Source organism: Protopterus annectens, chromosome 1.part2 (genome assembly GCF_019279795.1).
Source record: "Protopterus annectens isolate FY-2018-M chromosome 1.part2, PAN1.0, whole genome shotgun sequence".
NCBI lineage: Eukaryota > Metazoa > Chordata > Ceratodontiformes > Protopteridae > Protopterus > Protopterus annectens.
The window spans coordinates 22,214,154-22,358,332 of NC_056727.1; positions in this window are offsets into that span (position 1 = coordinate 22,214,154).

The window sequence follows — 144,179 nt, forward strand, 5'->3', positions numbered from 1 at the left end:
TTTCCATAATGTGGAAAATTGCGATTCATAGATGTTAGCCACAATCATTAGCTAATGTGCATGTCTACAAATTCCCTTTAATTACTGTGAGTGCAACTCAGTGCTTTCCTGTGGTAGTCATCACAGTAGCACAGGCAACTGCTTCATTCACTCTCCCAAAAACACACAGACATTCCAATACCCACACCTGCATGCACCTTACCTGTCCCTGAGTTGAAAGAACATCTGTGATGTGTCTTATTCTTTTGTCCCTGCCATCATAAATTATGGATCTTTATACTCAAGCAATAATCCTAAACATTAGAGTTTCTTTGTATTCATCGTAAAGTGCATTGTGATGCTAGACCTGTTACTCTATCAAATTCTTTTTTTAAGTGAGTCCAAGTAATAGTTTCAAAATTCTCCTGTAATTATCACAAAGACTCCCCAACAGACACACCTAAATTGTTCTCAAGTGTCTCTGATTTCAAAGACCCTATGCACAGTTGTCGCTTATACATGCCTTGTCCCTCAAAACTGATGGACCCATGCAATTAATGAATAAGACATTAGAGTTTCATAATTCCAATTATGTAAAAAATATCATCGTCCACTAACTTGTCAGTTAAGCTAGATGGTAAAATGCTCCTATTTTGTAAGCTGCGTTCTGCTTAAAGGGTGCAGCATTTGATTCTTGTACCCCCCTTTTACTTTAACTTTTTTTGTTGTTATTTTGAAAGATATACGGTAATCTGTTTCACATAGCCCTGCAGAGGACTGGCATGTAGCAGTGTGAGAGCACAAAACAGAGACTGAAACTTTTTAAGTGCTTTTATAGCACATCTTATAGATTATTCCTGGTGTCTAGTGTCACCCCCCCCCCCGACCACCATCTTTCATACTGCAAGCCTTGTTCTGTGTTGTTTTTAAGTCCCTTTAGAATATAACATGAAGAGTATCTGGAGTGTTTTGTTTCAGCCTACCAGCATCTTTCGGGTCTATATTATAATATTAAAGTCTTAAAACTTCGAATGCTATAATCGCGAACCCATTCGATCAAAAGACCAGAAAATTGAACACTCAGAATAGTGAATTTTTTCCCAGGGAAAAAATTTGCTGTTCCGACAAACATACACACAACACAAGCACACCAAAATAAATAATCCACACACCATACACTTCAAAAAACCCTACACTAAACCATACATACTAGCTATACACTTACCTTAACCCAACCCTAACCCTAAGGTCCATAATTACCACACACTCACCTTACCCACTACCTAACCCTAAGGTCCCTAACTATCGCACACTCACCTTACCCACTCCCTTACCCTAAAGTCCCTATCACACACTCAACTACCCGCTCCCTAACCCCAAGGTCCCTATCGCACACTCACCTTCGTTCGCACACTTACCTTAACCCGGTCCGTAACCTTCGCACCACAGTCAAGGAAATAGTAAAGCTGCAGAAATGGACCACTGAATACTTTCCCTAGGAAAGCATTTGATATTCTGCAACTTCGCTATTTTCAGCATTCGCTGCATAGGGTTTGATATTATCACATTTGAAGTTTTAAGACTTCAATGTTATAATATAGACCCCATCTTTCATGCCATAAGCATTGTTCAATAGTCTTTTTAAGTGCCTAATGTGCTCTCAATATTGTAGCAGCTGCTCAATGGTCTAGGGAAGCATAGTAGTATGGCATCCCCCCATGCACACACATACATTCACCCATTCATGATTATAGTACAACACACACACACATATACAGCTCCTCTGTTGCCTGATGGTAGTCAGACACATTCACCCATTCACCTATACTAACAGTCACCTACCCTATCTATCTCCTACATGCACTCTCAGTTGCAACCACACACATACACACACACACACACACACACACACACACACACACACACACACACACACACACACACACACACACACACACACACACAAACACCCCACAACACTACCTTTCTGCTAAACTCCCTGGTATTTATGTCAAATATGACAGGGTTAACATGAGATCTTGGCTTTGTTCATTGACACAGCTGACCCTTGCAACTTATGGTGCTCAAAGTACAAGGAGTTTGGTAGGCATGTATTGTTGGAGGAGGGGCATTTCCAGGGGAAGAGTGCATGGCTAATTACCGTATGCTGTTTCTTCAGAATGCCTCATTAATATTTGCAGTTGGCTGTGGACACAGGCCACTGCAGTGCTGCATGTCTTTGTGTTGCAACAACATAGTAGGGTTGTTGCAGAATTGGAAATGGTCACTGCAATGTGTACACCAGGTGCATGCATTGGAGTAACCTTTCTGAAACCCTTATACCTTTGTAACTTTTGTGTTGAATCACTTCGATTTTCTGTTATACTTCTTTCCTTCATTGCATTACTGTCATTTTCCAACAATAGGAGTCAGTATAAACAAACATAACAGAGCTGTTGAACCTAGCTACAAAACAATAGCAACTTCATTTAAAGCCCCATCCCTACCCCACCCCCCTGTCCTGCCACTCCATTTTACCACCTCTTGGAAAACAGAAATATACTTCTTGAAATATTTGGGATGCTAAAGTTACTCAAAATAAATTAGTCATTTATATACTAAAAAAATTGAAAAATTCAGTCCTCGAGTTCTTATTTTATGAAAATTAATAATGTTTCAAAATCAAATACTTAAAAGCAATCAGTGAACTTTGTCACAGCAACAACTGAAACTATCTTCCTTAGCTAGTACAAATTCTGAACCATCTACATACTGGGGTACCCAATCCCCAAGTATGAAAATGGAATTCCAACACACGTTTATTCAAATGGCCTCACAGTGCTTTTAAACTACTAAAACAAAACAGTTGGTTTGTTTTTAAAACATTGCTTACCCACTTGGCCGGTCACCTGTCTCCAGCTCAGCCTATTACCTCTTGCACTTTTTCCTTTTTAGACAACTGCCAGGGCTTGAGACTTCAATATTCCACTGAAATCTGTAGTTAAAATGCTCACAGATCATTTTCAATAGGTGACATGGAAATCATCCATGACTTCACATTGCTTTAACAGTTTTAAATTAAATTTACAAGATGTCATCTATATCTCACCACCTCATGATATTGCAAAATACTTTCAATGCAGTTTCACAAACTGAGTGTAAAACTCAATCATGTCTTAACAATATTATCATGCCAAATGTTAAGCATGTCATGGGGTCCCTACATATGAGATATACAACTGTAATTGTACAGATGCAGCTCTATTGAATTATGTCATTTCAATTACTCTTATTACCATGTGTTGTGGCCAAGGGAACTACAATCAGTTAACATATGTAGCTTACTGCACAGGACCCACCATGGCATCTCGGTAGCCATGCTTTTGGACACAGCCACAAAAGACAACTCTTTTGACCTTCTTCTATTAGCAAACTATAGCCTGGTAAACCTATCCAGATAAACCTGTTACCTTCAGAAACAGATACCATCATTGCAAGCAAATTCACTTCATAAATTATTCCAATTACTAATTAAATCCAATAGGCACTGTCAAGCAATAACTCTGCCTCTGTCTCTCCACTCCATTTCCACTTTCTCCCTTAAGCCAGTCCTAACATGCATAATCAAAAAGTATCTCCATGAACTAAAGGCTACCACTGTCAATGTAGACCTCCACCCTGCTGAACAGTTTTGTATGGTGTCTGATGCTCTGACATATCTAGTCTCTATTCTCATTTACTGATCTACCACAGAATACCTTGTATCATCCATTTGGAAACAATCTTTTATATAACTTCCACATAAATGCCATAACTCAACTGACTTGTCAAACTTCAGACCCTTGCAAATCAAAAATCCTGGGATATGCATCTACTCCCCAGTACTTCAATACCTCTCTTATAATAACCTCTTATCTCCTACCTAACATGGTTTATTCTTCTAACCATTGAACTAAAACTACTTTTCTTCTACATTGAATCTCTAATGAGTAGAAGTTGGACTCATCTCTTTCCCTTGCTCTATCTAAGGAATTTGACATTATGTCCAACTAAATGTTCTTATGTAAAGTAATGCAATAATCTTATAAAACAACACAACTGCATGGTACAATAATTAATTTGAAAACAAAGCTCAGAGCTTCAGATGGAAATGTCTACTCATCTTCACAAGTGTCCCACAGATCCATTTTAGGTCCCCTATTTAAATATATTTATTAGTTACCTAGCTACTGCTACAAAACACTTTGTCTTAATACATTGCACTGGTGACACCAAGCGTATCTGTTTCATTATCAGCATGCCCAAACTGCAAAGTATCATACAAGAGGCATTCACATCTACTGAGGCTCAGCTCAGACAAGCTCAGCTCCTGAACTGAATTTATCCCTAAATTACACAGACTTGAGAAAATGGACTTTATCATTCCATCTTCTGATAAAAGAGAATTAGTCCCTCACACCAAACTGCAATCAGCCTTTACTGAAGAGAACTTAAAGTTTGGTCACCACATATCCAAAACTGTTAATAAAACTGATAAAAAATGTTGTCTCCTCTATTGAGCTAAACCCTTCCAGACTACAGAAGGTCTCAAGAAATCTGCATCTGCCTATTTAGTGTTGATCCTGTTACATTTTTTTATATGCACCAGTATACAAGCTGTTCAGCTATCCAAGTTGGAACACTATTCAGATAAAAAGGTTTGCAATAGCCATCTCCACAACCTCTCATTACTACCTGATCATCTGCCAATTAAAATGACTATAGCTACCAAACTACCTAAGGCTAAAATGCTTAATATCACTCCATAAAATTACGGTATCAACTCCAAAATGTCCTTCCATTACACCTTTTGTGCGCTCATATTCACCTGGCAGGTATATTTGCTCAAAAGATAAAAACACTGCCTGTATTTATAAATCCAAGAGACATCTGTAGATGCCATTACTTTAAGTACTTTGGAAATTATGTAACAAAATTCCACCAAACATTATTTATTTATTTATTGCCAGTGTTACTGTATTGATCTCAAAGGACCATGAACAGGATCACATAAGAAATGAACAAAACATATTTATAGATAAAAGGTTATACTAATATATATATATATATATATATATATATATATATATATATATATATATATTATATATATATATATATATATATATATATATATATATAGGTCTACTTTAGATAAACAAAACACCACTTACCTGAAACCCATTTCACTGCAATAAGAAGATCGACAGCGCCACAACACCAATGTCCTGGAACACCAACTATTCATTAAAGGTAAGTAATAGCTCAGCCACCCTGTTGAACTTTGCCCCTTACCCCCATCTTGGCGTTGATATATTTAGTTGGGGGGTGGTTTTCTTCTGTTTACGTGTTTATTTCGGATGGTTCAATGGTTACTTACCTGTAATGAATAGTCCGTGTTTATAGATATATATATATATATATATATATATATATATATATATATATATATATATATTATATATAGCTAGATAAACACACACACAGACACACACAAACACACACACACACACACACACACACACACACACACACACACACACACACACACACACACATTTACAGATGCAATAATATGCTACAACATTTAGTTCAAAAAGCAGTTTACAATGTCAAAACATGGATAGATAAATGGATTTATACTTATCAGATCTTAAAGGATAAGATGTAGCCATTATGATTGAGATGACTTATGCTACAGGGATAGCAGCATGTCATTATATAGAGAGGTATGAAGTCATTCGAAGAAGCAAATGACAGTAGTTGCAAGAAAGGAAACCATGGGGAGAAGACAAAGTAAAAGTGAGAGAGGAATGAAGAGGGAAGAGCAGTATAAAGGAGAAGAAGTGTGAGAGAGAGGTGCAAAGAGAAGAGGGAAGTAGGATGTATGAGAAACAGTATGGGGATGACAAGATGAGATATGAAAGGAAAAATGAGGGATAAAGGGGTGTGTGAGACAGCTACAGTGTTCATTTAACATGGTCTGATTGTGTCAGCTGCACTTGGCTTAATTGAGCGTACCTTAATGAACTTGATAACCCCAGAAACCTCAAAGTTTGACTAAAGTCCTTTCTTTAAGGCTTTTGGTATTGCCAGTGACTACCCCTTCAAGGATAACCTGTTATCCCAGCCTAACTCTATACTCTGGCCTGAACCTGTATATATCCAAGTAAACTACTAGATTTATATTTCAACAGATGATATCCTTTTGGCATTTATCTTCTCACTATTTATTTATTTTATTTAGTTATTTTTATTTGACATTTGTTGACCGGGTTAGTTTGACTGGGCAGCAGCCCTTTCTCAGTGGAGGCCCAAGGAGAACAGCTCCAAAAAGTACAAGTAACAAAAGTAATCACATGACAGAGTTATAACTAAAATAAAAAAAATTACAGTAATTACAATATGTATGAGATGTATGTTGAAACAACATGCTAGAAAATGGTCTTTAAATTGAAAACATAATATCCCTAGAATTTAATAAAATACATGTAGACACCATGTAGAGCCTAGACAAAATGGATCCATGTACACAGCCATGGTCCCTCCCATCAGCACACCATGCATATTAATGATGGCATGCTGCCGAGGGAGAGCCAAGGAACACGGATATGGAATCAGTGTAGGTAGAGGTGTAGCAGCTAACCATGGCTGCAGATCAGTTTGAGACTCCTTGCAATGGTCTCTGCCACTGTAGAAATGATGTGCAGTGTGTCAAATGTTGAATGTGCAAATGTTATGATGTTCTATAAGTCCTGTGTTTGTTCTTTTTCTCTTCTTCTTTTTTTTTTTAAATGCATGTTTGCTTGGCACAGAGCACAGCAATGCAAAGCTGTGCTCACATCTAGACAGCTGACACCTGCCAGACATCTAAAAATAGAAACTAGATGTAATTAATAAGTATAATGACACTTTATGTTTCAGAGCAGCTAAGCCGAGTGGAGCTCATACATAGATAGACATCTAAAAATAGAAACAGATGTAATTAATTATTTATTTATTGGTGTGTTTATGTGTGTTTGCATGGGGCGGTGCTCAGCACTGCAAACAGGTAGCTCAGTGGTAGATGTGAAGGTATACCAGATTTCTTAATATCCACATAGCTAGATGGGTAGAGTTATAGATGTATGTGTAGTGGGTCCAGAGTTCGAATACATGGAAGAAAAAAGAAAAACGCAGGTACCTGATGAACAGCTCGTTCTTCACCTCAGAGCCAGAAATATATGAAATAAAGCCGAACTACAATGGTAGAAGGAAAACTCTTTAATGCTGAAACAAAGCGAGTGCTTTTGCGACCATCCAGATTGCTTCATCAGACTTAGTTCAAGTCTGATGAAGTGATCTGGATGGTCACGAAAGCGCTCACTTTGTTTCAGCATTAAAGACTTTTCCTTCTACCATGGTAGTTCGGCTTTTTTTCATATATTTCGAATACATGGAAGTCAGAACTTGTTTGTATTTTTGTTGCACACATTATGGACATGATTTTAACATATGGCTCCACTGTGCTCTGCACAACTGTGCTCAAACCTGATAAGCACTGCATAAACATGGTAATGGCTGCCAATGTTTGCATGGTGCTCAACTTCACTAAAACCATGATTGTGTATGTTTGTGTGCAGCTCAGCTCTGCTTAGCTGGTTTGTGCACTGCTAAGGAATGTAGTACTTTTTTGAATGTTGGTCAATGATGTTTAAGGGTGGGAAAACAGCCTATATTAAGTGCACTAGGCAGGAATTCTGCAGAATCCATTGGAGTTCAATCGTCTGTTAATATGGCTGGTGGTGTTGAAGAAGGTGTGTGCTTTCGGGTGCAGCAGTGGTTCTTTAAGGAATCCAGGGTCATGGTTGGGCTCCTTGTCAAAAAACATGAAGACTGACTGCTCCAGGGTGATTTCCAGAGCTTGGAGTGAAAGGCAGAGGCATGAGACTGCCTGGGCAGAGAACTCACCAGTGTTACTGATATTCCAAGCACATGTGAGCAGTGTTGTCATCACCATGATGACCTGAAAAGGAGAAAAGGGAACCTTGGATACCTGGGTCCAACATGCAAGGGCAGTGAATGCCCCATAAATATGTAGGTAATTTTTCCTCTGTTTTACCAATATGTAATCTGAATGGCTGCAAAATTGATATGCATAATGGTGTGCTTCTCTCCCAACAGTTGCAGCTGAGAGAGCTTGCAATGTCATATCTCATGCCGGGCACCTGGCCAGGGTGCATCATGAGCATGGTAACTATGGATGTATTATACCAACTGTAGTGCAATAAGCAAGAAAGAATAAATCATTAACTGCAATAAAGTATATACATTAAAGTCTGTAGTGCAATAAATATGGAATTAGAGCTGTAGTGCAATAAATGAATAATAGCAACTGTAGTTCAATAAAAACAAAAACAATGCCGATAACAGTAAGAAAAATGGTGTACATCAGAATTGTCTTGTCATATCTATTACAGCAGAGCTGTATGCATTCAGTCTGTAAGGTAAGGTTGCTGCAGTCAAGTATAACACTGTAATAGCTGTAGAATGCAAATCTAATAGCTGCAAACTGTATTGCTTAACTCATAGTACTGTACAAGGCTCTCTCAAGGCCAATACTTGTCACATATTGCTCTGTCTTCCACAGACTTCAGGTAATAAAAGTATTCGGGTGAGGTAGCCCACTCCATAGCCAGATATTGTGTTTGGCCTTCACAGATATTTCAAACCAATAATAATAATATGTGTTCACTAGTATTGTTGAAAGTGAAATAAAGCTGTAGTAATATATGCAGTATAGGTATAGTTGAATACCATGCATGTGTGTTCTATTATCACTGCAGTCTAGTATAACACTGTAATAGTACTAGAATGCTAGAGGAAAGTCCTGTAACTTGTATTGTACAGTTCATAGTATGTTTCCAGTTGCTCTCCAGACAGCTCTCCATCACACTGTAGTGAGCAGTGACTCAGTGCCTCAGTCTGTTAACTTCTTTGTACACAGTACATTTTGCCACACACAGTCCTGAGTTCGAATCCAGTGCTATGTAGCACTACATTTTCAGTATCAGTCATGTAATGCTCACAATTTCTCTCTCCCAAGAACACAAAAATGTTATGGGTGAGTTATATTATGTGCAGATATTGTGTTTAGATCTCACAGAATGTTACACTCAATAGTGAGAATGAGTTCATCAGTACTGTAGATACAGAAATAAAACTGTATAATACCCTATGGCTATATCTCTTGCATGTAGGTACTGTGCTGCTGCAGTCAATTATTAAATGATTTACAAATGTTCCCTGCAGTCATAGTTAGTAGGTTCTACTCCCAGCATGCCAACTTAGTTATGCTGGCTGTCCAGTTTAATTACTTTACACAAATATGTCTCTCAAGTGTCATGATTTCTCGTAATGTATTTAAAACTTACTGATCCATCTGTCACATGTTTACCAGATAAATTATTACCTGGAATGCAATGTATTACCAAATACATTTACAGAACATCCTGGTAGTTATATAACTCCGCATTATATGAAACCATTCTGAGTAGTTCTGTACCTCCATTTGTTAGTGCTTGGCCCTTATTGCCCCATGCTACCAGTCTGAGACATATGTATATGCTACAACAGCTATAGGAGAATTGTAGTCTCTGTAATGACAACTATCAGTACACACCTGTAGAAGTATGTATGACCAGTGTTGTCAGGGATATCATCTGCAATGTCACTAATGAAATGTTTTTCTCTCTGTCTCCCCCCACCCTTATCTGAATTTATTCTTTATTGTAATGTATTATTATGATTTCATATTAACATAATTTGTTTAACTATAGTTTGGAAAATGTAATTGATTATTTTTATGTTTTATTACGCTGCAATATTATCACATTTTGTTAAACTATTTTGTTGGCCTTATGATTTACTTCACACTGACATGCTGTTACCATACTGACTGTTATGTTACATAATGTTACATAATGTTGTGTTGCACATAATATACATTAGTCTGGGACCCAGAGTGGTGGTGCTCTCTCTGCTGCCTTGCACTGTCAGGTAGTTCCACCCCAGAGTGAGGGCCCAGTTCCCCTCTGGGAGCATTGGCAGAGGGAGAGTAGACACCCAGGATGAGCTACTGGTCCTGGTGTGCAGAACAGTGCACCATGGCTATGACCAACACCTGCGCCAGATTGAGTGCATGCTGGCTTACCTGGTGGGGCAGCATCGCCCTGGTGCCCAGCCTCCAGCACGCCACCCTTGGGGCAGAGAAGAAACAGTATTGGCAGTCCGATGGGTGGGGATGTGAGTCATGCTGCTGTCATCTGGAGGCACATGGGACTCAGATTCCATAACACCCTCCCTCTTCAAGGTGTTCATCCCCCTCATGTGTCACACACTGCCCCTGTCTGCTGTCATGTCTGTTTGCAAATTCATCCTCACCTACCCAACTTACCTCTCCACATGACCTATGTCCCTTCCCAATATTCCACTCTCACCTTGAAAAAAAAATGGGCACCTGCCCCCCCAAAAAAATTTCATCCCACACATAGCTGTCCATTTTGCACATGTGTCCACTGGACACATGCAATTTGGTCCAATTGGTTTGACAATGTAGTTATGTTGTCCTCACCCCTCTCTCTTGAGTTTGAGAGTCCAAATTCATCTACAAATTCTGTCATAGTGCAAATCTGCTGCTGTACAAGAAATGGATAGCAATGGTTCTTTCCTACACCCTGCCTGGATATCCCTACCTGCCTTTCACTATGTTTGGCCCCTGCTTGGCCCCATTTCACCACTTTCCTATCATCCCCCCCTTTTTCTTTTCTTTATAATTTTTTAGTGCAGACCTGTGAGGCACAGTGAGTCATGCAGCTTTGCTAAACTCAGCTAAATAGAGCTGTAATGATTAAATGTGTTTATACCATTGTCAGACATATGTACAAAATAAACACCTCTGCCACGTTTAAAACACAAGCCCATCACACCTACAGCACACTGCATTATCCCACCATGCCACACAAATCAAGAATCAAGCAGCTCTTTTCATGAAAACATAGTGATTGCCACTTACAGTCATTAGGCATGTCTCAGCAGAGCTTGGTGCTGTGCTGCACTGCGCAAACTGGAATAAAAACGAATGGGAAAAACGGGAGTGTACCTTGGACTCTGTTGAAATAGTACACCACTAGACAGCCAAAGACATAATAATGGTTGTAAGTGAGGCCTGTGATAGAAGGTAAATGTACCTTTGTATCAGCAACATGTAGAAAGACACATGCTAAGGCACCAATGGCAAAGTACATGTTCAACTGGGACCCTGGTGCAGAAACACAGCCATATAAAGCAGTGCACATACTGATGGATGCAGACACTATGTGTCGCAGCCTGTATGTCTGCACATATACCTTGTAAATACACCTGCTGTTGCAGTGACTCAGTAGCTCAGTCTGTTAAATGCCTTGCATACAGTGCATTTTGCCACACAGAGTCCTGGGATCAAATTCAGTCTTGTGTTGCAGTTCAATTAAATTATTGTGAAGACAGAAATTAATGACTGAGTCATGCAATCTTTATCCACACAAGTTACTGCTAATTAATTAACTGCTATCCAGTTTGCAAGTTAAAGGTCTGCAGGCAGGGACACACTGCACATATCCTTATAGCATAACTGTATGCCCCCTATTACTCTGTTATTGGCACTGTTGCATAACAGACGTACCTTAATCACATGCCTTGATTGGACTGTAAAGAGTACCCTTACCCTGGTTCTGCCGTAACAATGGGGCTGACACAGTTACATGTACAGCTTGTTGTCCTCCAGAGAGTTCACATTCCCCTCATGTGTAATAGCTGCAGCCTGTAGCACACACAGCTGTATGTAAAGGTAGCTGCTACATACCTACCATACCTCCCAACCCTCTAGAACAAGGAATCTGGTCACAGCCATACTTAATGGGGGGACAAAGGCCCAGAGATATGGACATGATTTACAGTTTTCTCTTACAAAGATATTAAGACAATAGAATAACAGCTATTGCATTAGCATGTGTATTCTGATGGGTATGAAGTCTGACACTCAAATGTGTGTCTTTCATTACTGACTTCAACCCACAATGATTTGCCAGTGATTTGCCAGATGACCACAATACCATGGGAGACTGACTACAAATATGAGGCGAAACTATGGACATTCTGCATAAATTTCTACAGTTGACAGTTATGACACCTACCCTCTGCAATGCTGTAGTCTCCACACCTCAGTAACGTCCATCTTAACAGCAAAGAAAGGGAACCAGGTCTACATGAAGGCCTTATATATTGCACTGTGGTGGCATGTCATTAGCTAATGATAGAGCAATTCAGCTGTTTTGGCTGCAATTAGCATATCAGAGCCACAGACTGATGCAGAGGGAATTACCTTCTAATCAGCAGTACCTTAAAAAGGCAAGCAGTTGGTTATGGGGAACAAGTCTGTATGAGACTTTTCATACGGAGTCTTTGCAAAACATTACTGGAAGCAAAGTTCAACAAAGGAGTACTGCACTCCACCAGGTATGTAATTGATTTCTCCACCTAACAGGATGCAGATGGGAGGATGAAGGTATGGGGAATAAGGATTACAGCAGTAAGCCTGTCTAAGATTTATGGTAATGACATGACATTGATACTCTGCTGTCCTACACCTACAGGCATGCCTCTCAACTGTCCCTGATTTTCACTCAAATCTTACCTCTGTCCCTTTTAATCCCTCCTACAACAGATAACTTTTGTAGGAAAACTAGTGAATTACACATAATACATAGTGACAATAAGTGAGGATATACACTGCTATAACATCAAATGATGTACAGTAATTCATCTCCTCTCATTCTGTCATTGTCTAGCATAAATAGTTCTAACATTTTAAAAGTGTCCCTGATGGTCCCTGATGTACTCTGGCTAAGTCCGTGATTCTGTTGACATTTGTTTTGGTCCTGTTTGGTTGTCAGCTATGCTTAACATACCTGCCAACTTCTTACAGCAAGAGTTCTGGACAAAGCCATAATTAATGTTGGGACAAATGCCCAAAATTAAGGACACTTTTTAAATATAGCTATGAAGAACTAAGAAAATTAATAGAATAACAGGTATTACAGTAGCATGACTGTGTTCTGAAGGTATGATGTCTGAAACTCAGATGTGTGTTTTTATTTTCTGACATCAAACCTCAATGATTAGCCAGCAATGTTCCAGAAATCCAAAATTCTGTGTGAAAATGACCAAAAATATTAGGTAAAGATCTTGACAGTCTGTGAATATCTGTATAGTTGAGCGGTATGATGCCTAGGGGTTTATATCATATGTTCGAAGTTTGAAAACTTTGAACGTTAAATAATCAAATTTAAATATTTGAAGTTTCAAACATTGAACATATAATAAAAAAAAAAAACCCAGAACTAACAGCTGTAGGCAAGGGGGCAAGCCCCCCTACACCCCCACACCCTCCAGTCTTTAAATAAACCAACTCTGAGACTGCACTACAGTGCAGTAAGGGAAATCTTCCCTTTACCACACTACAGTGCAGTCTTGGATTTGGTATATTGGTATATTTGGTATATTTGGTATATTTCATGGGGGGTGCAGGGGGGCTTGCCCTGCCTACACTAGTCAGGCAAGTTCAGTTTATTTGTTTGTTTTTTTTATTATATGTTCGATGTTTGAAACTTTGAACATTTAAATTCAATTATTTAATGTTCAAATTTTTCAAATTTCGAACATATAATATAGACCCACCTACAGGGAATGTATACTGCAGCAGGCTTGCATTGTTTTCTGTCATTGTGGCTCACTGCTGCTGCTGGACTGTCCCCATATAGTGGTTATAATAGCACACTGCTATTTGTCTGGCAGTGGCCGTATGACATATTAGTGGGAGATTGTCCATAGGATACAAACCACAGTAGACTGGAGTGCTGGGTGTAAGAACATACAGCAGAATCTGTCATGGCACACAGGGACATACCTCAGTATTGCTACTATCTCAGAGGTATCCACATGTGTAGTATGTGTGGGGAATGACATGTGTGAGGGAGCAGTGGATATTGCAGTCCATTATGGCATGATGTATCTGTACATAGTGGATGTCCATGTATCTGGTCCTGTAATGTGTTGCCCTCTTGTTGTCTTTCAGGAACTATGTACCACCGACGGCTTGCCCCCTTATCAAATGCAGAGAATGAAATAACAGTTGATGGACTAAGGGAGCATCATCACATCCTCTTATCCAGAGGGAGGCATAACCGAGAACAGTGGGCTGCATTGTGGGCAGACCTTATATGGGATGTTAATGACATTGGCCACTAGGACAGGACCTATCAGCAGGTCTAACACCATGAAATTAACATGGTGAATGCTACACAGTGAAGTGCAGCTGATGTCACCAGAGATCATGCTGCCACTAGTGAAGGGCCTGCAGTGGAACAACCACTCTCAGCCACAGAGAAATTCCTGATGAACCTAGTAACACAAGTCAGCTCCCAGGCATCAATTACACCATACATCATGGAGGTGGGTGCCACAGTGTCCACAGCAGTGGAGCATCCATGTAAGCTTACTGTGTTCACCAGTGTAATACTGTATCACATATTGTGGCAGGCTGTACATAACTGTACGTGGGTGCCAGGTCTATGTGCGTTAGAGGGAGTTGGGGTCTAAGCTCAGTTGTACACACATACACAGAATATCAGTAATACAGGCAGTAGCTACTGTACATGTGGATATATGCACATATTACCTTGTAGTGATGCAACATTTGATGGTACTGACAATATCTCTCCCTCACATTTTCATAGGTCTGTCAGGTGTTGCCTAAGCCCATGGTCCTGTACCTGGTAAGCATGATACTTTTGTTTTATGGATTATATATACCCTATAAAAGTTAAGGGCTGCCACGCCATATTGCCGTATGTACAAATGTTGTGTTTAGCCAGAGTAGAATATTTGTATGTTCCATTCTGGAACAGTTAACTACAGTTCATAGACTGGGTAATCGCAGGTGAGTATTTGAACAAACATTAACATGTTTGCATTTGTAGTCATGAGCGACTATGCAGCCTGCTATACATGAGGCAATTACTCCAAGATGCCTGTTCAAACACAATAGGGAAATGGTACATACCTGAGGCAGTGACAGTAGTACTGGCCTATCATTCTCAGGACAGGTATACTGGCTTTTATGTGTAGTTTTATCATGTATAGTGCATACTTCTCAACTGTACAGTTTTTCGCAGAATGTGCAGATTTCTGCTGCATATTTTGGTCCATTTTTCATAAAATTGTGGTTTTCTGGCAACTTAATGGCAACTCATTAAAGACTGAAGTCAGAAAATAAAGACAAACATTTGAGTTTCAGACTTCATACCCTTTGGAAAATTCATGCCAATGTAAAATTTGTTATTTTATTAACTTTCTAAGTTTGTAAGAGCAATATTTAAAAATTGTCCCTATTTTTTGGCCTTTGTCCCACTTTTACTTATGGCTTTGTCCAGATTTCTTGCTCTAAGAGGTTGAGAGGTATGGCTATATAGTGTCATTTTGTACACCTTACAGGTATATTGTACTGGCAGCTTTAACTGGACATCGCTGAAGTGCATGTTATAAAGGCCTTGACTTGTATGTGTATGTTGTTGTGAGGTTGTCTATTGTGCATGGTAGCGGAGATGAGAAAATGTGAGACTGGTAATGCAGTTGTGGATCCTCATCGGTATGAGTCTATGTGGATTACCATACATAATAGTGCAGGTAGTAATGTACTGCTTTTGTCTTGGTTTTCACAGGTTACTGAGGTGGCTGGAGTCTGTCCCCCTCACAACCTTATGTCAGTGTCTCATTGGACTTTGATGATGGTGGCCATAGTTGAGGCACAGATGGGGTTGTCAGGGGCTGAATCTGTCCCAGAGGTTGACATCCATCTTTTGACCCCATTGTCTCCACACACAGTCAGTATGCCCACACATACCCAGTCCCCAAAAGCCACAGATATTGGACAGTCAGAGGGTGGAGACATTGAACAGGGAAGTGTGGCAACAATGGCTCCAGTGAGTGTAGACACTGGCCATTGCCAGAGAGCTAACAAGGTCCCACATAGGCGGATTGACAGGGGTGCTTGTAGGAGGCCTGCTGTCCACCCAGCAACTGTTGCTGGTGCCACATCATGAGTCACTCAATGTACATTTCGGACCATCATGGAGACACAGACATGTTCTGAATGGAACACCAGATGTATGCTTAGGGATACAGATGCAGCACAGTCTGACATCTGTGACTGCCTTCACTGCACTGAAGACACCCTGGATCAGTTCACTGATGCAGTGGACAGACAGTGGGCTGAGACAGTGTTTATCTTGGACCACACATTGTCTGTGCTAGAACATCTGGCTGGTGTTGGCTGTCGGACCCAAGGACGTAGGTCAGCAACACCATCTGCTGAGAGTCCACATGGCAATGCACAGTCATGCTCCTCTAGTGGCAGTACCTCCAGCACTACATAGGGAAGTGTGCTGTCCACATCACAATGTGGCAGGCCATGGGCACTTAGTCCAGGGTGGTCCCATGGGGGACACAGCCCCAGTGGACAGCAGTCACCATTAGGTACTAGCATCACATCTGACTTTGGACATGGTGGTGCAAGTGCTATCCCTGGAAGAGCCATTTCCCATGTTCATGGCCAGAGACAGTCAACTGTCCACTCTATCATGTATGGTCAATAGCTGTCCAACATACACATGTGTAGAGCTAGCACTGGGCTTGACTGTGCACAAGCACACACTCAAACACCACTGTCACATGCAGGTCACCTGCAGACACACAAGACACCTCTCCATGGCCCATCTAACCCACACCCCTTCCCGACTCACACACATGCTGTAAATTGTTTGGCACAGCCTAGGCCTCCAGCACCCCAAAACCACAACCTATGCATGCAATGATACCTGTGCTACATCACTGTCATCCTTTCCATCGATGCAGGGAAATAAAGCTATGTGTCTGATGCACAGGGTGACTAAATTAATTGACATGTACTTGTGTAATGCAGTATTGTTTTACTATGCCACTTGTTGGGGGCACAGCAGATACTGTATGCTGGCATGTGTCATGATTATGTAGCAAACTTTGTATACCTTATGTTGTATGATGTTCTACTGGCAGTAGTGTTACAGAATGACAAGTATGTCATGAACCTATGTATGTTTCTGTTCCAGGAGTCTGAGGGAATAAACTATGGACACATGGTGACAACACAGCAGTAGAGGATGGCATGGCAGCACAGCAAAAATATGATGTTAGCAAGGTATGGCAGTATTCGTGCATGGCTCCCTAGGTGCATATGTGTATAACAGTCTAACAGGGACAATGGGAGCAGTCAGTGTAATCATGCATTAATACTTTGGGATAAGGTCTGCTACCCTTGATACATGTCACCTGGGTTTTATTAACTTACAAATGTACAAGGTGTGGTGATGGAGTTAACACATCCACAAATTTCCTGTGTCTGGTTCAGACAGGTGGCAGACATCAGTTATGACTGTCATGTTGTGCATCCCAATGTGTAACTTGCAAATAATTTGTGTGACAGCAGATGTGTGCTTTACATGCATCGGTGGCCTGTGTCATGCAGGGTGTACTGTCTGTGTCACATAGCAGTCTCCCCAATATGTACTATGTCTACCACTTTGATGTTTTAGGTGTGTAGCACACGTGGGACATATGTTACTCCTGTCATGGCAATGCTGGGGGTACACAGTGGGATCTAAAGCCTTTCTGTATGGGGACATACACATCTCCATCATAGCAGTTAGTGGACAGACTACATTTTTATGGTCATGACACAGACACCATAGGACATGTTATCTACACTACGTATTGCTGTACCATGGCACATGCATGGCTACTACAGTTGTACATTATGCCAGTGTGGTGATACGGCAAGGGGGCCATTGCACACAATGATGTGTGCTGTCTACCACATTCAGTATAGCAGTGACAGTCTGACATTTACATCCAGCCAGTACCTGTTGATATTGGTGGCACAACAGTGAATGCATCCCTACATCTCCATAAACAGTGACTGTAAAAGGGTACAGCACTGGGTGTTCATACCTTCATGAGTCATGGATTTGTGTATGCGGTATGCAGACACTATGTTATTGTGCTGGGGTGGATGATATCCCACAGGATAGTAATGTTCATTGTGGTGCAAACAACAATTGTCTGTGGTTTAGGCCATCCTGGATAACTGTTAGGTCTGTATGGGTGTCAGTGACAGCTAGTAATATGCAACCACCTGCTAGTGTACCAGTCAGAGGTCACTGACACTGGCTGTGACTGCAGAGAGGAAATACCTTGAAGGGGAGCACCATTAATGGCAGATGGCGAACCACATTGGTGAGTGGCATCAGGGCAGTATAGGTCTTCTGATGGTATGTTCCCAGGGTATGACTGTCAGACACTTGCGTATACACCAGCTGACATACCAGTCTGCACATGGTATCATATCTTTCAACCATGCCAAATTCCTTAGCATTTAACGATTTTGAGGTCCAAATAATGGGGTGCCATGAATTTCTGATTGGCACCCTTTATTCCCAATTATTCTTTTTTAATTTTTTTTTTGTCCGCAATTTCCACTGATGTCATCAAGTGCACAATGATATCCGCATCATCTGCTACCTGCTAGCCTGTTGGAATTTGGCTGAGGGCTTGAGGGGTGTGACTGGTAGGCTGACTCATTGTTTTTTGTGTTCTTTATGTTTGGGCAGTGGCAAGCTGGCAACATGCATCTCTGTCTCAAACTTCAGGTGCAGCACTCAGCAAGTATCTATCCTAAAAGGCAAGTGCACAAATTAGAGCAGACAGAGCCTGACAGACTGAGACAGCAGGATGCAGGAGTCAGACTCAGTCAGTTAGTGCTTGTTTAGAGAGGGTCAGGTGATGGGTCGGGACTGGAGTAGGACTACACATAGGCTACAGTGGAGTGGCAGCAACAGACCCAACGGGTGTTTTTTTTTTTTTAATTAGAAATCTGACAGTCTGAAATTTACAGTTGCAACTTACAATCAATGATATTTGGCGGGGCTACCTCATCCTCCCCAAGCAAGCCATAACCGTAACTCATCCTGATCCCATTCATTTCAGACATCAAACTTCAAGTGTAGCAGGGCACCAGGCAGCAGCATCAGTCAGACTTGGGTCAGAGAGCAGTGGTGCGACGAGTCGACGACCAGAGGCATGAAGAAATATTTTACTTCTTTCCCCAGCTCCACCTCAGGTAAAAACATAAGAATTGCATAAATTGACATGCTTTATTAATATGGTTTTCCTTTTGTTGTTGAATGACAATTGTCTTTCCAGTTTTATGAATAACAATATAATGGCATTCATTATCAATATACTATTACCAGGCAATATTTGCTAGGAGTTCTAAAAACATTCAGATGTTTTCTAAATATGATGCTTCTGGCTTCCTGTAATCCTTAGCACAAACATTTTTTGCACAAAGTCACAGTGCTTTTATGAGTCAGCCCCAACATGTGTTAGGGTTAGTGATTAATTTAAATATGGACACACGTTATTATGCTCACCTACTGAACTGTACACCTATAAATGGAAATTATCTCAGATATGTGAATGTTGTGGAAAAGTAAAATTTTATTTCTAAATAATGTCTTATCTATGTTCTGCAATTTCTGCCCCAGTCAGACTTTCCTGGTAAACAAATGTCAAATATATATCTATACCTCTCTCTATATATACAATCTGAGTAGTATGATGCTATGAACTGCTGAACATTGCTGATCCAGTAGGTGCATGTGCAGCATTCAGATTATAGTTAAACGTTTTACTTATGCTGGACTGAATAGAATGCCAACGTGGAGAGGTGCATCATATTTTGAGGTACACAAGTTTGGTTGACTAATCTGAAGGTTTAATAAAGGGCTGTGATGTTATTATGCTTTTTGACATTGGTGTGCTGTGACATTCTGTGTCTTTAAAGGTTTAATTTGGCTCTCCCCATCTAGAGATGCTTCCAGTTGTTGTTACTAGCTGATAGCATGTTCTGTGAAGATCTTCATGATTTATCCTTATATGCTTTTACTGTAGAAATGTTTGGCTTCTTGTGGGTCCTTAGTAGCATAGTCTTCTTGAATAGCACTACAAATCATTATTAGTAGCTTACAGAAATTAAAAATGACTGGACCATCCCTCAGCTCCCTCCCAAAAAAAATGGGATTAATGGAGATGATTGCTGATAAGATGCTTTTTATTTAGCAAGATAATGGAAGTAGATAATATTAACTAAACTATAAAATATTTTTAAAACAGACATGCACATACATACATACATGCATAGACAGTTTGTAGTGTAGTTAGTAATATATGTCAGAGAGTGGTGTAGTAAAAAATTACGTTACGGCTGTAGGTTAGAGAGTCCAGTACAGTAACCTATTAACATTAGTAAGATGTTAATATATGAAGTAAACTATAGTATTATATAAACTTTATTCTGTTATGCTCAATGAGTGTCATCTTGGACTTTTAAGATACAAATGGCTGCAGATGCTCTTTTTATTTTTTTTCTACCCTAGACCCCCAGTACTTATTTCTGAATGAAAATATAGTAATTGTTGTTTCTAAGCTAAATAGACATGATTTTGCCATTTTCATGGAGGTGGGAATATGATTTTCAGTTGTATTTGGCATTACCGTGCTTGCTGTATATAGCATTAAATGATTCTATGTGCTGTTATTGCTTTCCCAGTAGCAGAAGAAAATGAATACTAAGGAAACCTAGAGATATCAGTTTGTCACAAAGCCATGTATTTTCGTCTCCTGTGGTTCTGGTTCTCCAAGTCTTAAGATGCTATGTATGATGAAGATGATCTGCAGGTGCAGTCCAATGACTGCATGCGCTGAGTTATTTACTGTTTACAGGCAGTTTAATATATTATTTTGATAGTTAGGCCAAATGTTTAGTTGATGATTTGTTTACCTTTTTTCTTTTTTGTTTGACACGCTGTATTTAGCTGCGTTTGTTTTATATAAAAATGCATCCAATATCCATAGATGTTGTAGTGTTAGTGTGTGGTCTGGATAGTAGTTTTATTGTGCCTGAGATGATAAATTCAGATTGTAGAATTAATATAGTAAACATCCAAGCATTAAGTTGAACAGACAGTACTACTACTAGATTTACACCAGTCAGTGTAGTACTTGTTAGAATTTGTTTGATTGTTTTATATATGTGTGTAAGTACACTAGTACAACACAGTAAATTTTATTTTATATAAAAGAATTTTATTTTAGTTTTGCACAAGTTCAAAGTTTTGTGTTAATAATATAAATAATCTGTTGTTCTGGTTTATATTTTGTTATTTAATGAAGAAGGCTGAAGCCCAGCCACACCCAGAGTTATTTTTTTAAAAGAATATTGTATTTTAGTTTTGCACAAGTTCAAATATTAATATAAATAAAACATTACTGTTCTTCTTCATATTATTATTATTGTGTGTTTCATGATCATATTTTGGTGGTCTGTTCTTCAATTTGCATTTAAAAGTTGGTATCCCACAATTCCATTGGAGTGGGTGGAGCTACATAATTATGTATGCAAATGTTATGTTAAGTAGCACATAGATTTGTACCTATTTTTCACAGGGCTTTGTCCAGATTTTTGATGTTCCCAGGTTGAGAGGTATGCATGGTGTTCACAGGTGTCAGCATGCCCTGCTGCCCTAATATTCCCATAAACCTTGTTGTGGCAGTAAGCAGGGACATGGGTGGGGGTACATAAGGGCATACAACACCCATACTGAGCTAAGCCATCTCACTATACTGACCATTCAGGTAACATGTACAAACCACCCAATTATGCATCCAAGATACTATCAAAGTACGGGTCACTACGTGGCCCATTGATGGCAGACATACGCAACATAGGGGCATCTGACTACAATAGCTCTTCTGTAAGCAGCAGTGCTCAACAGGGCACAGTCTCAGGTCCTCTACTGGTTGGACTGCATGTCACCACAGTGAATTTGGGTACTGACTGTGGCTAACAATGTTGGCTGCTGCCTGCATATTTTAAAGACACCACACTCTAAATGTTATATATTTGCCCATTTTAGTAAGTAGAATATGATTATGTATTAAAATTGATTTATAGGGACTGGAATCACATAAATAGAAAAAAAATATTTTATTTTGAATTTCTGTATAGATATATATATATATATGTATATATATATATATATATATACATATGTATATTTATGTGTGTGTGTGTGTGTGTGTGTGTGTGTGTGTATGTGTATGGGTTCACTTCTTAATTTTGAAATTACAAAATCCTGAAGTTCAAAATATCAAACTTACAATCCTAAAATCTTGTGATCTCAAAATTAAGAAAAAAAAAAAAAAAGAAAGAAAAACACATTAAAAAACATGTTTTTGCAGGGGGGCATGCCCCCTGCACCCCCACACCCCCTGCGACTTAAATATACGAACTTCGAGATTGCTCTACAGTGCAGAGAATGGTAATGTTCCCGTTCCACACTGTATAGCGATCTGCATTACCATTCTCTGCACTGTAGAGTGATCTCAGAGTTAGTATATTTAAGTTGTAGGGGGTGTGGGGGTGCAGGGGGGCAAAACATGTTTTTAATGTGTTATTCTTCTTTTATTTTTTTCTTAATTTCAAGATTACAAGATCTCAGGATTGTAAATTCAATATTTTGAACTTCGGACTTCGGAATTTTGTAATTTCAAAATTAAGAAGTGAACACATGGATATATAGAGGACACAGGACTCAGCCTGTGGAACACTGCTGCTTACAGATCAGCTATTGGAGGTGGATGTCCCTATGTTGAGTATATGTGCCATCAATGGCCCACTAAGTGACCCCTACAATGATAGTACTGTGGATGTCTGAGTGCTTTGTAAATGATGCCTGAGTGGGGGATATAGTCAGATGGCTTGGCTCACTCTAAGGAGCTGTATGCCCTGATGTCCCCTCACCCAGATCCTTGGTGACTATCTCAGAAATGTCCACCATGTTTAACAGTTATGATCCTCCTGTCACATATCTGAACTGTGTACAGTCAACTGTATGTAGATCACATATTTGTGTGCTGATCAGCTCCATGATGATTGCCCCTATGGCCATACAGATATGGATACTCAGGCAAAGAGATCTATAGTTCTGGTGGTCAGTGCATACACCACCTCTGTGCAAGGGTATGACAGTTGCCATTGTTCAGTCAGCTGGGGTCCAGCCAGTGGTTTCAGTATGATTGCAAGGTGTTCCCAATGGTGTTAGTAATCCATGACACATCCCATGTAGGATGCAGCCTGAGATGTTAGCATGTCCAATAGATGCTGTGTATCCTCCACAGAGAGGCCGTTTATGACCTGCTCTGTAGATTTGGAGTTATGGGACAGGTTGTAGGAATGTCATGTGTCACATGTGGTGAGGACAGAAGAGTGAAGTTGACACAGAACATGTGGGACTACAGGTTAGCTATGGGTACAGACCCAGTCTATGCGGCATCATTAAGTATGAGTTCACCAACAATTTGGGCCTGTGTTTTGGGGTTATACATGTAACTACACTGAGTTGTGGTTCTGTTTTGTGTGGGTGGCTAATTTTGTCAGTTACTGTGTCTACACAACATCACAGCACTATGTGGTTGTTGTAGCTGAGGAGGTTGTGTCACCATTTTATGGGGGGCATCCTCGCCCCAACTGTCACAAAGCAATGTCCACCTCCACCTCCTATTGTACAGCCTGATAATGGCAGTTGTCCACCGGGCAGGTCTGCTGTGCCATAAGGACCTTGTGTTCCTCCTGTCAGGTACAGCCAAGTTCATGCAGTTGTAATACTGCTGCCATAACACAAGTATAGCTCAACATACATTCCATCCAATCAGAGGGGGGAGGTGCAGTCAAGCTAAGTAAACCATTCCACAGGAGGTAATAATGGCTTTGTTGAAATATATGTCTGCATTGTCTGCAAGGGGGGGACGGTAGTGCTGGTAGTTTTAATGACACTGATCTGTGGTTCGATTCCACCAGGGATGACCTCATATTGAAGGGCTGCAGTGGTTACCCATATTGGTAAACACATGTTGCAATACTGAGCAAAAACTACCACACCAAATGCAGCAAACTGGAAGAACAGAACCACCAATGTAGCAACATCTTTTTAATCCACAAAGTCTGAGTGCTTTCAGCCTGTTAGCCTTCATCAGAAGAAGGAAAAAACATTTCCTCTATATTTGAAATGCTGTCAATCAATTTTAAAAACACCAATCACATACTTAAAACAATTACCATGACTAATTATCTAATAAAATATGCAAAAACACTAAAAACAGTACATTTACTTTTTACATTTATCATAAAGTACTTTCTAAATAACACTGCTTTATAGTTTACCTCCCCATTTAACCCAGGAGCATTATATGCATTAAAAAGAATCTGCCATTTAAATTCTTTGTATTCTAATTCCCCTTCTTTGACTCAATTAAAAGCATTGGGCACATTGTCTATTTCACAAAAGAAAAATGTTTTAAAATTGACACACAATAAAGTATGCTTATAAAGTGCATTGTCTAAATTTTTACTTTTTATAGCATATAAGTGCTCATACATACTTCTTCTATTCAGGTTATGAGGGCTGATACAGGAGGTTCTATGGTGATTGTTAGCCAATCTGTTTATGTGAAAGGTATTCAAGAATCGTTGTTAGATGAACAGTTTTAAAAAAAAGTATCAAAGAAAGAAATGTGTAAAGCTTATAAATACAATGATTTATGGTTATATGAAAGTGTATGTGAGGGGTAATTTCTGAATCTATGCATGCTTTTTTTCAAACATTGTTTTATACTACCTAAGAGGCTTTTTGAGCACAGTTTTCTTTGGTGTTTTAACTTGTTGCAATACATTGGTTCACCTTGAGGGGGTGGTGTCACTGCACTGCACCAGGAGATAGTAGTTAAAGACATAGATTAACCTTTGGGCAAGTGAGCTGCAGCACAATTAAGCAACACAGCTGGTGGTTACTTAATGCTACTCCACAACATGATGTAATGATATATCTTGGTCGACACATGCATATACAAATATGCACAATGGGTGTCTGGATACATGGAGCTGCATCTGTAGCCAGCAATTGCTTTATTATGTACCCTTTCAGTAATGAATGGCACCTGCATTGTCCCCGGGATATCACAGTGTTTCACAAAATCTGGATGTGTATCTATCCTTAATGAGTATGCACCTGTATTACCTTGAACACAGTCATTTTATGGTGTGAAGATGTGGACGGACATGTAGTCTGGTATGGCTGTGGTGCTGTCCACAGTCTTGAACCAGATGTCCTTGACTGCACACGTGGTGACAAATTCCATAGAGTGGGGCTCAGTGTTGCCATACCCACCTTGTAGCAGCATAACTGTGATGTTGTATAAAATGGTTTTCTCATTGACAAATTTTCCCTGAACAGTACATCTAAAATGCATTGTAGGGGTGTCAGTAGCCATGGCTGTAACTCCAAATCTCAGGGATGAGAGACAAACACTATCACTGGTGAAGCACTGATGTCTGTTGAGCAAGGCATCCCAGGCAGACATGTTGTACATTCCCTGACAATGACACCACACACTTAGGCAATTATTGACTTACTTCAATTTCCGTGTGTATGGAGCCATCATTCCAGGTGAGTGTCAACTGCAGCCAAAAGGTATGCTTATACTTGTGAGAGACATAGACTGGCTAAGCACAGTTATATGTCTGCATACAAGCCAGTGACGTATGTCCTTAGTTGCATACACTGGCAGGAACTATGATGTCAACATTAAGTTAACTGATATCCCTTGATTTGCAGCATTGTGTGGTAAGGCCTATTGTGTCACCCACAGACAGCTATCTGTGACCTGTCCCATATGTAGCAACTTGTGTCACATAATGTAATCACCTCTGACTAAGAGGTGTGATTATGTGTTGTGCCTCGAGTGTTTGACCAGTGAGAGAGTGGTGCATGCAGTATTATGTGTACTGTGCACTCCAGAGGCAGGATGTTCTAAGGTGTTTGTTTGGCAATGTGTCTGATAAGGAGCTGCACACATGCAGATGTGTGTGATGTGGGTGTAGGTGGTGCAGAAGTTGAACTGTGTATGACAGCATAATGCTCATTGCCATATGTAATGACTGCTGTTGGAGACACCATGGCAACAAGATTTGAAATGCAGTCACATTGTGTTTGTGTGTCATAGGAGTAGAGGGTTGGGGACACTCCCAACACTTCAGCAGCAGGTCCTGCAAAGGTAGGGTCATGCTGCTACACCCTTGGGGTTGACAGTCTGAAATACAAAGTTTGTAGGCAGACCTTACATTGAAGATGTGGATGGCCGTGCATGCATAGTCGACTTGTTCAACTTTGCTGACATTACATTGGCCTCATAAGCATACAATGCCTTTCAAGCAACTAGACAGCATATCAGTTGTTATGTGATATAATTTGGGAACACAGATGTGTATCGGGTACATAACTGTACATTATGACATGCCTAGGAAATGTGACAGGTGGACACAAATTGGCCAAAGTTGGCCAGTCTGCTGCAGTAGCCCTCACAGCCATGTCATGCAGATATGCACCAGTATTGTGTTGAAGGGCAGGATGCATGAAGTGCTGTGAAAGTGTCATCTATGATGGCTCACCGCCAGTATGCTGATTGTTACAGCAAGACTGGATATCTATGTCAATGGACATTGTACATTATATTGTGTCACTTCAGCAGAGCTACTAATCCCCTCTTGTCAGTTCCCTAGTGACATACCACAACCCTGGAACAGATGGCAGAGCACATGCAAAAGCCAACTGATTGCCCCGGTTGCTAATCAAGGCATCTACTTGGAAAAGGGTATGTGAAGCCTATGGAACCTTTCATGATGTAGGACAGCTATATGGATGAACAAACTGGCTGTGTCCTTCTTGTCATCATGAGCTTCGTAGTACTGTTTTGCATGTGATAACAGAAAATGTATCAGAGCATGGCATCCTATGTGAGGGTGTTGTTGGTAAGACTAGCATTAGTAGTTGCCAGGCACTAGCAATTCTGTGAACACCCCTGCTTTCCACAGTCTTCACACTGTAATTGTGTCCTTCCAGTACAAATCACTTGGGTAGCATCCAACTACAGAATACCTGTGTAAAAACCCCACCTTACCTTCAAAGGGTACACATATTACACTTCCCTGATGTGTTTGCCTGCACTCTGTACACACATCTTGGATTACTCTTTTTTTGGGACATGCTGGAAGCAACTGCAACACTTAGTCACACAAAGGACAACTAGCATGTAGTGCCGAGCAGTGTCCCCAGATCACTGAGGCATGTGACATGAAATGCCATGAAAGGAGGTAGCATGGATATCAGCAGCACCACTGGTGTACACCTACTGATACTGGACCACACACTGTTTGTTATGCTCAAGGCCAAATCATGCCAACCGACTCTAACTGGTGGACCCCATTGAGTGTTACACTATGCAATGGATGTCGAGAATATTATTCAAGCTACCTACCATGGCCTGACAAGTTGTTTGACAATATTAGGCCAGCAGACCTTGCTGGAAACTGTGTAGGTTATCTACCAAGTGCTATGTCAGCTGGTGGGTAGGAAAGTGTCTGACAGTCATAATCTGGGAAGATAGCATTGGGAAACATATGCTGCAATGATTCCAGTCACCAGTGGATTTTCCCAGACATCATTGATGGCGTACCCCTTCTAGCCATTCCCTCTCTGCAGTTACAGCCACTGTAAGTGCCCTCTGACTGGCTACATTAGCAAGTGATTGCATACCAGGAGCTGTCACTGAATCCCACACAGAACCATCATTAACCAGGATGGCCTGTTACACACATTCAGTTGGTGTCTGAGCCACTGACAAATACTAAATACCAATGACGGCACAATACTATCCTTTGGAAATTCATCCACCCCTGGGAAATATTGTAATGTCTGCACACCACACAGTTGCGCCATTACTCATGGACATATGGCCACAGGAAGAAATGTAGCCTTTGATTTTCAGTGGTCGGTAAGATGTGGGGATGTATTCAATGTTGTCCAACCTACACAGACAAGTCTGTGATGTAACTACCAGACTGTCATTGCCATACTGAATGTGGCACTCATCACACCTATCACTGTGTACAATGGCATCCTTGCTATGTCACTACACAGGCATATCTTATAACTGTAGAAGCCACACAGGTTCCATGGTACTGCAATACACATTGCAGATATCATGTCCAATGGAGTCCGTGTCAAGACCGTACATGTGTAGTCTGTCTCATAAATGCTTTGTAGGGGATGTTTATTGCTGCCAGACAGGGAGGTGTCAGATCCCACTGTGTACCTCTGCATCCATGACAGGACTAACACACGTCTTACTCGACCTACACACCTACACCATCACTGTGGTATAAATACTACATGTTGGAGCGAAAGGTATGTCACACAGACAGTACACCCTATATGAAAGAGGCCCCCCCCATTCATGTGAAGCTCACATCTGCTGTGACACACATCATGTTCATGTTATACCATAGGATGCAGAACACGACAATCATAGCTGTTGTCAGACAAATGTCTGTACTGGACAAAGGAAATTTGTAGATCGGTCATCCCCAGCACCACAGCTTGTAGATGTGTTAGCTCCCAAAACCCTGGTGACACTTATTAAGGGTATCAGACCTTTTCACATACTAGGGATGCATGAGTGCATTGAATGAGGCCATTGTCCTTGTTAGCTTGTTATACAAATATGGACTTCTGAAGCCATGCAGCTATAGTGCTGTACCTTGCTGAGGAAATATTTCTTCTGTGCTAACATTCTATCCTGTGCTGTGACATCTATGGCTGTCATGCTGCTGTGTTTCCATAGGTGTCCCCAACAGAATCCTGAAACAGAAACAGAAATGGGTCCATGACACACCTTTCATTTTGTAAATATACAGCCATTACAACATCATGCTATATAAGGTACATAAAATTATGTGGCTTACTTATTACAAATGTCAGTATACAGTATCTATCAATAACCACTACAGGTGGCATGGCTAAACAATGCATTACACAAGTACATGTTAATTAATATAGTCACCCTGTGTATCAGACACATAGCTTAATTTCCCTGCATCAATGATGAGGATGACAGGGATGTGGCACAGGTATCATCACTTGCACAGGGTGTTGTGTGGGGGTGCTGGAGGCCTAGGCTGACCGAAAAGGTTGACAGCATGTGTGTGAGTCAAGAAGGGAAGCAGGCAAGATGGACCATGGAATTGTGCCATGTGTGTCTGTAGGTGACCTGCATTTGAAAGTGGTGTGTGAGTGTGTGCATGTACACAGTCAAACTCAGTGCTAGCCCTACATGTGTGTATGTTAGACAGCTTTAAACCATGCATGGTAGAGTTGACAGTTCATTGTCTCTGCACACAAACACAGGAACTAGCTCTGCCAGGAGTTGCACTAGCACCTCCATGCCCAAGGTCAGAAGCAGTGCTAGTACCTGATGGTGACCGCTGTTTGCTGGGACCGTGTCCTCCATGTGAATGCCCAGGACCACGAGCTCATAGCCTGCCACCTGAATGCAGCACCTTAGACTACTTGGCCATCCTGACAACATATTGGTGTGCACAGCACACTCCCATCTGTAGTGCTGGATGTACTGCCATTAAGGCAATGTGATCATGCATGGCCACGTGGACTCTCAGCAGATGGGGTTACTGACCTACATCCATGAGACCAATGCTTAACTCCAACCACACCTTCCAGCACAGACGCTGTGCATTCCAAGACAGACACTGTATTGGCCCACCTTCTATCCACTGCATTAGTGAACCAATACAGGGTATCAGGAATGTGGTGGAGGCAGTCATAGATGTCAGACTGTGCTGTATCCATAAGCCTGAGCATACATATGGAGTTCCTTTCAGAACTTGCCTGTACCTCCATGATGGCCCAAAACATACAATGAGTGAACTGAGATGTGACACCTGCAACAGGTGGTGGACAGACATCAGGCCTCCTATGAGCACCCCTTTGAATATGCATGCATGGAACCTCACTAGATCTCTGGCTATGGGTAGTGTCTACACTCACTGGAGCCATCGTTGCCACTCTTTCCTGTTCAATGTCCCCATCCTCTGTTTAATATCTGTGGCTTCTGGGGACTGGGTATGCGTAGGCATACAGACTGTGTGAGGTGACAATGAGAGCAAAAGAGTGATGTCAACCTCTGGGACATATTCAGACCCTGAAAACCACACCTGTGCCTCACTGTGACCACCATCATCATCACAGTCTGAAGAGACACTGACATCACGTTGTGTAGGATACAGAGACCAACCCACCTCGTCACCCGTGATAAGAGAGGAAAAAGCAGTACATTAATACCTCCAGTATTATGCTCTGCAGTACTATGTTGCAATAAATGTACATCTCTATACACTGTTGGCACTGTTACAGACCTGTTGAAACCCAAACCTCATATAGTAGGACAAGATGACATTACTATTCCCATAGACACCTGTAGTTACTTGTAAATAAAATCTGTTTACACTGCAATCTCATCAGCAAAAATAAGGTACACTGTTGACATTTGGGAAGTCTCTGCACAGTTGACACATATGGCAATCTGCAATGTCCTGACAATACTGTCACATCTATCAATTTGTTGACACCTACAAGGAATACATATGACTGTAACATGTATACAGTCATAAAATATCTGGGCAGTTGACAATCATGCTGGCAATATCTGACAGACCTGTGAAAAGTAGAGGGAGAGGTAATGTCAGTACCACCGCATGCTGCACCACAAGGTAATACATGCATATATCTCACATTTACAGTAGCTACTATGTTAATTATTATATCAGTCAACATCTGAGCAGGAGAGACAAACTGCAGTTAAACCCTTCCCCCCAAAGAATACAGATCTGACACCTACATATGAGTAGGTACACTCTGACACACTGAATGCTACAGTATTGCAATGGTGATCAAACTAAGCTTACCTGCATGCTCCTCTGCTATGGAAACTGTGGCATCCACATCCATAATGTATGGTGTGATGGATGCCTGCGAGCTGTCGTGTGTGCCTAGGTTCACCAGGAATTCCTCAGTGGCTAAGAGTGGTTGTTCTGCTGCAGGCCCACCACCAGTGATGCCATGATCCCTGGCAACATCTGCTGGTCTTCTGCGTACAGCATTGATTATGTCCATTGCATGGTGTCGAACCTGCTCATATGTCTTGCTCTAATGACCTGTAGCATTCACATCACTGACAATGTCAGCCTCCAGTGCTGTCCGCTATTCCCTGTTTTGCCTTCTTCTGGACAGTAGAAGTTCATGGTGTTGCCGGAGGCCTTCAAGTATAATCTCATTCTCCTCATCTCTGAAAGGTGCATGGCATCTTGGATACATGTGTCCTGAAAGACAACTGAATGGGAATACATGTCAGGATCACATACATGGAAGTACGCTATGTAGAGATACAACAAGAACAGAATGGCTGGCAGTATCCACTGCTTTATCCCACATGGCATATTCCACAGTGTGCATACATACTAAGTGTGTGGATACAACTAAGATACTAGTGATAATCAACTATTCCCGTGTGTGCCATGACAGATACTGCTTTATGATCATACAACCAACACTTGAGTCTATTGTAGTGTGTCCCCTAGGGCAACTCCCTGATAATATGTCAAAACAACAGTACCAAACAAATAGCAGTGTGCTATTGCAACCACTATAAAGGGACAGTCCCAAGAGACCAGTGTGCCACATTGACAAAAAGCATTTCACCCTTGACATATTGTACGTCCTCTGTAGGTGTAACAAATCTGGATATTAATGATATGTCATTATCACAGTTCTAAGAAAAGCTTAATGCTGTAACCCCTATCCCCTGTAAGTATATTCACACATCTGAATCCTGTTGTAAACAAAAAGGTTACATACCTGCTGGAGTGCAAAACTCCTCTTTTGATATGTGGTGATATTTAAATTTTTGCAAATGCATGTTCTGTGTGCAGAAAGTCTCATACATAATGGTTCCCCATAGCAAGCATGTTTGCCTTTTCACATGCTTCTCATTAGCAGGTGATTGCCTCTTAACCAATCGGTGGTTCTGAAATGCTAATTCCAGGCAACAAAGCTTATTTGCACTATCATCAGCAAATGGCATGAAACCACTGTACAAGATTTAAGACCTCCATGTAGATTACAAGCCCTTTCTAATATGGTGTGCTTGACATTACTAGGGTGAGGGACTATATCATCACAGAGGGTAGTTATGTAAAAGTACTGTTACATACAGATGTATGTGGTACAGGCTGCAGGTAATAGACCTAGGCAGAGATTGTGAATAGTTTGGAGGACAACAACCTGTAAGAGTAACTGTGGCAGCTGTGGCAGCCTTGTAGTAGAGGGAGAACTAGAGTGAGGGTAGCCATTCCACTTGAACTAAGGTATGTGTTAAAGGTAAGTATGTTAGGCAATGGTATCAATGACAGAGTACTAGGTTACAGGTTTGTTGTGTTGTTGAGCAAAATAGGGGATAAATATAACATGATGTCCACCATTTTGGCAATTCTCAGGCCATGTGTTACAGTCTGTTACTCATTTGGGACGCATATGCTGGCAGTCGTTGTTACAATCAGGAGCTTTGTATGTGTATGTTAGTTGTGCAGCTAATCTGCACTGTGAGTTTGAAAGAATTGTGTACTGCACTCTGATAGTAGTGGGTCTTATTTGTAATACCTGAGTTAAATTCCTCTGTGAATGCATATTAATGCATGATGCGACACTTTATGCAGTTATAGTTTTGCTATAGGGATATGTGTTCCTATCTGCAGGCCTGTGACTTCCATCAGTGACAAGCAGACATTTTATTTGTAATGCATTATGTGGATAAAGAGTGCATGACTAAGAGATTAATTGGCGGCTTCACAATAATGTTATTTAAATGCTACACACCACTGGATTTAAACCCAGGACTGTGTGTGGCAATATGTATTGCTTGCAAGGCATTTAACAGACTGAGTTACTGAGTCGCTGTTGCAGCAGGTGTATTTGCAAGGTATAAGTACTCACATACAGGCTGCGACATACATTTATTTGCAGCCATAATTATGGGCATGGCTTTATATAGATGTATTTCTGCACCAAGGTCCCTGCTGTACATGTATTTTACAGTAATGCCTTAGCAGGTGTACTTGTAAATTTTGCTGATAAAAGGGGACATTTATCTGCTATTACAGACCTCACTTACACCCATTATCTGTTTCGCTTTCTAATGGCGAACTCTTGTACCAGACTCCAAGATGCAGTCTCAATTTTTGCATTATTCTTTAAGCTTGTTTGCATGACGTGGCATGATGCACAGCTCCACTGAAACATGCTTACTGACTGTAACCTGCAATTACTATCTTTTGCTCAAATATATAGGTTAATAGGTTAGTACTAAGCTAACTGCCCTTGTGAGCCATTTTAAGCCTAGCCAATTATCCCTTGTGAGGCTTAAACTCTGCACCTTGTGTTTGGAAGGCAAACACCTTAACCATTATGCTGCCCTCCCAACAAATGTTCATATACAGATTTCACATGGTATGTGCTGCAGTGGGGCTCAAATCAGGAATGCCTGCTCATTAGGCAGATGCTCTACCCACTACACTATTGCTGTGCTGTTTTAATTAACAGCTGTGTGGCATGGTGGATTAATGCAGCACCCTATAGTTGTGATAGTCTTGGGTTTGAAATAAGGGACATGGGTTTATTTTGTACATGTTTATTATTTAAAACACATATACCAATATACATCCATTTAGCTGAGCTTAGCAAGTGTGTTATGCAGTGCATCGTGTGTCATCACACTAAAAATAGATAAAGAAAAGAAAAATGGGGAGATAGGAATGTGTTAAAATGGGATGCAAGCAGGGGGAAAAACACAGTGAAAGGTAGGTAGGTATGTGCAGGAAGGGTGTAGGAAAGAACCATAGCTAACCATTTCTTGTATAGCAACAACTGTGTACTGTGACAGAATTGGTAGATGACTTTGGACTCTAACCCCCAGAGAAAGGAGTGAGGACAACATAATTGCATGTTAAGCCAACTGGACCAAATTATGTGTGTCCAGTGGATATGTGTGCGAAATGGAGAGCTATGAATGAGAAGATATATTTTGTTGGGACAGGTGCCCATTATTTTTTTAAGGTGATAGAGGAATGTTGGGGAAGGGACATAGGTATATATGGGGGAGGTACATTGGGTAGGTGAGGAAGCTTTTGCTGATAGACAAGACAGAAAACACAGCAGTCAGGGGTGGTGTGTGACACGAGAAGGGGTACACACCTTGGATGGGGAGGGTGTTGTGGAATTCCAGATCAATGTGCCTCCACAAGGTAGCAGCATGACTCACATCCCCACCCATGGGACTGCTGACACTGCTCTGTCACTGCCTAATGGTTGCAGTGATGGTGGCTAAGCTCCAGGGTGAGCCTGCACTACCAGGTTGACCAGCATACTCTCCATCTGACACAGATATCATCCAAATCCAATGTAGACAATCCTGAGCACCAAACCCAGCAGTTCATCACAGGTGACAACTCCCCCTCCATCACTGCTCCGAGAAGGGGTCCAGTCCCATCCCATGGGGTGGTACTACCCAACACAGTAGGTAGCACAGGGGCAGCAGAGGGGGCACCACGAGGCTGGGTTCCAGACATGTGGGGACCAATGCCATGGTCGGGGGAGGCAAGGTAGACAGTTTATGAGGAGCTGCCCTACCTTGACACACTGAAGTAAAGTAGTTCACAGGATCATAGGATCATAGGAGGTTGCTAGGCTAATGGCCCTGGGGCCCTTACAAGCCTAGCCAAGAGTTTATCCCCAAAAAGAAACCTCAGTCAGCACCTGTTACCCCTGTCAATGAGGGACACAGGTGGAACCCCTGGGACAAATTTGTGGTTTCCCATCCACTCATCAAGGTTGTGCTTGAAGAGGGTCAGCGTGGTGCTCTTTTTGACATGTATGGTAAGTCTATTCCAGAGATGGGGCAGCCTCTGGGAGACAAACCTGTCTCTCCAGCAGGTTTTGTTGATGTCACATATTAGATTCCGGCCTTTCAAGTGGGTAATGCATGAGGAGTTTGACTTATGGATATGGAGTATCTCTAGGGCTGGGTCTGAGATTGCCTTGTAGGGGAGACACAAATCACCCCTGAGCAATCTATATGATATCGAAAAAGTGATAGGGATTTCAGCCTGTTCACATAGGACAGGTGTTGGAGGCTATGGATTCTCTTTGTGAGGTGCTTCAGTGGCCTTTCCAGTTGGGGCAGATGTTTGGAGAAGTACATACCAAACAGGGCGTTATACTCAATTATTGGCCTAATGAGGGAGGAGTATAGAGAGGTTAACAGCCTCCTTTTTTCTGGATGCAATCCCTTTACTTATGAGATGAACCAAGTAAAAGGCTTTTCTGACCACTGCTGATACATGATGGTGAATGTGAGGTTATCAACCTGAGGGCTCAGTTCTGTCACCATAGGTTGTGTGCTTAGGAGGTTGCCATTGATGTCGTAATTAGTAGGGGGTCGTGCTTTTGCCGAATGGTATGATGATACATTTTTTTGCATTTATCTTGAGGCCATGACTTTGGCACCATTCATTAGTTGCTTTGAAACCCTCTTGCAGTATGTTAACATCATTGGGGGAGTCAATAACAGCACACAACTTACATTCATCTGCAAACTTGGCCAGCCACAGGTCTTTTGTCTTTGCCTGGACCTCTGAGAAGTAGATGCCAAACAGTAGGGGTCCCAGGAAAGATCCTTGGGGAACTCTTACTAGTGACAGGTCTGCTATCGGAGGTGGGGGTGCTTATTTTGACATTGAGGGTCCTGAGCGTGAGCCAGTTGGCCACCCACCTGATGAGATAGGGATCTATGACAAGTTGTATTAGCTTTCTGATGATGCCCGAGTGAGGAGATTGTGTCAAAGGACTTGGCCAGGTCAAAGTAAGCTGTATGTACTGACTTTCCTCATCCAGGGCCTTGGTGATAGTCTCAAAGAAGTTAACCAGGTTCAACAGGCAAAATCTGCCCTTCTCATTATAAGAGATCTGGGAACACAGGTTGACAGCAACCTCTATTTTGACCACCACATTCCCACTGTGGTCAGAAAGTCCTTCTATGTGGCACATCTCATTGCTATGGGTTTTGCATCCAGAAAGAAAGAGATCATTGTCTCCGTCTACTATTCTTTCATTAGGTCAATCATTGAGTACAATGCCGCATTTGGCATGTACCTCACTAAACACCTGCAACAACTGGAGAGGCTACAAAAGTACCTCACAAAGTGGATCCCAGGCCTTAAACATTTGTCCTATATGGACAGACTAAAAAAACTCCAACTATTCTCTGTCTCATATTGCCTACTTAGAGGCAATCTCTGCTTGACTTACAAAGCCATATCTGACCCAGCTCTGTTAGAAATGCTACATCTAAAGAAATCCCAATCCCTCCACACCACATGCTCCAGAGACCTCAACCTCATTACCACAATCAGCAGAACATGCTGGAGGGACAGGTTCATAACCCAGTGACTGCCCATGCTATGGAATAGACTTTCCACACATGTCAAGCAGAGCACCAAACTGGCCCTCTTCAAGAGAAATCTTAATGAGTGAATGGGAAATAGAAAATTCACCCCAGGGATCACTCCAGTGGCTTTACTTGACAGAGGCACTGGGAACTAAGGTTGAGTGGCACGATGCCAGTGTAATTCTATGGGTTAGGCTTGTAAAGGCCCCAGGGCAATTAGCCTAGTACACACCTATGAAGCTATGATGAATCTGAACTGGGTGGGGTCAAGTGCTTAGAGATTGCCTATGTCCTTGTTTATGAGATCCATAATAATACACTCCATGTCTTTACAGATCAGACTTTTCAAGCTAATGGGGTGATAGTTTCCAGGGTCAGTAGTGGCACCACCTTTGTGCAAGGGGATCACAATGGCAGTTCTCCACTCTGCTGGAATGAAGACTGTACTTAGGCTATGGTTGAATAGGGTGCTCAATGGCAAACTAGTTTTTGTTGGAGATGGAGCAGAATACAGCCTGGGATACTATCAGGTCCCTTGGAAGCTATTTTCTTTGCCTTGGATAGGGCCTTTAGCAATTTATCTATGGAGATATGAGGTGTGGGATAAGTACTGGGGATGTTGAAAGGGCCTTTGGGAGGACGGGGGAATGAGGTTTGCTCTGAACCTATCTGCTAGCAGGTTGGCTAAGTCAACAGGATCTGTGTAAGTGATACTGTTAAGTACTAATTTGGAACAAACCTGGGCTTTGCCATGGAGGTTCCTGATGCAACTGAAGAAGGATCTGTAGTTTCCCTTTGTTTCAGAGGATAGTTTTGATTCATAAGTGTTTTGTTATAATGATAAGATAAACTTAGTTTTAGTATTAACAGAATGCAACATAATATTTATTAATCCAAATACATATTAAGGTATATTATGTGTAACACAACATTAAGTAATATAACAGTAAGTATGTTAACAGCAAACCAGTATGAATTAAACCATAAGGCCAGTAAAACAGTTAGTGTAACAAAATATGTTAATATTAAATCATAATAATAAATAACAGTGATAAATTAAAGAAGATATGGGGTGGCAAGAGAGAAAAAAACATGCCATTAGTTATCTCACACGTACTATTTCTACAAAGAGTACAATGACATATTTCTACAGGTGTGCAGTGTCAGTTGTGAGTACAGTGACTACAATTCTTCTATAGCTGATGTAGTACATACATACCTCTCAAGCTGTTAGCATGGGACAGTATGGACCAAGCATTAAAAAATGCAACTACAAAGAACAGTTTCACATAATGTGTACTTACATGACTATCAAAGTGTTATGTAACTGGATTTGAAAATACATAGCATTCCATGTAATAATTTATGTGGTAATCATGGAAAAGACAGATTAGGAAATTGTAATTACATTTTGAAAAATCATGACAGTTGAGAGGCATGTTTGTGTACATTAAGTAAACTAGACAGGTGTCATGCCATAGCTGGCAGGCATGGGAGTCTGCAAATAATGTAACAATTGACTGTAGCAACTTAGAATAGAAATGCAATGACTACAGCCCTACTGCAAATATTAAGACAGGTTTATTTAGGAACCCACAATTATGCTTAACACTTTAGTGGTATTGCTGATAATTCTCTGTGCAATCTACACACACCATCTGCTCATAAAATGAGCTTCCTCAGCCATATACTTTAGCTTTTTTTCCTGGAGTGGAAGAAAATGTGAGCATTATGTGACTGAAACTGGCCTGGAGACACCCTTGAACCATGCTATGAGTTGAGAAAAACATTTTACAGGACATTAGTTTTGCAGTGTACAACTATTGCAGTTTTCCATTTCACTGCAGTGACAGTGGAACACACATGGAATGAATATAGCCATGCTGCAAATATTAAGACAGATTTATTTAGGAAACCACAATGCTGCTTAACATTTTATTGGTATTGCTGATAATTTTCGGTGAAATCTACGCACACTAACTGGTCATAAATTGGGCTAACTCAGCCATATATACCTTTTGTTCCTGGGTGAAAGAAAAATGAGAGCATTATGTGACTGAAATTGGGCTGGAGACAGCCTTGAACCATACTATGAGTTGATCAATACATATTTCATGCCATACGTTTTACATTCTACAGCTATTACAGTTGTAGATTTGACTGCAGCAACCTTACCAAAGACATGCAATGCATGCAGCTCTAGAGCAATTATGTTATGACACCACAATCCTGCTTTACACCTTTCTGCTTACTGTTATTGGTACTGCTTATTATTTATTACAGTACAGTTGTTATTGTACATAGATTCATAGGTGTGTACTAGGCTAATGGCACTGAAGCCTTTACAAACCTAGCCCATAGGATTACCCTAGCATCATGCCACCCGATCTTAGTTCCCAGTGCCTCTGTCGAGTAGAGCCACTGGAGTGATCCCTGGGGTAAATTGTCAATTTTCCATCCACTCATCAAGATTTCTATTGAAGAGGGTCAGTGAGGTGCTCTGTTTGACATGTATGGGAAGCCTATTCCATAGCATGGGCAGTCTCTATGTTATGAACCTGTCCCTCTAGCACATTCTGTTGATTCTGGTAATGAGGTTGAGGTCTCTGGAGCATGTAGTATGGAGGGATTGGGATTTCTTTAGCTGTAGCATTTCTAACAGACTAGGTCAGACATGGCTTCATAAGTCAAGCAGAGATTGCCTCTAAGTAGGCGATATGAGACAGAGAATAGTTGGAGTTTTTTTGAGCCTGTCCATATAGGACAAGTGTTTAAGGTCTAGGATCGTCTTTGTGAGGTACTTTTGTGGCCTCTCCAGTTGATGCAGGTGTCTCATGAGGTACATGTCAAATGGGGCATTGTATTCGATGAGTGGCCCAATGATGGAGAGTAGAGGGAGACTATGACCTCTTTCTTCCTGGAGGCAAAACCCTTAGTAATGAGATGTGCAACATAGAAGGACTTTCTGACCACAGTGGCAATGTGGTGGTTAAAAGAGAGGTTGCTGTCAACCTGTGTTCTCATATCTCTAATAATGCCTTCTTTGTTCAGTGGACTACCATCAATGTGGTAATTTATGGGAATCGGGTTTTTCCCAAAGGGGATGAAGACACATTTTTTGACATTGAGCTTAAGGCCATGGTTCTGGCACCAGTCATTGGTCTTAGTGAGACCTTTCTGTAGGATGTCAACATCACTTGGGGAGTTAATAATAGCTCGCAACTTGCAATCATTTGTGAACTTTGTCAGCCAGAGTCCATTCATGTTGGCCTGAACTTCAGAAAAGTAGATTCCAAACAGGAGAGGACCCAGGACAGAACCTTGTGGGACTCCACTCATGATTGGTCAGCAGTCTGACTTGGAGTCAGCTTTCACACTGTGCATTCTATCTGTGGGCCAGTTTGCAACCCACCTGGTGATATAGAGGTTGATGCCTAGCGTAGTGAGTTTTTCTATGATTCCTGAGTGGAGAATGGTATGAAAGGCCTTGGCCAGATCAAGGTAGGCTGTATGAATCACCTTGCCTTCATCCACAGCTCTGGTGACTGACTCAAAGAAGTCGACCAAGTTAAGCAGACATGATCTACCCTTCACAAAACCAAACTGTGTGAGATCTAAAGTTTGAAGATTCCCTATATCCTTGTTTATTAGGTCCATGATGATGGATTCCATAGCTTTGCATATCAAACTCATCAGGCTAATGGTGCAATAGTTCCCAGGGTCTGTATTCACTCTTCCTTTGTGGAGAGGGATGACTGTAGCAGAAAAGCAGCTATAACAGCTCTAAAAACAATTCAAGTTCAGTGCAAGCTAGCACACTCGACTGAGTAGCAATATTAAAGCAATTACAGTTTAAATACATGCAATTTATTCAAACTGTATTCTAAACTGAATTCAGTTATTGTTTTATTCAACTCTGAACAGTTAAAGTGCCAAAAAATATACTTATCAGCTGAGAAGCACACTCAGTCAGAACACAAGGAGATTCTAGCAAAGTTGTTTTTTTTAGTAAAGTGGAAAGAGGGAAAGGAGAAAGAGAAGATAATTCAAGGTTAAGGACCTAAGTGGGTTAGCCTTCTCAAATGTTCTCCCTGTATTAGGTAGAATGAGCTAATGGCACTAGACTAGGATAGAGCTGGGATCGAGCTGAACAGATGGGGATGGTAGGAGTGTCTGAAATCAAAATATGATCTCAGTGTACTCGGTTGATTGAGCAAATGAGATGGAACCAGCAGGAGTGTTCAGGCACAAATTTACAGGAGGGGTGGACAATTCCAAAGCCATCAAGATTAATACCACAACAAGAACAAGGAGGGAGGGCGGGAAAATAACTGTAGAGAGACAGAGGAACCACAATATGAAACAAATAAATAAACAGAAAAATAAAATGCAGTACTATCTTTAACACTGCAAGGTTGTACTTAACTCAGATTGTAATACAGTTGATTGTAGGCACAGAGCAGCCAGCCAAAAATCTCACATATTGAGCAGAAATAAATTCATAGATATGTGACTAACAGTTATAAGCACAGAGACCCCTCTAGGCTGAGTTAAACACCGAATATCAATGAAGTGAAAACAACAATAACCCCCACAAACTGCAGAGAGACAGTGGGACCACAATATGAAACAAATAAACAGAAAAATAAAATGCAGTATTATCTTTAAAGCTGCAAGTTTGTATTTAACTCAGCTTGTAATACAGTTTATTGTAAGCACACAGCAGCCAGTCAAACAGTTCAAATATTGAGTAGAAGTAAATTCACAGATATGTGTCTAACACTTATAAGCACAGAGAAACCCTCTAGGCTAAGAGTTAAGCACTGAATATCAATGAAGTGAAAACAACAATAACTCCCACTAACTGCAGAGAGACCACAATATCAAACAAATAAATAAACAGAAAAATAAAATGCAGTAATATCTTTAAAACTGCAAGTTTGTACTTAACTCAGCTTATAATACAGTTGATTGCTTATAATACAGTTGATTGTAGGCACACAGCAGCCAGCCAAACAGCTCAGATATTGAGCATAAATAAATTCACAGATATGTGTCTAACACTTATAAGCACAGAGAAACCCTCTAGGCTAAGAGTTAAACACTGAATAACAATGAAGTGAAAACAACAATACCCCCACTAACTGCAGAGAGACAGAGACCACAATATGAAACAAATAAACAGAAAAAAAATGCAGTATTATCTTTAAAACTGCACGTTTGTACTTAACTCAGCTTGTAATACAGTTGATTGTAGGCACACAGCAGCCAGTCAAACAGTTCAAATATTGAGCAGAAATAAATTCACAGATATGTGTCTAACACTTATAAGCACAGAGAAACCCTCTAGGCTAAGAGTTAAACACAGAATATCAATGAAGTGTAAACAACAATAACCCCCATTAACTGCAGAGTGGCAGAGTGAGCACAATATGAAACAAACAGAAAAATATTTAATTTATTGCACTACAGTTCTAATTGTCCATTTATTGCACTACAGTTTGTATAACTAATTCTTTATTGCAGTGGATATTTTTTTTCTTTATTGCTTATTGCACTACAGGTAGCATAATATATCTGGATTTACCACACTCATGGTGCAACTTGGTCAGGAGCCTGCTTGGGACTGAATATCGCATGTCCTCTTAGTTGCAGCTGTTGGGAGACAAGCACACCATTATGCATACCATTTTTGCACACATTCAGCTTGCAATTTAGTAAAATAGTGATAAAAATACTTACATATTTGAGGGGCATGCGCAACCCTAGCCTCTTGGACCCCGGTGTCCAATGTTTCCCTCTTTCTCCATTTCAGGTCATCAAAGTGGTGATGACACTGCTCACCAGTGCAGTGGATACCAGTAGCACTAGTAAGATCCCTGGCCAACTGATTCCAGGCATCAGCTTTACACTCTGAGCTCTGGTAACCACCCTGCAGCAGCCTAGGTTCATAATTGCATATGAGGAGTCCAACAAAAACCCTAGATTCCTACAAACCCCATCTCTGCACCTGAAAGAGTGCACCCTCTCGAACACCACCTGGCATATCAGCAAATAAGCACACTCCAACTAATGGTGCAGCATTTCAGCCTATTGACCTTAACATAGGCTGTTTTCCCACTCTTACACTTCATTTAGCAACATTCAAAAAAGTACTGTGGTGCTTAGCATCATGCAAGCTGGCTAAGAGAAGCTGAGCCGGGTGAAACTTGCAGAACCATGGTCTTAGTGAAGCTTAACAATGAGCAAACAATATTATCTGTTAACCATATTTAAGCAGTGCTTACCAACACACAGTTCTCCCAAATGTAAAATTATTGATTTTAATTTAAAAGACATTTTATGCTGCTTCAACAAATGATATATGTGCTAGGGACTCAAACTCAGGACATACAAAACATTAGACTCTACCCATTTAGCTACTTGGATAGTATATAAAATAGTATATCTTCACATACACTACTAAGCAATCAAATTGCAACATGCAAATGGGCATAAACAGGAATAAAAAACAGAAATAATTAATTACATCCGGTTTCTATTTTTAGATGTCTGGCAGGTGTCTGCTGTGTATGTCTAAGCATGGCTTGGCATTGCTGCACTTCATGCCATGTCACGCAAACAGATATTAAAAAAATAAATAAAAATAAAGCAAACAAAATGAAAAGCAGTTATCATAATTAATTACATCCAGTTTTTTTTATTTTTAGATGCCTGGCAGGTGTCAGCTGTCTAAGTGTAAGTGCAACTTGGCATTGCTGTACACTGTACCATGCCCCACCATGCAAAAGGCCATTAAAATAATTTAAAAAAAAAAACACTTTGTGCATTCAGTGCACAAACTATTAATACACAGCACATTTCACCAGTAGTATGGAACACTACAGGGTGCCTCACCATGTACATAACATTTGACCAGCCTCTATGTTTCTGGCTACATGGATTCAAATACCCTATAACTGTTCTCTCCCTTGGCAGAGCACCATGATTAATATGCATAGCCTGCTGCCGAGGGTGAACCATGGCCATGTATATTGGTACATTCTGTGTAGGCTCTGCACGAGGCTACACAGATTTTATTAAATCCTAGGGACGGTTTATATCTTCATTGCTAGCAGAAACTCTCTTCTGGTGCATATGTTAGAATGTTTTTGGGACTTCTGACAGACATAAATCATTTCCTCCCTCCAATTTATTTCTCATGCTCCAAGACAGCAACATTGGATTTTTCTCCATCCTTTAAGTGCCCTGGCATTTTTTATTTCTATATTTTCTACAGCAATACAGACAGATCACCAATAATATAAAAATGAATCATAATCTTTTCATGTTCCACAGAGTTTTACAATTTCTTATTCATAAAGTAAGAAGAAACACCAGCAACCATACTGCAAATCGCAATTAGAATATATCCCCCCACAAAAAAAAAAAGAAAAAAGAAAACCCCAGACTTTCAAATCATGCCACAAATATGCAACTTAGGCAACTCTGGAGGGATAGGAGGATAAAGCCCTACCTATGGCTTAAGAGTGGCAGGATGAGATAGGCAAGCCAACACCAAGTGGAAGGGCATTTATCACTGTTGCTCCCTTATGAGAAGCATGGCTCAAAGAGGGGAGCTGCTTTCAAACATAAGTAGTAAAAATGGTAGGTTGGGGTAGAGAAGTGATTAAGACACTTAAAGACAAAAAAAAGCAAAAAAAAAAAAACAGGACAGAAGTGGAGATGGCTGAGCCCCCAGGATGTGTTTAGTATCCATAACCATCCCTAGAGATATATGAGTAAGTCCAGAGGTGGTTTGAAGACATGATGGTAGACTTGGCATGGGTGTGGGGCACTGGGAGCTAGGACAGTAAAACAATGTCCAAAGGGGAACCAAAAATATCCTCCACCAAACTTCAGGATATACAATGAAACTTTTTTTCTCCCAAGCTCATGAAATAAAATATTGCAACTAAAATATGTAAACATCAATGCAACATATTAAACATATCTAAATGCTAGAGACGCATGGTATGTAAATCATCATATTTACAGAAAAGCCACATCCATTATACCCACTCTATATCTGAGTACAAAGGCTTTCCACCACCAGTTTGTTTATATGCAACCTCAATATATGTATAAACTCACAGAAAAAGAAAACATTTAAATAGAAAGACTTGTCCTTGCTTCAGTGAGTCATTTGATTAAATATGGCATTATGTCATAATTTACAAACTTATTGTGTACTCATGAGACATTTCTGTCATCCTCCTGTTTAATACCATAATAGTTTTCATAAATGCAGCTTCTGGGTGACCTTCCCCATGTAGAAACTGTCACACCCTGAACAAATGTTTGCATAGCCACAATCCTCTCTAAATGTGTTAACTCAAACTATGGTCCTTCATTTGGGTACCTGCAGTACTTATGGAAACCACACTTATACATCCCATGCAGCCTGATAACAAATGTTGTGATTTACAACAATTCTCTTTATGCCACCAGACCTTTTATACTTATATTCCTCTAGTGCATAAATACTGGTTTAATTCTCACATTTGGAAGGGAATTAGGGTAGGCTTAAAATGGCCCAACGAGTTTAGCTAGCCTAATACTTGACTATAAACCTATTAAGTTGAAAAACCTCACAGACTGTCATTCAATCATATTTCTTTTTTTATAGTAGCAAAAAAAAACTACTATTGTGCAAGTACATGTTTTAAAAAGTGCATGTTCTATAAACCATGACTTTGGATTTCCTGTTCTCATCTAAACAAAGCTTAACATCTGAAGAAGTTATGTTTTTTATTAGACAGATTCATTGAGAATGAAATATACTGTTGCTACAATTCATTTCTAATAACATCTGTAGCACTTCTTTAATTCCTTTTTATAGACAAAAGGCCATTCAGAAATCTCATACAAACTACATAAGAAAGCCATTTGGAATATTACAAGTAAGCGTTCCCCAGCCACTCATAATGCTAGCAAAGGATGCTGCAACTTTACCTCTATTATGACCTCACCAATTTGTTTAGAGTGTTTGTCATGAAACAGAAAATAAAACTATCTATAGATTCAGTGGGAGGGTTTGATAAAAGATTATTTCCTTATTAGAAAACCCCTTTTCACTCATGTAACTTCTTACCATTCTGAAGAAGAAAGAATGCAATGGAATCCATAGTTCCACAATAACCAGTTTTTCATGGGCAGAGCTTTATTAAGCCAATGCCACTGACTAAGAAAACCATAAGTTATCTTTGATATACAAATTTAATCCAGCCACTATTGGCCCTTTAATGGTGTCTAAATTCAATTAAATAGTTCTGCCTTGAAATTGACAGGACTAATTACTGGACAAAAAAGGTGGTTTAAAATAATTACTTTACATTTTTGGAATTTCACCAAAAATCCAAGTGTATTTTATTTTTTATTTTATTTTAGTTATCCTTTCTTGACCAGGTTAGTCACATTAGGCTAACTGACTCTTTTCATGAGAGACCCAAGACAGTATTTTATTACTTGGAGGAAATTTGGCAAGGGCATCAGGGAACTTTCCCTAACATTTGGAGCTGCTAGATGACACCAGAGTGCTCATACAGTAGCAAGGACAAGGTTTAAGGGAAACACCAGCATTGTGGAAAAGAAAAAAAGCTATGGATAGTTTGGAGGTGAAACACTAGAATTTGGAGACAATTTTATTCAGTGTAGAGCTTCAGAATGTAAACACATCCTTTCTGTGGATGTTACAGATGAGCAGCATTCAGGTGTTACAAATGAACAGTATTTACATGTTACAAATGAGCAGTGCTTACATGTTACAAATGAACATTATTTACATGTTACAAATGAACAGTATTTACACGTTACAAATGAGCAGTGCTTACATGTTACAAATTAACATTATTTACATGTTACAAATGAACAGTATTTACATGTTACAAATGAGCACTATTTAGATGTTACAAATGAACAGTATTTACATGTTACAGGTGAGCAGCATTTATATGTTACAAATGAGCATTGCTTACATGCTACAAATGAACAGTATTTACAGGTTACAAATGAACAGTATTTACATGTTACAAATGAGCACTATTTAGATGTTACAAATGAACAGTATTTACATGTTACAGATGAGCAGCATTTAGATGTTACAAATGAGCATTGCTTACATGTTACAAATGAACAGTATTTACAGGTTACAAATGAACAGTATTTACATGTAACAAATGAGCATTATTTAGATGTTACAAATGAACAGTATTTACATGTTACAGATGAGCAGCATTTAGATGTTACAATTGAGCATTGCTTACATGTTACAAATTAACATTATTTACATGTTACAAATGAGCACTATTTAGATGTTAAAAAGGTTTACCTTTACATGTGCATATTGCACATGGGCGACCGTCAAATGTTCGAAAGACAGTTTTCAAGTTCTGAAAACTTCGAATGGAAGACGGTTCAAATGTGCAATGAGCGAATGCACAGTGAGAGTCACTCATTGCACATTCGAAATTTAGGGGCAGAGCGCACTATAGTGGGGAGTTGGAAATGGTTCCATTCCCTGCTATAGTGTGATCTTGGAGTTAGAATAATAAAGAAGGGGGGTGGGGGGCACAGCCCCCACATGGGGGGTGCAGGGGGGCTTGCCCCCCTGCATTACACGGCATATACCTTTGTTGTCGACATTCATGTTTGAAAAACAGCGAATCGGCTGTTCGATTTGCTGCTTTTCGAACATTAGCAATTGTAGCTTTTTCCAGTTTCGTTTTTACAATGCGAGGATATGACCACTCGCACAAGTGTGATTCGAGGTTTTAAAGGTAAACCGTTAAAAATGAACAGTATTTACATGTTACAGATGAGCAGCATTTAGATGTTACAAATGAGTATTGCTTACATCTTACAAATGAACAGTATTTACAGGTTACAAATGAACAGTATTTACATGTTACAAATGAGCACTATTTAGATGTTACAAATGAACAGTATTTACATGTTACAGATGAGCAGCATTTAGATGTTACAAATGAGCATTGCTTAAATGTTACAAATGAACAGTATTTGCAGGTTACAAATGAACAGTATTTACATGTTACAAATGAGCACTATTTAGATGTTACAAATGAACAGTATTTACATGATACAGATGAGCAGCATTTAGATGTTACAAATGATCATTGCTTACATGTTACAAATTAACTGTATTTACAGGTTACAAATGAACAGTATTTACATGTTACAAATGAGCAATATTTACATGTTACAAATGAGTCGTATTTACATGTTACAGATGAACAGTATTTACATGTTATGAATGAGCAGTATTTAGATGTTACAAATGAGCAGCATTTAGCTGTAGTTATGTTTAAGGAAGTGAGTCTGTTGAAGTGGCGTGGATAACAGAACTGGCATCAGGAGGACCTGCAGAGGATGTTCTGTTAAAATAATTAAGCAGAATGATCCAGATGACAGTTCTTCTGTTTCACAGAGTGAGATGGCAGTTAACTTTTTTAGAAGTGCTGAGGATGGCAATGTGGAAAAGAAACCAGTTGACATGGTGGCAGAGAATGCACCAGTTAAAGTTATGCAACAGTGACAGAAAGTAAAAGAGAAAAGCAGCAACAAACTTTGAAAGTGTCTGGATTTGTGGCATCAGATAAGGCAGTAACTAAAACAAATGCAGGGTGGAAATATAACATGGAACCTAGGAAATGAACATCGTTCTGGGTGGCTGTGTTGTATAAAAAATAGTGAAAACACTAGATGTAACATTTGTAAGGATGAAAAGTTTAACTGTTGTGGATGTGAGGTGGAGAGATCACATTTGCAGAACTATAACATTATGTGCATAAATAACTAGCAAGGAAAGATAGAATCTGTGTCATCAAACATTAGAGTATGTGGTGGTTAACGTGAAAATTATAGTTGCAAGAGAGTTTAAATGTGATTTAAATGGAAAATGTAAAAATAAAGGGAGAATATAAATAAAGAAGGTTTACATTTATAATTCTGGTGGAAGGTTCTGCGACCACGGGATGTTGAATTATGGTTGGCTGACCCGTGTTGACAAACCTTCAGTTGCACGAGTCCCAGTTCAGTGAATGCACAGTGTATTCATTGAGATGAGGATGATCTTGTAACTAGAGAGTGAGGCACAGTGTGTATAGGGAAATGTACCCTTTCTCCCCCAGTAGTGTGATCTTAGAGGTGTAATGTGCAGGGATTGGGGAGCTTGCAACCTGCAAAATCATCATGTCACATGGTGTGAAGTATTGGACTGCAGTCTACGGATGTTGAGAAAAGTCAAATTCACAATAGGAAGTGTGTTTGCAACATTCTGACCTTCTTGACATTCTGTTTTCAACTTTTTAGTGACATTTAAGGTAGGAATGTATTTTGAGTTTCACCTATATGATAGTAAACCAAAAAAGAAATACAGGGAGTGATAAAATGTGCTAAATTAGCCATGAGGAACAAAAGTGAAAAAACTTATGAAATGGGAGTACTTGAATCTTAAAGGAAGGAAGTAGTTGCATAAAAGTGAATAAACTTATAAAAGGGGAGTACTTGAATCTGAAAGGTGGGAAGTGTTTGCATATTTGAGTAAAATAGCGAAGAAGGATATTAGTATAATAAGGGACATTACAAATATTAAGTGGACAGGTAAAAAGAACACTGAGCAAATATAAGTATTGTGGTACAGCATGTGGAAAATACATATAAAAGTAAAAAGAAGGAAAATAATAAAGAATGGAAAGTAATAAAAAAATCTAGAATGAATTAAGGAAGAATTTGAAAAAGAAATTACTATTAGTGAATTGGATGAAGTACTTATGAAAGTAAATGTTGAGTCAGTATCAGGCCCAGATGGTATATAGTATGGAATGTACAAGAACTGAATAGATTGGCAAAGAGAGTATTTTCTAAATGTACTAAATGAATGGTTGAAGGAGATGCTTTTTATGAATTGCTATGTAGTGGGCTTTTAAAACTTATATGGGAGAAAGGTGAGAAGAATGAAATAAAATATTGGTGACCCATCATACTAGGTAACACAGATTATACAATTTTATGACAGAGGAGAATGAAGGTACAGTGAGACAGAAGGGAAGAAAGTTTATATGGTATAAAAGGGAGGGGATGTTAAGATTGTTATTGGTTGTGAGATAAGTTGTGAATGACATTTAAAGTAAAAGTGAGGATGTGAAACATATGGTACACGATATTAGCAAGGCATTTGATACAGTCAGACATGATGCTTTGTGGGATACCATGGAAAAGGATGGAACAGGTAATAGAAATAGGAAAGTGTGTATGTCAGCATATCAAATAATAGAGTGAGAGTGTTAGGGAATGGGTAGCTTTGTAAAGAAATATGCTTAAAGTGTGGTATAAGACAAAGATGCCCCATGAGTGGAGTATTGTTTTCATTGCTAATTAATGAGATAGTGAGTGAAGTAGATTATAAAATGAAAGATGCTAGATATGTGATGCAAATGAGGTAGCAATTCCGATAGCTGTGACATACACAGACAATATAGTTATAATTGCTAAGAACAAAATATGTATCAGGGAAGTGTTAGGCTGAATCGATGCTTAAAGGAAATGGAAATGACCTTCAATAAATTTAAAAAGGGTTTGGATGATGTGGTGAAAATTGAGGGGTTAAAGTGTCCAGTGAATGAAATGTCTTTGCTAGGGATAAAATTTTGAAAAGTATGTAGCTTTGATTCAAAGGGAGGGTGTGACAAAATAAGAGAAATAAACATATTTAATGGAGGAGGTATAGACTAGCATACAGGAAAAAGTTTTAACTGGTGAATTCTTTATTAATGGGGGAAAAAGCATATATGTCAAATATTTATATGGCTCCAGAAATATATGAAAAGAAAACTGTGCATCTGGTGTTTTCTTTCATGTAGGGTTCAAGAATAAACCCTGTAAAAGAGGCGTGTTATATATTAATGAAAATGAAGGGGGGGTTAGGGTTACTAAATTTAGCCGTTTATTTTTCCTTCTTCTTTAGACTTATATAGCATATTACAGTGGGTATAGGAAAAAAGTGAAAAATAGCAGTGGTAATGTTTAAATATAAGTGCACAAAGTTCTGGGAGATGATGAGTATAAGAGAAATAGAAAAAATGGTATGTAAATGAAGAAATTAAAATGCATCAAAAAACACTAACACTGAAAATAAAAATTGATGATATAGAGAAAGACAGAAGGATGTGTTATAATATGGTGAAGAAATAATATCATTATGTAAAAGGTTGAATATCAGGATAGTAAATTCCGAGGATTTCCTGCAGAGACTGGTAATAAATAATTTATTGTCAAAGGAGAATATGACATATAAAAAGAAAATTGAAAAAGTGGGTTTATTTTTTGAGGAGGAAAAAGCATCAAGGCTTGTTTTTTTGAAATGTGAAAGGGTGGTTAAACTCGGGAAAAAGTTGTGTGAGGAGCATTTTTGAGAATATTAATGACATAAACAACATATATATGAATATGAATATGATTATGCATGCATATTATAGAAACAAGAATAAAGAATATGTGGAAAGGGTAGATAAGAATTTATTTCATGCAATATGAGTTATTTGGAATGAAATTTTGGTTAATGAGAAATTGATTTTGGCAGATATAGTGTGAAAAATTACATTATGGTTGTGGAAGGAGTGGGGCCAACTATGGAAGAATATAAATGAGGATGTTATAAGAAAAATGATATATATTAAAAAATAAAATTGTTGATACACACACACACACACACACACACACACACACACACACACACACACATACATCAAATATTTATATGGTCTGAGAAATATATGAAAAGAAAATTGTGTAATTAATGTTTTCTTTCATGTGGGGTTTAGGATTAAACCCTGTAAAAAGAGGTGTGTTTGTCAGTGAAAATGTGTGTGTGTGTGTGTGTGTGTGTGTGTGTGTGTGTGTGTGTGTGTGTGTGTGTGTACCTATGAATATGTATATTTTTAAAATATGTAAATAATATTTATGTTTTTAAATAAAAGATCCCTAATCTTTTTGATAGTTGCCATGGGATCTTTTACATAACTCTGAGCTACCACCTTGGGATATTGGTTTAACATCCCATCCAAAGGATGAGACCAAGGATTAGTGCATAACAAAAAGTTATAAGCACTCACACTTAACATTCATTATGACAATAAATCATTTATTGTTTGTGTCATACTGTAATTCCCTCCTCATTGTAACTTCTGTATAATGTGTTCTACTCATAATAACTCAAAATGCCTCTTTATAATCTAAATTGTTTCTACTTATCATATCTTCCTCTTATCTTGGGTGGCCATGGTGGTGCAGCGGTTAGCATTGTCACCTCACAGCAAGAGGTTCTCCGGTTTGATTCTCGGCCTGGGTGCCTTCTGTGCGGAGTCTGCATGTCCTCCCTGTGGTCGTATGGGTTTTCTCTAGGTGCTCTGGTTTCCTCCCACATCCCAAATACATGCAGTAGGTGGATTGGACAGTCTAAATTGGCCCTAGGTGTGAGTGTGTGCATGTGTATGCCTTCTGTGGAAGGTTGAGCACTGGGCTGGCAACTCGACACCATAAAACTCCACTGCCAATCATGAGCGGACAGATGATCTGTTGTGGCGACCCCTAACTGGGAAAAGCCAGAAGAAGAAGAAGAAGATCTTCCTCTTATCTACCTTCATATGCCTAACATCAAAGCATCACATGTCAGTCAAAGTACCCTTGTTTTCCTTAGTCATATTATAAAATGATCTTTTAAGTTATGATTTTAATAAGTTTCTTATTTCAGTATCACATATCATCTCAAAGGCTAAAAATACATTGCATAAGGGGAGGGGGGACATTATCACAACCTTAAATATATAACTATGACTGTATTACCAGATTTCATTTTACAATACATATTATATATCCCATTTCAAAGAAAATATCATACAGTTAACTGTTGATCATAATTCTACTTCTAACAAAATGAGAGCATTCAACACTGTATATGCAATGCCATAAGATGGGACTGAAAACTCAGTGTCAGATATTCATAAGTCCAACATGTCTTTCCCTATTCTAATCATTCTTCCATGGTATAGCATGAAAAAACACAATAGTGATAGCTGACAAACAACTTGTAAAGACTGCAAAGACAGGGACCTGTAAGATGTTTTGAATGATAATGCGCTGTAGTATGAAACTATTTTAAAGGGAATTCAGAATATAGAAAGAACTGACAGGACATGATATTGACTTACTCTATTGTTATAATTAATTCAAGTCAGATAGTGGTATTAAACGTTAAGAAATGAACAGCATGCTAGAGAGCCCAGTCAAGATGTCTGACAAAGCTCAAAACTCTGGACAGGGCCTGAAGAAATTTGGATAAAAGAGTATTCTCAGGGAGAAAACAATCCAGATGGAAAGATGAGTGAGCAGGAAAAAAGAAACGGCTGCTTTTAAAGCTACAAATAAGGAGGAGCAATTGTGCATTTTGTTTGTTAAGGTAAACAGGAGCAATTGTACATTGTGTTTGTTAAGGTAAACACAGGAGTAATGGATGTGAGCTCCTTGAAACAGGCAAAAGAACAGCAACAAGGAGAAGTGGAAAGGCTAAAACATAATCTTCAAGATCTAGAGGGAGACAAAGCAGCAATTAAAGGTAAGATGCAGGAGCAGATTCGGAGAAAACAGTTAACTAACCGATATAATAAAGAGACAGGGAAAAAGGATGGATGATCTTGAAAATTGCTCAAAAAGGAGTAGTGTAAAGATAATTAAAATACAAGAGACCGAGAGGGTGAGTAACAGTGAACTGGATAAACATGTAATGCAGCTATTACATGAGAAATTTATGATACCCAGAAATCAAGAGCCATTAACATGGAGAGTACACAGGGTGGGATGAATGGAAGCAGTAACAGAATGTAGACCCAGGCATGGTTTGTAATGTTTCCATACCTTTAATTTAAAAAATATAATAATAAGGCAAGCAAAAAGATTAAAAGTTAACCCAGTTGCAAGAATGTTTGTTGAGGATTACTAAGAAGCACTCTGTAATAGAAAGAAAGCTATGCTGAAAATATTAAATGAGTTAAGAATGAATGGGAAAACCACATGATTGAAATATCCTACAATTATGGAGTGCAGCTGGAATAGGACTTGTTCAGGCTACACAATATAGAGGATGTTAAAATGTTTAAAGCAAAGTAACACAAACAGCTAAATAATCCAGGCAGTAAAAAATCTGAATTGCAGGACAGCAATCTTAGACATAGGACAGATGACAGAGACACTGGAAGGATGTGCAATGTTAGATCCTGGAACTCCCACAGTGAAGAAGACAAGACCAGGAAGTGTGGTGTGGCTGCATGATAGTTTAGGAGATAAGCAGGAAATAAACAAATCCCATGGACACCCACAAGAAGATGAGAGAAGAGCCAGAATCGTGGAGGGGAAACATATGAAAAAGTTAAGTCAAAGGCACAGAAGCATGAGAACCCTCATCCAAGGTACATTTAGACACTAAAACCAACAAAGAATCAAAAGCAGAGACAGACGAGGTAGAACTCTAAGAGGGTGGGAAGATGACATGTCAGATGGTTTAGGCAACTCAGAAGTGAACTGCTGAACAAATAAGGGACTAATCAGCATTCATGATAGATGGCAGAGTCACAGAGAAAGAAGGCAGGACTACAGAAGACTTAAAGTACCATAGAAAGAAACATAAGTAAATAGAAGGCATGCCCACTGCAAGGGAGTCTGGACAGTGCAGGCAGAATGTAATAAATGAAACACACCCTGGCCTTAGGAAAAACGCCCTTAGCAACCCAGCATCAAAACATTACCAAAAATAAGATGTACTCAATCAATTCCTATGAAAAAAGGTGGGCAATGCAGTGGACGGGGTGGTGATGGTGATAGAGAACACATGGGCAAGTCTCCAACGTAAGAAATATAGTTTTATAATTAATTATAGATATACAAGAAACTGCAGTAAACATAATTACATGTTTGATTTTGTTTACTGGTAAAACTCAACTGACTACAATGTCCATTGTCAGCAAAGGCCCAGAGAGAAAAGCTCAAAGAAATAGTAGATGTACAATATAACAAGGTTTAAGCAAGCTCTAAAGAAATATGTACAAAATTCTGAAATGCATTAAAACTAAATAAATAGGATATAACGTTTATTAATTTCTATGAAACAGCATTAAGACATGCTACAGAACATAACGGAGGAAGTAAATTATCCAAATAAATGTAATAACATGAATAGTCATGATACCTAAAGGGGGTAAAATGGGAGGAAGTAGATAATTATTGAACTATATCTTTAATTATTGAAGGGAGATCATGTCTGTTAAATCTGGTTAACTTCTTCAAGAAGGTAACTAAGTTAATTGATGAGGGAAAGACTGTGCATACCACCTGTAGATCAGAGTGTGTGCTGTACCTTTAAAAAACATTCCAGTCTATGGGCACATGCATATAATACTGAGCAAGTGCAAGCTAGAGTGCTATTTTGAGTGAAAGCATGTATGTATGTAGCAGTCAGTCACTTACTTAGTTTGTTTAAGCTTAACGTTCGTATCATCTATCCTCATGTGTTGGTGTCTAATAAACTGCTTAAACAAGCACCCAAGCCTACTGGAATTTTTGCACAGGGAGGAACAGACATTTTTTTAAACCAAGCAATATGTATTTATTTATTTATTTATTTATTTATTTATGTATGTATGTATGTATGTATATTTGTATTTATTTATTTCATTTAAGATTTGTTAATCAGGTAAGTCAATTAGTTTGAAGATTGTTTTCAGTCATAACCTGAGTCAATAAGGCTGACACAAACTGATAAAAATAGGGTACGCAATGATCGACAGAGCAGATAAATGCTAAATAAAGAAAACATTCATAAAAATATGTCCATTAGACAGCATGCATCAAATGTTATTAATATCAACACCAAATGCTGCATTTTAACAAAAGCAAATTGTCTTGCCTAACAGAGAATATGCTAAGTACATAATATATATAGTTACATTATTAGTAGAATTAGGTTGCCAGCATTATAATATAGAAGCCTATATTCATTCTGATAAGTCACATTACATAGGATAAGAATTCACATTTGTAAAAAAACAAAAATAACATTCATATGTAAAGAGAACACCTGAAGCATGGGCATGTATTCATTCTCAGAAGCTTTTCTATGCACAATTATTTAAACAGAAGCGCCAGTACTATAAAAGAAGTAAAAAAAATATAATTTTAACATGTTATCTTGACTTCTGTCTTAATTGCATTGTGCTGCTACACTGCAGAGACATTTTTTAAAATAACCACTGAGTTAAGTTTCAAGGCAAGACATTGGAAACTGAGGTTACATATTTCATTCTACTTGTAAGACGCTTGATAGATGAAACCTAAGAAATGTTGTTGATGTCATCAACGATATAGAAGAAATTAAGATAAATCATTGGTGATGTATATGCCGTGTATGGGGAAAAAAACCTAGCATGCTCAAATCAGGCCCCATTAATCAAATTCCTCCTCCATATTTTTCTCCTAGTTTTGCTTGGCTGCTTTTATAAGCATTTTATTATTCTTATCACAAGATACTACTTGCTTTGGAGGCAGATTTTCAGGAAGGTGAATCAGCTACAACAAAACATATTTAATTGAATGTTGTACTTCTACTACAAAGTTCATAGATGTATGCATTTGTATATATGTATATACATGTGTGAGTGTGTGTGTGTGTGCGTGTGTGCGTGTGTGTGTGTGTGTGTATGTATGTGTGTCTGTGTGTGTGTTTATATAGATATATATGAAAAATGTGAAGGTTTGCTTCTTCAAGAACATCTTGAATAGTTATTGTAAATTGCACTTGAATGTTATGAATGTTTCTTTTTTTGTATTGATGCTAGTGCCCTACTGACTTAAAAAACATGTGAAAAGAATACATTCTGCAGTTTGAAACAATGCAGAAAGAAAGATTACTTGGGTTAACAAGGCATGTTTAAGCATAGGGCAGCGGTGCACAAACGGGATTGGGTGAAAAATAAAAAAAGAAACCTAGAATAAGCAGTCTAACCAAAATCACTACTTTGCCATTATACGCAATGGCAAGCAGAAGACAACATGGCCAGTGATTAGTAGCAGGCAATCCTATGCAAATGAGGGGAATGATACTGAATCCCAGATCTCCCCTGCATGCTAGTCAGCACCCAACAGTGTAAGAGCAGGAACAGCTTGGTGCAAGCCTAGGAGTTAGCTGACATCATGGGGGGGGGGGTGTCAGGCATACTGTAAGTGGATTGGAGCCCTGTGGCTCGGGTTTGTCCTTAGCTTAGCAGAGCTAAGAAAAGGGGTGTGTCTGAGGCTGCCTAGCACTCTTTACATTGTCTAAGTGGGTGTGAGCACCGCAAACCGAGTTTTAAAGAAAAAAAAAAGTAAACCAGGAAATAGCAGCTCTGTGCACATTTGAGCACTGTGTTTGTGTGGCGTGACCCTGGGCTTAAACAGGAAGGCAATTGGAAGGGAAAACAGTAGTAGGAAGGTAATCAAGGAGAACTAGCATAGCTGGCAGGTGAAATGTATCAGAATCAGCCAATTACACAGGCAGCAGCCCAGAACACTACTATAAACTATGCACACACCTTTCCCTCAGGTTTTCCCACATACTCTACACCATCAGTGTATACAAGTGAGGGAAGTTTAACAAACAAAACCAACGAAATGATAGGGGCTGCAAAGGCTATCATGCAACAACATGTGGAAGAGGCTGAGGCTGGTGAGGATGAGAATGCTGTTGAACAACCCACAGTGAGTAGACAGAGAAGAATGTACAGACCCAGGGTAACCTACCAGGGGCTACATGAGCTGGAGATAGCGGAGTGCTATAGGGTGGACAGGGACCTCCTGCAGCAAATTTTTGAGCTGTGCTGGCCATGTCTCACACACAGAACTAACAGAGGAGGAACCCATCCCAGTGGATACCAAGGTATGTGTAGGCCTAAGAATACTAGCTACAGCTACCTTCCAAAGGCCAACTAGGGATATCATGGGGATCTCACAGGCATCAGCATCCAGGGTATTCCACCAGTTTCTGGATACCATGTCACCACATGCCTGTGAGCGCATATATTTCCCCAACACCCATGAGGCATTGGCCAGCAATATGCGTCTCTTCCACCAAATAGCAGAATACCCTGAGATAGTGGGTTCTTAAGACTGCATGCACATATGCATCAAAGCACTGCCTGGTGAGCAGGGTAGGGGCTACATCAACCACAAGGGCTTCCCCTCAATCAACTGCCAGGCCGTGTGCAATGCCCAGGGAATTATAATGAATGTGTGTGCTGGCTGTCCTGGAAGCAATTACGATTCCCACATCTGGCATCTGATGCAGCTGTACCAGAGACTTGCCAATGGGGACATCCCTTACGGTCACCTAGTCGGGGATGCTGGTTATGCACTGGAGCCATGACTGATGACACGCATCAGAAATGCACACACACCTGAACAAGAACTTCATAATGAGGCAAATGCACAGACCAGAATTATAATTGAGTGTGTGTTTGGGATGCTCAAGTGACGGTTCTGGTGCCTGGACACATCCGGTGGGGCCTTGCAGTACTCACCAGCTACATCTACTCAAATTGTCATTGTATGTGCCATGCTATACAATATGATCCTGTGGAAATAGCTGCAGTAGGAACAGCATGGGGCAGGGCCACACAGCCCCCCACCATTGCCAAGGCCTGTACAGGCACAGAGTGACTCAGAGGAGGAACTACCTGAGCCTGCCCCAGTAGACAGAAGGAGGCATGCCCAGTATGCCCTGGCCTTGGCAAAGAGGCAACGCATAGTACATATGCTGACACAGGAGGGACCCAGGGAATGACTCCTCTCTCTGACTCGCAGATACAGTAAAAGGGATGCCAAACATGACACTACCTGTGCTCACCCATGTGCAGAGAGTGTACTATGTGCATCCAACATGGGCAGCCCTCCAGCACCATCCTCAGCACTGGCACACACAAGGTAAGTCACTCTCCTTACCAATTGCCGAATGGAGTAGTATGCGCTGTTACCTGTATCTATGGTATGGATGTGTGCATGCAAGGGAATTGGGTGGCTGAATGGGATGCCAGCAGATAGTAGACACCTATAGTGGCAGCATGAGATCTGTACCAAATACTGGTGTCAACATAGTAGCCAGTACTACACATGGTGTCAAAACCCACTGCAGGAAATGTGCTGGGCCACACATGCCAGTCAGGGAGGTTCACATACCCAACAACAGTCTCAGCCAGCAGGACAGGTGTAGACAAACACAAACAAAGGCTGTGCTTCGGCCTCTGAATGACGCCTGTGGGTAACGCCCCTAGGCCTACACAGACAGACTACATCAGGTCAGGCAGTGGGATATTAGTTCTGAAGGGTAGGAAGTCAGAAACGAATATGTAGGTCAATCAAACCTAAGACCTGTAGTACACTAATATGCATCTAGTCAGCATGATAGGTTAGAAAACAGAATGAAATGGAGTACCTGACATACCAGTACAGTCATAACAAATGTGTACAAGTGTTAGGTGTGTCCCCCTGTCCTGTGTAGCAATATAGAAACAGTCAGGTGTGCCCCCTGCAAATCCTATGTAGACATATAGTAACAGTCAGGTGTGCCCCCTCCAATCCTATGTAGAAAAGTAGAAATGGTCTGGTGTTCCCCCCGAATCCAATGTACACACGTTGTAACAGTCAGTTGTGCCCCCCAAATCCTATGTAGACATATAGTAACAGTCAGGTGTGCCCCCCTCAATCCTATGCAGACATGTAGTAACAGTCAGGTGTGCCCCTCAAGCCTATGTAGAGATGTAGTAACAGTCAGGTCTGCCCCCCAATCTTGTGTAGCAATGTAGAAACAGTCAGTTGTGCCTCCCCAAATCCTATGCATACATGTAGTAGCAGTCAGGTGTTCCCCCTCCAGTCCTATGTAGAAAAGTAGAAATGGTCTGGTGCCCCCCCCCAATCCGATGTACACATGTTGTAACAGTCAGTTGTGCCCTTCAAAACCTATGTAGAAATGTAGTAAGAGTCAGGTGTGCCCACCCAATCCGATGTAGACATATAGTAACATGTATGTGTAGGTATAATACCAGTGGAGTACAGATGGCCAGAGGTGGCCAAAGTAGCAGGATAGATTGTAGCATTTGTACAATATGCAGGTATGTGTGTGTGTCAGGTTGGTGTGTTTCATATTGTGTGAGAGTGGTCAGTATGTATGCATGTTGAGGTTTGACATGGTGGCCATTGCCCACTACTGCCAATGACAGGGCCAAGTCCTCACAACTGCAGTGCCAAAGACAATTCCCCCCAGTATAACACATGCTAGCAATAAGCCATTGTAAATGTATAGTGGTAATATGTGTCACCATGTGAAAGATAGACATGGCATGGCTGCTGGGCTAGATATACAAGCAGTACAGAGGGAAAAGTACCCCAGACATACAATATATAATGTGTAACCATGAAATGGACACACCCTTGGAATTACACATGCAGGTATGCATCACATTATCTGGGCCTGTAGTAGGGAATACCGGTGTCATCTGGCCGAACACTTGCAGATCACAAAGGTGATAGGACTGATGTGTTGGGAAACACCTGATGTATCTGCACAAGCCAGCATAACTGGAATGCCCCATGCATATCTGTGAGTCAGATGCAAGTAGTGTCCATGGCACACATGCACCCAGCTCACCCAAACACAACCCACAGGTATGTCTCTTGTCATATCTCTAATGTTGGGAATGGGTACAATATGACCCCCACCTGTTTATGGCAATAACAAAAGAATGCAGCATGCAATGCAGCTGTCCCATGCAGGTGTGTCCCTAGCTGAAAGTAGCACCCTACCAGCATCCACACCAACTGATCAATACTGATAGAAAGTATTGGCATGAACACCTAGCACACCTACCCTGTCACTTCAGTGGAATATACTGTATGGCGGTCTGGGACTGTAGGACCAAAAGAATGCAACGGCCTGCCACAGCTGGGCTGCATCACCACCAAATGGCCTACAGGCCTCTGCCAAAGGCCTGTGTCTCACATGTACTGCCAATGCATGTTATGTCATGGACACCCAAATAACAACATGACACACTCCACATAAGCCATATGCTAGGCCAAGTGGACAAACCACAGTAACATGTCCACCATGTCCCACTGCATGAATTGTGGACCAACACCAAAACACAGCTGTGATGAGGTGATAACCTTAGGGAAAGTATCAGAAAATGTATGCATAATGTATGGAATAGGATAGAATAGCAGGGTGGGTGGGAGCATGTGCAGCATGGAATGTGAAAGGTCGACACACAGCCGTGTGCACATACTATCCCTTGCTGCAAACACATACATGGGTGGCTACAAATCTGCCTGTACACCACAATATGGGTAATGTCCTGACATATGACCCCTGCCTCTGGGTAACCTGTGTGAATATGTACAGTTGTGAGTTATTGCCACAGCAAGATAAGGCCATACTGTAATGTTGATGGATTTACAAGTATGGGATCCTCTGCCAGCACTGTACCAATGTGCTGAACTGGATACACACACCCAGCAGCAAGTGTCTGCAGCTCCTCCTCCAGAATGGCATAACTATCCATGAATATGTAGACATTTGCCCACAATACTGGACACAGCTGCATTCACCCTTGTTCCCCAGGATATCACTGTGAGCAAGAATGTCCACGTGACAATACTTGAGGACATAAAACATCACAGTGTATAACAGTACACATGTCTGAATATCTCTGCTAACACCAGTACAATGTAGCAGAAGCAGCACAGACATAATCACCTACATTACACACTATCCCTTGCACAGGTTCACCCATATTGCCAACTGATCTACAGATATCCTGCAGAAGCAGTTTACTACCTGTAGGTGTAGAACACAAAGGTCTGCACTGGAGTACAAACTACCTAGAAATTATCCACACATTCAAAACAGAAGGGCATACTGGGCATGTTCACACACTTAGAGAAATAAAGGCAATGTCAGACAACAAAATACTGAAAGGTCATACTGGGCATGCTCACATACTTAAACAAATGAAGTGCATGTCTGCAAACAACAGTGGACCATACTTATCTGACAGTTGCAGGTGTTAGTGCATACACTCCTCAGTATGTGCCAGTCATGCTTTGCACACACTTTGGATAGGAATACAGACATATATCCAATGACAACACACTATAATATGCCAAAAGTAGACACACATAGATGTGTGGAAGAGAGTGACAGTGACAAAGAGTCATCCATCATGAGGCCTGTCCCACCCAGCACACAGCCAAATGGCTACAACCACATGATGTGTAAATGTCACTCACTGTAGCCACTGGTATCCATCAGCAGTACAGACTCTGTGGTGCAAGTGCTAGCTGTGCAACATGACTGTACAAGGCAGTAGTCATCTAGCAGTTGTATACACGTACGTGCAGAATATAAACCCGCATGTGCCTGCATGTGGTGTGTCAACCTCTAGATGAATGGGTTATGGCCCATGCACACACACTGCCCTCCCCATAGCCCTACTATGACAAGCCTGCTGATGTCATCCACTTTGAAATACACCTTTGGGAATAGAGTAGCCCAGTAATCTTTGTGACGCATCCTAAAACTTCATAATACTTTAGTGTGATAAAGTAGCTAGGTAGGAGCTCTAATCCCAAACATGGCAACTGTGTTTGTGTGTGTCTCTGTCTGTGTAGGGAGCAATGCTTTTTAGGCTAGTTACACTCACTACAATTCAAATGGTCTACTTTGGCAAGGCTGCTGATGTCATTCACTGTGAAATACACCTTTGGGAAAGGAGCAGCCCGGTCATCTCTGTGGTATATCCTATAACTGCATAATGCTGTAGTATGCTAAACTATTTAAGTAGGTGTTCTAATCTCAGACATGGCAACTGTGTGTGTGTCTGTGTAGGGGGCAATGCTTTTTAGGCTAGTCACACTCACTACAATTCAAATGCCCTACTTTTTCAATCCTGCTGATGTCATCCAATGCGAAATACACCTTTGGGAAAGGTGTAGCCAGGTAATCTCCATGGCATGTCCTATAACTGCATCATGCTGTAGGGTGACAAACTAGTTAGGTAGGAGTTTTAATCCCAGACATGGCAACATGGCAATTCTGTGCATGTGTGCGTGTGTGCGTGTGTGCGTGTGTGCGTGTGTGCGTGTGTGTGTGTGCGTGTGTGTGCATGTGTGTGTGTGTGTCTGTCTCTGTCTGTGTAGGGAGCAATGCTGTTTAGGCTTGTCACACTCACTACAATTCAAATGCCCTACTTTGGTAAGCCTGCTGATGTAATTCACTGTGAAATACTCCTTTGGAAAAAGAGTAGCCCAATAATCTCTGTGGCATGTCCTATAACTGCGTAATGCTGTAGTGTGACAAACTAGTTAGGCAAAAGTTCAACTTTCTGACATAGCATTTGTGTGTGTGTGTGTGTGTGTGTGTGTGTGTGTGTGTGTGTGTGTGTGTGTGTGTGTGTGTGTGTGTGTGTCTGTGTAGGGAGCAATGCATTTTAGGCTAGTCACACTCAATACAATTCAAATGCCCTACTTTGGCAAGCCTGCTCATGTCATTCAATGTGAAATACACCATTGGGAAAGAAGTAGCCCAGTAATCTCTGCGGTGCGTACTTTCTGCATTGCGTCCTATAACAGCATAATGCTGTCATGTGATATAATACTTTGGTAGGGGTTCTATTCCTACACATGGCAAGTGTGGATGTTTGTGTGTATGTTCTTGTCTGTGTCGGTTGCAATGCTCTTGAGGCCATTCAAATTCACTAAAACCTCTAATGACCTTCTTTGGCAAGCCTTCTTATGTCATACCCAGTGAAATACACCTTTAGGAAGGAATACTCCAGTAATCACCATGGCACATCCCATAACTGTGTAATGCTGTAGTGTAATAAACTTGTTAGGTAGGAGTTCTAATCCCAGACATGGTGGGTGTGTGTGTCTGTGTTTCTCATTTGTATCCTGTGTGGAGGTGGCTGTGAGTGTGTAACAACTTGACTCATTGATTGTGGAGTGGGTTTTGCAAATGTCTTATATGGTGACCCTAATATATGTCACAATGTCCACCTTATAAGGTTAACAGATATGAAATAGCCGAGAGGCTGGGGTGGCAATCCATACCTCCACATGTGACATCAAGGCCTGGCAAACAAAGTTAGCAACCTCTGTTATTACACAGAGAACACCCTCAACCCATGTCTCATACACAAACACACTTGCCTAGGCAACAACCGCTCTGTTGGTAGTACCCTGCATATTGCCTACAGATAGTAACCATGGTTTAATTGCAGTGAACTATGGGGAGCATGGCACCCAGTCCATCAGTACAATACACATGTACATGCAGACAGTGTGCCTTCACTATGTTCCTCACTGGATGCCTGCAACACATGCGGTGTCATCAAATGTGACCCACAAAGGACATACCATGCCTTATACACATACCCTGAATGGAGAGATGCCACTGACATGAGAGGACACCTGTATCATGCTATTAATGTGGGTGCAGGGTCAATCTGCTGTCTATTTCCTGTTCCGGAACTTGAGGACAGGACAGGCACATCTGATGATAACAATCTGTGTACACAACATGGGCCAGACACCCCAGGTACAGTTCCACATGTCACTATACATACATGTGGGACATGTGCACATCCCATACAGCATCCATGTTATGGACTAAAGAACACATACATGGCAAGCATTGCACAGCAATGGCCACACACAATAGTTACCAAGGTGAATGGATGGTGAATACAATACCCACCTGTGTGGGCCAATCCAGACACTACACCCCTGAGCCACACTGCAGACTATTGTCATGTGGCCTGATGCCAAGGTATACTCTCCACCTAACCTTGTATAGCCTTCTGGCACAGTCAACTGCTACACACCCGAGAAGCAATGCACGCATGCATGTAGTACTGGCACCCTGTGTCTGTGTGTGTGGTGTATGATGCTTTTGACCACATTCACACTCATTACAACCCCCATTAGCATACTGAAGCATGCTGTCTGATGTCAGACACCTTCACATACCATTTGCCCATAAAACTTCTGGATAACCCCTGTGTTGCATATGATACCTGCACAGTACTGTATTGTGGCAAACTAACTAGTTTGGAAGTGTATTCCTGACTTTGTCATGTGTGTCAATGTGTGTGAGTCCCTGAGAGAGTATGGCTGTGTTGACACCTGTTCATGTGGACAGGCACATTACTACATCTACCATATCGCTACCGTATCACTGTTGCAGATGTCACTCACCATCACATATACATTTGGACAACTCCTCAACATGTAAGCTATGTGGCACATGCAATACCTGCATAGACATGTGATAGCAATACATAGTCAGTCAGGGGTTTGATACCCTGTACTGGTAGGTGTGTGACACAAACATGCTTCGGTTTTACTCTCCCACCCCTTCCCTGACTTACTTTGTCTCTGTGTGCCTCTCATACTCCTTCTCTGTTGGATGTGGATAACTACACCTGCTTTGCTTAGGCAGCAGCATGTGTTTTGTAAGTGATGTTCATGATCAGCTGATGGCATCTGTATGAATTACAGCCCTCCTCTAGCTGATTGTATGTGTAAAAGCTGTGGTAACATTCCCATAGCTAATTGCAAGGAAACACACTCCAATATCTAGGAACATCATGTTGGTGTTGGGCCTTTTCATTCACTGTAAGCAGGATCTAGATCTGGTGTTTGGCAAACAGCATCACAGATGGATTGGGGATCTACCTCTAACAACATACACTGTGGAAACAGGTCAACACACAGGAGGGGGATGTGCCTAACATGTCTACAGAGTGTAAGTGTTTCTATTCTGCATTTGGAGTAATGTCGGTTTAACAGGGTGTGTGTGGATATGGCTTTGCTCCATGTTTTAATACCTGTCATGACAGTGCTATGTTTTTGAGGAAACCCCCATCTGTAGGGTCATCTGCAGACTGGGCAGTGTGTGGTGCCTTTTGTTTCTTGTGTTACTCACAGAGCACCTATCTGAGAACTGCAGAAGCATAGTCTGAGGATTGCAGTCAGTACATGGTGAAGAGCCATGAGAGTTACTGACTTCATATCCCTCATAGGACATATGTCACAATAAACTCTGTTACAACAGTAAATGTATGAGGTTATCACAGCAACATGACAATATTGGTCCTGTGTTTGTGCCTCCAGCTACAACTCTGTCAACCTTTGTACATATGTCATGCAGTAAGAGGTGCATATGTTCTGTACACCATTATTTATTCACATCATATCTGATAACAAGCCAGTGATATATTAGACTGCTACACATGTTATATATAGTGGTGGTTACATTTGAGGTCATAACCTGGGCATTCTGTGGTTGTGTGTACAGTACTGAGGTCTGTGTACTTATGGTGATTGTCGACAGTGTGTGTATTGTGAAGCTGTACCTTGGCCTGTGTACAGACTGTAGTAGATGCCATTGTTCTTGGTCCTGTTCTATCTGATGTTACATGCTGCTCCAGTGTACGTTACCCTATCGGCTTACATGTTTGTAGGGCCAAACACACACATGTCCCATGCCACAGACAGGCATCAGACCACACTGTGTAGTGGCTCAGTATATGTAGGGTTAGTGTGTGAGTGGCACATGTGAGGATGGTGTTGATCAGATAGTCCATATACTGTAATATTAAGCTGGCTTACCATATGTGGCTGTGGCTGCATTCACATTGGTTGTGGTTATGCACTTTCACACATGTGTCTGTTACTCTGTGCTGTGACATGCCTGTAGAGCCTGCTATATATGCAGGTACATGTGTATTCCCCCATAAGAAATGTAGGCCAGTGTTGTGGCAGTCTGCCTGTAGCCTGCACAGTGCTTTGTTATATGCCTAGCAGCTTAGTGTACTTACCCAGTGTGATGTTATGTCCAGATATTTGCCAGCTGTACTGCTGCTGGGCCTCCATAACAGTCATGTATTTCTGACAAAGCAGTGGGATGCTGTACAGATGTGTGTCACTAACTAGTGGGTAGTATGTGGCTATGTCACCTCTGTACCAGTGGTTATTATGTGTCAGGACAGACAGGGGTGTGTGAATGCATAACATATAGGGGCAAATGTATACCAGTATTTACATGATATACCCATCTACAAGGCTGTTAACATCCACATTGTCAGGCTTGGCCCACATGTTTTGCACTAAGGGGTTCTGTGTATACCTCTGGACTGACCAGAGTGTGTCAGACTGTCCACATTTATTGGCCATATCTCTGCTGTATTCCACAGGATCATTACTGTGCTAGCAGTGGTACTGTACTATGATGTCCTTAGGATGTCTGTCAGTAGCCAATGGAATACATGTTACAAGCAGATATGACCTCCCACACACAACATGTCTGTTAGTACAACCCCTATTACAGTAGCAACAGTCTACATATATACATGCAATACATACCTGACATCCCTTTTCACTAAGAGGTTGGGACTATTGGAGCTGAGGTAGGACTCCACTCCATGTTCTGGACATATGGTGAACATATATGTATATATAATTATCCATATATCTATATAGATATATACACATATACATATCAACATACCTAGATGGATATGTACATATATATATATATATATATATATATATATATATATATATATATATAAACACTCAGATATCTACATATACACTGCAATATATGTCTACACATATACAGAAAGAGATACATATGCACATATACTTATGGATATCTACATATATATTGACAGTAACAGGTATATCAGAATATATATGTATGCACATATAGTTATAGATATCTATATATATATATATCTATATCTATATATATATATATCTATATCTATATATATATATATATATATATATATATCTACATAAATAGGCATATCTGTACACATAGGATGTGCATACATATATAGCTATATATTCATATATGTATATATGTATATATATATATATATATAGTCTACACGTGGCCATATATTTGATGCACTATACAGGTGTGTATACAGACATATGTATGAATATACATGTGTATGTACATGTACACATATATCAACATATTATATGTATATATCCATATTTCTGTCATGTGTAAACCTCACTGTTGTGTATACCCTCCCAGATGTATCTCACCGTATGTATCTGATAAGTGTACATTATTATAAAACAATATATGTGATGCAACAGTAATATTGATAACAAGTACTACACAATTGTGGAAGTAAAGGCAATTGTTCAATAGTAATCAATATGTGTATTGACAGATATATTGGAAAAACAACAGCTGTCTTCGCAGTGGTCATGAGGTAGTGGTTAAATGTTGTGACCATAGTGTACAGGGACCTTGGTTCCAGACCTGCAAGGGCTGTTCATTTTGTTGCTGGGCATTACAAGGGCTGTTGTATACAGAGTCTTTAAGGCAGTTTTGAGCAGCTGTAAGCGCGTTTGCTCTGGTTATGCATGACGGTAAACACTGCTATGCCATGGGTGAACATACGGGCGCTTACACAGTGTAGGCTTCACTTACCAGTGTATAAATCAACTTAGCTGTTATATTGGAGCAATGTTGAGAACTGATAAACATGGCTTAGCCCTGGTAACCAGTTCGTACCACCCAGTCTGATAACATAGCAGGGTAATGACATCTGTAATTGTGTATGTAATGCCATGTACAATATATGTCTATGTGCTGCCATTACAGTAGCAAGGGGTGTGAGTGTCATGTCTGGGACACAGATGTATATGACATCTGTACAGCACTGTTATCCATGTGAATGTGTTACATACAGGGGTAGTAGCCCAGGGTATGTGCTGTCACACTGGCATCTAGTGCATCATGGCGGTACTACTGTTGGCAGTGCTGTCCCAGGCAAGAGTAGAGGCTAAATGTAGTACTGTCAACAGGCACACCTGCAGGCATAGCTGGAATCTGAGGCCTCCCTGTTGTATCCCTGGTGTGTGAGCTGTGTCACAGTATATATCCCCTACTGGATAATGATCCGACATGTGGAATGTAACTGTAGACTACTGTCTGTAGAGCACATGTTAGTGAGGGCTTCCAACATGTAGTTATGGCATACATATTGTTTTCAAATGTCTATCTGTCAACACATTCATCCTACTGCATAGCTACTTGCCAAGCTGATGACTGTCAGTCCCTGTACATATATGCAGATGGCAGGTATCCAGCTGAGATATGTACAGGCAACCTATGCTTGATTGACACTTACATGTCTGCCCAGCTGTGTAAGAACTGGCACATATAGGAGACAACACCCTGTACACACCATATGCCATGGGTACATCCACTACACTACCACAGTCAACAGAACATGCTTGGGTACAGGTCTCCATCACAGACACTAACCATGTGTTGTAATACATGTTGCATACAAGTCAACTTGATCACCTCAGTGGCTATGTGCAGGAGGTACCCAGAGTACTTGCTGATGGATGTCACTCTCACCCTGAGTGTTACCACAGAGGTGTCTTGATAGATTGCCTGTTGCCACAAGGCAGGTGGCAGGATACCACTCTACACACATCCCCTCCATGGACAATAGCTAGGTACACAGCTATGACCATCTGCAGTGATCCCCCCTCAGTACTGACACATGTGTACATGTGCCTAGAGTATAGCAGTGTATATGTGTTAGCACACCTGTACTTGAGAATTCCACGAGGGCTTTAACAACCACCGCAACACCCATTGCCATAGTCAGTTGTGACTGCTGCTGTATGGGACAGTGCATGTACCCTGTTACGCTCCTCTCCATACCAGCGACATGAGCCTTGCAGTACCAGCACAACAGTGTTGTACAAATGGGTCGATAGGCATGGGATACCCATTGAGTTCTGTCAAGTATGTGTATATGTGCATGTCCGTATATGTGTAAGGTACAGCATTCCAAGGCCATATACTCCTATTACACTACCCATTGCCACACAGTAGTACAGATAGTGTTGATGCCACCCAGAGGTGAGGCATGACAATGCAACATCTTACTGTGCCTGTGGCATGTGCATTAGATGCATATCCCTGTAGTACCACTGTTGGCATATACAATGCGTTGTATCGCAGTCGTGGGCAATGTCTGATTGTGGGTATGTCAGAGTGTCATCATGGATTTCAAGGAGTACAATATCCACTGGGGGATGTGGGTACTGTGCATGTTGTCATTACACCAAGATACACCCGCTATATGTCCCATGTACCACTTTATGGTTATCACTGTCACCATCAACCATACAGGTAACCGATACCAATATCCAGCCCTGTTATGCATGTGCTGTGTGCAGCCTACCAATAATGCATTGGACAACACGGTCAAGATAGTTAGCAGTGATAGGACCAGGTCTCTCAGACATGTGTCTGCCTGTTATGTGTCTGTTAATGTGTATATGAAGGTATGTCACACTATGTATTGTCCAGCTACACCCATTACATCCCCTATTAGCATACTGTGCATGTCTGGGGGTGTTCTGCATGTAACATGTAACCTGGAACACACCTCACCCTAAACGCTGTGTGGTGTGTGCAATGAAAGCCACACACTTCAGTAGCACTACATACCTAAGTAGGGGTCTAGTCCTAGTGTTGCCAAGTAAGAGTGTGCGTGGATAGGTATAGGTCTACATCAGGTTGCAGATTATACACGTCCCAGCGGGCTACCTGTCCATATGGCACAGCCAATAACTGTTATACAAACCCATGACATGTGTTCAACTGTACCCGGGATATGTCACAGCCATAATGTCACCACAGTGCCATACCTTGTTGTGGAATATGACTGCAGACCATTCTCGTGCTGACACATGTATACCTACAACACAAATGGATAACATTATGGAGACCACAATCAACCAGTGTTACTAGCAACTGAAATGCATCATTGTTGGATGGCTAAACTACCTGACATGTATGCATTAAACTTTAATCCTGACAACATGTTACACTGCAGCACTTTGGTACACTGTAATACAGTCACCGTGTGCATCAGAACCATATTAGCCATCCCTGCATCAAAGTTATGGATGACAGGGATGTGGCACAGGTATCATCATATGCACAGGGTGTGTTGCTGGTTTGCCAGAGGCTGAGGGTGGGCCATACATTTGACACCATATGTGTGGGTGAGGGGTGTAATGAGGTGAACTGGGCATGGTGATGGGGTGTGTGTAGGTATGGGGTTGCCCTAGGAGTGTTCATATAGTGTGTGGGTATGCATGCACACAGTTCTGTCATGTGGCTGCCCTACACAGGTGTTTATGGACAGCCACAGACCATACCTGGCAGGGTGTGCAGTTCACTGCCTCCAGCCATGGACACATAGACTGTGCCTGCCAGGGGTTCCATGGGCATGTCCAGGTACAAGCCTCGATGTGCTAATCTCCCCTTATGATGACAGATGTCCGCTGGAACCAGGACCCTTCTGGGACTAGACAGGACCAAGTGCTTGTAGCCAGCTGTAGTGTGGTGTGGACAGCACCCCCGCAGTGCCGGGCTTGGTACTGCCATGATGGGAGCCCCTTGGGGTTCTAGCACATCCACATTGACTGCCAGCTGTTGGCATTGCTGGCCTACCTCCAAGAAGCCTTCGCCGCACTCCCACTACACATTCAAGCAAGGACATACCATGGTCGATGATGGACATCATCTCACCAGACCATCTATCCATGAGCTCGGTATAAGCATAGATGGCACCAGACAGTTCACGGAAGTTTTTCCCTGCAGATGTGAGAGCAGCCCTATGCAGTCTCAGGCCCTGTCTGTGTAATGTTCCCTATGTGCCTGTGCCGCCATGACAGCCTGAAACATGCGCCTGGAGGTACCAATTGTGGCTCATCTGCCAGGGGCATTATGACCAGCAGCCCTACCATGAGCACCCTGGGACATCTGACTATGTGGTGCCCTGCCAGACATCTGGCTATGCCTGCTGTGACCAGACACAGTAGGCATGGTTACCACACTCTCCTGTGCACTGCCAACACCAGCTGTCCCTCCGCTATGGCCACTGGTGATGGGGTATGCATAGGCAATGAAACTGTGTGCGGTGTTAGGGTGGCTAAAAGGGGGATGTCAAATGATGGCACTGTTTTGGACCCTGACAACCCCAGCTGTGCCTCAACAGTACTATCACCATCTTTGGTGTCTGTACGGGCACCAATATCAGATTGCATGCAGGAGGGACCCTGACCCACCTCGCCACCTGTGGGGGAAAACAATAAATGCACTGTAAGACCTGTACACCATTGCACAACAGTACATACATACATACACACACACACACACACACACACACACACACACACACACACACACACACACACACACACACGCACGCATGCATACACACACACACACACACACACACACACACACACACACACACACACACACACACACACCACCTTAATACCTACCTGTCTGTGACTTTACAGACAGTCTCACGTATATTCCCATGCATTCTCCATCCTGCATCACACTTGGTAACATACACTCATTAACACCACTTATTAACTTATAGTTCCTCTAAATGCCTAGACAAGTGATCAAAACACAAGACCTGTTACTCCATTACCTCCCTTATCTGAGTGGATTGGTTTTACATGGGCTCACTGCTGTCAGTCAGTGTTCATCCTGTGTATGTCTGGACATCATAAGCATGGCTCCTATATGTGAGGGGCTACTTTGTTCACTCCATAATATCACACACTGGAGTGTCATGTGTAAGTATTGCTCAGTACATGCCAGATATGCTGCTCAATCAGCCTATCATGTGACAACTGTAATATAAGGATACACTCCCTGGTGTAGTCTAGTAATTCCCCAATACATCTGTAGTGCTGCATATGTGGGTTGTCAGTCACCTCTCTGCTGAATGCGATATTAAGGGCATACCTGGTCTCAACCTTCCCTCCCAATGCCTGTTCCATGCTACAGGCCTTATTATACTATCAGCTGTCCTGTGATTACATACATGACAAGTATTCCTGGTGTGTCATGTGTCAGTCCGTGTCCATGTACTGCATGACCCCAAAGGGAAGTACTGCTATATGAACAACCCCACAATCACACATGTGCATACATGGAAACCCACACAAGCACACACACATGCAGACACACATTCTACATGCATAAACCTCCTTCCACTTCACCAGAGTGACCCTACAGACAAACTAACTACCCACCAAGACACACACACACACACACACACACACACACACACACACACACACACACACACACAGGTGAGGTTGCACAATGATAGTACACACAGTCCTCCTATTACCTGTCTGTCAACATGCATAACATATGGTACACAACAGCATGCAGTGCAGCTATAGTCAATCCATGCTAGCAACAGTATACATGTGTGTGATGCATGTGCTGTGTTACTAGGTGATGCCCTTTCCCTAGATACCGCTGCACTCATGTACACAGTACATGGTCCTGTGCACCTATTCTGCACCCTGCCATGTTCTGTGCACCACACCTCACAGGTGTACAACCCATTGCTGAATGTGTAGTACTGTGTCAGTTATGTCAGCTTTAATGCTCACAGCCCCTATGTTTTTCATCAACACATACCTGGGATGATATGTGGACGGATGTAATTTGTGAATGCCTGATGTCTGGTTTACAGCTCTCAACATCAGAGGACGATGTATGACCAATCCAGTACTATTACACTGACAACCGTCAGAGCATGCATGGCTATGGGGAGTGTACACACACTTATTGATACGATGCACCCTTCCTTGATCTGCCATGGGACCACATCACCGCATATATTAACAGTACATGAGCCTGATATGTGACATATGTCCTGTACATTCACATGCAGTGTCTATGGAATGTATTAAGTGTGCGGATGCTGACCGTGATGCATACACTCCATGTGTGCATATGTGTGCACACCTTTATCATGACGGTTTGTTGCATCTATTGTTATGTGTACTACAGCAGTCACTAGTCCTAGTAGGGGTATACTAACATGGGCCATCTGCATTTTCCAGTGTATGTTCAGTCTGCCCTACACATGTCCCCCTAATCTGCATGATTTCAAGATCTACTCATGTGCACATCGCTTGGTGTTCACACACTGCCATTACTAATGCTGTGGGGTTAGGGTTACATCTGACACTGTTCCTGAACCTGACTGTATGCAGATACAGTCATTCTTAGCATCCTTAGGATCCCTGCTGCAGTGCACTGGTGTGTCATGCTGGCACCCCCCACCTTCAGCCTTTTTGCAGATGCTTGACAAGTAAGGCCTACATGTGTGTCAGTTTGCAGTATCCCATACACTGAACATCACATGTTACAGCCTAGTCCCAGCTGATAATGTGGACCATAGTAATAAGTTATGCAGTAGTGTAACTCTGCAAGAAATGCCATTGTACTACTGGTATATACACTGGCGTTGTACTGTATACGGGTGATGTTTCAAACATGCCCCTACTGTAGGCCATGTCTCCCACCATTATGTTACTCCCTGTGGACCCATTCAACAATGACAGGATGTTAGTTATCTTGCAGGTGTCTGACATACCCTTCCAATACCACATCATGTTCACCAATGTGATGCCATGCATTTAACAGCAACATTGGAGGCATATGCTTGTTAAGTATGGGAATAGTGAGAATCTAGCCCTCACCCTCAAAACTGCCATCATTTCCCCTTCCCCAGTTCCCTGTGAGATTGCTTGATGTGGGGATATTTTTTTGTATTCTAAGGAGCCACCTCTCTAGATGGAGGAGGTGGCCACCAATGGCAGTTTCTATTACATCATGTACCATCTCTGGCAACTCCTGGTGGGTGATATCAACTGCCTCCATCAATACTCCCTGAGAGTGCCAATGCACCAGCAGACAATGCAATGCTACCTGATGTGGATGGGCCAGGTAGTGCAGGGACTGCAGAGGCAGTGCTGCCAGGTTACATTCCAGATGTATTGGGTGTTTGTGCAGCAGCCAGTGGAGGGATGGCAGGCTAAACTGAAGCGGTTGGCCTAACTCCCAGTGCTGAAAAGCATTTTATTTGTTGGTAGAAAAGTATGACATCAGAGCAGTGTGTTCCCATTAATAAAAAAAGGAGAGAGATGAGGAGCAAGTTGAGACAAAAGAAAGAAAACAGATGATTTGCACATGTACAGCATGCATTCTGTGTAGGTGTGTTAGATGTGTGCATGGAATATACCATAGCCATTACATTCCCGATGTATTGGCAAGCATCAACATAAACCATACTCACCAGCTACAGGCTGCTGCCTTGGTGGTATACCAGAGAGACTTACATAAGAGGGTGAGAGATGCAATGTTAGTGGCCACACCTGTGTCATTGTTACAGGGTGGGTGCAGCATTACAATACATCAACAGCACATGTCCACAATACTATCATGTATGCACATCTGTTTATCACTACTATGCAGCAACAAACTATATCTATGACATGTCAGACATGCATGATCTACCTGTACAGATGCGGATGCATAAGCAACAGTGGTCTACTGATGTGCCCTGTGGCCTTACCTGCACGCTCCACAGCCAGTGTGTGGGTAGCACCCACCTCCACAATGGTGTTCAGCAGTTGTTGGATGCGGATGGGCAGGTGCCACGAGGCTGGCTTGGTGCTCCTCAACATGTGTTATGGGGGGATGGATGGCATGGCCCCCCATTGTGAGGTGATCCCTTTGGACTGCAGCAGCATGCCGACGGGCTTTGCAAAGTAAGTCAGAACAATGATGCCGGACCTGCTCATAACTGCACTTGTGCAGTCCGATATCATTAACCCTGTGGACTAGGTCATTCTACAGTGTGGGCCGGTCCTGCTGCTCATGGTTGGCCCGGCCAAACAAGACAGGGTAGTGCTGGATTAGGTGGTTTAACACAATGTCATTTTCATCAGCTGAGTAAGGCGGGAGCCTTCCATATGACATCTTGCCTGAAAGACATAAAGATGGAAACAGGAGTGAGCAAGTCATACAGCAAGGTTACCACAGTTCTTAATACACATCACTGTCACCCCCCAACATATCAGCAGCAACAAACTGTACACACAACTCAATAGGTATAGCTACAGCTTACCTACCAGTGGGACAGATATTGTATTGTACCACACTTTGTGCAATGTGTTTGTAGCCATGTTCCCTGTGTGGACACAAGCATCGCTAGCCTGTTACAGACTATTCAACTGCATGCCATTGTCAGGGCCACTATGGTTCCATATATGCCTGTGGTATGCTTGCTATGTGATTACTGCACATCTGACATTCTGTGTTATTGGGGATATATATGCATCCTGTTGGACATGTTCCAGGACTGTGTAGACTATTACTACCAACATATGTTCTATAACAATGACACAATAGTATGTTTATGGACTATTGGCCAACAGAATCACCTCTCCAAACTCATCTGCCCATGTTACCAGGCCACATCACACATTGGACCCACCCAGGGGCCTCCTCATGTACTGGTCCAGCAATACCTTCAGGTGGAACCAACTCAGGGGATGTTACCCCCCCCCCCTGGGAGGCACACAAAGACATGATCTTGTCTCCTGAGGTCAGGTCCAGGGTCTGTCCCATAGAGGGCTCCACAGACACATGTGGGATGTGCTACATCACCTTGAGGAAATCAGTACACATTCACAGGGTCCACATGCTGCTCCTGCTCAGCCTACAGGCCAGGCATCTTCAGGGCATGGACTGCTGTTGTGAGTAGCAATGGGAGGGAGGCTTGTTCCTATTGTGTCCATATTGGAGCCCATGGAGCTTCCACATCATAGACCACACACACCATCCAGGGTGTTTACCCACCACATGTGCCACATACCACCCCTGTAGACTGTTCTCTATATCTACCAACCCTTACCACCTCCACAACTATACCTGCCATACTTCCCCATATTCCCATTCCATACTTCACAGGCAAGGGCAATGTAGTCCCAACAAGGGGTTCACATGTGACATACCCATCAATGTTGCACACACTGACAGCTGTAGATATCTGTGTGTATTGCTATGTGGGCTGTCCCCTCGCACATAGCATAGAGCACTGTGGTGGTAATATAGGGGGACATGTGTTTACATACATATATGTTTGTGTGTGTGTGTGTGTGTGTGTGTGTGTGTGTGTGTGTGTGTGTGTGTGTGTGTGTGTGTGTGTGTGTGTGTGTGTGTGTGTGTGTATATGTAGACGTGCATATAGGTATATATGTATGATGTATATATGTGTTTATATATGTGTGTACACATGGGTATCTGTATATTTGTGGACATACATGTATATATATATATATATATATATATATATATATATATATATATATATATATATATATATATATATATATATATATATATATTTATATGTGTGTGTGTGTGTGTGTGAACATATACATACCTATATATGGGGTACATTCAGACACCAGGTCCACAATCTCACAACACCTTCCTGCACAGCTGCACTGTTCTGCCTTGCTACAACACAGACAGGTGCCACATATGGACACATCCTGACATTAGGGGGGTATATGTAGGGCCAGATTGCAGGTAACCCTATTACACACCTATGGCATCCAGCATGCTACAATACAGGTTACCCTGAGTATCCTGCAAGTGGTGGGCTGTCAAACCCATGTGTCTATCATTATGGCATTACTTCCACCACCAGCAATTGGCCACAATAATATACATGCTTCCCATTACACAACACACACTATGATGGCTTACATCTTATTAGTCAGTGCTGCTCTGCACAGTTGATGGGTATGACCCACTACTGGACATCATTACAACAACAACACCTGATGGCACCTATAAATCATTCCACATCATCTATCCCATTATTATGGACCAAGTACTACAGTCAATTACATGCATATATACTGCACATACCTGATGTGGGAATGATGTCTCTCCTGGATAGTTTGCTGGCTGGATGTTTTTTCTTTTCTGTTTTTTTTTTTTTTTTTTGCCTTTCACTCTCTCTCTCACTCTGTCACTCTCTATCTCGGTCTCACAATAGTAAATGGATTGAGCTGATTTGGATAGATTTCAGCATGGCTTTTGTAGGTAATGCACATGATCAGGTGATGGCCTCTGCACCAGTCTGTGTCCTCCACTTGCTACCTGCATGCAGCATTTTGTGTAGTACTTTCAATTACCACTGTAATGGCAGCCTACTACTATAAATCCCTACATCAAGTGGGCATGGTCTCTTTACCTTTCCTGTATGGTGGACATCCTTCCTATGTGTGGGCAGCAGTGTTACAGACAGCAGGTAGTAATACCTCTTACAAGAGAACTTGCACGCTCAGGCCTGCTACATATTTGTATGAGATTCCAGGAATACAGACAGAGTATGAGTAGTGTTGTTGTATGCATTGTATAGCACTGGTGTTACAGGGTTTGTGTGTACATAGTAGTTTAACATGGAATGCAGTCTGTCTGCATAGCTCCCAACTGTTGGCCTATCCACTGGATGGCCAGAGATGTGCCTGTTATGTTTTGTCTGTCCACCACACAGATCTTGTGTCAGATATATCACTGGCAGTGTGTGTTGAGTGCTATCAGTTCATGGCTACTTCCATTTGTGTTTCTAACTTCATATAACTGACTAAGGGTATGTTGCAGCCTATCATGTAACACCAGCGACTTGCTTAGTGTATGACAACAGTATTTCACATATGGGTCTGTGTTCCAGCCTCTCTCCTCCACCTACATACCAGGCTTTGTCCATATGATATGCTCATAGGGGTTGTTATGTAGTGGGCTGTGAGCATGTCATGCTGCCATTCCTGCCATCTGTCCACTGCTGTTGTGGCCCCCACACATATTGTGGGGTTGGGTCCATATGTGCACAGCCTTCATCTGCACAATACATGTGTGCCCTTATGCACTCCAGAGGCCAGTGTATGTAACAGTGGTATATGGCCCTGTAAATAGGTCTATGGGAGGGTGCTCCATAACTCACCTAGGCTGTTACAACATGTGGGGGTATCAGGGGTAAGCTGCCTTAAGGTATCTGGATGTACATTACCATACAATGCACCTTGGGTAAATGCAGGCCTACTGCTTCCTGCCATACAGACTGTTTTTTTGTCAGTGTGATTGTGATGGTGTCAGTTATGCCTTGTTATGTAACAGATACATCCCATTGTGTCAACTGAGGTTCTTACCCCCTAGGGATTGTGTAGAGAGTGTAGATAGAGGCTGCTGGACTATACATCTACATTACTTACTGTTGATTGTTATCCTGTGGCCCAGTCTGTCTTTACTATTGTACTACTTGAAGGCCTCAACCTGGACAGCAACATATGTAAACCTTTACAGATACTGTATTAATATAACTGTTTCACAGTTGCATTAGTCTGTTTATATGTATGTCAGAGTCTAAACAGCTATATGACATGGCATATACAACTGTAATAGTTCACAAATAAAGCTTTCCCATGTATGCAAACCTGTGTGTGGTGTTATATCCTTTGACCTCTCTTTGCGTATATGGTGCAGGCAACAACTGTCATTTGTATGGCTCATACAGTGTCCATTTGGTAAGTTGGCAACTGTAGGTATAGTGGGTATTCCGTATTCTGTGCACCTTCTACATATGTATCTTCCTATACATATCTGTGTGTATGTGTAGTTACATATATATGTATATATATATATATATATATATATATATATATATATATATATATATATATATATATATATATATATATATATATATATATATATATATATATACATATATATATATATATGTATATATATATATATATATATATATATATATGTATCTGCATATATGTGTCTGTGTATATGTGTCTTAAGAATGTTGATTGCTTCCACATTGTACATTACCTATAGTAGCCAGATTGTACTGTATGTTATGTTACTTATACAAGCCTGACATCGTACAGGTGGGATGGAGTACTGTTAACATCTTGTGCCCATGTTGTGTCAGGTCCTGGTTATGGGATTTGCAACAGCTGGTATTGTATTGCAGGGCAGACAATAGCTGTGGGGGGATCTATGCGTAAAAGACGTATGTTGTTTGGGCCCCCTCACCCCCATTAACGGTGCATGTGGACATATATGTTTTTGCTATGTTCTCTTATATATCTATAGATATATGTCTGTATATACATCTATAGATATATATATATATATATTTATGCTATATATATCTATAGATGTATGCATATGTATATATATATATATATATATATATATATATATATATATATATATATATATATATGTATGTATATATATATATATATATATATATATATATATATATATATATATATATATATATATATATATACATATATAGATATGTTATATCTATTTAGATATAAATATATATACAGACACATACATCTGCATGTATAAATACATTTCCTGTACTGCTGAATGACTGTGCTGGATGATATGTTTGTGAAAACATTATGGTTATGTATGTCTCACATGGATTAGTGGTAAATCACTTTGGCTATGGTGTGCAGGGTCCTGGGTTTGAGCCTTGCAGAGGCTGTTTATTTAGTTGCTGGGCAGAGCAAGGATACAGAGTGATTAAAGCACTTTTAAGCACCTGTAAGCTGGTTTGCACGGAGGTAAGCACTGCTAACTTCTGGTTACAGTTTCTTATACTGATTTAACTTCTCAATTGCTTAACCTGTGTAGGCATTGCTTACCTCCATGCAAACAGGCTTAAACCCGCTTACTGCTGCTTAAATGTGCTTACTCCCACTTACCCCCGCACTCATTTCTTTAAAAGAAAAGAAAAAAGGGTTGAAAGGAAAGTGGTGAAAAACAGGCACAAAGAGGGATAGACAGTAGGGATGTGCAGGAAGGTCCATAGCTGCCCATTTCTTTTACAGCAACAGCAATGTCTTCTTCTTCTTTTGACTTTTCCCAGTTAGGGGTTGCCACAGCAGATCACCTGTCCACTCATGATTGGCAGTGGAGTTTTACTGTTTCAAGTTTCCAGCCCGGCACCCAGCCTTCTACAGAAGGCACACACACACACTCACATCTAGGGCCAATTTAGAGTGTCCATTCCACCTACAGCATGTCTTTAGGATGTGGGAGGAAACTGGAGCACCCAGAGGAAACTCACGCAACCACAAGGAGGACATGCAGACTCCACACAGAAGACACCCCAGCCAAGGATCGAACTGGAGAACCTCTTGCTGTGAGGAGACAACGCTAACTGCTGCACCACCGTGGCCACCTCTAGAGCAACAGCAATGTAAAAGGTCCTAATTAGGTTTATTATAAGATTATATATTTTTTTATATGTTTTTAATATATATGCCTTTCATATAGGTATATATATATATGTAGGCTATAAAATATGTGTGCATATGTATTTCTTAGGAATTTTATATAAGAACTTTTTAATTAGCAAATGATTAATGATGTACTGATAGGATGGGTTGTGTCATGTGATGTTTTTTGAATGATATAAATTGTATGTATTTCTGAAACATTTTTTAACACTGATGAAGGACTTTGTCCGAAAGCTTTGATATTTGCATTTTTAGCTCAATGCTGTGAAGCTGTTGTTTTCTCTTATGGCTGAGTCGGAGAGCCAGACCAAGCCTCTAGTCGTGACATGTGGCCCTCGAGCTGTGGAGCTCGCTATGCACCACAACCCGGACCTGGCAACAGGTGACAGGTTCCTGTCTGTGCCCGCTCCTGGGGGAGGAGCCCCATCCCCTGAGGTGGTTCCACCCAAAGGTGGTGCAGGACCAATGGACAAGGAGGTCCCAGGTTGGGCCCCAGATATGCTGGTGCCATGGCCTGCTGAGGTGGTACAGGTGGGTCCATTGGGACCTGCATTCCCATACATGCTATGGTGTTTATGTTTTATCAACATATGTGGGTTAATAATAATCAACACATTCCAGGATTAGGTATAACAGCATGCATAGATATTCCCATTAACTCAGACGCTGGATATGGAACAGTTGCATAGCAAACAGAACATATGCATATATGGGACCACAGTAGTAATAACAACAGCATGCAAGTACATTGATGGCACCATGCCACCAATGTTGGAGTATTTCAACATAGCACATGCATAGAAACAGATTTAAATAATTATCAAACAATAGGACATATGTCCCAACATTACAGTGAAGTCATCACGTACCAATTGAGTTGGGTATTTAGTGTATTGTTGGAGATATGGTGAGGGTTGAGAAAGATTTTTATTAACAGCTAGTATATTATTGTAGTTCGCATTACTTTCCTAGTCAATGCTGTTATCTGTACCTTACAAGTATTACTACCCTACCCTATTGCCTTAATTTGGACAGTGATGTGGCTGTAGACAACTATATACATGAACTGGTTTTACCTGCAGTATACACCTCTTACCTGGTATACCTGTGGAGGAATTGTTTGTTAACACTGACTAAATGTTTCTACACATGCTCCCAGATTCCAGGTTGATGTTATGCACATACCTGCCCATCTCTTTTTGCATGGATTCTGGCCGTGTCTTGACCACATGCAGGTGAACCAGGACATATGTAGACTATTGCCCTCTTCAACCTTTAGTGACTTACAACACTCTTATACAGGATTTCCTAGACAGTTAGATTATTTAGCACAGTGTGGGTGACAGTGATGAGTAATTCCTTATTATTCAGAGCAACTGCAACACTAACAATGCCATACAATACCAAAGTAAACAGTACCAGTACAGGGTATCACTCTTTTATTTCTGGACAGTGTTCATATCTGATGGACCTGTGGGAGCAATGTTTGTTAGCACTATCTGAATGTTGCCACACAAAGTACCAGATTTCACATTAGTATTATGCACTTACATCTCACTCTGATACTGTATACACTCTAGTCACAGCTTGACAACATGGGGGTGCAAATGGGACATACTTGGCTTATTATCCTCATAACAGTTTATGGAGTTGCTAGAGTGACAGGTTTGGTCTTATAGATGTGTGACAATCAGTTGTATTTCTTGTTTGCAGCCAATATGTCTGGGATCATCCCACTGATTTCCCAGGGGGACACAGTGACAGGCAGCAGATATGGGCAAATTTACTAGACATTATGGACATACCTGTACAGTTGTGGGGTATGATTCTGTATGCAGACTACTACCACTCCCAGGATTCGAACCATGGCTGTGTGTGCTAAAAATACAACAGTTCACGTCTCAGTTTCTTGTGCTATTTGGATTTTGTTTTCTGTCGTTTCACTGTTTTCTGTCTATGTCTCTCTCAGTTGTACTAGCTGACATCTGGGGATTACACCAGTCATATACAGACATTCCTATACATTTTTTATTTATGTTGCACAGTGTGGGTAACAGTGCTTAATACAACAGTACTATTAAGTGATTGTGAATCTACATTACCATATAATACCAGAGTAAACACATGCAGTACAGCAGTTAGACCTTCATTATCAGGCTATTATGTTTTATTTACATACAACCTATATGAGACTCTTCCTGCCATATTCTCTGGTGTATGCAGTACTTGCCTTAAACAATACAGGTTTTATACAGGCAATTAACTTACTAATACTGTTAGATTTATTTCTTATGACAGTACATGCAAGAGTATTACTAACCTGCCTCGTGTCACAACCTCTCCAAGCAACATCCATGGTCTCCTGGTCCACAGCCTGCTCACCTGCCGCTGTTAAGACATAAGAGGAATATTTAGTCATACCTATCCATAATATACATGAGCTGGCAATTATTAAACAGATAGTGGAGTGATACTTACACACTACTGGTACCTCCCCTGTCATCCTAGCCTCTTGGATCCACTGATCCAAGACATCCCTCTTTCGCCGCTTCAGGTCAGCATAGTGATGCCTGACCTGCTCACCAGTTTGGGATATGCCAGTGGCACTGGTGAGGTCACAAGCGAGATGGTTCCAGGCTTCCGCTTTATACTGGGAACCCTGGTACTGGTCCTGCAGCAGTCTTTGCTCATGGTCTTTGACAAGGAATCCTGCCATGACTCTGGACTCCTGGATGCTCCAGTACTGTTCCCAAAAGCGCACTCCCTCACCAATTCCAGACATGGTGCCTGCAAGGGGAAGCTACAACCAGTTATGAGATGTATTCCCACCTGCTGGGTTTAAATAGGGCCGATTTCCCACACTTTGCCATGATTGGATGGTTTTGAAATGGCTGAGCTATGGGAAAACCTGCTTACCTAAGGCTGGCATTGTTTAAAGGGGTATATCAATGGGCAACTTGAGTTAGCTGGCCTACACATTGCTTACATAAACTAAGCTGGCCTGTGCAATGCTTAGCATTGCTTAATATTTACTTTGCATTATATTTGCTTTTTGGCATTGATTTATTATTCATTACATGTTATATATATATGTCTGGCATCCATGATTCATATGTACGTACACTGTATGGGGTCCTTGTGTTTATTAGGGGACTTCAACACTTTATTACAATTACACCTCACATCTGTTCTTACTGCAGTACTCCAGTTCACATATTTATGTTATGTAGTAGGTTATATAACATAAGACTGCATATAGATTCCTTTCACATGTTCAGTTTGTTTTTACTATAGTGAGGATTTGTTTGGTGATACCTCAGTCTTGTTTACTGATGTGATGGCTTAGTGGTTAAATACTGTGACTATAGTGTACAGGGTCCTGGGTTCAAGACTTGTAAAGGCTGTTTAGTTTGTTGCTGGGCAGAACAGCGGCTGTTGGGCAATGTTGAGAACATGTTGGCCAAAGCTGAGCTGCATTGGATCCTGAAATTAGCGGCACACCTTCCACCAGGGCTAAATAGTTCCATTTCGTTGAAACCTGTGTTGGTTGAACGTAGATAATGTTTGTGATTGATCTTTATGGCTATGATGTTCATAGCCTATTCATCACACATTACTTATTAATGATATGGTCTGTATATAGATTTAGGTTTAATCGGTTACTGTTCTATATAACATTTATATAGTTTTTTACATTGTTTATTAACGTGTACTCTAAGCAATTTAATGAGCAAGGTATTTTCCTTATAAATATTCGGTCTTGTATTATTTCATTTTATATTTTACTAGATTTAGCAATGTATTTTTATACTTTAATCTAGACCTTACATCTACATACATGGCTATCTAAATCACAATTAATAACCTTATACCAAGAGTCTTTTGTGCCTATGGCAGTTTTTCCAGCTGAATGTATATACAGTGGACCTAGTGGTATACTAATCTTGGTCTTATTTGTTATTTGATATAGTAATTTTGAATCAATACAAGACAAAGTTTATGTGGTACACATCAGGTCTTGTGATTCAATTAGCTCTGTCTAAATGACTACCTTCTATTATGGGATCCATTGTGTCAGAAAGGTCTATACAATATTCTGCTCGATAGTAACTACATGAGAGCCATGATTTATATTTGGTATATATATGTCTGTATAGGGTCCTGAAGCAACATTTCCTAAGTAAATATATTAGGTTTTTTATTGGTGGACTGTGTATTAAGAGTTGCCATCAGTCCTCTGAGTGTTACCTGAATTGCTATGCTTCGTTAACAATATTACATGCATTCTCGATATTTAATGAATGTTCATTCCATACGATATGGCCAGAAGGATTGTCTCTCGCTGTTTGTGGCACTCTTTCAGAGTACTGTGTTATTTATGAATTTAAACATTTTTGCTTGAATAACTACTTTCTATCATGAAATCTATTGGGTAAAAAATTGTTTTATATTACTACGTTTGATGGTAACTATAAAAGAGTTACCATCTATATTTAGTGTGTATATATAGTTATAGTGTCAGTAAGCACTACCCTTTACATATATTAGGTATAGTTTTGATAGATTAAAGGCTGTGATTGGTCTTTTGAATAGTAGCCAAATTACTAAACGTTGCGCACTGAACTATATACATTTCTTGATGTTTAATGATCATTTTTGTTCATAGGTTAAGGTCCTGGTATTAGGACCAGGGGGATACTTTTGCTGGTGGCGTTCCTCCAAGAGCTCTGTGAGCATGTGATACCATCCACGAATGGAAGCATTGTTCACCTTCATGTGATGATGTCACTGTGTTGATGTTTGAATGTGGATTTTCCACTGACAGAATTGTGAACTAAGGGCTCGTCTTCACCAAACTTTTTGTGATCATGGCACAGCTTCAAGATAGAAGGTTATACTTCAGGATGTAGTCACATGGAGTTAATGATGGAACATATTGTCAAAATTTTGTTTCGTAAGCTACTGGATTATGTGTAAGTAGCTAGCGACTATGTTTTAAACATTGAGCGTTTTTGATTTAGAGCTTTTCTTAGTGGTTTTAGCAGGTACATGTATTATTGATGTCCTTATATTCGTGCATTACTTGAATTTTGCAAGTTTTGTCGTTTTAAATATGTTTTTAAAAAATGTTTTCGAGTGCTATGTAATGTATGTTTGGCATTGAACTGAAAAGGAATTGCACTGAACTCAATGTAACCTGAATCTAGCTTACTATGTTTGTTAATTAATTCAGGCGATAATGAGTAGTTGGCTTAATGAGCCCGCCAAAATGTAGGGTATTTATTTGTTTGTGAACCTCTTGTGCTATTGTATCTGATGAAGCATAGTCTAACTATGCGAAAGCGCTCATTTTATGTTCCACAATAAATGATTTTCTACATTTTTACTGCGGAATTTATTGGATTTAATTGTGACTATCTTTGGACTTTTGTATAGAAGAGATTTGTTCGTGGTGACTGTTCTCACTTTTTGGGTACTCAATAAGAGGAATATTTAGTCATACCTATCCATAATATACATGAGCTGGCAATTATTAAACAGATAGTGGAGTGATACTTACACACTACTGGTACCTCCCCTGTCATCCTAGCCTCTTGGATCCACTGATCCAAGACATCCCTCTTTCGCCGCTTCAGGTCAGCATAGTGATGCCTGACCTGCTCACCAGTTTGGGATATGCCAGTGGGACTGGTGAGGTCACAAGCGAGATGGTTCCAGGCTTCCGCTTTATACTGGGAACCCTGGTACTGGTCCTGCAGCAGTCTTTGCTCATGGTCTTTGACAAGGAATCCTGCCATGACTCTGGACTCCTGGATGCTCCAGTACTGTGCCCAAAAGCGCACTCCCTCACCAATTCCAGACATGGTGCCTGCAAGGGGAAGCTACAACCAGTTATGAGATGTATTCCCACCTGCTGGGTTTAAATAGGGCCGATTTCCCACACTTTGCCATGATTGGATGGTTTTGAAATGGCTGAGGTATGGGAAAACCTGCTTACCTAAGGCTGGCATTGTTTAAAGGGGTATATCAATGGGCAACTTGAGTTAGCTGGCCTACACATTGCTTACATGAACTAAGCTGGCCTGTGCAATGCTTAGCATTGCTTAATATTTACTTTGCATTATATTTGCTTTTTGGCATTGATTTATTATTCATTACATGTTATATATATATGTCTGGCATCCATGATTCATATGTACTTACACTGTATGGGGTCCTTGTGTTTATTAGGGGACTTCAACACTTTATTACAATTACACCTCACATCTGTTCTTACTGCAGTACTCCAGTTCACATATTTATGTTATGTAGTAGGTTATATAACATAAGACTGCATATAGATTCCTTTCACATGTTCAGTTTGTTTTTACTATAGTGAGGATTTGTTTGGTGATACCTCAGTCTTGTGTACTGATGTGATGGCTTAGTGGTTAAATACTGTGACTATAGTGTACGGGGTCCTGGGTTCAAGACCTGTAAAGGCTGTTTAGTTTGTTGCTGGGCAGAACAGCGGCTGTTGGATACAGAGTGATTAAGGCACTTGTAAGCGGGTTTGAGTGGATTTGCACGAGGTCAAGCGATGCTAACCTCTGGTTAAATATGCTTACAGAGAGTTAGCTTCAATATTGCTTAGCCTGTGTGTACATTGCTTAACCCCACCAAATGGGCTTAAACCCACTTACTAGTGCTTACATATGCTTACTCCCACTTACTACTGCTTAATTGTACTTACACTTGTTTACTAGTTCTTGCTCCCACTTGCCACTGCACTAATTTAGACAGTAATGTCTAATGGTTCTTGCGAAGGTGGGGGATTTGATGACACTGACAACTCACATCTGCATTTAATGCAGTACTCCAGTTCACAAATATATGTTATTAGTAGGTTATGCAACTAAAATATTGGTCATTAAGTGATTTGACATGGAAAATGGAATGTGCTGCAGTGGGACTCAAACTGGGAATGACTGCTCATAAGGCAAATGCTCTGCCCACTACACTATTGCTATACCACTTCATTTGTATATATCTTGCTTTTTATCCTCTTCTGCCATTTAAGCTGCATTAACCATAGCTAAGCGATGGGCAAACCTGCCCACCTATGGCTGAATTTAATGTTTCATAAAAAAATAAAGTATCTATATTTTTTGTGTTAACTATTGCTCTTGTACAAATGGAGGTGTTGCTGGGGGTATGCGTACACCAATGAGTGGTCTCGCTCATTCTTTTAGGACTTTCTGCTGTTCTTCATTGCAGGGGCATGTATATTCTGAGAGCTCTGCTCTCAGACATATCCCCTGCACTCTTACAATCTCTGTGTAAGATTAGGAGCTCAGGCAGAGCGCTTTCATTAATATGCATGGCACACTGTCGTCCTGCTCCTAAATAGCTGCTTCCATGCAGGACTAAGCTAGTCCTGCATGGAAGAGTAGCATGTCTGGGGAATATGCTCTTAGATTAGTACGAGGCTAATTTGAGTTTGTGGGCCATTTTAAGCCTAGCCAGTTTACCTATGTAAGAATCAAACCCTGCATCTTGTGTCTGTAATGTAAACACCTTAACCATTATGCCAGCCTCTCACCCCTAACAAACAACCAGGAGTATCAGGACATTAGTGCAGAACTCACACATAATTCATACATGCAGATACTAATTCACTAATAGGTATTACTTGCACTACTCAAGGAGTAAACAGGGGAAATTAGTTTATCTTTTAGACAGGTCAGAACTATTCTACGAATGCATACTGTTGGTTTATGGAAACCTATTTTTTTTCTCCAGTGTACAAAATCAGGAAATATCCTTACATTGCTGAATGAAACTTTATAACACATAGACAACATATACAGCCTTAGTTTCTAATTAAATGAAGGGAGTGAAATCAGCTGAGAACAGTCTCATTTATAAAATATTGGAGAAATTTAATGGGTTTCCTCTGGCTCTCATCCGGGTTCAATGGGACTTGGATATGCTGGTGTTAAACATGACATTGTGAATAGTAATTATTGTATGTTTCAGTGGGTGTGATTAAGGGATGACCATCTACGAAGATGGGAAATGTTTGATCTTTTCCTTAGTTATAGTGGCCACTCAGGTTATTGGTTCATTTGCTTGAATGTGTGTGATAACTCAGTAGAAGGACTGAATCCATGGGATAATTTTAACTATCTCCTAGAATAAATACATAAATAGATAAATAAATAAAAAAAAACAGAATGAATGTTATACTATACTGAATATTGCACATGAAAGAAGTGATACAAACAGAACTACACTGAGGCACTCATACAGCTTGAAACATTATTCTATGATATTTTACAGTGGCATAAAAAACAGTAAATGGTAACATTTCGTGTGCATACAAAATAGCTCTGTTGACATAGAGTGATAAACCCCTGAGTATAACCTAGGGGGCTTAAGTTTGATTAGTGGTGTAGGGCCCTTTTGGAGCTCATGTGGGCAGAATGGGAGTGAGTGGGAGGGTCGATCTGCACATTGTGATGGTAGTAGCAGTAGTTCCCAGTCTAGCAATGCTTCAGTGAAGCAGTGACATGCACAAAAGCACTGGCTGTAGGCTTATAATCACACACCAGTGATGATAGCCCTGTAGTGACATTGTGTGGAAGAATACACACATAGGGAGAGGGTGCTGGATTCTCCAAGGTGATACAATGTCTACATTGTCACCAGCGGAGTGGTTAGACTGGGGTTAGAACCATTCATTATGCTAGTGTATATTACAGTTTTTTCTTTCTCAGTCATTTCCTCCCCATTGCTTGCAGACCATCAGTTTTCCATATTCCTCACTATAAAGAGAAGCGTATCACTGCTGCTGCCGTAAAGATTTACTTTTGCCCCTGAGTTTACTTTACTACATTCTCTCTCCTTGCATAGAATTGCATTACTAGGCTCAATGGCACATGTTTGCTTCCACTTACATTACCATTGTTATAAAGCAAATATCGCTATGCACTCTGTGAATATAGCTGACCATAGTGCACATGGTGTTATCATCTATCCTTCACTAAGAGTCACCAATGGTAGCAGGCTGCCAAAACATTGCCTTCCAGTATGGAGAAGCCTGCATTGGCCAATCAACTTCAAAGCCTGGCATCTACAACTGCGGGTTACTAAAGCATCCAAGATCACATAGATCACATGTAGGTCATTCAATTCTTCTGTCACTATCCCCAACACTCTCTGCCACTTGGCTGCATCCTCTCTGATTCTAGACTTGACTGCCTCATTCAGACTTCCCATCTCCTCAACTAACCCTCTCATATACTTGAAACTGTTAACCTGTTCCACTATTTCCCATTCTATCTTAGTTCTCAGCTTCCTGTGATTCTTCCTCTTTGCTGCCATTACAACTGTCTTATCTGTACTTAGTTTCATCCCATGTGCCTTCAGTTCTACATGCCATTCCCCTATCCTTTGCTGAAGTTCTTGCTCACAGTCTGCTTGTAATACCACATTATCTGCATACAGCAACTTTGTTGATCTGTCTCCTCCAGCCTGTTTGATAATATAGTCCATTACCAGTATGAATATCAATGGTGTCAGAGCTGAACCCTGATGTACACCCACTTCCATTGGGAATTCCTATGTCAGTCCGATTACTGTTCATACTTGAGTCATTGAGTTCATGTACATAGCATGCACTAGTTCTACCAGTGTTTCTAGAACGTCAAGCCACCACAACACTGACTAAATCACCTTTCTTGTGACTTTATCATATGCTTTCTCTATGTCTAGGAATGCAGATTTGAACTATTTCCTTATTTCTAGCTTCATCTTAACTATCAGTCTCACTGCAAACATTGGGTTGGTTGTGCTGCATCCTGATCTGAATCCAAACTATGCACCTCCTATCCTTCTTTCTAATACTCTCCATATTCTCTTATCAGGCACCTTCTCCAGAACGTTCATACAGTATGACAGGAGTTTGATACCTTTGTGCTGCACAAAGTTGAGGGTATCCCCTTTTTTCTTGTACACTGGCAGTCATCTGGGCTATGCTTTTCTCTTCATATTGCTATGACTTTCTCACCTATCTCATCAATCATCTTAATCGCATCTGCTGTGTGAACTCATCTGAGCCTGCTGCTTTCATTTTCTTTACTGCTGTTCTTACATCTAGGGTAGCCTCCTCTTCTTCTTTCTTAGTAGGCTGTGTCTGGGCAAATACAGCTTTGGTAAGGTTTTCTTTACTCAGAAGCTGCCAAAAGTTCTCCTTCCATCTGCCTTTGATGTCCTGTGGGCTGATAAGCTGATTGTTTCTGGTGTCCCTTATGAAGAGTTTCTTTATCTTTCGGTCCATACCTTGCAACCTGATAGAGTTTCTTTGTGGCATCTACTAAGTTGCTTTCCAAAAGTTGATAGACTGACTCAGATGCCTTGTGCTTTCCAGTTGCAACTGTTCTCTTAGCATCGTTGTTAACCAACCAGTATTCCTTCTTAGCCTAGTCTATCTTTTCTATTTCCACATATTAATTTATAGTTTAAGAGCAGGTAAGTTTATTACAAGAAAGTCATTATGATGCAGCTAGAATTTAATAACAGGAAACACTTGGATGCATTAAACTTTTCCTACAATCAAACCTAACATTGTAAATAGCATGATTCAGTAAAATGTCTAACATAGGACTACTAAGAAGAATATGAAGAAAATCAGTTACTGGCTTTCTTCAACCTTCTGCATTAATAACTCTTTTAGCAAATAGGCACACCTTGGGCCGAGGCTATTTTCGAACCATGGGGCCCTGCACACATTTTTAGGACACTGCATAAATGCAAGGGTTCTTTTAGACTCACATTCCTGATTTTTTAATTATGTTTCTTGCTTGAAATAGCAACATTTGGTAGAGTGTGTTTTAAACGTAGAGCTTTAAACATATTTTTCTAGTAACTAGTGAAACAAAGTATATTAAACAATAATGATAAAACTACCAGTTTCAGAACATTTCATCCATAAAATGCTAGTAAAACTGCTGTCATTATAATCTGCCATTATCTGTACTCATCAGTCATGCCCAGTTTATTGACTCTGTACTCATCACATGTATTACCATGACAAAATGTCTGCAGTAAAGTATTCCAATTTGCTTTATACAAACAACCGCTAGTCTTGCAAAAACAGACTAATGACTTTTTGACTTTATTAACTCATCAGGAATAGTAATTTTTATTTACAGACATCTGTAAACCCAGCAAAAACATTTCCATTGTTGACTGCAACATTTTCAGATGTCTGTGTCAAAAATAAATTAAAAACAACAATAACGATGATCAAAATAATATATTTCAAATTTGTTTCACAGTTAAATATTCCAGTTTAATTCATACACACCAAGAATAATACAACAATATGAACCAAAGATTACTGAATATAATAACTGGCTTAACTATTTGTGTCACTCAAGGATGGTCCAATGCATATCAGCCTATTAGGAGATGGTAGGCAGACCATGCATGGCTTGTGTGATGTCTGTGCCCGGCCCAGCAATCAAGGAGCCTTAATCCTCACCACTAACACCAGAGAGGGCATCTCATATATTAGGAAAGGATAACAGATGCACACAGTAAAGTGCAATTTCCCTTAAGCGCACACAGAGATCACAGTCAGTCCGGGGCTGGTCTCTCCCTTGCTACCCAGGTCCCCAATAAGACTCCCCACTGGCACAGCTATAGGGTCCAGATCTCAGCCTAGCTGACAAGCTAACCTCCAGTATCCTCTCTGTCCAACCAGTGCTTCGTGTCCCTGCCCAAGTAGCTGGCACACACACACACTTTGAGATAAGTATTTATACAACTTCACAGACACTCCTGGGGAAGGCTGGCACAGATTCTCCAGCTGTGCCCCTATACCCAGACTATACGGTAGCAATTCCTGCCACCACCAGCTAACAATTATCAGCTACCCAAAGACACTTAAAAGGGTGTCCACTTATTACTGTGCAATATTATTATCCAATGGTAAGTGTGACTAAACAGTCTTAAGGATTATTGGAAGGGCTTATTACAGGATCAATTATAAGCATGCAATGTACTCCAGAGCTTAATTATCTCTACATAAACCAGCCACAGTTGAAAAGGGTTTAAAATATTTAATAATAAATACTAAAAACACAAGACAATACTACTACACCACAGTGCTATTCAAGAGTTCAGAGATCACACAGAAACTTAAAATAATTCAGTAGTACAGTTCTGACATAACAGAAAAAACACTTCTAAACTTTTCTAATTTTCTAGCTATTGCTACAAGAAAACATACTTCTAAGATAACTTACTTAAGAGAGCAGGCAGTGCTGTAGGTTTGATATCAAGACAAAAATGCTTACTAATCTCTGGTTCTCACTGTTTAAATTGAAACTCCAGTTCTGATAAACATTACATCATCGTTTTCACCCTTCCTGAAGTTCCCAGGCTACCCATTAACTGCGTTTAATTTCTTTTACACTTAGAGCAATAAAGGACATTTCACATGTAAATTCTGGTCATTAACTTTAGCCTTAAAACAATAGGCAGGAAGCCTTTATTTAGCCTGACTGGAGCCGACTTGTAAAACATCAAAGGCAGTGATGAAATAATTTTAATTTCAAAGGACCAACAAGAATGCTTGACTTAGCTTTCTTTACAGCAGATGGCAATGTTGCCACATTGTTTTAAGTTCAACATTCACAGTATTTACAAATAATTGAATTATGTATCAAATTATATTTGGCTAGGGTGGCAGCCTTCACCCATAGGTTCATACTAAGCTAATTGCCCTTGTGATCCATTTTAAGACTAGTCAATTATCCCTTGTGACACTCAAACCTTGCACCTTGTGTTTGTAAAGCAAACATCTTAACCATTAGGCCACCCTCCCAACCCATCTTTACCCAATCTTCACACCCCACCAGAGAACTCAAGCTAGTTTTTCAAGTGACCCTTGAGAAATGCCACTTGAGAAGGTCAGGTCTACCTGAGTATACCTCACCCCATTCGCTGTCTTGACAGCCCATCTGCATTGGCATTGCTAACCCCACTGCGGTGCTGCACTGATATATCATATGCTTGCAACCCCAAGCTCCATCTTAGCAACTTGGCATTTTGCTGGCTGGCTCTGTTTAACCATGTTAGAGGGTTGTGATCTGTCATTACAGTGAATTTTCTTCCATACAGATAATGCTGAAGTTTCTGCAGTGCCCACACTACGGCTAGACATTCCTTTTCTACAGCTGCATAGCATTCCTCCCTGGGTTGGACCCTATGACTGAGATAAACCACTGGGTGCTCTTGCCTCTTTGAAGAAATCTAGCTAAGTACAGCCCTCACCCCATGGTTCGAAGCATTCACTTGCACAAATTATTTGCTGAAATCTGGACTGGCTAACACAGCGGGTCCTCCCAAAGCATCTCTAAGCTTCTGGAATGCCTGTTGACATGCTGGAGTCTAGACTACTTTATCTGGCCTGTTATTCCTTGTCAGATCTGTGAGGGGAGCAGCTATGGTACTATAACTAGGGCCGAACTTTCTGTAGTACCCTGTTGTCCCTAAAAATGCCCTTACCTGCTTTTTAGTAACAGGTGCAGGACATGCCTGAATGACTTCCACTTTGGCAGGTTCTGGCCTTATCTTACCAATCCCCACTCTATGTCCTAGGTAGGAGACCTCTGCCATACCCACCTGACATTTACTCGGCTTAATGGTCAACCCTGCCCTCTGTAGTCTGCCCAGCACCTCCCTGGCATGCTGAAGGTACTCTGGCCAGGAAAGGCTGTAGATGGCAATATCATCTAGGCAAGCAAGGGTAAACCCTCCTGCTCCTGCTAGGATATTATCCACCAGCCTCTGGAAAGTCGCCGGGGCATTTTTCATCTCAAAGGGCATCTTTGTGAACTCATACAAGCCAAAAGGAGTCACAAAGGCTGGCTTCTCTCTAGCACTGGGAGCAAAGGGCACCTGCCAGTAACCTTTGGTAAGATCAATGGTTGTAAGATACATAGCCCCACTCAGCTACTCTAGGGCCTCATCTGTCCTAGGCATGGGGTAAGCATCTGACTCTGTGTGGCTATTTAATTTACTGTAGTCCACACAGAACCTGGTGCTGCCATCCTTCTTTGGCACCTTCATTAGCACCAGCACCACTGGGGAGGCCCAGGGACTGTTGGACTTTTGAATCACCCCTAGTTCCAACATCTCCTGTACCTCCTTTCTCAGAGTCTGTCTGACACTCTCAAGCACCCTATAAGGGCCTGCCTAATAGGCCTTTTCAGTCCTATATCCACCTGGTGCTGCACCAGGTGAGTGCACCCTGGTTTCCCAGTGAACATGTCCCCAAATTCCTGCAACACTGCTTGGATTTCTCAAACCTGGGTAGGAGATAGCTGCTGAGACATTGCTACCCCTTCCACCAAGGTGTCAGCCTGAGCCTCACTGAGGAGATAAGTTCCCAGATCTCCCTCAGACTCCTCCTGCAATCCACTGCAAATGCTCAGCACAAGGGCCTCCCTATCATGGTAATGTTTCATCATGTTAACATGGTACAGTTTGTGCCCCTGCCATCTGCCTAGCAGTTCCAACATGTAGTTAACATCACGTACCTACCTTTCTACCTTGTAGGGACCCTCCCAAGCTGCTTGCAGCTTGTTGTGTCTGACAGGAATGAGAACCATTACCTGCTGCCCCACAGCATACTCTCTAGCTTGAGCATTCCTGTCATACCTCACCATTTTCTGTTGTTGGGCTTCTGCCAAGTTCTCCTGGGCCAAGGCCATGAGATCCCTGAGCCTTGTCCTGAGGTTTAGGACGTATGCCACAACAGATTCCTTGTGAGACTTGCACTCACCTTACCACTCATCTCGAATGAATGTAGAGGTCCCTTCACCCTATGCCCATACAGCAACACTAATGGTGAAAACCTGTGGATTCCTGGGGAACCTACCTGTAAGCAAACAAGAGATGGGGCAAATATTTGTCCCAGTCCCTCTTAAACTGATCTAAAAATGCCAATAGCATGGACTTGATTGTAGAGTTTAACCTCTCAACAAGACCATTATTCTGGGGATGGTAGGGGGTGGTCTTCATGTGCTCACCCCATAGGACTTCCACAGACAAGTCACCAGGTCTGACATGAAACTGGCACCTCTGTCAGTCAGTATTTCTTTTGCGAAACCTACCCTGCTGAAAATCTCTAACAAAGCATTTGCCACCTTCTCTGCCTCAATGGAGGACAAAGCCACTGCCTCAAGGTATTGTGTAGCATAATCCACTACCGCTAGGATATACTTTTTCCCTGTGGAACTTGGGGTACTAAGAGGACCCACAATATCCATAGCTACCTCTGAAATGGCTTGTCAATCACAGGCAAAGGCATCAAAAGAGCTCTCACCTTGTCTCCTGCCTTACCTACCTTTTGGCACTGCTCACAGGTCCTGCAGTACCCTGTTGCATCTTTGGAAATTCCAGGCCAATATAAGTTATGCATAATACATCTCTTTGTACATTTTATGCCCATATGACCTGAAACGGGAATATCATGGGCTATGCCTACAAGCGCCAGATGGTAGGCTGCAGGCACTACCAACTGCTGTACTCTCTCACCTTCTAGCACTCTCTCAGGGGTCTACTCTCTGTATAGTAACCCTTTGTCCCAGTATACCAATTTCCCCCTTTCCTTGAGAATCAGGTGCCTCCCTAGCTACCTGCCTCAGACCTTGCAATGTAGGGTCTGAGAGCTGAGCCTGTCTCAACTATCTCATTGTAACCCATCCCAGCTCCCCTTCCACAGGAAGTCTGGCATCCTCTGACAGCGGTGGCTCACTGTCAGCCTGGGTACTACTACTCACCTCTACCTTTGCAGTTACCCTGTCCAAGGGAACATCAGTACCCACAAGCAGCTGTGCTTCACCTTCAGTTTCCCTGCTGCAGAGTAGGTCTCTCCCTGAAGTAACCACATCACCAGTCCTGGTTACAAGTATGCAGTCTGTCTGGGTCTCTCCCAGGCTACCAGACCCACATGCTTGTCTCCTAGCCTGACTGTGTGTAACTGCATAAGTACATGGTACTGCCTCATCCAAATCCTTCCCTCTCAGGACATCTGCAGGATGGAAGATTAGTACCCCTGTTGTCTCAATACAACCTACTATTAGCATTTCATCTTTCCCACTTACTGGCTCCCTCAGCTTTGGTTCCCCATCTTGCCTCCGTGGATACCTGTATGCCACATGACCCCACTGGTTGCATTCAAAACATTTAACCCTAGCTCCTGGATGTATACCTGGACTAGTGGCTTCCCCTGCTACTGGCAGATTCTGTTGTTGTTTAGACCCATGAGCAGTACTGGGGGTCCCATTCCTGTCCATGGCTGCCCTGCTTGCTAGGTATAGGTCTCCCTTCTTCCCCATCTCATCTGAAGTAGCACATTGTCTATCAGCTAACCAGATCCTCATGTCCTCAGGGAAGTGCTAGGTTCATAGGTTCATAGGTAGGTACTAGTCTATCAGCCCAAGGGCCTATGTAAGCCTAGCCAACAAGGTTCCCTGGCTTACTCCACCCAAGAAAGTTATTTTCCTGTGCCACTGTCAAGCAGAGACACAGAAGTTATCCCCGGGGTGTATTTCCTATTTCCCATCCACTCATTAAGATTTTTCTTGAAGAGTGCTAATGAAGAACTTTGCTTAGCATAGATGGGTAGCCTGTTCCAGAGTATGGGAAGTCTCTGGGACAGAAATCTATCCCTCCAGCATGTCCTGTTTATTGTGGCAACAAGGTTTAGGTCCCTAGAGCATGTAGCTCAGAGGGATTGGGATTTCTTTAGATGTAGCATGTCCAACAGCTCTGGGTTTGACTTAGCATTATATGTTAGGCAGAGATCACCTCGGAGTAGGCGATATGCTACGGAGTAAAGCTGGAGTTTTTTGAGACGGTCAGAGTAGGGCATTTGTTTGAGGCCAGTAATCCTCTTTGTGAGGTACTTCTGTGGCCTTTCCAGCTACTGCAGATGTCTTGTGAGGTACATTCCAAAAGGGGCATTGTACTCTATAATGGGTCTAATGATTGTTGAGTACAGGGGAACAATGACCTCTTTTTTCCTGGATGAGAACCATTTTATGATGAGGTGTGCCATGTAGAAGGACTTCCTAACTACTGTGGCGATGTGACTGTCAAAGGAGAGATTACTGTCCACCTGGTTCCCAAGGTCTCTTATCACACATTCGGTGTTAAGTAGATTGCTGCCTATGTGGTAGTTCATGGGTACAGAGTTTTTACCAAAGGGGATAACACTGCACTTTTTGGCATTGAGCTTGAGGCCATGGCTCTGACACCAGGCATCTGTCTCAGTGAGGCCCTTCTGTAGAATGTCCACATCATTTGAGGACTTGACTATGGCTCCTAGTTTGCAGTCATCTGTGAACTTCGTTAGCCAGAGGCCTTCTGTATTAGCCTGTACTTCAATGAAGTAGATACCAAATAGGAGAGGTCCCAGGATGGAACCCTGTGGTACTTCACTTATCACTGCTTTGAGGTCAGATTTGGAATCTGAAACTTTTACAGTGTGGCTTCTGTCAGTGAGCCAGTTGGCAACCCATCTTGTGATGTAGGGATTTATACCTAGTTTAGTGGGTTTAGCTATAATTCCAGAATGGGGGATGGAGTTGAAAGCCTTGGCGAGGTCAAGATAGGCTGTGTGAACCACCTTACCCTCATCTATGGCTTTGGTGGCTGCCTCAAAGAAGTTGATCAGGTTCAGGAGGCATGATCTGCCTTTCACAAACCTGAACTGGGTGGGATCCAGAGTTTGGAGGTTACCAATGTCTTTGTTTATGAGTTCCATGATGATACGTTCCATGGCCTTGCAGACCAGGCTTGTCAGGCTAATAGGTCAATAGTTCCCGGGATAAGGGGTGGCTCCCTCTTTTTGGAGTGGGATAATTGTTGCTGTGAGCCATTTAGTGGGCACAAAGCCTGACGTGAGGCTATTATTGAACATGGTGCTTAAGTGGGGTGCCAGTTCATTCTGAAGTTTGTGTAAAAGGCAGCCTGGGATGTTGTCTGGTCCCATGGATGCTGTGTTTTTGGCTTTAGAGAGTGCACCTTTTACCTGCGTAGTTGTGATAACAGGGACTCTGCATTCTTCCTGTATTGATATGGGCCCTTTAGGGGGGGTGAGGGGAGTAAAGTTAGCACTTAACCTATCTGCCAAGATGTTGGCAATATCAGTTGGTTCTGTAATTTTTGTGTCATTGTGCTGTAACTCAGAGCAGATCTCGGTGATGCCATCAAGATTCTTGACATAGCTATAGAATGCTTTGTGGTTGTCCTTAGAATTAGTGGCAATTTTGTTTTTGTAGCTAGCTTTGGAGAATCTTATAAGGGATCTCAGCTTCTTACTGAGGCTGACGAGGGAGCACCTCTACTCATGGGATTTTACTCTCTTTTGCAACAGTTTCTTCCTTCTATTATACAGTTTGTTTTTGGCAGTGGACCACCAGATTGGCTTCCTTTTTTTGCAGGATGGTGTCTTGGTTCTGTTTGGCATAGCACAATCCATGCACTCATGTAAGTGCTTATAGAGTGCATTTGTGTAGGATTCAGCAGTTGTAACTGTATTGTCCATCTGCATGGGTGTCATGAAGTTCACCACTTCTGTCTTAAGAAGCATGAATTTGGCTTTGGAGAAATTCTTTACCATGGTTTCCTTAATGAGGGTTGGGAGTGGAATGTGGATATCAAGGGTGATTAGTTTATGGTCGGATCAGACCAACTAGGAGTTGACTTCAGGTGTGCAACACCGGTCACTCATGTTGGTAATGACTACGTCTAGGATATTGTTGCCCCTGGTGGGGGTGTAGATAAGTTGATCCAGGGCATTGGAGTTTATGAATTCCAGAAAGCGTTGAACTAAGGAGTTGGTACACGAATAGTTTTCCCGGTTAATGGCATGGTAGCTGAAGTCGCCCATTATTAGGGTGTTTGGTTGAACCCTAATATTTTCCAGTACATCAAGAAAAGAGGATTAGGAATCCTGGGGCATATTGGGGGATCCGTAGCAAGCTACAGTTTGGATTGCAGTTTTGCCCAGAGTTAGTTGCACTTGGATGACCTCGGATGCATTATGCTGAGCAACTAGCCTGGAGGTGTGGATATCCTTAATGAATATGGACACACCTCTGCCTTTGGTGTTTCGGTCCAGGTTACATGGCTAAAAAGTGTGGTATGAGTTATAGCCTGGTAGTGCAGGGGTGCTCTCTGGAGCCTTGAACCAGATCTCAGTCACTGCACAGATATCGATGTTCTCCATTTTAAGGAGTGCCTCAAGTGAGTGCATTATGAGATTTAGACTTCTAGCTTTGAGTAGCATTACCCTCAGTTTTTGCTTGCCTGTTCCTGTTACGATGGTAAATTTGTCATTTGAACCTTGCCTAAAAAAGGCACTATAGGGGCAGCAAGAGCCTTAGCCAGTATCCAGACTCCCAGGGGCAACAGGTGCCATCTGTGGCAAAGGATCGTGGTCTGTCAACCATGCCATCACAAGCAGACAAATACTGGATCCCCTTAGAATGACACCAGAAGCTTAGCCAATTGTTAATGTCAATCATTTTGTCCTTGTACTACAGTATCATTTTGGGTGATGGCAGAATGATACTCAGGGCTAGGGTCATACCTACCTGGGCTACAAGATCTGAGAACTCTTCCATGTCTCTTTTCATGTAGTCCAGGGAGGTACATCTCAGGTCATTCACACCAACATGGACAATGCCAGAGTCATATTTGTACTTGTTGTGGAGTGACCTGAGTGCAGGGGTTATGTGGCAGATCCTGGCACCCGACAGGCAGCTGAGAGTAACCTTCTCCTTGTTTAGACTAGTGATTGGGACATCAGTGTGCCTGACTATAGAGTCACCTATGACTAGTGTGTTGGGTACGTTGTTTTGCCTTATTGGCTTTGTTTGAGTGGCACACTGAGTCTGTGGACTATGTGTCATTTGGGTTGTGTTGGGAGATGGAGGTTGCTTGCGTTTCTGCTTTGGAGGTCTCTGTTGCTTAGACAGATTATTACTGAGAGCCTGCGTGAATGTTTTTGTGTTACTATGTGTGGATTTTGGTGGTGTAGATTTAGTGAGACTATGTGATGAGTGTGGTGTGGTGCAAATGTTTACCTTCTGCTCATGACTGTCAAGTTCAGTCTTGGTTGGAGAGAGCTTTACCTTCAGTTTGGCTAGATAAGTGCATCTTTCACAGGTTGTAGTGTTGGGTGGTAGGAGGAGAGGGTTGTCTGTGTACAAGGGGCAATTTCTACATTGCCTCAAGATGCCCACATTCATCAGATAGACAGGAGAGATCACTGGGAGCTGACCCTTGGACATGCCTGAATAAAAAACTATTTTCCTCTAGATAAGTGAGGAAAGTGAGTACAAGAGCTGTTTTTCTCTAAGCAAGTGAGAAAAGTAAGTACAAAAACTGTTTTCTTCTAGGTAATGAGGAAGGTTAAGTGCGATAGTAATTAGTAGCTTATTTAGTGCTTACAAGTTTTGAACAAGTGCTGAGCACGAATAAGCAAATTTAACTGCTAAAACTAAGAATCTGCATCTGCAATAGATGAGTTACAGGACAGAAACAAGTGCAAATGCAGGCTTCCGAATCAGAAAGTTGAGAGAGATGGAAGAGATTGCCCAAATGGCAAATAACTACAATTTCTGGGCCAGAACCACTCCTTATGTGGTAGACAGGTTACCTAGTGCTTACCACTCCCACTGATAAGCTAGAAGGCTTCCCTCCAACACAGAAATATTTGGGGGGCTCAGAAGCTTACATACAGTCCTGGATACAGCAAATCTGCATCTGGAGCACTAGTTACAGGAAAGGTAGGAAACAGGCTTACAGATTTTTTTTACAGAAAAGTAGCTAAAACAGTAGTAAAAACAATTCATATGCAATGCAAACTAGCACACTTGAGTATGTAGCAATATTAGACCAAACACAGTTTGAAAAATGCAATTAAATTAAAAAGGACTAAAAGCAAGTGCAGAAAGAGTTGATTAGGTAGACTGTGGTAAAGAGATGGGACTGGGGGAGTGTCCCAGATCAAATCTTCAGTGGGGCGAGCAACAGCAAAAGCCACCAAATTTCAACTACAAGCCAGTAATAGGGAGAGTGGGTGGGACAAAACAGTTTCAACAGAGACCTAAGCAACAATTAACAGTACAAACTCTAAAACCAAAACAATATACTCAGCTCTGTATATTTGCAGATATATTGGAAAGCAGTCTCTCAGAACAGGGAGAAAACAGTTTCAACAGAGATCTAAGCAACAATTAACAGTACAAACTATAAAACCAAAAAATATATACTCAGCTCTGTATATTTGCATATAGATTGGGAGGCAGTCTCTCAGAACAGGGAGAAAACAGTTTCAATAGAGACTGAGATCTAAGCAACAATTAGCAGTACAAACTCTAAAGCCAAACAAATATACTCAACTCTGTATATTTGCAGATAGATTGGAAGGCAGTCTCTCAGAACACAGGTTCTAGCAATTAAATGCAGGCTGTTACTAACAGGTCTAATTTTATGCAAGTGATCCTTGAGTTAGATAACACACAAGCTGTAAAACACAGTTATACCAACTGAAGTCATGGCAGAAAATAGGGGGAGGTGGGGAAAACAGTTTCAACAGAGATCTAAGCAACAATTAACAGTACAAACTCTAAAACCAAAAATATATACTCAGCTCTGTATATCTGCAGATAGATTGGGAGGCAGTCTCTCAGAACACAGGTTCCAGCAATTAAATGCCAAGGGCTTGTTCCCTCACCAAAAGGTCTGCCAGCCCTTCAAAAGTGGTGACCTGACAACCACTCACCCAGTTATGAAAATAAGTGCTCAGTTCAGCAACATATTTACATACATTTTCATCTGCCTTGCGTCTATGCTCACAAAACTTTTTCCTATACATTTCAGGTGTTAGCTTAAAACATTCTAAAAGACATTTTTTACAGCAGAATAATCAAAACAGACAGAGTCAGGCATTTTTGACAAAAAAGTTACAGCTTTCCCATGGAGTAAGGGGGCCAGGAACTGCACTCAGTGCCTTTGGTCAACACTATACTGTTTGCATACCCTGTCACACATATGAATTAAACTATAAAAATTATTCCCCTCTTTAAATTGCGGAATAAATTTACTGACCTGTTGTGCTTCTGGGGTCCAGTTACTCCCTTCCACATTACCTCCATGACTCTGGCAAAGAGTCAGCATTTCCCTCTCATGCCTCCTCTGACACTCCTTTTCTTCAGCTTCTATCTCCAAATGCCTGGCGTCCAACTCAAGTCTCTTTAGCTCCAGCTGGATTTTTAAATCCATTGCAGAAAGGTTGAGCTGTCCATTCTTCAAGGATATTATATCTCCACTGCCAGTCTGATTTCCCTTCGCAGAAAGGTTGAGCTGTCCATTCTCCGAGGATATTGTATCTCCACTGCCAGTCTGATTGTCCACCTGGATGCTGTTTTCTGATGCAGCTGTAACCAAGGCTTCAATCAGGTCTGCCTTAGTCAGGTTTCCATGCACTAGTCCCCTAGCCTGGCACATCTCCACCAGCTGGCACCTTGTCAGCTTTCCATACTCCTCTGCTGGCATGCTGCCTGCTCAACCTGACTAACTAAGCTAACAAAAGAAAGAAAGCAGCTGTGATCTGAACTCTGAGTATTCACTGCATGGCTGATTTAGAGTACAAAACACCTTCAGAGATCACTGTACATAAGCTACAGGATTCACTCTACCCACACCTCAACAAGCAAATTAGTATTTGCCAACTATTTAATATGTGATGTGGCTATCCCAATCACTGCAAACCACACGTGACGCCAGTGCCCTGGCCCAGCAATCAAGGAGCCACAATCCCACCACTGTCACCACATGTGACACCTGTGCCCTGACCCAGCAATCAAGGAGCCTCAATCCTCACCACTAACACAAGAGAGGGCATCCCATATATGAGGAAATGACAACAGATACACAGAGTAAAGTGCAATTTCCCTTAAGAGCACACAGAGATCGCAGTTAGTCCAGGGCTGGTCGCTCCCTTGATCCCCAGGTCCCCAATAAGACTCCCCACTGGCACAGCTATAGGGTCCAGATCTCAGCCTAGCTGGCAAGCTAACCTCCAGTACCCTCTCTGTCTTCCCAGTGCTTTGTGTCCCTGCCCAAGTACCTGACACACACACACACACACACACACACACACACACACACACACACACACACACACACACACACACACACACTTTGAGATAATTATTTATACAACTTCGCAGACACTCCTGGGGAAGGCTGACACAGATTCTTCAGCTGTGCCTCTATACCCAGACTATATGGTAGTAATTCCTGCCACCACCAGCTAATAATTATCAGCTACCCAAAGGCCCTTGAAAGGGTGTCCAATTATTACTGTGCAGTATTATTATCCAATGGTAAGTGTGACTAAACAGTCTTAATGCTTATTGGAAGGGCTTATTACAGGATCAATTATAAGCATGCAATGTACTCTAGAGCTTAATTATCTCTACATAAACCAGCCACAGTTGAAAAGGGTTTAAAAATATTTAATAATAAATACTAAAAACACAAGACAATACTACTACACCACGGTGCTATTCAAGAGTTCAGAGATCACACAGAAACTTAAAATAATTCAGTAGTACAGTTCTCACATAACAGAAAAACACTTCTAATCTTTTCTAATTTCCTAGCTATTGCTACAAGAAGACATACTTCTAAGATAAGTTACTTAAGAGAGCAGTCAGTGCTGTAGGTTTGATATCAAGACAAAAATGCTTACTAATCTCTGGTTCTCACTGTTTAAATTGAAACTCCAGTTCTGATAAACATTATATCATCTTTTTCACCCTTCCTGGAGTTCCCAGGCTACACATTAACTGCATTTACATTATTTTACACTTAGAGCAATAAAGGACATTCCACATGTAAATTCTAGTCATTAACTTTAGCGTTAAAACAATAAGCAGGAAGCCGTTATTTAGCCAGACTGGAGCCGACTTGTAAAACATCAAAGGCAGTGATGAAATAATTTTAATTTTAAAGGTCCAACAAGAATGCTTGACTTTGCTTTCTTTACATAAGATGGCAATGTTGCCACATTGTTTTAAGTTCAACATTCACAGTATTTACAAATAATAGAATTGTGCATCAAATTCTATTTGGCTAGGCTGGCAACCTTCACCCATCTCTACCCAATCTTCACAGCTTGTATTTATCTCCAAAATACTTTGCTATACTGGGTAAAATCTTGTTGATCCCCATAGTTCATTTCTTTAGGCGATGTCAGCTTTAAAAAATCTACCAACTTAATAAAACAAAGTCTGGATAATATAAACAGATTGCTGTTTGATGCTGGGAGCCTGAAAAAAAATCACTACATACAGATAATTTGTAAATGAAAGCCACAGGTTCCCAAATATAGTTAAGAAACAAGGACAGGGAAGGCTAAACAGCAATATGATCAGTAATTTATCAGTAAGACCCAAATAATGTAATGAGGTTAAATTCAAACTGAAATTAAGGCAGTTTACTTATTGATCTTTATTTTGAATTTATTAACAGGGATAATGCACTGATCCCATTGGACCTACTTCAGTCTCAACCCAGGATAAATACAACAGATACATAACATTATATGCAGAGTGAATGACTATTAAAATTATTAATTAGGCATGGTTACTGTAGATTTCCAAACTAAGTTGATTTATCTACCTTAATATCAATTCTAGTGTACCTTCTATGATTATTCTAATCTGGCAGTTGGCACAGAGGTTTAATGCTGTAGTTCCTGTGTTATAGGGTGTGATTCCCGAAACCCTCATTTGCCTTTTGTCTGACCATAAACAAGCCGCTTAAACAACCATTAGTCCCAAGTCACCAATGATAAAGGATTGTAGACATACCTTATTAAAAAAGTGTTATTTTTTTTCAGAAAAAAAGGAATGGTAAGCAAAATCATTGGAAGATTTCTACCTCTCCAGAACTTGTCTCTAATCTGTATTTCTCATGTTGTTTTTAAGTGTAGGTGCTAGCCAAGGAGAATTTTTCCTAAGGAATCCTAGAATTTTAGAGGGTAAGGAGATTCTTGAAGAGGAAGGAGAGCAGAATAGAATGGAACTAAAATAAATATAAGGTTAGTTAACTTAGAGTACAGAAGGGCCCAATTTACGTTTTGAATGTCAAGTAACATATTCTGTTCCTCTCACAAAGGAAACTGCCAGCAATGGATAACATGAGTAGGAAGCTTAAATTGTTTGAAAGACTAGAGAGTGACAGAAGGTGAGTGATCCGAAAAAGCTGGGTAGAATTTTTTATTGAATAACAACAATGAGGTGATTTAGTAACATGGAAGTTAAAAAGGGAATCTTAGGAACAGGAGAGTGACTGAGGTCACTTGCTTCAGAGATTACCTATGTGAGGCTGAATAGGATGATATATCTTATGAAAATAGTATGTTATATACCTAGTGAGTCAAAGATAAAATTCCACACAAAATAGTTACTATTTTAGATCCACTGAGATAAAATTTCAAGTGTATTACCCAAAGATAATTTGACAATGATCCACTTATTGCCATTGTGGATGAGAAAGTGGATGTGGTTAATATTTGGGAACTAAATTTCTCTTTAGCAAATAACATTTCATAACCATCCTTTTTGATGTCTACATGATTACTGGTATGGATGAATCAGAGAATAATATGTGTGTGTGTGTGTGTGTGTGTGTGTATAAAGAAATATATATATATATATATATATATATATATATATATATATATATATATATATATATACATTATATATATCTACAAACACACACACACACACACACACACACACACACACACACACACACACACATATATATTCATATATAGATATAGATATATAGATATACACACACATACAGATAAATGCAGATATAAATATAGGAGTTGTGGATGGATGAATGGATGGATGGATGGATGGATGGATGGATGGATGGATGGATGGATTGATAAACTAAAGTTAATCAAAACTTCTGTAGACTGACAACCAAAAGTCAGACACAAATAAAGAGAAAAAGAGTGAGACAAAGAAGCACTTGCTCAATGACATAACCACAAAGTATGCAAATAAAAAATGCTTTTAGGGGACAAGCCCCCTGATACTTAAATATACCAAGTCTGAGATTGAATGATACTGGGAAAAGTGCAACTTCTACAACATGAGTGTGATCTTGCACTAAAAGTGACAGCTTCACAGTCAATTAAATTAAGCAAGCAGGAAAGCCATCAACTTAAGCACCAACTGACTAATTTAAGTGGAATGCACCCATGTACAGACAGAGAAAGATACACACACACACACACACACACACACACACACACACACACACACACACACACACACACACACACACACATGTATATATTGATATATAGGTCTCCTACATGAGTTCATGTGCTGTTAGGTCATGACTGTCTTGCTTGTTGCCACTGGCTCAACATGACAAAAGCCCAGACTTTCATTAGTTCAATCCTAGTATCTGCACAGACCTCCCAGAACCCCATATTTAACCCTAAAATTTATTTTCTGTCTCTAACCATAACTCTAAAATTCCCTGTAGCTTCACTAACACTAAAGTCCACCTTGACTTTCTAAAATGAAATTCCTTGATCACTCACTAAAACTACATTTTTCAATAGTCCCTAACCCTAAATTCACAGACTGCTCCCTAAACCTAAGTTCCATGTTTACTTCCTAACCCTAAGTCTCCCTTTTGCATCATGACCTTGATGCCAAACCCAGCGACCTATCCCTAAACCTCATATTTTGAATGACACCCTAAACCTAACCTCTAAACTCACAATGGCTATTGCACTTACTTTGATCAAACATTGCCAAGTATCTAAGAGGCATCTTTTCTCTGCCCAAACTTGTGTTCAAGTTCTAGGACAAAAGGTTAGGCATACACACTGCCTGACAGGAATTTTCCAGATGGTAAAGCTGCAGTCAGTAAACAGTGTGAACTTGAGCAGTTAAAACACACAGACTCACAAACACAGAAACACACACACACAGAAACACACACATATGCTCACAGACACATACACACACACACACACACACACACACACACACACACACACACACACACACACATGCACACACATAAAAAAATGCCTCTTCCCCAGGCGCAGCATTTTGGGATAATATTTCACCACGTTACTTGTCAGATAGATTGCAAATGTTTCTGAATTCTGTTTCTTAACCTTCAAAATGCTTTTGTTTATGAAAGCCAGAAACAGTCTGAATAAATTATTTCAGATACTCCTCAACCTTATGACACAGAAACAGATTCTCTGTACAGCACCATCCTTACAACTGAATCCTTATGCTAATGTCTCTGTACCTGATCCCCCTGGCTGTATCATAAATCGAGTGAAAATGGAATCCTCATGAGTTATTCATATTCACTATACATTGTAAACACTTTTATGTGTTTAGATGTTTGTTGGAATCCTCATAAAATATTCATATTCACTATATGTTGTAAACACTTTTATGTGTTTAGATGTTTGTGAAAAGAAATATGCTTTTATATATATATATATATATATATATATATATATATATATATATATATATATATATCTTGCAAATATTGCAAATATATCACTTACAGTGAAATTCTATTATTCTGCTGAATCCAGGATATATGCATGAAGTAGTTTTTGGACCAGTGAGTTATCCCAATAAACAAAACCATATGAATAAAATCAAATGAGCTGTCACTGCTGGAATCCCATTCTGCTGTGTTGTTATAACAACTGTCATAGTACTACCTTAGAGCTCACAAGGGAGAGTTAGAAGTTCTGGCACAACATCAGATCAATCATTATAAATTTTAATACCAGATTTTGTGAATTCATAGCACTGATTACTTCTAATATACTGCAGATGATAGATACACATTTTTGACTTTTCGTTTAGAATATGTATATACACTGGAAGGTATATTATAAATTGTTCCAATGAGTCTGTCAAAGTAATATCTGCACCCTGTACATGGAAGACACACACACACACACACACACACACACACACACACACACACACACACACACACACACACACACACACACACACACACACACACACACACACACACACACACACACACACTATTAGCCTGCCACAATGCTAGGAGAACAAGAATCAGTGTAGGATTTCAATGAATGGCTGTCACACTCTGGTCATGTTACTGTTTTGGCTGCTGCTGTATCTGTACCTTTATACTTGCATTGTAGATGCACACAGTCCATTAGGAATGTTCACATTATATTACAGGCTAATTGTATGTTCTCTTATCCATTGCAAGTGGATCTTCTGTTTGTAACTGACCTACAGCCCAAGGTGTGTCCCAGACCTGGTTCATAGTTAGTGCAAATGCACTTTTATTTTTATTTATTTATTTTTTATCTTTATTTATTTAACATTTGTTGACCGGGAAAGTCCGACTAGGTTCCACAGATCCTGTTTTCAGCGGAGGCCCAGGGAGAAATGCTCCAGAAGCATGTCATTAGAATGTGGGAGGAAACCGGAGTACCCAGAGGAAACCCACGTGAATGCAGGGAGAACATGCAAACTCCACACAGAAGGCACTGCAGCCGAGAATCGAACCAGAGAACCTCTTGCTGTGTGGCAACAGCATTAACCGCCGCACCACTTTCTGGCTTCACATCAAAATGGTGTGCAACTTTCAATGTGTTTGCAGTTACCAAATCTTTGTCTTGATGTATTACAGTTCAAAAGCCTACTTAAACAAAAGAATTGGGAGAATTCATTGTATCATGAAAAAACACAGAAACCAGACAGACTGGAAGCTCCAGGGAACGGCTCTCAACAAAATATGGACTGAACACATAACACTCCAAGGCTGTAGAAAGTATCAAATGCACAAACAAAAAATTGTATTGCTAAAATCACAAATATATAAGCGTTTTCATTCTTGTGGTTAGGAACTTCATCAGACAATAAAAATACAAAAACATGCATTTTAAATAGTAAATCAATGAAAACGTCATCACATGTAGTGGTCACACCTCCCATCTTAACCAATCAAATTTTACATCCACTATACATCTGCTAAAAACATTAAAAGACAACAATATTATACAATACAATAAAATATAATATAAACATTGAACTTAAAATATGAATGTAATGTTCACATAAATAAATTAACTTATACAAAAACTAAATATTCACCTTTCTAGTGCTTTTAGCTTCAACAGCAAACTTATGGAGACTTGGTCATTCAAACCTGGAAAGTTTTCTGCATTTAAATATAACTGCCAGTACAATTCACATTTTCAGGTAGTAGTGACCAAGCCCACCCCCCACCCCCACTTTCATTCAATGTAATGCTGTCAATCATTACAAACTTAAATGCATGATTTTTCTCTTCCATACAATGTTTACTTAAATCATTTGTTTCCTTTTCAGTTTTTATATCATATAAATGTGCATACAGTCCATTTTTTTAATTTCTGGTCAGTTTTCCTCACATAAAACATTGACATTTTATGCAAAGAGCACATTATATTACTTTTTAGGTGACACAATTGTATTTCCCTTATAATAAAATTTCCCAGCTATTTATGCAAATACTGTTGCATTCAAATAAATGCTTACAAAACTGGATGCCCTGCATTTTTTCATGACACCATCCCTTCTTTCTGATCTATGTTTACTTTCAAATACATTTTTAAAATTGCTACCCTTTTTATAAACAAAAATCGAATGCTCTCCCACATGTAGTCTTATGCTCTCCTCACTTCTCAAAATTTCCCAATTTTTTTCAGTATTTATATTTATAATGTATTGTATTGTATTGTTATCATTTAATATTTTAGGAGATGTATAGTGGATGTAAGATTTGATTGGTTAAGACAGGTGGTGTGACCACTACTTGCGATGATGTTTTCACTGATTTATTACTTAAAATGCATGGTTTTGTATTTTTATTGTCTGATGAAGTTTTTAACCACAAGAACAAAAGCGCATATATATTTGTGATTTTAGCAATACATTTTTTGTTTGTGCATTTGATACTTTCTACAGCCTTGGAGTGTTTTGTGTTCAGTCATTTTTTTGGTTTGAGCCATTTGCTGGAGCTTTCAGTCTGTTTGGTTTCTGTTTTTTTTCATGTTTCAGTTTGGTTTCTATGGCTTCCGCCTGGCAAACAGACACAACACATTTATTACATTCCTAAGAACCTGAGATTTTACTTCTTCAACAATCAGTGGGGAATTTAACTGCATTAGTTCAACAACTTTTGCAGTGTGTGGAAGCTTTAGTGGGCACACCCCCTAGAGATTCACGTAGCAATATCGAGACTGTCCTCACTCCACTGGGAGAGAACAATGGTCAATGCGACCCCTATTACAACAACATTTGAACCTTACACCATTGGACAATACAGAGCAATGACCGATGCTTTTTTAAATGGCTGAGAAGGAAGTGACCGTCCACTGAGTGAACCACCCAGCCTTAATGATTGGTTATCAGCCAACATCAGTCTCCGCTGTGAAACAGGTACACAATTTAATAATAGAGATGTTAGCTTTAATGACTTGTTAAATGAATTTGATTATAGGTTATCCAAAATTAAAAGACTGCAAATGGACAATATTTATTTTGTTAATGTATAAAGGAAGGAATTGTTCCAAAGGGACTTCACACGTGATTCCCAAATGGCCTAGAAGCAGGGTCACATTTGCACACAGACCTTTTAGAATTGTTTGATAGACATGGGAAAGAATATATGGAATTGATTATTAAATACAATGAGGCTACAATTAATGAATTAAGTACATCAGTGATGCACATTGACAATTTAATCAGTAAAGATCCCAATTATGAAAGTTACAAATATGAACACCTTTGCATTTTCAAAAGTACTGAAAAACAAGTCAATATAATTAAAATTAGGAAAATGAAGAAACTTTTGAGAGACAAACATGAATATGACACTGGTATACTATACTCTGCATCCCCTTCATCACAGACTTGGGGTAAGAAATACAACAATAACAATGTAAGAGAAGTGGTTGCACAGAGAACTACAGAAGGAAATGTTATTGACAATGTTAATGAAAACCGTTTTTTAGACCCTCAACAATTCCTTGAATTAAGGCAGTCTGAAAGATTGAGGAACAAGACACATTCATCCTCAGACACGCAATGGCACCAACAATGTTACAATCAAAGGGGAATGAACCCCCCACAGAATCAATGGAATTCGGGATGGGTATCAACAATCATAGGGAGGGGTGAAACACAAGCACAATGGGGCAACCTCAGGGGGAGGAACAACTTCACCAAAAGATAAAAGAGATCAGCACTAATTTTGATCCTGAGCTGTCATCTGAGACTCTAGGGATTAATAATTTGTCGACTAAAACATGACTTTTATTACATACAAACCTGACTCAAGATGCTATTCACCATAATGACAGGTTAGATCTTGGCATCAGTTTGTCATCATGTGTAATAAAAATAAACACTACAGGTGATTTTAATGTTTTTAATTTTTCCACATTGAATGTTCATGTGAAGCATTCTGATTTGTTTTCAAAGGGCTTTACATTTGTACCCTACAAACCTACTGATGTATCCATTTTAATGGATTAAATGCAGTATACCAGAAAATTTAATTTTAATATGTTGTTTCAAAACCATAACCTGAATAGTTTTGTGAATCCTTTAACCATTTTGAGCACATATAACCCTCCACTCCATCCCATTATTCAATGTTACGAGAAATTATATGAGCTTGATATTCATAACAAGTGTGCAAATCAAAGAGCAAAAAGGTGTCATAACCTTGACAGAACAGAAATTAATCTTTTAAAAGAACTTAAACAAAAATTGAATGAAGTAAAGATAATGATGCCTGACAAGGGGGGGAGTTATAATGAACAACTTACATTACTCCAGTAAAATGAAAGAGAACTTAAGTAGCAAATCCTATACGAAAGCAAGCATTAATGGATTAAATGGAGCCTACAGAAAAATTAGGAATGAGCTCCAAGATCTAGCCATTGAAGGAGCTGTTACAATAAATGAAGACAATTATCTTTCTGTACACTACCCTATGATCCCAGTTATGTGTGTTCTCCCCAAACTACATAAAGGCATTTATCAACCCAATATGTCCCATTATAGATGCAAAGAAATCCATTACAAACCCCATAGCCAGGTATCTTGATACAAAATTGAAATGATTAGTCTTTAATGAACCACACATTTCTAGAGATTCTTGGAAATTTTTAGAAATTATTAATTATACCTCCTTTAAAGAGACATACATATTCATTACCATTGACATCAAATATCTATACTTGGTGATTCTGCATGAAATAGATGTGGAATGGTTTGGTGAATATTTACATGAGAAAGGCATAGAACATAATAATGTAAATACAACAAGCACAAACCAGGTCACAGCTAGTATAAAAGAGCTGTTGCAATAAGAAAATTAATATAAGTTCCACAAAAGCATCCAACAGACCAACCTACAGCAAGGCAGTTGTAAAAATAAAAGCAGAATTTATTTGGTAAGCTCTTTCGTAGTGTAGGCACACCACTTCTTCAGACCTAAAATACATCTAACAAGGCTTTAATAAATGCTGATACTAATTAAGTCAGTACCAATCACAGCACCAAACAAAACATCCAATAAATCCAAAAAGCAATATGAAAATAGTTTCAAAGAAAACACTAAAAATCTTTATGAAAAATGCATAAAAGTAGTGCGTCTAAAAATGAATGCATCTAAAAATTGAACACACATACATATGCAATAAAGCAATAAAACATAAGCATAAAAACTTGAAATGGAATGCAAAGCATGATATCAAAATGCTTAATAAATGTCTATTTATTTAAACAAAGGACGATTCTTTGAAAAGGGCTTAAGGGGTACCCTGTCATTTAGCCCACGGAGGCCAACTTGCATATCAATATCCTAGAACTGAGGGTGGTAGTTCTGGCATTGCAAACATTCCAATCTGCCCTCCCATCCAGAATGATTTGGATCCAAATGGACAACATGGCTATAGTTTGGTATATCAACAAACAAGGGGGGACCAAGTCCTAACAGTTGTGTCGAAAAGCCATGAGGATGTGGCAATGGGCAATATCTTCCAACTGCTTTCTCACAACAATGCACATTCCCAGGGATTCCAACATAATTGCAGACAAGCTGAGAAGAAACATCCTACTTCCTCATGAGTGGTCTCTCAACCCAGCTATAGCAGCGAAGATCTTCAGTTGCTGGGGCCAGCCTTGCTGTGATCTCTTCTCATCCCCAAAAAAACCACAAATGCAGCAGCTACTTTGCCCTAACCCCCCCTCAGGGGGATCCCCCCGAAGGACGCTCTAGTACATGATTGGCCCACGGGACTTCTTTATGCCTTTCTCCCTATAACTCTGATTCCGCAATTCTTAAAGAAAGCTCTTCAGTTGAAAAGCAGAGTAATCCTCATTGCTGCATTTTGGCCTTGACAAGTTTGGTTTCCCCTTCCTTTGGCCTCACCTGTTGCACCAACCATGGATTCTGGATCCAACTTCAGAATTGTTGTCTCATCCACAGGGGTTGGTATATTCGGACATATTGAATCTCAAGCTGACAGCTTGGTTCCTCTACATTCAGTAATTGCCAGGCAGAATAACCTATCTTCCCCTGTATGTAACATTCTTCTGGCTTCACACAAGGCATCCACCAGGAAACTTTATCTCAACAAGTGGAAGAGATTCATTATTTGGTCTCGACAAAAAGGACTAGACTGTTGCTCAGCTCCAATTAGTGGTATGCTGGAGTATGTGTCAAATCTTCTCCATTTGGGTGCCGCAGCCCCCACTATTTGAGTACACCTGGCTGCTATTTCAAATTTCCAGAATAGCTTCCAAGACTCGTCGTTGATTTCCCATCATCTCTGTAAATCCTTTTTGAAAAGTATCTCACACATTAGACCACCCTTCAAAGAACCAATCGAACCTTGGAGTTTTGCATTAGTTCTATAATCCTTGACTCAATCTCCTTTTGAACCTGCTGCCACTTGCGATATATAATTTTAAACCTAGAACTGCCTGTTCTTGGCAGCTATTATCTCAGCGAGACAAATATGTGAACTACAACTGTGGTAGCAGAAAACTTCGGACTCACCACGAAATAAATATAGTATACTTTATTAAACAAACGGTAAGCGCTTTCGCGTATTCAGAGATACGCTTCCTCAGACCATAACATCAAATCAAATACTGCAAGCTTATATAGTTGAATAACCACTTAATTAAACCCAATCAAATAATTAATTAAACAATTAGGCAATCAAAAAACAGATCTTTTAAAGAAACAGCTTATATAATATATATGATTCCTAATATAAAATGCAGTATCATGCTATAGGAAATAAATACGATCTTTTTAACTGCTTACAAACCTAAAAGTACATTTATATATAGTTTAAAACTATCTAACATATAGGCGTTCATGTGTACAGCCTATATATGAATTTATATATAAATAAAAACTATTAATATAAATATGATATAAAACATAGTACCTATCTACTGCTATAAATGTAGGAAAATATGTGCTCATTCAAATAAACTAATAAAGTCAATAAATAGATAAATGCATATCTATTAGAATGATACTAAATCAAATCTGTTAAACAATAAAAACAAACAAATACAATATCAAATAAATTCAGTGATTGTATAATTTCATGAAAAAATAATAATAATAAAAACTCCTCTCTAAACAATTCCTACACTCATAGAATATGCAGAAATATATATACTCTGCTATCTAATTAAATATATTAAACACACTTAAATAATTAATGCATATGAATAACATTATTAAAATCAGTATGAACTTTGCTTATCAAGAATATATGAAACTATGATAAATATATATGTATATGTATTTAAAATGTATACATATGTACGAAATATATATATAAATGTGCATATATAGTTATGTATGCTAAATATCTATGCATAAAAATATATATGTATCTACATAAATCTGTATGGTCAATAAAAATCTAAATTCAACCTAAAACTTGATCTTGGGCTATAACAAATATTATCTACGTGAAGCAAGATGTGACCTCAGGGAGACATATGTATTTAGACCTGGGGGATGATGCCCCCTCAGCTTAAAAATCCAATATAATTCTTTTGTTTTAAGAGGCTCATATAATCTCCGCCTCTTCTACTCTGTTCTACAACTTGTAGCACCCTAAATACAAAAGAATGATTAGGCTAGGACAAGACATGTCTAGCCAATGCATTTAGTTCATTCTTATTTTTAATATCGTATTGGTGGTTGTAGATTCTGTTTTTTAATTTTCTCTTGATGAGACCAACGTAGAAGGCAGAGCAGGATTCACATGTTGCTAAATATATTAAACCTATTGTTTCACAGGTGGCCTCAAACCTGGGTGCAAAAGAAAAATTAATAACAGGATGTATAAACAACTGTTCCCTGGAGATATATTTGCAGTAGTTACAATGATTGCATGGGTAGGTGCCATATCTAATGTGCTGTATTTGGCTTACTAACAATTCAGCAGGTAGTCTATCACACAGAAGTCTTTTTAGACTTCTGTTGTTTCTGTATGTAAACAATGGCCTTTTACCTACAAGTTTTAAGGTTGGTGAATCTATGGTCAAAATTTTCCAATTATTTAAAATAATATCTCTTATGTAGAGAAAGTCATTAGTATAAGTAGTTAAAAAATGCAACCTTTCAGTTGTTTCCTTAGGATACTTCTTGATGCAGGTACCTGCATAAACTCCAGTTTTAATTTCTCTACCTTGTATTGAAGCATCTCCCAGAACTTGCTCTCTAGTATGTTGGATAAGATCCTTATTATAGCCCCTGTCAGTGAAGATCTTTTCCAGTCTATCAGCTTCTAGAGTTAAGTCAGTTTTATCTTTACATAATCTTAAAATTCTATGAAACTGGCTTTTAACTATACCACTAAAAGTGTGACGTGGGTGCATGCTGTCAAACCGCAATATAGTGTTTTTCCAGCATGCCTTTCTATGGAGTTTGGGTATCAATCTACCCCCTCTAATGTCCAAAGTAACATCTAGAAAGTCCACCGAATCATAAGATGCTTCAACAGTAAATCTTAAAAAATCTGTTGTTGACTCAAGGTATTCCTTAAATGAATTAAATTCTTTCAAGGTGCCATCCCAAACTATTAAAATATCATCCACAAAATGCCTGTATAGTAGGACTCTACCAAACCACTGGTGATTGAATACAAATTGTCTCTCCCACTGGTACATAACCAAATTGGCGTATGTATTAGCACAGGGGGTGCCCATAGCCACTCCTGCCTCTTGTAGGAATAGGCATCCCCTGAAGCTAAATACATTGTTGTATAGCACCAATTCTAACAGTTGGCATATGAGTATTTCCTTATCTCTATCAAAAGATGGAAATATCTGCAGTAGTTCCCTTACTGATTGTATCCCTTCTTCATTAGGTATACAGGTAAAAAGACTCTGAACATCCATAGTGATTAACAAATGCTGGTCTTTTACTAACTCAGTGTCCATACATTCTATAAATTCTATGAGTTCATAAGTATCCTTTAGAATACTTGGGATTTCAGATATTATTGGCCTTAGTGTATCTTCTAAATAGATGGAAATATTCTCAGTGGGCCATTTACTGCCTGACACAATGGGTCGTAATGGGGGGGTGCATTTTTATGCATCTTAGGTAGTCCTTTAATCACAGGTGTGTGTGGATACTCATTATAGAAAAAGTCATACAGTTCTTTGGTGATCTGTCGACACATGAGTACACCTGGCTGCTATTTCAAATTTCCAGAATAGCTTCCAAGACTCATCCTTGATTTCCCATCATCTCTGTAAATCCTTTTTGAAAAGTATCTCACACATTAGACCACCCTTCAAAGAACCAATCGAACCTTGGAGTTTTGCATTAGTTCTATAATCCTTGACTCGATCTCCTTTTGAACCTGCTGCCACTTGTGATATATAATTTTTAACCTAGAACTGCCTGTTCTTGGTAGCTATTATCTCAGCGAGACGAATATGTGAACTACAACTGTATAAAACACCCTACATGTTCATAAGGACAGAGTATCACTCTGGAATAACCTTTTTTTCTGCCCAAAGTTATTTCATAATTGAGTATTAATCAAACAACTGACCTGCCAGTCTTCTTTCCCAATTTCTCTGATAAAGGAGGATACTGTCTACAATTACTGGATATACATAGACAATAACAATTATACCTAGACAGAACTAAATCACTACGGAAATCTAACCAGTTATTCTTATCCTACTCTGGACCAAATTTGTAAAATTCTGTTTCTAAGGTAACTTTATCTAAGTGGTTGAGAAATTGTATATGCTTTACCTACCAATATAACAAAATTCCTGTACGGAGTAAGGTCAAGGCACATTCAACGAGATTGATGGCAACTTCTGCTGCTTTTCATTCAAGAATTTCCATGGATGATATCTGTGCAGCTGCAACATGGGCTACCCCTCATACCTTTAGCAGTCATTACAAATTGGATTTGGTCTCCAGTGGGAGAGCATCTTTTGGTTCAATGGTACTTGGGAACATCCTTCCATAGGGCCCCCCAGAACATAATGTAGCTGGGGACTCTGTCCTATCAGTAATGAATGAATGAAAATTAACAACATCAGATAAAGAAGGTATGTTCTTGCCATAATGTTCCGTCCATGCTGTTGATCTTCATTCATTCATTACATCCCACCCTTCTTCCCCCTCCAAAAGATTCCTGAAGGTTCGGATTTGGTCTAAATCCCGTTCTAGGGAATTTGCTCAGAAAAAAACTCCACTTTCTTTCTTATGGACAAACTTGATCTGAGGTAAAAGGGACAGGGGCACTATGGTTAACCTCAGCTTGAGAGTTTTTTTGGCTGGTGCGAACTTCTTATAAGGCTGGCTCATTTCTGAGGATGGAACAAATATTCATCAACAACACAGATAAAACATTATGGTAAGAACATAACTTCTTTTTATTTAACTGTAGTGGATCTTGACATTCAGCTAGCATATGACTAAAAGAATCTGAAATAACACTAAATTTCAGATGTAATACAATATCTTCCATAATGTTGCACTCAGATAAATGCACCAATTAGAATTTGTTACTGTTTTACTACACTGACTTGCAAAAAACATGCATTAATTGGGGACATTTTTGTACTAAAAACTCAATATAAAATTGCTGTATTATTTATGTGTATGTACTGCTTTCTTCTGAAATGCATATATTTCTGTATTGATGTTACATTTATTTTTACTCTATACCAGTTTAACAAAAGATGCACACTTCACTATATCAGAGATCAGCTACATTCAATTGACTAATCTAATATTTAGTAGAAATATGGCAATTCTTAACTGCTATGCATCACATCATAATCATCATCATCAACCCCAGATTTCCGATTTTCTCATTGGGTCAGATGTGACACCTGACTGCCTCAGGCCTTCTCTCATGCAGTCCATCCTTCTCTTGACTGTATGTCTTTGCTTCCTTTTGCTGTTTTAATTTCTCTCAGAAATCATCTTCTCTTTTCCTGCACGTCTAAATCACTGCAATCTGCTCTTTTTGAACTTCAATCCAATAGGCATTATTGTCGCTTTTGTTCTGATATCATAATTTCTTTATCCTACAGTGTTCGTCACACCATAGTCTTCATCCATTTTTGCTTGAAGCACAAACTGTGGAGCATTCTAAGGTGCTGATCCTGTACTTTATGCAGACTTTTGATGTCCTTTCTCAAAGATTTTGTCTCCCATTCATTCACTCCCCATTTTCTCCTTTTTTTCTCAGCTTTTTCATTATTGGTTTGCACTTCCTTGCCCTCCTTATTGTATGCTGGTTCATTGTTTTTTATTATTTTCCATTTTTTTCTGAAGGATCTGTTCGTACTCTTTGATTTGACTTCCCTTTCTCCTTCTTGTTCCTCTCCTTCCACACTTTGCTTAGCACTATATAACTCCACCATTCTTGCATATTTTGTTTTGTTCTGTTTTTTCATGTAGAAATACTTGCTGAGCTCTTTTATCCTTCAAACTAGCCCACTATTTTTGGATCTTACAGTTCACCACTATCAGTCCTATATAATTCATATGACATGCTGGGCAACAGACTGATTGACTGGGCTATGGCTTTCAGTGAAACCACCAGGAGGCCGTTTGCCAGGGTACCATGCATAAATATATTTTTTTTGTAATCTTTAATGTTAAGGAAAACCTGGAGGCTTTTCAGTGACAGACATTCCTGAAAAAGTGTGTGTTAAAGATTACATTTCATGTTTATTTGATCATCCTCTGCCTTTGCCTATTAAGTGCACTCCATCCCAGAACTAGCCCTTTCATTTACACTATCCTGAACATCAGTTTTAGTACCCCAGTCTTCAAAAGATTTTCTAATTTCAGGAGAATTTGACTTTGAGAGCTCTCTCTCTTAATTCTTCTTTTGTGGCCAGTAGTGGAGGGTGAAAGTCAGGAGAGTGGTAACCAATTATCCAGAGATGGCTTTTTTCCCCTAGACTGCCCTAATCCAGTAATCATATCACTTAATTATTCAGATTATTCAGAAAGTATATTGCGGCCTACATTGTGAGTCTGAGGCAATGCGTGTATGTTGACGTAACTTCACTCTGTGTGTACTCTCTTATGTGGTCACATTGGCCTTGTTCTTCTAGCCTGTGACAGTCTGCCCAGCCATCTACATCTACCAGCTAAAGTTCAGGTACTGATAGGACTTGAGGCAGACCATTTCTTTGAATGGATGAGATGATACTGGTCAATTTCTTATACCTCTTGCTGCTGTATTGTGTAGCACCTAAGTCACTAATCAAAACCCAGATCAGCTGCTGTTAGGTTTGACTTCATCCATTCATTCCATGCATCAATAATCAAAACCCAGACCAACTGGTGTTATTGAGGGCTTTGCCCATCCATTTCATGTTTTCCTAATCAAAACCCAAATCAGCTGGTATTAGCGAGGCCTTTATCCATCCATTCTATGGGTCTTGTACTTGCAGACAGTTTCAGTGCACACCAACCTGAAACCACAACTAACCATCATAAATATGTCCTTACTAATGTTTAAAATGACAGTATGTAAGCCATTGTTTCATTGAATACATACTATAGATTTTCTGGACTCGAGATTGCTTTTCATTGTGGTAGTAGGCCTAATATAAGTGCGTTGCTTCTGTGTGTCTAGGTGTCACCTTTCCTGATGGCTTTGTGCAATGGTATCAGATCTTCTGTAGATATAAACCATTTATGCTACAATAATGGTAAGGCATGTGGTATATGAATCACAGAGTTTGACTGCTGATTTTATTTTGAATGATTTCGGCATGTTAATTTATAAAGTAATGCCATAACACTGTATAAATGGATTTGTGTGATTATTTGAATTTTATGTACTGTGTCAGTCATGTAAAGTACATTTTGAATGTTTTAATGCTTTCAGTTGTTATTGACACATTGCTTATTAACAGGCTACTTGTTAATTGTGTGCCTCTATACATTAATAGTTAATCATTTAGTATGGAAAGAAAAAAGTAAACACACTGGATATTAAGACAGACTGTAAGAAATCAGACGCAGAAGTACCTAGGCTGATGTGAAATTCATTTACAGGTGAAATTCCTGAATCAAGCTGCATATCTAGGGATATAGTTCATATCATCGCAATGATGCGATTCTTACAGTAGCAGGACAGAAATGTACATATTGTATTCATTCACAACATTTCTTTTCTAATCACACTTCTTTGTTTTGCAGTTTAAATTAAGTAGTATAAAATAATTTCTAGCCAACGTCTGCTAAAATCTGGAAAAAGAAGTGCTAATTTTCTATTAAAAGCATGAAGTGCCTTTTTGCAATGTGCACAATTTCCTTAAATTGATAAACCATAAACATTCTGAATAATGTGCTTTGTCTTTGTAATTGCTTTATGTCTCAGACTTGCATAGGCAGCATGTTTACACACTTGAGATGTAAGAAAAACAAGCCACAGTCATGTCAGTCTCTGTGACAATTGAAGATAAATCCGCAAACATTAGAATGGAAAATCATCTCCCACACAAATGGAAGACAGCCAGATATGCTAGATGTCAAATAACTGAAATGAATACCACACATTAATATGCATTAATCAGAACAGCTTGAGGAGATAATAGATTTTCATTCAATGCAAAAACAGAATAAATAATAAAACCAAAACAGCTTTTAGGACAAATTATTCTATAAACCTTTATTGATAAAACAATGATCAGTAATAGAAATTGGAAAAAGGTTATTATATTATTCAAAGATCATATTCTGTCTAGTAAGAATTCTTGATATGCAACAATAACAAACAATGTCTCACTGCCGACGGTCTGATTTTTACACTAATGCAAAGATAAGAATGAAAGCAGAATGCTTCACTAAGGTGACATTTGCTAACATGGTTCTTCAACCCTCCACAAAAAAATGCCTTTGTTTGGAAAACAAAAACAAAGCTGCAATCTTTGTATTATTGAGATACTTTTAAAATATCAGTATTCTAGTTTGGAAGATGCAGTTTTGAGATGTGTAGCAGAAATGATGGCTAAAGGCTTTTCCATTGATTATTGAGCGTATGCCTTAGTGGAAATGTATGACATAATCACATCCCTTGTTTTCACGTGTAAATAGAAGGCTATGTATTGGGACTGATCCTAAACACAAGGAGAGACAGAGAACATGAAAATTAAACTGTTTAGCATTTTATTTACTTTTGTACAATGACTGCCTACAAACCACAAGTACTCTGAAAAGTGTTATATCATACCAGCATAGCCCTTAAATATCCAGTAGGTCTTAGTTACTACTTTTATATAGTTCTGTTCTGCACACAAATCACTTCTTAGCCACTGGATAACGTCCAGGTCCCCATCTTGAATATCCTGGGCCTCTCTTTGCTCCTTTCCAGACAGTCCCACATGTGGTAGGTCACTGGGTGTGCCCTCAGATACTCAGGGTTCTTGGCTTTTGGTGTAATACTGTTTAGAGCCTGGATAGCTAGAACTGCTATGGATAGCTACAGACCAGGGACCAGGAGTCATCATCCTTGGTAACTGGTCAATGTTTTGTAACCTAAGGAGTCATATGTAATGACTTTAATTCAATTAATGCATTCATCCCAATGTTAGAGATTTCATAGACCCATAAAGGAGTTGGCCTGCTAGACCCCTGGTCTGCAACTGTGGTTCAATAGACAGTAGCCCCTCTCTAAGTTTCCACTCCAAGACAGAATTCCTAGCCCTCTAGCACTTCATCCTATCCATCTCCAAGCTATCCCTACTGTTAGCCTGAGTTTGTTCTCAAACTCAAGTTATCAGCAGCACATGTGTTCGTCCTGTATTTGTTACTTCAATATGTTTTTATACTTTGCTTCATCCATCCATCCATCCATCCATCCATCCATCCATCCATCCATCCATCCATCCATCCATCCTCAACCCCTTTTCCCATTTTGTACATGGAGTTGGGGTGCATTTCACCAGTGGCAATTATCTCGAGCCAAGGTTTACACCACCAGGTGGCTAGCCTTGCCACAGTAGTTCATTCATACCACTCACTCGCACACACACTCACACCTTCAGCCAATTTAGAGTGTCCAATCCACCTACTGCATGACTTTGGAATGTGGGAGGAAACCAGAGCACCCAAGGGAAACCCACATAACTGCAGGGAGGACATGCAGACTCTGCACAGAAAACACCCCAGCTGAGAGTCAAACCAGAGAACCTCTTCCTGTGAGACAACAATGCTAACCACTGCACCATTGCGGCCAGATGAATAATAATAATAATAATAATAATAATAATAATAATAATAATAATAATAATAATAATAATAATAAACAACTATTTAACCAAGCTGCTAATGCATATGACATTTCTCAGGATATGAGCTAAAATTCTGATCAAGGAGCCAGAGTGACAGTTTATGTGGAGGAATGTTTAAATATTTGGGAGTTTTCATGTCTCTCTAATGGATGGGGGTATAGGCCAAGAAAAGGGACATGAAAAGCCACACAACAAAAATGAAAGGTGAGGGAAAAGTTATTCAGCATTCAATGAAAAGTCTTCCCCTCCTCTTATAGTGTAATAGTGTTGGGCTCTGACATGCATCCTTTTAAGTGTGTTAGTGTTGGGCTCTGACATGCATCCTTTTAAGTGTGTTAGTGTTGGGCTCTGACATGCATCCTTTTAAGTGTGTTAGTGTTGGGCTCTGACATGCATCCTTTTAAGTGTGTTAGTGTTGGGCTCTGACATGCATCCTTTTAAGTGTGTTAGTGTTGGGCTCTGACATGCATCCTTTTAAGTGTGTTAGTGTTGGGCTCTGACATGCATCCTTTTAAGTGTGTTAGTGTTGGGCTCTGACATGCATCCTTTTAAGTGTGTTAGTGTTGGGCTCTGACATGCATCCTTTTAAGTGTGTTAGTGTTGGGCTCTGACATGCATCCTTTTAAGTGTGTTAGTGTTGGGCTCTGACATGCATCCTTTTAAGTGTGTTAGTGTTGGGCTCTGACATGCATCCTTTTAAGTGTGTTAGTGTTGGGCTCTGACATGCATCCTTTTAAGTGTGTTAGTGTTGGGCTCTGACATGCATCCTTTTAAGTGTGTTAGTGTTGGGCTCTGATACTCAGATTTTGAACCTGAGGACAAATGAAGGAACTAAGAAAGGGATAGCTGGGCCTGAAGTAAGATGATGTTAGAAATCAAAAATATTTAAAAAATGTGAATACTTCCACAACATCTTTGCAGAACTGAAGAAATGTGGCAGGTTGCATGTCAAAAACTGTACTCACATTATTTGTCATGAAAATAATGGGCTGAATTCACAGTTCAGCACATTGAGATGGTGCAATGCTAGCACCTCAGAGGCAGACAACATGGACAGTCTGAACACATAGATAGCTACTCTTGAATGAGGCAGGTAGGGTAAGCATGAAATTTGAAAACAAGGAGTATGTTAGCTGAAATCCTATGAAGAAAGGCTTATCTGTGAATCCATTCTGTATTGTGCTACACTAATGAGAGAATTGGTTGGAAGTGCAAAATGTCACTTCTATTTGTAAAAGCTGCCACTCACTTGAAAACAAAAACTGTATAGGTATGATAAAGTAAAGTGAAAGGATGACTATCATGGCAGACACCTTATCGGTTCATTAAAAAGTTTGGAAAGGAGAATAAAGTAAATAAGAAAATGATATAGTTAGATAATGATTAGTAGGCTTTTTTACCTCTCTAACGTTTCGGATCTTCCCTTGGGGTAGGGCTGATACGTGCCGTATAGCTGGAACCAAGCAGCCCAAAAACAACTACCAGACCAATTTCCTGGTAGTCATTTATATGCTTTTCTGTGAGTGGGTTTCCTCTGGGTACTCCGGTTTCCTCCCACATTCTAAAGACATGCTTCTGGAGCATTTCTCCCCGGGCTTCCACTGAAAGCAGGATCTGTGGAACCTAGTCGGACTTTCCCGGTCAACAAATGGTAAATAAAAAAAAAATATATATATAACAAGCAGTGGAACACATAGCAGGAATACAATACGGTAAATAGGCTATTAGTATGCAGACTATTGCAAACCTAGCCAACAGCCAGAAGTCAGAATCAAAAAATGTTTCTTGTACTGGCCATGTTAAGACCGTAACTATTGTGCCTATGTATACATATATATATATATATATATATATATATATGTGTGTGTATAAGTGCTCACCTTTTACTGAATAAATACTTTAATGGTTGGATTTACTGTGGTCCGGAGCCTCCTTCATCTGTTTGTTACTGTCATTTATCTACGCTTGGAGGACTGGTTTACCTACACCATTTTGACAATTCTTGTTTTTATATTTATTCTTTTCTGGTGGTGTAGTGACATGGCAGAAGGGAATACACCCACAATGGAAAAAGAAGTCTTACCATCATCAAGTAGCAGAAACCCTATGAGACTGAGGGGCTTTGCAATCTTGACTGATAACAAAGAGAATCCTTTACTGGACTTTATACCTTCAGTTACCGATCAGAATGAAAAAGACTGTGAGTATGACTCTCTAGCATTGAAAAGAGAACTGTTTAAACTTGAAAATGATGCTCGTAAACTGGTTCGTTTACGTACTCAAAGATTTCAATTTGAAGCATGCCTTAAAATGGACATTATACCACGTGGACTTAGGGTGTTAAATATGCCCACGTATGGAGATGCATATCAAGATTTATTAACTGAATGGCAGAAAATAAATCTGGAAACCAGCAGAAATTATATGTGTTTACTAATTAAATTCTTTACACCAGAAGAAGAAATACTAGCTAGTAAGGTATGTAAGTTTCAAAGTGAACTATACAATAGGTTTCCTCCCCCAGTGCTTGATGTGAAGGTGGATCAGGTACTTAGGAATGTTGCAGATTATGAGAAGCAACTGCTGGATTATAAAAGGAAGAAAATCATGACAGATACCCATGATTTTGCAAATAGAAGGGTCTTTGCTTGGCCTCAGGAGGAACAACGTAATAATTTAATAACTAATACAAAAGCAACTGCTCCTATGCCCACCTCTAATGTACAATCTGAGCGAGTGGAAAATACCACCTTAAGTAATCCTGCAAGGGCTAGTAGCATTGAGAAAACTACATAGAAATCTGTCAACATGCAACCGAAAGTTGCGAGTATCTCAAAACAGTTTGTTTCTGACACTCAAAGATTTGTAGCGGAAGGTGCACTCCAAAACAACAAAATGATGCATATGTAGATGAACATTCACAACCAGCAGAAGGGGGTAATTTCACTCTGCCATATCCTATTAGAGCGACATCTGTTCACGAACACCAGCAACACAGAGGGCGTGTGAAGAGGAAAGTCTCAGTAGACGACAACATCATGCTCACCATCAAGAGAATGTGGCAGCATGGGGACAAATGTTAGTTTGGAATATATCCAAACGAGAACTAATTCAAGATGAACTGAGTTTGATGAATAAAGGTATGTCCTTCATACCAGCTAAAAAAATGACACTAACTAATAACATCATAGAGCTAAAAACATTTACTAGGAATATTATGTTGAAATTGCAGTTTAATAGTACTAACGATGCTGATAATATGCAGACCTTTAAGAAAAAAAGTAGCTACACACCAATTAACAATGGTATAGTAGAAACTTTCAAAAAAGTTTGTATGAAGGAAATTTACAGCATGTATGAAGACAGGTTATATACCAAATGTTTCGTGAATTTTAATGCTAAAGAAAAGAATGCATTAAATGTATTACAGCATGATACATCAATTAGTATTAGACCAGCTGATAAAGTGGGGTCCTATGGTTGTAATGGATTAGATTTACTATAGAAATTTTATGATTTCTATGCTTAATGATCCTAATGGTTATGAGATTGTTTGTCTAGAAGATGTGAACAGCTTTATTAATAGAGTACAACAAGCACTATACGAATGTTTACAAACACGTGCTGTTAATTTGGAATTGTTTAATTATTTTGTGATTAATGAACCTCTCTTCCCCCTAATCCAAGGGCTCCCAAAAATACCCAAGGACCCAGTATTACCACCTATGAGGCCCATTGTGGCAGGGGGTGGGTGGATGACAGAACCTTTATCTATCTATGTAGAGAAGCATTTGAAACCTATACTAGAGAACAATTCAACTATACTGAGAGATAATCAACAGTTCCTAAGAGATTTATATGAACATACTACTATGAATGTACCAAGTGAAACATGTTTAATGGTTGTATTAGATGTTCAATCTTCATTTACAGCCATTCCAAATTGCTTAGGAATAGAATTCTTAAAACAATACTTAATAGAAGATAGTACATATGACATACAGACAGTTGAATTTTTATGTTTCTTGATGGAAATAATCCTTGAGAATAGCATCTTTTTGTTTGAACAACAACTCTATAGAAAGTTGGACGGCGTGGCTATGGGCACACCATGTGCCAATAGCTATGCCAACCTTGTTATGGCTATATGGGAACAATATAATATATTGCAGCCCCAACTACAAACTCAAGTGTTATTTTATCAAAGGTTTGTGGATGATCTTTTCCTTCTATGGGAAGGGGGAGAGAATATGTTACAGTCTTTCATACAACAAATAAATGATAGTACGGAATTTTTTTAATTTACAGCTAAATTCTCAGTTAAGGATATAAATTACCTTGACATTAGAATATTAAGAGATGAAAAAGTTGTACTCAACTGAAATATATCAGAAAGAATGCTATGTTAATGCTTATCTGCATAGAAATAGCATGCATCCGAAACACATCTTTGACAATGTAGTAAAGGGGCAAGCACACATCTAGGCTTATGGGAGATGACAATGGTTTTAAAGAAGAGATAAAGAAACTAGAAAATAAATGTGTTGCCAGAGGATATAACCCAAAAGAGCTAAAGCCTACCATAACATCAACTGTTCAAAATATAGAAATAATTAAACCCTATTTTTCAAGTAAGATGCCTGAGGAGACAAAACAATGAAAATCTGATAGAAGTTTTCTAAGAGTACCAGTATGTGTGTATGTGTGTATATACACACACGCACGCATGCACACACACACACACACACACACACACACACACACACACACACACACACACACACACACACACACACACACACACACACACACACACACACACACACACACACACACACATACACACACACACACACACACACACACACACACACACACACACACACACACACACACACACACACACACACACACACACACACACACACACAAACACACACACACAGTTATCTATAATGAATGAAGCATGATGTGAAAAGGAGAGTGGTGAAAAGAACAATGGTTGAGGAATGGACACTGAGGACAAAATGACACTGTTAATACACTCAGACAAAAAGAGTCATATGGGGAAACAAATGAGTGACACATAGACAGCTAAAGGATAGATAAACTGCAAATCATAGGTTGATTATAAGCAACCTGCCAGCCACTGACTGTTGCAGTGGAGTTTTACTTGAAACCAGTAGGCAGAGGTCTTTAGCTGATGTGGTTAGTGGCAGTGGACACACCCATGGTGGCTTGATCATATCAATTAGTGAATCCACTACTTACTGAAATGGTGGCCCAGCATCTCATCACCCAGCCTGCACCATGTGCTCCAGCTCTACTGCAGTTATGGCCATCATTTGGGTTGAGCTGCCTGCCTATGATCTTCCAGAACCCAATCCAGAAGAGGCACTCTCATTGCACTGACCAGGCAAAGGCACAGCCACAGCCTCAGTCAAGTGGCTGCAGGCTGTGTCTGATGTGCCTTTGGCTCTGGTGGGCCATGGAGATCTGCAGAGGGGAGATGGTATGAGGAAATTTGATATTTATGATAAGGGAGAACAGGTGATATGGCAGATATAAAGCAGGAATGAACCACAGGTCACTGCCTGCATGACACTTGAAGTTTTTACTGCCTCCTATGGTAACCGGCTGCATTCTCTCACAAATGGACAGTTACATTGTCATGTAACACATACGGATGTTGTGCAATGCAAATGTGTCTCACACACATATAGGTTCATAGGTTCATAGGTAGGTACAAGGCTATTGGCCCTAGGGCCCATACAAGCCTAGCCAAAAAATGTACCCTGGCTTTCGCCACCCAAGAAAATTATTTTCCTGTGCCCCTGTCGAGCAGAGCCACAGAAGTGATCCCTGGGGTGAATTTTCCATTTCTCATCCAATCATCAAGATTTTTCTTGAAGAGTGCTAATGAGGAGCTCTGTTTGACATAGATAGGTAGTCTGTTCCAGAGTATGGGAAGTCTCTGGGACAGGAATCTATCCCTCCAGCATGTTCTGTTTATTGTGGTGACAAGGTTAAGGTCCCTAGAGCGTGTAGCTCTGAGGGATTGGGATTTATTTAAGTGGAGGATGTCCAACAGCTCTGGGTTTGACAAAGCTTTGTATGTTAGGCAGAGATCGCCCCTGAGTAGGCGATATGCGATGGAGTAAAGCTGTAGCTTTTTGAGACGGTCTGCATAGGGCATCTATTTGAGGCCAGTAATCCTCATTGTGAGGTATTTCTGTGGTCTTTCCAGTTGTTGTAGATGTCTTGTGAGGTACATACCAAAAGGGGCATTGTACTCTATAATGGGTCTAATGAGTGATGAGTAGAGGGGAACAATGACATCTTTTTTTCTGGATGAGAATCCTTTTGTGATGAGATGAGCCATGTAGAAGGATTTCCTGACCACTGTGGCGATGTGATTATCAAAGGAAAGACTACTGTCCACCTGTGTCCCATGGTCTCTTATCACATTTTTGGCATTAAGTAGACTACCAGCTATGTGGTAGTTCATAGGTACAGAGTTTTTACCAAAGGGGATGACAATACACTTTTTGGCATTGAGCTTCAGGCCATGGCTTTGACACCAGGTATCTGTCTCAGTGAGGGCCTTTTGTAGGTTGTCCACATCGTTAGGAGTTTCGATTATGGCTCCTAGTTTGCAGTCATCTGCAAACTTTGTTAGCCAAAGACCTTCTGTGTTGGCCTGCAGTTCTGAGAAGTAGATACCAAACAGGAGAGGACCCAGGACTGAACCCTGTGGTACTCTACTTGTCACTGGTCTGATGTCGGATTTGGAATCCGCTACTTTCACAGTGTGGGTTCTGTCCGTGAGCCAGTTGGCAGCCCATCTTGTGACATAGGGATTTATACCTAGTTTAATGAGCTTATCTATAATTCCAGAGTGGGGGATGGTGTTGAAAGCCTTGGTGAGATCTAGATAAGCTGTGTGAACCATTTTACCCTCATCTATGGCTTTGGTGACTGCTTCAAAGAAGTCAATCAGGTTTAGGAGACATGATCTGCCTTTTACAAATCCAAACTGAGTAGGGTCCAGAGTTTGGAGATTACCAATGTCTTTGTTTATGAGTTCCATGATGATACGTTCCATGGCCTTGCAGACCAGGCTCGTCAGGCTAATGGGGCGGTAGTTCCCGGGGTCCGTCGTGGCTCACCCTTTGTGGAGTGGGATAACTGTCACGGTGCACCATTCAGTGAGTACAAAGCCTGAGGTGAGGCTATGATTGAACATGGTGCTTAGGTAGGCTGCCAGTTCATTTTGTAGTTCGTGTAGAACGCAGCCTGGGATATTGTCAGGTCCCATGGATTCTGTGTTCTTGGCTTTGGAGAGTGTGTTTTTTTAACTGTGCAGCCGTGATTATAGGAAGTTTGCATTCTTCCGGTATAGAGATGGGCCCTCTAGGGGGTGAGAGGGGGGTAAAGTTAGCACTGAACCTATCTGCTAGGATGTTGGCAATATCAGTTGGTTCTGTATATTTAGTGCCATTATGATGTAACTCAGAGCAGATCTGAGTGTTCCCATTTAGATTCTTGACATAGCTATAGAATGCTTTGTGGTTGTCTTTAGAGTCAGTGGCAATTTTGTTTTCGTAACTAGCTTTAAAGGATTTTATGAGGGATCTCAGCTTCTTACTGAGGTTGACCAGGGAGTTCCTCCAGTCATGGGATTTTACTCTTTTTTTGCAACAGTTTCTTTCTTCTGTTGTAGAGTTTGTTTATGGCAGAGGACCACCAGATTGGCTTCCTTTTTTTGGAGGATAGCATCTTGGTTCTATTAGGTATAGCATGATCCATGCACTCTTGTAAGTGCTTATAAAGTGCATTTGTGTAGGATTCGGTAGTCATACCTCTATTGTCTGTCTGCATGGGTGTCATGAAGTTTGCCACTTCTGTCTTAAGAAGTGTGAAGTTGGCTTTTGAGAAGTTTTTTACGACGGTTTCCCTAATTGGGGCTGGGGGTGGGATGTGGATGTCTCGGCTGATTAGCTTGTGGTCGGATCTGACCAACGAGGAATTGACCTCTGGTGTGGAACACCGGTTTCCCATGTTGGTAATGACCAGGTCTAGGATATTGCTGCCCCTGGTGGGGGTGTGAATAAGTTGATCCAAGGCGTTGGAATTTATGAATTCTAGAAAACGTTGAGCAAAAGAGTTGGTACATGAGTAGTTTTCCCAGTTAATGGTGGGGTAGTTGAAGTCGCCCATTATTAGGGTGTTGGGTTTTATGCTAATACTTTCCAGTGTATCAAGAAATGAGGACTGTGAATCCTGGGGCATGGTGGGGGGTCTGTAGCAAGCTACAATTTGGATTGCGATCTTGCCCAGAGTTAGTTGCACTTGGATAATCTCGGATGCATTATGCTGTGCAACTAGCCTGGAGGTGTGGATATCCTTAATGAATATGGACATGCCTCCACCTTTACTGCTTCTTTCTGGGTTAGGTGGCCGAAAGGTGTGGTATGAATTTCAGCCTGGTAATGCAGGGGTGCTCTCTGGAGCTTTGAACCAGGTCTCTGTCACTGCACAGATGTCAATGTTCTCCATTTTAAGGAGTGCCTCGAGTGAGTGCATTTTGAGGTTTAGACTTCTAGCATTGAGTAGTATTACCCTCAGATTTTGCTTGCTTGTATCTGTTACGGTGGTGAATTTGTCATTTGAACCTTGCCTAAAAAAGGCACTATAGGGGTGGCAATAGTCTTAGCCAGTATCCGGAATCCTAAGGACGACAGGTGCAGGCCATCTCTGGCAAAGCATCATGGACTGTCGATCATGTCGTCCCAGGCAGACAAATACTGGATCCCCTTAGAATGACATCAGAAGCTTAGCCAATTGTTGAAGTCAATCATTTTGTCCTTGTACTGTGGTAACATTCTAGGTGATAGCAGGATGCTACTCAGGGTTAGGGTCATACCTGCCTGGGATACAAGATAGGAGAGCTCCTCCATGTCTCTGTTCATGTAGTCCGGGGAGGTACATCTCAGGTCATTCACACCAACATGGACAATGACAGTGCCATATTTGTACTTATTGTGGAGTGACCTGAGTGCATGCATTATGTGGCGGATCCTGGCACCTGACAGGCAGCTGACAGTAACTTTCTCCTTGTTTAGTCTATTGAGTGGAACATAAGTGTGCCTGACTATAGAGTCACCTATGACTAGAGTGTTGGGTACGTTGTTATGCCTTATGGGCTGTGGTTGAGTGGCACACTGAGTTTGTGGGCTATGTGTCATTTGGGTTGTGTTGGGGGGTGGAGTTTACTTGCGTTTATTCTTTGGATGTCCCTGATGCTTGGGCAGGTTTTTATTGAGAGCCTCCGCGAATGTAGGTGTGTGTTTTGTGTTTCTATGTGTGTGCTTTGGTGGTGTAGGTTTTGAGGGACTATGTGATGAGTGTGGAGTGGTGTAAGTGTTTACCCTCTCCTCTTGACTGTCTAGTCCAGTCTTGGGTGAAGAGAGCTTTGCTTCCAGTTTGGCTATATAAGTACATCTCTCACAGGTTGTAGTGTTGGGTGGTAGGAGGAGAGGGTTGTCTGTGTACATGAGGCAATTGCTGCATTGCCCCAAGGTGCCCAGATTAATCAGGTAGACAGGAGAAATCACTGGGAGCTGACCCTTAGACATGCCTGGATAAGTGCTTATTTATTAACTACTAAAAACTGCTTTCCACTAGACAAGTGAGGAAAGTTCAGTGCTGTAGTAATTTGCAGCTTATGTAGTGCTTGCAATGAGTTCTGAACAAGTGCTGAGTTCAAAGAAACAGATTTGAGTGCTGAAACTAGAAAACTGGCTAGATATAAGAAAAAAAAAAAACTAAGCTAGAATGCTTCCCTCAACACAGAAGGGCTTGGGGGCTCAGAAGCCTACAAACAGTCTATACCACTTAACAGGAAAGGCAGGAAACAAGCTTAATTTTTTTCTTCTGTTTCGCATATGCTGTCTTTGTACACAGTAGGAGTGCCTGAAATCAGAATATGATCTCACTGCTCTCAGTTGAGTGAGCAAATGAGATGGACCCAGAAAGTATCCAAACACAAATTTACAAGAGGGGCGGGCAGTTTCAAGGCCCCTAAGATTAACACCAAAACAAAAACAGGGAGGGTAGGTGGGACTAACTGAAGAGCAGAGTCAAAACTTCCCGTTCAGTTAATATTCATGCAACACAGTTAAATCAATTTAAATACTGTATTCTTTGAAAAAAAGTGCAGACAAAGGTACTTAAAGCAAATAGAAGCCTGAATCAGTTCCCATAACCTATCATACTACCATAACTGCATGACCATATGTAAAGTAGGAAGATACAGTCAATGTTTCATTAAGTAGGACAGTAGTCTACACTATTGCAGTTATTTCAAAATGATGAGAGATAGCAGCACAAAGTTGTTAGTTGCAGGAAAGTACATGCAGCAATACTAAAACCACCTATGTTCAAAGATGCAGAAGTAGGAACTGGTGCCAGCTACACCCCAGAGTAACAGACCTGTGCACCGTGCTACATAACTAAGTGGTGCAAAAGAGTAGCTGCCATCAGTAGCACAATCATAACAGTCAATACCCCAGAGGTACCATACCAATTGGAAAAGAAAAATGCTTATTAACTGCTGAACTTTACATAGCAGATAAAAATACTTACTGCACTATTTGAGGCATTCTTGCCTCACCTCTAATTCCCTCATCTGAAGAACAATAGTGCATTTGATACACAGGTCATCATACCACTGTCTACACTACTCACCAGTACAAAGGATGCCAGGTTCCCTGAACAGCATAACTGCCAGGTTGTACCAAGCATCAATCTTCATAGGACTCCATTAGATATCCTCTAATTTGGTTTTGCAGGTGATGAGGCATTATTTTGCTTTCCTTTGCACTCCAAATGAGCTGTCTATTGGCTGCAATAATTTGCCAGCTCTGTGAATATATTGTAAAATAAAATGACAATGGAAGAATCAGGATCCAGTGAAATTTCTTCAGCAGACAATACTGCAAAAAAATATCTTTCATAACCACTCTAACTGAATCCCATAACAAAACACTTTAGGATGCAAGCCCCTCTGTTCCTCCACAAATTGAGGGACACCCAAACCCCAGACATATCTATATACTGATTCCATGGGTCACATAAAAGTCTGGAAAGTGAAACATTAAGGGATTACTAAAAGTGCCTTTTGGCAGAATTCCTTCAAAGCATACCTTCCCACCTCTTAGAGTAAAAAATCTGGATAAAGCCATAAATAATGGGGGGACAAAGGCACCAAAATAGGAACATTTTTTTAATGTTGCTCTTAATAATGTAGAAACTTGATACAAAATGGGTTTTGTATTAGCATGAAGTTTTTTTGCGTTTATATCAAGTTATCGAAAGATGAAAATAACGAACACTATTTCATCAGCCCCAAAACATCTAAACATGAAATTATTTTTAATACTTCGATGTTCTGATATAGACCCAGTTTTTTGAAGGGTATGAGGTCTGAAACTTGAATGTTGTTCTACATTTTCTGACTTTAATCCTCAATGATTTATTAAAGATTAGCCAGAAAAAATAACATTTTATGAGGAACAGACTGAAAATATGAGACAAAAATCTGGACATTCTGCAAAAATCTGGATAGTTGAGAGGTATGCTTCAAAGTATTGTCTGCTGAAGACATAACCATTAACTAGTTGTCACTGTCCAGAAAATCACACACACAAGAATACATGTGCTATGAGCCGATGCAGCTGTACCTTACTGTAGTTGCACACAGGCTCATATATATACTTAGCAGGAAATGGCCACCCATTGACACAAAACAGGCAACTATTCCCAGTATCCAGGACATTTTAGCTTTTGTAACAGCAACATTTCTAACATATAACACACAGCACTCATATAACAGTTTACATGCACATCTACCAGGCGATTCAAGCCCACTGACAAAGGACAGCCAAATCCCCTAAATATCCAAGCAGGTATATGTATTTGAGAGAGTTTTTGTGCATGTAATGTGTGTGTGTGTGTGTGTGTGTGTGTGTGTGTGTGTGTGTGTGTGTGTGTGTGTGTGTGTGTGTGGTCTGACACACTGTACTGATGTACCCATCCAGCTCATCGATAAAGACAGTTAACCCACACTGAATACCCAGGCAGCCTGAGTTGTAACACAGCTAACATTTGTAACACACTACATGCATGACCCTCTTCACATACAAAACTAGCAGGGCCCAGTATCCCACTGTCAAAAGACAGCCATACTGACGCATCTATTCAGATCTGTTCAGATCTGTACAGAATATATGACACCAGCACACTGTAGCCATGACATACCCAGGGCCATGTAGATGAGCCAACCTGCTTTCACTCTGACATAGCTGTCTCTATGCAGTCAGTTACCTAATGATGTCTTATCACTGTAGGTGTATGAATGTCCTCCAAACTGGATGGAAGGCAGAGGCTGGACAGAGAATGACATCTTGCTACAATCATTCATGTTAGATAAGCAGTAGTTGTTTAAGACAGGAATTGCCAGATAATATTAACTTGACCATGTGTTGCCCAGCTTGGGTTGCATGGAATAGTTTTGTTGGTCAAAAGCTGGATGTAAAACCACTCAATTTGCCAAACCTGAACTAAGGATTTCTACACTCACTGTAGATTCACTGACAGGCTACAGCTTGGAAGTGGATGGCATGATGGTAAGGAGTAGGCTAGACATCCAGGAAATACAATGGAAGGGCAGAGCAGCAAAGTCACTTGGTTTGGGATCCAGAGTCTACTACTCAGGTGGAGGATAAACAAGAAATGGTGAGGGAAAGGCTTCAGAAGACAGCAATCAATGTCATCAGAATAAGTGACAGACTCAAGGCAATCAAACTCCAATGCAAGTATAGGGAGGGATTTATAATCTCAGCCTATGCCCCATATCAAGGTTGTGATAGCAAGCAAAAGAGTACATTCAGGAAGAAGTTTCAGGACCTACTAGATAAAACTGAATGACATGAGCTAGTGTTGATAATGGGGGGACATGAATGTACATACCAGGGCCCAGAGAACATGATATGAAGACTTTCTGGGTCTACATAGGTGGGGTAACAGGAATAAAGAAGAAGAGGCCATTCTCAACTTCTGTCTTTCAACTGGCTTGATGTTGTCCAATGTATGGTTTGGCAAGACAGACAGTTACAAGATCACATGCAAAAGTTGCCAACATGCAGCTCAGATACACTTCCTCCTGGTATGGAAAGGGCATCAGGTTAGAACCAGCAATTGCAAAGTCATCCCCAGTAAAACAGTCAGCTCGCAACATAAACTACTGGTTGCCATAATCAGCTGTAACCAGTGGTCAGAGAAATCTCTATGGTCAACAGAGACCAGGCTGAAGACCTGGAAATTGACTGGAAAGAAAGTACAAGATTTCAAGGAAATATTCAGGCTCTAGCATCTGAAGAAGAAGACGGAAAAGATGGAGCTGAACAGAATGGCAGAGTTTGAAAACAGCATGTGTGAGTACTACAGAACAGCTATGCACCCGAGCCAGGTAATAAGATGGATATGCACCCGAGCCAGATAATAAGACAGATATGCACCCGAGCCAGGTAATAAGACAGATATGCATCCGAGCCAGGTAATAAGATACACAAGGACAGCTAAAGGAGCAGTTACAATAGCAAAGAGCAAGGTATCAGAGGCACTCTGCCAGCTTCTGGAAAGTAAATCAATAGAAAGCACAAAGGGAATCTATCAGGTGCAAGGTAAAGACAGAATGATAAAGAAAACAGTCATCATAGGTTCATAGGTTCATAGGTAGGTACTAGGCTATTGGCCCTAGGGCCTATACAAGCCTAGCCAAAAAGGTACCCTGCCTTTCGCCACCCAAGAAAATGATTTTCCTCTGCCCCTGTCAAGCAGAACCACAGACGTAATCGCCAGATTGAATTTCCTATTACCCATCCAATCATCAAGATTTTTCTTGAAGAGTGCTAATGAGGAGCTTTGTTTGATATAGATAGGAAGTTTATTCCAGAGTATGGGAAGTCTCTGGGACAGGAATCTATCCCTCCGGCATTTTATGTTTATTGTGGTGACAAGGTTTAGTTCCCTAGAGCATGTAGCTTGGAGGGATTGGGATTTCTTTAAGTGGAGCATGTCCAACAGCTCTGGGTTTGACATAGCTTTGTATGTTAGGCAGAGATCACCTCTGAGTAGGCGATATGTGACAGAGTAAAGCTGGAGTTTTTTGAGTCAGTCTATGTAAGGCATCTGTTTGAGGCCAGTAATCCTCTTTGTGAGGTATTTTTGTGGCCTTTCCAGTTGTTGTAGATGTCTTGGGAGGTGCATACCAAAAGGGGAGTTGTACTCTATAAATGGTATAATGAGTGATGAGTAGAGGGGAACAACAACATCATTTTTTCTGTATGAGAAAATTTTTATGATGAGGTATGCCATGTAGAAGGATTTCCTGACCACTGTGGCGATGTGATTATCAAATGAGAGACTACTGTCCACCTGTGTCCCAAGGTCTCTTATCACACTTTCAGTGTTAAGTAGGCTACCACTTATGTGGTAGTTCATGGGTACAGAGTTTTTACCAAAGGGGATGACAATGCACTTTTTGGCATTGAGCTTGAGACCTTGGCTTTGACACCAGGCATCTGTCTCAGTGAGGCCCTATTGTAGGATGCCCACATCATTAGGAGTTTTGTTTATGGCTCCTAGTTTGCAGTCATTTGCAAATTTAGTTAGCCAAAGAACTTCTGTGTTAGCCTGTACTTCAGAGAAGTAGATACCAAACAGGAGAGAACCCAGGACTGAACCGTGTGGTACTTCACTTGTCACTGGTCTGAAGTCTGATTTGGAGTCTGCTACTTTCACAGTGTGGTTTCTGTCAGTAAGCCAGTTGGCAACCCATCTTGTGACATAGGGATTTATACCTAGTTTAGTGAGCTTATCTATAATTTCAGAGTGGAGGATGGTGTTGAATGCCTTGGCAAGATCTAGATAGGCCGTGTGAACCACCTTACCCTCATCTAGGGCTTTGGTGACTGCTTCAAAGAAGTCTATCAGGTTTAGAAGACATGATCTGCCTTTTACAAACCTGAAGTGTGTGGGGTCCAGAGTTTGGAGATCTCCAATGTCTTTGTTTATGAGTTCCATGATGATATATTCCATGGTCTTGCAGACCAGGCTCATCAGGCTAATGGGGCAGTAGTTCCTGGGCTCTGTTGTGCCCCCCCCCCTTTATGGAGTGGGATAACCGTCGTGGTGTGCCATTCAATGGGCACAAAGCCTGAGGTGAGGCTATGATTGAACATGGTACTTAGGTGGGGTGCCAGTTCATTCTGTAGTTTGTGTAGAAGGCAGCCTGGGATGTTGTCAGGTCCCATGGATGCTGTGTTCTTGGCTTTGGAGAGTGAGTTTTTTTACCTGTGCAGTCGTGATTACAGGAACTTTGCATTCTTCCGATATAAAGTTGGGCCCTTTAGGGGGTGAGAGGGGGGTAAAGTTAGCACTGAACCTATCTGCCAGGATGTTGGCAATATCAGTTGGTTCTGTATATTTAGTGTCATTGTGCTGTAACTCAGAGCAGATCTGAGTGTTGCCATTGAGATTCTTGACATAGCTATAGAATGCTATGTGGTTGTCTTTAGAATCAGTGGTGATTTTGTTTTCATAACTAGCATTGAAGGATTTTATGAGGGATATCAGCTTCTTACTGAGGCTAACCAGGGAGTTCCTCCAATCATGGGATTTTACTCTTTTTTGCAACAGATTCTTTCTTCTGTTGTAGAGTTTGTTTATGGCAGAAGACCACCAGACTGGCTTCCTTTTTTTGGAGACTAGCATCTTGGTTCTGTTAGGGATAGCATGATCCATGCACTCGTGTAAGTGCTTATAAAGTGCATTTGTGTAGGATTCAGCAGTCGTACCTCTATTGTCCATCTGCATGGGTGTTGTGAAGTTTGCCACTTCTGTCTTAACAAGCATGAAGTTGGCTTTGGAGAAATTTTTTACGGTTGTTTTCCTAATGCGGATGGGAGTAGGATGTGGATGTCTAGGGTGATTAGCTTGTGGTCGGATCTGACCAACAAGGTGCTGACCTCTGCTGTGGAACACCAGTCGCCCATGTTGGTGATGACCAGGTCTAGGATATTGCTACCCCTGGTGGGGGTGTGGATAAGTTGATCCAAGGCATTGGAATTGATGATTTCCAGAAAACGTTGAGCAAAAGAGTTGGTACACAAGTAGTTTTCCCATTTAATGGTAGGGTAGTTGAAATCACCCACTATTAGGGTGTTGCATTGTACCTTAATATTTTCCAGTGTATCAAGAAAAGAGGAGTGGGAATCCTGGGGCATGGTGGGGGGGGGGGGTCTGTCGCAAGCTACAATCTGGATTGTGGCTTTGCCCAGAGTTAGTTGAACTTTGATAATATCGGATGCATTATGCTGAGCAACTAGCTTGGAGGTGTGGATATCCTTAATGAATATAGACAGGCCTCCACCTGTAGTGTTTCAGTCCAGGTTTGGTGGCCGAAAGATGTGGTATGAAATATAGCCTGGAAATGCAGGGGTGCTCTCTGGAGTTTTGAACCAGGTCTCTGTCACTGCACATATGTCGATGTTCTCCTTTTTAAGGAGTGCCTCGAGTGAGTGCATTTTGAAGTTTAGACATCTAGCATTGAGTAGCATTACCCTCAGATTTTGCTTGTTTGTACCTATTACAGTGGTGAATTTGTCATTTGAACCTTTCCTAAAAAAGGCATTACAGGAGTGGCAAGAGCCTTTGCCATTATCCCGAATCCCAAGGGTGACAGGTGCAGGCCATCTCTGGCAAAGCAGTGTGGTCTGTCGATCATGTCATCCCAGGCAGACAGATACTGGATTCCCTTAGAATGACACCAGAAGCTTAGCCAATTGTTGAAGTCAATCATTTTGTCCTTGTACTGTGGTATCATTCTGGGTGATGGCAGGATGCTAGTCAGGGCTAGGGTTATACCTGCCTGGGCAACAAAAATGGAGAGCTCATCCATGTCTCTTTTCATGTATTCCAGGGTGGTATATCTCAGGTCATTCACACCAACATGGACAATGACAGAGTCATATTTGTACTTGTTGTGGAGTGACCTGAGTGCATGCGTTATGTGGTGGATCCTGGCACCTGACAGGCAGCTGACAGTAACGTTCCCCTTGTTTAGCCTGGTGAGTGGAACATCTGAGTGCCTGACTATAGAGTCACCTATGACTAGAGTGTTGGGTATGTTATGCCTTATGGGCTGTAGTTGAGTGGCACACTGAGTATGTGGGCTATGTGTCATTTGGATTGTGTTGGGGGGTGGAGGTTGCTTGCATTTCTGCTTTGGAGGTCTCGGTTGTTTGGGCAGATTTTTACTGAGAGCCTCCGAGAATGTAGTTGTGTGTTTTATGCTTCTGTGTGTGTTTTTGGTGGTGTAGGTTTTGAGGGACTATGTGATGAGTGTGGTGCGGTGAAAGTGTTTACCTTCTCCTCTTGACTGTCTAATCCAGTCTTCAGTGAAGAGAGCTTTGCTTCCAGTTTGGCTATACAAGTGCATCTCTCACAGGTTGTAGTGCTGGGTGGTAGGAGGAGAGGGTTGACTGTGTACATGAGACAATTGCTGCATTGCCCCAAGATGCCCAGATTCATCAGGTAGACAGGAGAAAACACTGGGAGCTGACCTTTAGACATGCCTGGATAGGTGCTTATTTATTAAGTACTAAAACTGTTTTCCTCTAGACAAGTGAGGAAAGTTGAGTGCTGTAGTAATTTGTAGCTTATTTAGTGCTTACAACAAGTTCGGAACAAGTGCTGAGCTCAAAGAAACAGATTATAGTGCTAAAACTAAAAAGCTGGCTAGTTGCAAGGGAAATTTTGAAGAGCAGACTTTATGGTGCCAGGAATAGTTTAACCCTAGTTATGTGTGTGTGTGGGGGGGGGGGGGCTCAGGAGCTCACAAATAGCCCTGGGCACAGCAAATCCGTATCTGGACAAGACCTGCCACAGGAAAGGGGGGAAGCAAGCTTAGAATTTTTTTCAGTAAAGTAGAAATGGAGAAAGCTGGAACAAAAGTTAATTCAACATTAAGAATCTGAGTGGGTTGGGCTTCACAAATGATCTCTATTAGATTGAATGAACTAATGACACTAGACCTGGAGTAGTGTCACAGATCAAATATACAGTATAGGCGGGCAACTGCAAAGCCACCAAGTATAAGAACACCACAACACTAGGAAGAGTGGGTGGGAAAAAATTACAGTTCCTAGCTGTAGCCACTAAATGAAAGTTTTAAACAGATCAAGGAGCAAGCAGACTCTAGAGAATGCTTTTAACTGTAAACAGACAATTATAGTAATGCACACTATTACAGTTCCTAGCTGTAGAACACAGAAACCTCAAAAAATCAGATAGAGCACTCACAAACAGATACAATTAATAAGGGATGTTAGCAACAATCTGTTCTCCAGTTCACAGGACATCAAAGGCAGATGGAAGCTTCCAAATAAAGAAAACCCTAAAGAAGCTGTACTGTCCCAGACACAGCCTAGGATAAAAGAGGAAGAGAAGTCCACCCAAGAAGAAAAAGAAGTAAAAATAGCACTAAGGAAAATGAAACCAGAGAAACCAGCAGGCTCAGATGAGGTCACAGCAGATATGATCAAGATGTTGGGTGCATTAAGGTAGAAATGTCTACTTCGGGCACTCACAGCAGTATGTAGAGAAAGGTGTATCCCAGATGACTGGAGAATAAGCATTCTAGTACCAGCATAAAGGGAACATTCACAACTATGGGCAATATATAGATATCAATCTCCTGTCACACTGGAGAAGGTACTGATAAATGAATATTCAGAATAGTAGAAAGTAAGATGGGAGATGAGCAGTTTGAATTTAGATCAAGATTTGGCATAACTGACCCAAAGTTTGCAATGAGATAGATAACTGAGATGAAGCTAAAGATGAACAGAGTCCAACTAGGTATTCTTAGACTTGGAAAAAACACAGGATAGGGTTCCAAGAAAGCTTATTTGGACATTCCTGCAATGATTTGAAGTTTTGGAACCTTTGGGGGAATTAGTACAGGTTATATTCAAGGAAACATTGATGCAAATACAAACAGTGTTCAGACTCACAGAGGGGCTCCCAGTGGGGGACAGTGTGCATCAGGTTTCACCTCTCAGCCCACTGCTGTTCATACTGGTGATGGACCACATTAGCAAACAGCTCATTGGAGGCAGATCAACAAAGCTGCTGTATGTAAACGAGGTGGCATTATAGACAGACTCTGAGCAAAAAAATTCAAATAATTAGAAATGGAATGGATTGCAAACCTGAAAACACAACTGATGAAACTGAGTACAGGTATGACAGTTATAATGGCAGAGAATGGTTGAAATGACAAGGAGCTGAAAGCTGAGATAGAAGGGAAATAGTGGAATGGGTTAATACTTCAAATATCTGGTAGATGTGGTTGATGAGAATGGAAGTCTGAATAAGGAGGTAAAAGCCAGAAACAGAGGGGCTAAAGACAATTGACACAGAGTATCGGGGGTAGTGTATGACAGAAGAATGCCAAAGAAGCTGAAAAGTAAGGTGGACAAAACAGTGGTGCAACCATTATTACTGTGTGGTACAGAAACCTGGGCAGTAAAAGCAGAGCAGCTGAGGAAGCTACAGGTGATGGAGATGAAGTGCCTGAGAAAGGTGATAGGATGCACACTGTGGGACAGACCAAGAAACGAGGACACAAGAGCAGAAACCGAAGTAGCTCAAATTGCAGAATAACTCAAAGAAAACAGATTACAGTGGTCAGGCACTAGTGCAGAAAAGCAGAAGACAGTCTAGTGAAAAAGATTTGGGATAGACAACAAGAATGTATGAGTAAATAAGTGCATCCATGAAAGAGATGGATGGATTGTATGAGAGAAGACCTGTGACAGTCAGGCATTGCTACTAAATAAGGTAGAAGAGTGGCATTGAAGCAGGACAGAT